This window comes from Cyprinodon tularosa, unplaced genomic scaffold (assembly GCF_016077235.1).
Source record: "Cyprinodon tularosa strain WSP-4 unplaced genomic scaffold, ASM1607723v1 ctg1105, whole genome shotgun sequence".
Classification (NCBI taxonomy): Eukaryota; Metazoa; Chordata; class Actinopteri; order Cyprinodontiformes; family Cyprinodontidae; genus Cyprinodon; species Cyprinodon tularosa.
This window is the reverse complement of record NW_024037900.1, coordinates 71,079-197,095: the sequence shown is the minus strand read 5'-3', so window position 1 is coordinate 197,095 and position 126,017 is coordinate 71,079. Positions and strand designations below refer to the sequence as shown.

Here is a 126,017-nt window from a genome sequence, read left to right as displayed (position 1 = left end):
TGTGCCTCGGGTCCATTGAAACGTTCGTTTGACTGAGGTTAATGAGGTAAGAGGAAGAGCTGTCTGGCTATAGTTCCTGATGAATCGGCGATAAAAATTGGCGAAACCCAAGAATCTCGGTTTTCAGGGACTGGCCATTCCAAAACAGCCTTTATTTTGTCCTCTGAAGGCTTAACCTGCCCGCCCTCTAGCACAAACCCCAAAAAGGTGACTGAAGGCTGATGAAACTCACATTTTTCAGCTTTGACGAACAGCTTGTTCTCCAGCAGTCTTTGCAACACTAGGCGGACATGCTTCTTATGTTCAGAAGGGTTCTTTGAATAAAGAGTATGTCATCAATGTAGACGAACACGAACACATTTAAAAAGTCTCTGAGAACATCATTCACAAGGGCTTGAAAATAGGCAGGGGCATTTGTTAAACCAAAGAGCATGACTAAGTATTCGAACTGACCCAAGGGGGTTTTGAAAGCTCCAATGATATTTGACCTAGAGGTGGGACTCGACAGCAGCGGGAGAGCAAGGATAAAACTGAAACGCTCTGAACACAGTTAGCTGCACTCAGCCCCAGTTACTGTTGGCTGAAGTAAATCAGCAGAAAGGAGGAAAAAAGCAGAAATTATTGGTGGGGACTGTCCCCTCCATGCCCAAAGTTGGTGGGAACATGTCCACACCAAACCAGTCCTTCAGAAAGTTACGGCAGTTATTGAAAAAGAAAATGTTTGGAGTATGTTTTCTTCTGAAATGTATAACTTAAACCTCACACTTAAAAAAAATACTTTCATTGATGTTGATAATGTGAGCCAGCTGGCATAAAATATGACAGATGAGGAGTCTTAATAAACTGTAATAATTTAGGAATAGAAAAGGAACACCTCCATACAACAAACATAAACTCAAATGTACGAAATGAATATTTATTATTGCATATTAGAGTGGCCATGCAATGGAAAATTTACTTGGCAGGAGTAAACTGAAGCATTGTCGATATGTGGCCATGGTAGATAGGATCCATTTATACCTGAAAAAGTTAAACACAAACTAACTAAATCTGCAAATGTGGAAAAATACCAATAATGCCAAAAAAATTCTAATGATCATAGTTCTGTATTCCATTTACTGAATCTGGGAGCAAAGTTTAATGCTATACTTGTGTTGAGTGAGTCCCAGCTTGACTTAGAAAAAACGGTGGTAGATATGAAAATGCAAACTGTTATCAGCTGCATGTTTAGTTCTACACCATCAAGCAAGAGGACATGATAACATTTACATATGTAAATTTACAAAGCCACATTGTTTTGGGGAAGATTTGAATATCTTCTAAAAATTGTAGATGAACACACGATTCCCAGCCTCACATAAAAAAATGGTGGTAGATATGAAAAGGCAGATTATTATGAGTCCCACGTTCAGTTCTACATCATCAAACATGAGGTTGTTTTGGGTAAGATTTCAATATCTTCCCAAATTGATAGATAAACACATATTGTTATACTTAGAGTAACAACATACTCAGGCAGAACGGTGTGGACATCTGTACGTTGCATTCAATGGTGACCCTTAATGTAGTGGGTCTGGTGTTCCCAAATCATGATTTATCAGAGCCGAGGCGATTTAATGTGAGTCGCTTGCTGATTCGTTTGATCCGTGTAAACACTGGTCAGTGAGCTGTTCCCAGCTCAATGACTGAATTGAAACAATTGTACCTGCTAAATCCAGGTGTTTCTGTATGTCTCCACAAGTGGTCTTTGGGTCTTGAACATCACTTCTGATAACTCTTTTCGCTCTTCTGTCAGAAATCTTGCGTGGAGCACCTGGTCGGTTTAGGGTAAAATTAGTTTCTTTCCACTTCCAGATTATGGCCCCAACAGTGCTCACTAGTATATACTGAAGTTTCGCTCCAAACACCAGACATCATTTAGACGTATGTTTATAGGCTAAATCTTAAAGGAATAGTACACCCAAAACATGATTAGCCTTCATTTTCTATTCTTCATATTGGCAGAGCAGACGTTGAATGCGCACTTTCATCTGGCTTAGTCTGCCGGCTTCCGTAGCGCCATGAACGCACCGGCGTGCGCTTTCAGGAAATCCTATACACTACTGTTTATGCTCTAAAAACATTCTAAATGACTTCGTTTCGAGTAAATTCTGGATGCTACCCACTCAGGACACTTGGAATACATTGGAAGAGCAGTATGGAGGAATATTGACACGTTTTTTGTGGACTTTTATGGACCTTTCTGTCTCGGTCACCATAGACCTCCATTATTTGAATGTCAGCAGACAGCAAGAATCCTCCCAGATCTCCAGATGCATTTGAGATATCAAAAAAGTACTCCAGAGTATTGTTCAGCATGGGGGTGAGTAGAAAATTAAGGCTAATCATGTTTTGGGTGTACTATTCCTTTAATGGTCCATCTTAGTCTTGATTTAGTCCAGAAATAGTTGTTGAAAACTGGGCTGTGTTTGGCCTATCTGATTTTTTCCCCATTTTAGTACAATAATATATGTTGAAAAGATGTTGCAAATCCTGTTTTCAATGTCCTTTCAACAACCTAAAAAATTATGGCTATTCACCTATTACTTTTCAACCAAATGTAGACTTTGTTTGGAAGTAAATCTTTAAATGTCTTCTCAAAGAATATTTTCTTGGTGGGTTAGAATTCCTTCTGTAACCAATGTCTAAATTCAGGTGGCAAAGGTCTTGAGAAACTAGAAGTCTAGAGAAACCTTTTAATAGACGACAATTTGTGACTCAACCAGCTGATATTAATTTGCACTGAAAAGAGGCAGGATTGCTTTCTAATTACAGAGAGATTTCAGCTGTTGTCTTTGCTTTCCATCCTGTTCCTCACACGTTCAATTCAATTCAATTCAGTTTATTTACAACACCTGTCATTTCAAGGCACTTATAGTTCAACCAGATCATACAGTCAAACTTTCAAAGTTTTCTATAAGTTGAAAGATCAGAAAACCGACTCGAAGGCAATCCCTCACACCAAGCATGCTTGTAGCGACAGTGGAGAGGAAAAACTCCCTTTTAACATGAAGAAACCTCACGCAGAACCAGGCTGTGATTGATAGATGGACGGACGGACGGACCGACGGACGGACGGACGGACGGACGGACGGACGGACGGACAGACGGACAGACAGACAGACAGACAGACAGACAGACAGACAGGTCAAAACTGCAACTTTTTCATCGAAACATATAACAAAATTACTTTTATAGAATGGAGCAGATGTGCAGAATAAAAATAGTATAATTATACTAAACATAAAAAATAGCGACAGAGTGGTGACCAGTCCAGGGTGTAGCCCGCCTCTCGCCCATAGACTGTCTGAGATTACGCACCGGCCCCAACGCGACCCTGGCAAGGTCTACAGTAAGCAGGATAAAATGGATGGATGGATAAACGATCCTATATTCCTTATATGAATATTAACTTACTTCATATTTACTTTTACTTGTTATGATTCCAATGTTAAAGACAAAAGATTATAAACCAAAAGAAATGCTAATGCCAAATTATTATTTGGCCAAATAATGTTTTATTAGATGTTTAGCTTAATCAGGAACCTATAACCTTTAGTTTATTGATTCTTAGTGTTCTTTGAGTGAGCCAGCAGCAAGCAGACAACAGAATTCCATTAAATGACTTTTGGTCATAATTTGGTTATCAAAGTGTAATGAGCATAGAGAAAACACATAAACATTATATAAGGGTTTACATAAGTGAGTTTTGAATTGGGGCTATATATATAACTGAATTGAATTAAACACTTATTGAAATAAATCTTGTACTAGCTTTCTAACAATAGCTCAGACAGTTACCATGCAATTCATATTGTAAACTTAGTCTTTATAGTGACACATGAAATGATCAAGAATCATAGAAAAAAGAAAACATTTAGCTAGAAACTTTTGGAAAACATTAGTTTTTCTCCAGTATTCAGCAGCTTAGCATGGCAGACTAACAGCAGGGGTTTTTCCTTTGTTCCAGCCACACATCAGGGGAAGGCATTCCTTTGGAGGTGCCCACCTGTTTTCAAGCCTGGTTGGTCTGGAGATCTGGACTTCCAGATCCAGATCTGTAGGCTGGCTTTGCAGTTTTCTTTCATCATGACATCCAAATTACTCAACCAAAACTCTAAATGGGCTAATTTTGCTAAAAAAAAATTATGACGATAAAAAAAAAATACTAACTTGAAATCATTTAATATAATAAAATCATTTCATTTAAAGGTATGGAGGAGGATCTTTTATTTCCAGGTGGATCATCTAAATAAATGTTCCTCTTAATTGTCAATCATTCTCGTGATATGGTTATGTAAGGCCGTCCTGCATGCTCATCCCCATTTAGCTATCTTTTTCTGCGCATGCGCACTTTCAGGTATATATCTGTGGTGAGCTATGGTTTCAGACAGTCATTGAAGCTCACCTTTCTCACCGCGGTTCTTTGATAATGGCCGAGGGTTTGTCAGAGAAAAGTGTCTACTAAGTGTAAGAAAACAAAAGAAAGGCCTCAGAAAAGGCAGATATATCCCAGAATGCTTTGTGTGGAGTTTTCCTGGAGGTTATGTACAAGGTTGTGTATGTGTGTTTGTTTTTAAAGTGGAGAGGGAGGGTCGTTTCAAAAATTCACCAAAATCCTCCATTATACTCTTAAGAATCTTGAAGAAATCCTTACAAATGAATCAAATTCAATCTTTGTTGAACAAAAATCAAAGTATAAGAAATCAAAATTACACAAAACTTCACTTTGTATTTCTTACAGACAAGAAGGTCATTCAGTGGAATACTGGAGATGCCGAAAAGACGAGACATAATTGTCATTGTATTGATTGTGTTGCCTTGGGCGCTGCTCATCTTCTTTTGGCACCAAACCAAAATCACCCTTGGTTCAGCTGCTCAAAAAGGTAAAATATCAATATTTGGTTAGCGCTATTCATAAATTTGACTTTTTAAATCCTTTTGCAAACCTTTGTCAGCAAGTTCTGACATTTGTTCAGCTTGCTTTCTGCTTTAGTTTTGCTAAATTACCCAACAGAATCAGGTTTATTTTAACATTTGTGCTTATTCTAACTTAACTTCTCGATAATGAATATAATACTCTCTGATACTGAAAATAACTGACTCTTATATTTGAGAAGCAAGTTTTAAATCTGTTGTTTAATGATGTTAGCATTTAGGTATTTTGTATTTGTTGATCAAAATTACTTGGACTTTTAAGCATGTGACCTGCTGATAACTTGTAAGAGTCGATAAAGCTGGAAATAATCAAATTTCATTCATCACTGATTTCTTGTTGTGCTAGGACTTAATATTGCTGTTGGTCAAATCTAACCAAAGAAAAGACAATATTCTCACCTCAAAGATCTCATAGATGTGTAATTACAGAAGCTGTAGCTTGGTGTCTTTTTGCTCCTCACTCACTGACACTGAGTGGTGGATTGTACTCCTGAGCCTTAAAGAAATCCTTCTCACTTCATAACTGGTATTTCAGCAATGGTGCGCAAGGAGTACGTTTACATCCGGCCCCCGCCCTGGTCCAAAACCCTTCCTACTCTCCACATCATCACTCCTACTTACAGCCGCCCAGTGCAGAAGGCTGAGCTGACTCGTTTGGCCAACACTTTGCTTCATGTCTCCAACCTGCACTGGATCGTAGTGGAGGACTCCAAGAATAGGACTGCTCTAGTTAGCCGCTTCCTTCAGGAAACAGGGCTTAACTTCACTCATCTCAATGTGGAGACCCCTTCAAACTTTAAAGCCAAAGGTGACCCCAGAGTACCACGTGGTACGTTGCAGAGGAACCTGGCCCTGCGGTGGCTTAGAGAGACCTATCCTCTAAACTTCAGCAAGCCTGGAGTCGTTTACTTTGCAGATGATGACAACACATACAGTCTGCAGCTGTTTGAAGAGGTGAGCTAGTACATTTTGTATGTAGAGTTTATCTGTTTTTTGCTCTCTGGCTTTCCTGTTACGTGTTTTAATAATATGTCATAATGATTTCTGTAAATTCCTGTGAGTTTTTTTTTTTTTTTTATCTCTGCGCTTTCATCTTACAGATGAGGTCCACGAAAAAAGTGTCTGTGTGGCCTGTGGCATTAGTGGGTGGCCTACGATACGAATCACCCAAGATAAACACTCTAGGCAAGGTGTATGGCTGGAAAACTATATTCGACCCACACAGACTGTTTGCCATTGACATGGCTGGGTTTGCAGTGAGCCTCAGCCTGATTCTGTCCAAACCTCAGGCTTATTTCAAGTTACAAGTGGTGAAAGGAGGATATCAGGAGAGCAGCTTACTGAAGGAACTGGTGACTCTCAGGGAATTAGAGCCTAAAGCTTTAAACTGCACTAAGGTATGATGATGTATCTAAATGCTTACAGTGAATGTAGACGTCTTTCTACAGTTTAGACTCTGTTTTTGGGATTTTAGGTAAATGACAAAAGTATTACATAACCGACACAGAGAAGATCTGATAGACTGCATCCACAATCCCTTTTGCTGTCCTCATCACCCCGGCCATGTCCTTCTTCTCCCTCTTACATGCAGCTCCCATACCACACTTTCACACTGAGACACAGAATGCTTTATATCCTAGCCCTCTATTTGTGAGCAGATGAGAAAATAATCACACTTTCTGAGAAGGAAGAGCCAAAAACTCCCTTTTAACAGGAAGAAACCTCCAGCAGAACCAGACTCAGTGTGAGCGGCCATCTGCTGAGGCCGACTGGGGTTCAAGGAGACAGAAGCAGAGATACAAAAAGCAGCTGTAAAAGGCGGCCCCGTCCAGGAAACACACAGCCAGGCAGACGAGCTCCAAGGCAGCTCCCATGCCAGAGGACGAAGAGAGCATGGCTGCCGGTCTGCCGGCTTCCGTAGCGTCGTGATCGCGCATGTGCGCGCTTTCAGGAAATCCTATACACTACTGTTTATGCTCTAAAAACATTCTAAATGACTTCGTTTCGAGTAAATTCTGGATGCTACCCACTCAGGACACTTGGAATACATTGGACGAGCAGTATGGAGGAATATTGACACGTTTTTGTGGACTTTTATGGACCTTTCTGTCTCGGGCACAATAGACCTCCATTATTTGAATGTCAGCAGACAGCAAGAATCCTCCCAGATCTCCAGATACATTTGAGATATCAAAAAAGTACTCCAGAGTGTTGTTCAGCATGGGGGTGAGTAGAAAATGAAGGCTAATCATGTTTTGGGTGTACTATTCCTTTAAGCTTAATCAAAAAAGGAAAGTTTTAAGCCTACCCTTAAAAGTAGACAGTATCTGTGCTTCACGGACTAAAACTGGTAGTTGGTTCCACAGGAGAGGATCCTGATAACTAAAAGATCTGCCTCTCATTCCACTTTTAGAAATTCTAGGAACCATTAGTAAACCTGCATATTGAGAGCGAAGTGCTCTGTTAGGAACATAAGGAACAATCAGATCTCTGATATAAGATGGAGCTTAGCCATTTAAGGCTTTATATGTGAGAAGGAGGATTTTAAATCCAGCAACTTCATGCTGTCCACCCGCTCCATGCCCTCCCTGTTTCCCAGTAATCCACCATATAACCTCTTTGGTCTTTTAGAGTGTACAAAAACAGTTTTTTCCTGGAACCCCACTGCATCAGATTGTGAACGCCCTCTCTATAGTGGTTCAAATTTTTGCTAGATATGAGATATAAGGTGTTGTCTGCAAACTCAATATTCGGCATTAGTATTTCATTATTTTGACTAGCTTTCTGCTCGTTAATGCCTTTCTTCTTACCCACAGGTCTTAGTATGGCATACACGAACTGCTAAGCTTGAGCTGATAAATGAGGGCAAGAACGGATTTACAGACTCAACTGTGGAGATATAATCTTGATCTGACAAAGGTAAAAACATTTAGAAAAGCAAATTAATGCAGTTCAGATATTTTTAGGGGATTGGCCCAAAGTGAAAGGATACTGTTAACACTGAAGACTGCATTCCTTTATGGATGTAACAAGAAAATCACTTGTCCACAGTAAGGTGAAGGCTTAATTCAAAGCTTGTACCAGGATCTTCTTTTGTATTTCCCCATCCATATCAGCGTTTCTCAATTCTGTTTCACCAGGTCTGGTGTCTTCTACCTCTTAGAAGACCTCTTCTGTGTCTCTCTGTCAAATAGCAGTGTAATGATCAGTTTAACAAATCTGACCCACATGCAGAGAAACCGCTCAGAGAACACGAAGAAAAGTTCAACAGGTTTATTTGTGGTAATGACTACAGGGGTTGGGTCTGGAGCTCAGTGAACTGGTGAACCAGAACTGGAAAGAAAGAAGGGAAGATCACAGAGATCAGTTTAGGGATCCTGGGAATTGAGGCTGCGGTTAAAATTATGCAGGAGAGGGACTCATGTTTGAAGGGGCTCTTGTCAGTCCTTGAATCTGTCTGTGTAGGATTATCCAGAGAATAGGGAACTCGTTGGAGAGCGGACAGGTAGACATACGTTGGACCCAGAGGAGTAATGGACTGTCACTTGGATTTACGATGGGAACTTGAACGGATAATGTGGAGGTTTTCTTCTGCTCAGTGTGAACTAAGTCTTTCCTTCCAGGGGACGAAGGTCCAGGTTATCCAGTTACTCAGGAAAGGCTTCCTGCCAAAGAGCAAAGACAAAGACTCATTAGACTCAGAGAATCAAGGCTGGGTCAGACTCAGCTAATCTCAGCTTGGCTAGAGTATCCAAAAGTGGCAAACACTCTGGCGCCGAGGTAGTGACAGCCCACTGCTCAAATACTCCTCCAGAAAATGGTCCAATGAGCTGCAGGTGTGCAGGGAGGCCCAACGAGGACAAGGTACCTCCTGGTGGTGGAGAGAAGGAAACACACAAACAGACCATTCCTAACAAGCAGGACTCTGGAGAATCTGACTCCTTTCAATTTCTATCAAATTTTAGCTTCTAATTCCTGTATATTACTCCTATTCCTTCACACTCTGCATGGTCAACAAAAAGAACACTTTCCAGAGTAGAAAAGAACATTCAGACTGCGATGCAGAATCTAGTCAGCCTTTACCTCTACCAACAGCATTACACAATACATTCAAACTTTAGAAAGTCTTGTCATTTTTATTGTCTGTTGGTACTATAGCCTTCTGGAAAAGAACTACAAAAACAAAAGTTAAACTTATACAATTATAGGGAATGGTTAAATGGCTGTATAATTGAGCTATTGATAGGTAGCATAACTCCTAACATACTGCCAGCACTATCCTGGCTGTGTGAACCTGTTTGACATTACCTTTATATCTCTGCTTCTTTCTTCATGTCTGCTTCTGTCTCCTTGAACCCCAGTAGGCCTCAGCAGATGGACGCTCACACTGAGCCTGGTTCTACTGGAGGTTTCTTTCTCTTCAAAGGGAGTTTTCTTCTCTACTGTCGCTACAAGCATGCTTGGCGTGAGGGATTGCTTTCGAGTCAATGACTGGAACCAATCAACTGGGTTTCCTTAGATAGAAAACTTTCAACCAATCTGACTGTATGATCTGGTGGAATTGTCTCTGTAAAGTGCCTTGGGATGATATGTGTTGTTAATGGGCACTATTGAAATAAACTGAATGTGTGATGATGCAGCAACAGTGGAGAGGTAAAACTCCCTTTTAACAGAAAGAATGTCGGTTTAGTCTAAGTGTTCTTATTCTTAACTCTATTTAGGAGGAGTCATGATGTCACACTGAGCAGATAATTTAGCCATTTGATTCAGGCGCTTGGAAGCAGACACATCTAAAGAGTGCAGGACAAATTACGCCCGGACTTCAATAGAGGAACCCTGATCCATTTTTTTCAGCATATATGTGGGTCAGATTTTAGACAGATGAGTAAATTGAGGCTTATGTTTTTTTAAGCAACTATGAGACATGTTGAGAGCTGAAGGCCAGTTATTTTCTTATATTGCAACAGTTTGGAGCAGCACGAACATTACATTATCCATCCCATCCTCCATTCTAAGATAAATGGTGATCAAAAACCAAGACTTTTAATTTAAAGTAGTCAACGACTTTAAACTTGAAGTCTATGAGCTCAAAATGTTTTTTTTTTAATGCAAGGGGTTTCCATACTTCTAAGCTGATGGAAAATGACATTGTGGTGTGAATTTCTGCACCTAATGTTCGAACTTAATAACTTTATAATCTGGAAACCAAAGATGTCTAAATTGATTCTCAGCCTAGAACAAGTACACTTCTTTTTATTTAAAACTTTTGGCCTCAAACATTTTTTTTTTTATTCAAGGGTTTATTTGACAAAAAACTAATTGGCAGATTGGCTAGAATTTCTACAACTCAAAACCCTCAAAGTGACAAAGATTGTAGCTCCCTGTTGACAATAACTATTACGGTATATATATACTTGTGTTAAAATGTAATGAGTAGAAGTCAGAAGTAGGAAGAAAAATTGAGTAAAGTATAGATACCCAAAAAGTGTACTTAAGTACAGTAACAACGTTTTTGTACTTTGTTACTTGACACTTCTGCTTATTGGGGGCTTTGGTAGGTGTTTGGATCTGCTCTGGGAACAACTAAGATCTAAGCGCTGAACATTTGAACCTGTTTTAGTGTAAATTATGGGAATTTAGGAAACAGGAGGGGAAAAAACAATGCTTGAAGTGAATGAAGTAGATTTATTCACTTTCAAAGGGGGAAAATGACCATGAGGGTTTTTTTTTAAAGGCTGACCTTATAATGTTATATTAATAATATCAGAGGTTAAACAGACAATTCAGTAGTACTCAATATATACTGCCAAGTTTACTGACTCTTAAGGGCTGGTTATCCTCCCGCAGCAGTATGTCGCAGGACTGATGCAGATATTTCTGATTTATGCCCAATATTGAAGCGTGGTCTGTGCTATGTTTATCCACTCCACAAAGCAAGAGGGACAATCATGAACTAGATGTGGGTCTAGATACGGCCGAGGCGGTGAGGCAGTGGGGGCAAATTACTGCGTCAATGGAGGAACATGAGGGCGAAAAAGAGCGTGGATCAAGGTAGAAAAAGGGTCCCAGCGTTCTCTGCACCTCGCCCTTCCAGCTGGTCCATCTTCACGAGTCATTTTCTACAATGGAGGTCATACAAACAAAACAAGCGGGTAAGGTACCAACCAGGAAATAGGCATAGTGTAGAATGGATATAGATTTGACCAATCAGAGGCCTCCTGTCTGCGGCACTGTCTGCGGTCACTTATAGTTATGGAGAGGTGTACCAGAGTGTCTGCTGAAGGGACGGGGGCAAATTTGTGTTAACTAGCAACACACACACAGACCTGGTTACTGAATATAAATCAGCCTTTAGTCACACAATTTGCAAAGATTACAAAAGTGGAACCCAAACATTCTTCTAATACATCCCTTCTATTTAAGAAAAGGAACGATTTGCTGATATCTGTCTAGGCATTAAACAGAGATCTCTCCTTACGGCAAAAAAATATTTAAATGACAGAAGAAGAGCATGGAAAAAAAAATACTTAGGCATGACAAGATGTGCTTGGACTAAACTTAACATCTCAGGGTTCTGTGGGCGACACTGGGTTGACAGTAGAAGGAGCTGCTTAACGGAACCTGACCAGTAGGATCAACATGGTGAGCTGAAGCAAAGGATGTTACCTGAGTTTACCCACTCAGCACAGATGCCACTAACAAAGCATCCAATATGCACTAAACAGTGCACCTTTTTCTGGGGGTTTCCAGATTTATTTCCTACCTGCACTTCCTGATGTGCTGCAAACTACTGAGCTGTTCAACTATTATAGACAGCATTCAGTTTTGTTAACAATCTGTGGACTTGACAGGTTTTCTATTAGGTAAACTGAACCAATGATTTTAAAGAAATTGCACATAAAGCAATGACTCCTGATAGGTGATACTCCTGTAATGCATTCTGGGTATTTCCAGCATAGTTTACCAGTGAGGGTTTCATGTACCACATAGCACCTCTTGAACAAAGTCAGGTTCTGAATTTGAGAACTTTACTCGGTTCACTGTGTACCATGTAGTTGGTACCATTAAAGTCACAAAAAAGATAACTATGTGATGTTTTAGTGCTTCAGTTTCATAAATCATGTTTGGACTTTAATGTTTTTGTAATTATTTGATTCTTCAGCGTATTTAAACATGCAACACAACCTTATCTTCAGTGATGATTGATCCTGAATGCTGATCCTGAATGTATCGACACACAGTAACACAGCTTTAAACGTCTCAAGGGCCTGAATATTCTCATTTTCTGAATATTATCAACTCTATAAATGGACAATATGTCACAGTGCGTTGCAGTTAAATAAAAAAAAAAGTTTTGACCTAATATGGTATCAGCTACAGATTAGCTTCTGTAGCTGATACCACGTTTGGGTGCTTTCCAGCCAAATCTGTTATTATGTTTTTCTCTGTTTGACTAATACTTTTGGAGTCATGTAATTTTGCTTTGAGTGAAGATATTTTTTATATGCATCCTTTTTAGATGAACAGATTTTTCCCTTTTCCCTAAATGGTTGACAAAGTTCTATTTAAAGTTTATCTCTCCTTCTGTACATCTTCAGGAACTTGGTGCACTTCACCTTAACTGCTAAGCAAACTATGCATGAAGCTGAGACCTATGCACTTTTGAAATAAGGATTCCTACAACAGTAACATTGCTGCAACAGAACAAGCCTTCAAAGAATTACCGTATTTTCACGACCATAAGGCGCACCGGACTAAAAGGCGCACTCTCAGTTATGTGTCCCATTTCTGTATTTAACACACACATAAGGCGCACCGGACTATAGGGCGCGTTTTTTATATACAGGTGCATGTCCTCTACTACCTTTAAATACCTCTACTGCGTATTTAAAAATACAGCGGGGGCAAAACTGAGTATGACTGTGCTTTATTCATGTATTTATTACAAAGTATTAATCAAACCTGGCAGCTGGCCGTGAGACAGACACATCGCAGATGACACAGCGCTGTGATCACTCCTAAATTAACTTAAAATCCTGAAACCTGCCGACAGAATATGTTTGCTTTTATTACCGGTATCCTGGTGCCTGCAGCTAAAATTATTTAGATGAAAAACACCTGCCAGCAGCCGCGGTGAACGAAAGGATTTCTCCTGTCGGCGCACCGCTGGTATGTGGGGGTCTGAGCGCCTCCGACAGAAATAGATAATCTGGATGAACTGACTGCAATTATTAAGTTTTCAGGTGGCCTTTCTCACTTAAAAACATATTAAAACTACTTTATTCCCACTGATCACAGCAAATAGCTGCAAGATTTAGATTATTTAGATGAAAAAACACCTGCCAGCCACCGCGCTGAAGAGGAGGAGACGCGCCCACAGGCTGCTGTTGAATTAAGTTTTCAGGTAGAAAAAATAGAGCGGGAGCAAAACTGAGTATGATTGTGCTTTATTCATGTATTTATTACAAAGTATTAATCAAACCCATCAAAGTCATCATCCTCTGTTATCCTCAGCATTCCTCTGAATAAAACAGCTGCGCTAAATCAGACATGCCAGTTTCCCATCTTCGCTGTCAGAGTCACTTTCCGAGCAGCGCAGCTCCTCAGAAATAATGCCGGCTTTTGCAAAAGCTTGAACAACAGAGCCAGCAGACACAGTCCATCTACAATCCATCCGCAAACGGTGGCGTAACTTGCCCGGCGCTGCCTTCCATTTATCATGAAACTGTGGTCTCCGTCTGTCATCCATCGCTCCCACGCCGCTCGCAGCCTTACTGTGAACGGCCGCTTCACACCGATGTCAAGCGGTGGAAGTTCCTTTGTCAGACCCCCCGGGATAACGGCGAGCACAGCGTTCATTTGATTCATCTTTTTTTCACATCGGCTGTGAGATGGGCACGCAGCGATGGTGATGCGTGGAAAAAACCACCTAGTCTTCTCACATACACCTGTCTCAGCCACGCATCCACCGAGCCTTTTCATTTGCGTTAATATCATATGTCATCAGAGCACAGTACTGTCTCGCTGTCAGCTCCCAGATCAGCTTCTCTGATTGGTTGATGCGGCGCGTCCAGCAGCAAAACTTCAATTTTTCCAACTGAGCTGCAGCAGCGCGTTGGCGGTGCGTCAGATGCTTAAACGCTCCCGACGTGCTGCACCAAAACGCGCTGCAGGACCTTTTGCTGCACCTATACGCGCGTCAACCATTGACTTTGCATGTAAACTCGCTGCTTCTGCTGCACCTGCTGGGTCCGGTTCACACCGATGTCGAGCGGTTGAACAGCGAGCACAGCGTTAATTTGTTTCCCCATGTTTTTCACATCAGCTGTGAGATGGGCACGCATGGAGTTACATATTAACAGCGATGGTGAGGGGTGGAAAAAAAAACACCTGGTCTCCTTACATTCAGCCACTCTTTCATCATCTCCTCAATGAGGTGGTCTCAAAAGTCGCAGTTACAACACACATAGGGCGCACAGCACCATAGGGCGCACCGCACATTTTGAGGAAAAAAAAAGACGTTTAAGTGCGCCTTATAGTCGTGAAAATACGGTAGTGGAATTTTGAACCAAAGCATTTCAAAGGCGTCCTACGACAGACTGGCATCTGTCCAAGGGTGAATCCCACCTCTCGCCTAGATACTGCAGGAGACAGGCACCGGCCCCACCATGACCTGGATGGAATAAGTGGGCGAAGATGGATGGATGGACAGTTCCAAGGCTGAACAGAGCTAGATTGTTACTGGCTCTATAGCATAATAATTACCAAATTATCTCTTCCAGTATCAACCACCATCTTTCTGAATATCTTTATAATATCTTAAGCACTTTATCTACCCAGAGCCCAACTGTTTTTCTCGTTTTATTGCAGGGTGTTAAACTTATGTGCAATGCTTTAGTCAAAGAGTGTGTGGGTGCTCCTTGCAAACTAGCTGCCAGGAGTACATAAAAGGTATAATTTCTAAACAACAGCTGGTGATGGGTGAACACTAACAGCTTTTATAACCTCAGTCTGAAATTATGTTTTTAGATCACCTCTATATAATGTGCTGACCAGGATTAACTGACTGACTGCCAATTTTATTATAAGAAGCCCTGAGATACTGCTTAGCTCGTTTAGTCGAGCGCTCGCTCAACTTCTTATTAAGTTGACAAAGAAATGTGTTAATCTGATGGTTCCTCCATGATCCTACCCTGTTTCAAACTTTAAAAAAAGCAATTTAGGCAGTAGACACAAATAGTAGAGCCAGAACATTTACAATTGCTTTTGTTACATGCTCCAGATATACAAACAATTTTTATGTATATATATATATATATACAACAAACCACATTTTGGGGCCTGTTTACACAGTTGTAGTCTTTTCGCTTCACTCTGTGTACTCCGACGTCGAGAATCAAGAATCCACCTTTCGTATTCCATTTTCAGAGTTTTTTAAAGTGTTTAACAGAGACGTTAGCACCTCGACGTCGGAGTACACAGAGTGAAGCGAAAAGACTTCAACTGTGTAAACAGGCCCCATTTCCGTTTCCGGTGGCGGAGGAATATTGACTATTCCAACAGAACTCAATGGGATTTACAAAATGCTAAATAAAACACTACAGGAACGTTTTTTCTTCACGAAACTTTTTTTGGAACGTCATTGAACAGCGCTGACGACCCGGTGAGTAGCATATTTAAAAAAAAGAACGTTTAAGGTTGTTTTAAGGACATTATCGGACATGCTCTATGGAAGCCATTCTAAAGCAGCCAGGGGGTGATTCTAAATGAGCCAAAAAGCAGAGACAGGACCAATTGTCAAAACTTTGGTGTCGATCATTCGATTTCATCCTGGACACTACAGAAAATGGGCTTAAAGTGTTAAAAAGTGAACTTCTCCTTTAACTCAAACAATTTAATTGCATTTAAATTTTGCATCTTTCTCAGACATCTTTTGAAAAGGGAAAGTTCATTTTTGAGAGCAGAGATTGAGAGGGAGCATTTTGCATAGCGACATTTATGGATATAATACTTTGTTACAATTATTAGAATATTGATTAAAAATTCCAATTTTTTTTTCTTTAATGGATAAACCGAATTGAATGTTTTGCCAGGAAATAAAATCTAAATTTATTGTTTTAGAAGACAGAAAGGTTCGAAGTTGATCCCATAAGTTTAATACTTCTTTACATTCATAAAAAAGATGTTTAGTTGTTTCCAATTGAGTTGTACAAAAGCCACAATTCTCAACATTAAACTTAAATCTCTCTCTTAAAAACTCATTTGAAGGATATATGTTATTTATTATTTTAAATTGTAATTCTTTATATTTAGGAGGAATTGGGAATTTCAAATAATTTGTCCTAATTTTGACTATCATAGATTTCTTAAAATTTTGTAAGAGAGCTGTGCTTTTTGTTCTTCCTGGTTACATATTATTTATAGAATATTGATTCAAAAACTTGTTGTTGCATTTATTATCTCTAATGTCCACCTGCTCAAATTCAATCTTATGGAGTCTAGGAATAAAGGAATTAGGTAAACTGTTTTTAATAGAATGAATGAGGACATCAGGGATACTACGTAAAACTTTCTTATAAATTCTTAGTGAACAATCGTTTCTAAACTTCCTGTTAAAATCCTCCAAACTTAGAAAATCACCATTACCATTTGGCAAACAATTTATAGGTGCATTACCATAGATATCCATAATAATTTATTATGGATATCTATGTGCATTACCACCACCTTCCAGAATGGAGCGACGCAAGCTCTTCTCGCGAGTCCTTCCGTATAACAATGACGTAGTATGTGATTGGAGGAGCCTGATGAGCCTTCGCCCCCATCGTCCAATTACGTGTGAGCTTTTGTGCACTACGACTACTCGCGAGACCAGCATATAAGCAGACATGTTTGTGTTACTATACTCAGAAGAACTTCATTTCCAGTTACCGTGTTTGTATTTTGTTGTTACGTGAACAATGGCTGCACGACGTCTCGCGTTCAACTCGCCTCCAACTGCTCTTAGTCCACAACTTTCGGCCAGCCCGCAGACTGACGAGAAGAAACTGCTGATTGCTATCAGCGGACTGTCAGCTTACCCGGCATACTGCCGACATGAATGAGCGGCTCACTCAGCTGGAGAATTCAATGCACTCCAGGTTGCCGTCCATAGAGGACAAGATGGCGGCTCTGCAGTCGAGCAACTTTGCGGGATATACGAACTCGAGGAAGAGAAGACGGGTGCACAACGCCACGCTAGCGGTAAATATATGTTCGATTACTGGTAGCTATGCTAAAAGCAGCCTAGCTTAGCTAGGCAAGCTAAAGACAACCTAGCCTAGCTAGGTAAGCTAAAAGCAGCCTAGCCTAAAGCTTTATTAAAGTGTATTTTTTGTGATTCACAGGAAGCAGTACGCCGTCTTAACAACTCGGAGACTAATTGCACGCGCTATGAACCGGAGCAGGGGTAAGATTTAAAGAATATGCTTTCATTCTGCGGTAAAAGGACATGGATACGGATAAATACCGACCATAGCTGTACTTTTTTTTTTTTTTCACAGACTACCGTCGCCTCACAATTTTTAGAAACGCATGTGTTTGGATACGCGTTGTATATAGTTGTGTGTGTGTTTCAATAAAGCTCTTTGCATAAACAACTTCCTGGCAAATGTTCATTTCCTGTATAAATTCATTCATGTCCTTGATGGTAGCATAATAATTGTGTAGTAGTGTAGGATAACATAAATACACACCATATGAATGAATAAATATATGAATGAATAAATATATATATATGAATAAATATATGTACATTTATATGTAAATATATATATATATGCCAACCAATCACGAGCGACTTTACTTGCTTAAAAAGAAGTGGTTCCGTCCAATACTCAGTAAGAAAATTAAAGCCTGGCGTGGCCACGTGTGGTTTTGCTGCCAATCACGAGCGATTTCATTTGTTTGAGAATAGTGGTTTCAGCCAATACTGAGACGGTTATTCAAGCCAGACCTGGCCAGCCGCGCGGGTTTGCTGCATTCATATGCTAATTAGGGCCATTAGTACAGCTGATCGCTCTCCACATACGTCATGGTCCGTTTCCGACAATTTGTGGCACGACAAACGCGGACAAGCACGGGTTGCAAATTGTCGGAAACTGACGAAAATCAGGTAGATCTGCGGGGGTTTACGGGGACGAAAATCTCACTTTTCATGCAGTGCAATATGCAGTAGGCCTATAACATTGCAAAGTCAAAGTCAGCTTTAATGTCAATTCTTCACATTCACCAGACATACAATTTCAATTCAATTCAGTTTATTTATATAGCGCCAAATTCACAACACATGTCATCTCAAGGCACTTTACAGTTCAACCAGATCATACAGTCAAATCGATACAAAGTTTTCTATCTAAGGAAAACCAGTTGATTGATTGTTGATTTAGTCATTGACTCAAATACAATCCCTCACACTAAGCATGCTTGTAGCGACATTGGAGAGGAAAAACTCCCTTTTAACAGGAAGAAACCTCCAGCAGAACCAGGCTCAGTGTGAGCGGCCATCTGCCGAGGCCGACTGGGGTTCAAGGAGACAGAAGCAGAGATACAAAAAGCAGCTGTAAAAGGCGGCCCCGTCCAGGAAACACACAGCCAGGCAGACAAGCTCCAAGGCAGCTCCCATGTCAGAGGGTCAAGAGAGCACATCCACTCAGTCACGGTCAGAGAAACAGGACCACACTGGAAAACAGGCCGATCTCCAACATCTATAAAAAGGGTGTTGATGGAAGCAGCACAGCTGATGTTTCTTTCCAGGATGATGTCACAGCCAAACAGGAACAGACGAGGCAAAGCTACTCTGAGGAAAAGCAGAGAGAGCAGAAGGTTAGAGATTGAACTAACAGATTCTGCAGAATAGGAGAACAGAGAGAGAATGAAGCAGAATGATGAAATGGGGGTCCCTATGTCCTCCAGAAGTCTAAGCCTATAGCAGCATAACTATAGAGATAGCTCAGGATAACCTGAGCCACCCTAACTATAAGCTTTATCAAAAAGGAAAGTTTTAAGCCTAGCCTTAAAAGTAGACAGGGTGTCTGCCTCACGGACTAAAACTGGTAGTTGGTTCCACAGGAGAGGAGCCTGATAACTAAAAGATCTGCCTCCCATTCTACTTTTAGAAATTCTAGGAACCACTAGTAGACCTGCAGATTGAGAGCGTAGTGCTCTGTTAGGAACATAAGGAACAATCAGATCTCTGATATCAGATGGAGCTTGGCCATTTAAGGCTTTATATGTGAGGAGGAGGATTTTAAATTCTATTCTTGATTTAACAGGAAGCCAATGAAGAGAAGCCAGGATAGGAGAGATGTGATCTCCATTTTTAATTTTCATCAGAACTCTGGCTGCAGCATTTTGGATCAGCTGAAGGCTTTTAACTACAGCTTGTGGACTTCCTGATAGTAAAGAATTACAATAGTCCAGCCTTGAAGTAACAAATGCATGGACTAGTTTCTCAGCATCACCCCTGGACAGGAGATTTCTAATTTTTGCAATGTTCCTCAGATGAAAGAAGGAAATTCTAGAAACCTCTTTGGTATGGGATTTAAATGACAGGTCCTGATCAAAAATAACACCAAGATTTTTTACTTTATTATCTGAAATCAGTTTAATCCCATCCAAATGAAGTGACTGGCTAATCGGTTTCTGTTTCAGAGACTCTGGTCCAAAGACTATAACTTCTGTTTTGTCTGCATTCAGAAGCAGAAAGTTAAGAGTCATCCAGGTTTTTATGTCTTCAAGGCATGCCTGTAATCTATGTAATGGGTTAGCTTCATCTGGATTTATAGACAGATATAGCTGGGTATCATCAGCATAACAGTGGAAATTAATCCCATGCTGTCTAATAATTCTACCAATTGGGAGCATGTATAAAGTAAAGAGAATTGGTCCTAGCACTGATCCCTGTGGTACTCCATAGGTAACCTTTGAGCGTGTTGAAGATCTATCATTAACATGAACAAACTGAATTCGATCAGATAGATAAGATTTAAACCAGTCTAGTGCTGTTCCTTTAATTCCAACAACATATTCAAGTCTTTCTAAAAGAATATTATGGTCAACTGTATCAAATGCAGCACTAAGATCCAACAGGACGAGCACAGATACAAGTCCATTATCTGAGGTCATGAGAATATCATTAGTGACTTTCACCAGAGCTGTTTCAGTGCTATGATGAGCTCTAAAGCCAGACTGAAACTCTTCAAAAAGTTCATTATGGTGTAAGTGATCGCAAATGTAGCGTGGTACAGAATGAAGCTGTCTCCACTACACATTTAATTTGAAATTCCGCTTTATTTTTCTTCTGCAAAGAGCCAAAAATGTTGATATTAGAATCAGAGTTCGCCACACATCAGCTTCACAGTTTATACGTGTCCTCATTCTCTGAATGACCGAGAACACACAGTGTCATTTTGAACTTCTCCACCAACATATTCACAATAAACCATAGCTTCTGCATATATTCTAAACACAGAAAAATCATGAACTTCTGCAACAAAATATAAACAATGAATCATATCCTTACCATCTATTATAATCAGAAAAATCATAAACTTCTGCACCAAAATATAAACAATAAATCATGTTCTCAGCTAATATTAAACAAAAGTTTATCCTTCTATAGCATATTTTCTCAAATACAGTCAACCAATCATATTTAACAAACATTGTAAACTGATTCAGATATCTGTTAATTAGATCAATCATGCCTTACTTTAGATTATTTACTCAGCTTGACCAACTACTCCCGAGCAGAGAGTTATTGTTTCCTCTCCAGCCTCGCGCTCACTCACGGTAGCTAGCAACCCATGCTAACTATAAGCTAACTTCTTTCAGATGGCTGAACAATATCAACAACAACGCCACAAATCAGCTGAGATCACTAACTTACATCGGACATATTCGCAAATCAACTCACAGTTTCCACCCTCCCTTCTTACCTGCAAAGAGCCAAAAATGTTGATATTAGAATCAGAGTTCGCCACACATCAGCTTCACAGTTTATACGTGTCCTCATTCTCTGAATGACCGAGAACACACAGTGTGGCGAACGCGCCCTCTGCTGGTCAGGGGTCGACAGTGACTTCTGTTCAATAACTAATTTCGAAATCACAAAATCACCTGTACTTATTAGAAAATAAATTCACCACAATTTGAACATAAACAGTGGTACATTTATATCAGATTTAACATGTTTTTGATTATGGGGTGGATATTTTAACCTACTGATGGCTCTGTATGCCACACTCTCCTCCCCAATAACAAATGTCCACAGACATTTCTGATACCCAAAATGTACCATGCCACATATTGAAGTTTCTTACTGATAACATGGTATTACTTTTTTTTTTTGTGTCGCCATTGACATGACATACAATTAGTACTCATTCATCAAAGTATCTGGACAATTTAGCCCTAATACCAGTAAACATCAGCTACTGTACTTTAGATCCTATTTGGATCAACACTCTCATGTAACAGAACTCATATCGGCCTCAGTTCTTTTAGTCTGTTACCCGTCTCTATCTGCACAGTACTACTTCAATTCAATTCAATTCAATTCAGTTTATTTATATAGCGCCAAATTCACAACACATGTCATCTCAAGGCACTTTACAGTTCAACCAGATCATACAGTCAAATTGATACAAAGTTTTCTATCTAAGGAAAACCAGTTGATTGCATTGACTCATTGACTCAAATACAATCCCCCACACTAAGCATGCTTGTAGCGACAGTGGAGAGGAAAAACTCCCTTTTAACAGGAAGAAACCTCCAGCAGAACCAGGCTCAGTGTGAGCGGCCATCTGCCGAGGCCCACTGGGGTTCAAGGAGACAGAAGCAGAGATACAAAAAGCAGCTGTAAAAGGCGGCCCCGTCCAGGAAACACACAGCCAGGCAGACGAGCTCCAAGGCAGCTCCCATGCCAGAGGACGAAGAGAGCACATCCACTCAGTCACGGTCAGAGAAACAGGACCACACTGGAAAACAGGCCGATCTCCAACATCTATTAACAAGGGTGTTGATAGAAGCAGCACAGCTGATGTTTTTTCCAGGATGACGTCACAGCCAAACAGGAACAGACGAGGCAAAGCTACTCTGAGGAAAAGCAGAGAGAGCAGAAGGTTAGAGATTGAACTAACAGATTCTGCAGAATAGGAGAACAGAGAGAGAATGAAGCAGAATGATGAAATGGGGGTCCCTATGTCCTCCAAAAGTCTAAGCCTATAGCAGCATAACTATAGAGATAGCTCAGGATAACCTGAGCCACCCTAACTATAAGCTTTATCAAAAATGAAAGTTTTAAGCCTAGCCTTAAAAGTAGACAGGGTGTCTGCCTCACGGACTAAAACTGGTAGTTGGTTCCACAGGAGAGGAGCCTGATAACTAAAAGATCTGCCTCCCATTCTACTTTTAGAAATTCTAGGAACCACTAGTAAACCTGCAGATTGAGAGCGAAGTGCTCTGTTAGGAACATAAGGAACAATCAGATCTCTGATATAAGATGGAGCTTGGCCATTTAAGGCTTTATATGTGAGAAGGAGGATTTTAAATTCTATTCTTGATTTAACAGGAAGCCAATGAAGAGAAGCCAGGATAGGAGAGATATGATCTCTCTTTTTCATTTTCATTAGAACTCTGGCTGCAGCATTTTGGATCAGCTGAAGGCTTTTAACTACAGTTTGTGGACTTCCTGATAGTAAAGAATTACAATAGTCCAGCCTTGAAGTAACAAATGCATGGACTAGTTTCTCAGCATCACCCCTGGACAGGATATTTCTAATTTTTGCAATGTTCCTCAGATGAAAGAAGGAAATTCTAGAAACCTCTTTGATATGGGATTTAAATGACAGGTCCTGATCAAAAATAACACCAAGATTTTTTACTTTATTATCTGAAATCAGTTTAATCCCATCCAAATGAAGTGACTGGCTAATCAGTTTCTTTTTCAGAGACTCTGGTCCAAAGACTATAACTTCTGTTTTGTCTGCATTCAGAAGCAGAAAATTAAGAGTCATCCAGGTTTTTATGTCTTCAAGACATGCCTGTAATCTATGTAATGGGTTAGCTTCATCTGGATTTATAGACAGATATAGCTGGGTATCATCAGCATAACAGTGGAAATTAATCCCATGCTGTCTAATAATTCTACCAATTGGGAGCATGTATAAAGTAAAGAGAATTGGTCCTAGCACTGATCCCTGTGGTACTCCACAGGTAACCTTTGAGCGTGTTGAAGATCTATCATTAACATGAACAAACTGAATTCGATCAGATAGATAAGATTTAAACCAGTCTAGTGCTGTTCCTTTAATTCCAACAAAATATTCAAGTCTTTCTAAAAGAATATTATGGTCAACTGTATCAAATGCAGCACTAAGATCCAACAGGACGAGCACAGATACAAGTCCATTATCTGAGGCCATGAGAATATCATTAGTGACTTTCACCAGAGCTGTTTCAGTGCTATGATGAGCTCTAAAGCCAGACTGAAACTCTTCAAAAAGTTCATTATGGTGGAAGTGATCGCAAACTTGTTTGGCAACTACTTTCTCAAGAATTTTGGATAAGAAAGGAAGATTGGATATAGGTCTATAATTGACCAAGTCATCTGGGTCAAGAGACGGTTTCTTAAGCAGAGGTTTAATTACAGCAATCTTAAAAGCTTTAGGTACATATCCCTGTAACAGAGATAGATTAATCACATCTAAAATGGAGGAGGAGATCAAAGGGAATACCTCCTTAAATAACCTGGTTGGAACTGGATCTAACATACAAGTTGAAGGCTTAGATGAAGACAATAATTTTGCTAATTCAGAGAGTTCAACTGGATCAAAGCAGTCTAAACCCGGTTCAGATTCCATGACTACCTCAGGTACAATCGCGGATAGAGGAGTGCTTATGATCTTATTTTTAATAAGATCAATCTTATTTATAAAGAATCCCATAAAATCATTGCTGCTAAGAGCAGGTGGAATGGACGGTTCAACAGAGCTATGGCTCTGGGTGAGTTTGGCAACTGTATTAAAACGAAATCTAGGATTATTCTTATTCTCCTCTATTAATGAGGAGAAGTATGCTGCTCTTGCTTTACAAAGGGTCCTCTTATACAGCAGTAAACCATTTTTCCAGACTAGGAAGGACTCTCGCAGGCCTGTGGAGCGATATTTTCTCTCCAGTTTCCTAGCATTTTGCTTCAAAGTACGCAGCTCTGCATTAAACCAAGGAGCAAGCTTTCTATTTTTAACGGTTTTCATTTTCAAAGGAGCTGCGTTGTCTAAGGCAGTACACAGAGAACTAGCAACCCCCTCAACAAAATCATCAACCTGTGAAGGGGAATAAGCTAAGCTTTTGCACTCTGCAGCACTGCTCAGTGACACAGAGCAGAGAGAAAGTGAAGCAGATTCTTTAAAATTTATAACTGCACTATCTGATAAAGATCTACTAAAATTGAACCTTCTTTTGGGGGAGGAGAACTCTGTTAAAGTAATCCTGAAGGTTATTAGAAAGTGGTCAGAGAGGACAGGGTTGTGAGGAAATACTGTTATTTCTTCACATTCTATGCCGTATGTCAGCACAAGATCCAAAGTATGAAGATGAGAATGCGTGGGACTATTCACATTTTGAACAAAGCCAATAGTGTCTAAGATAGCATTAAAGGCTGCTCTTAAGCTATCGCCTTCAATGTCAGCATGGATGTTAAAATCTCCCACTATGATGACCCTGTCAGTATTTAATACCAAATCAGAAAGGAACTCTGAAAACTCATCTAAAAATTCAGAGTAAGGACCTGGTGGACGATACAAAGTTACAAAAAGAAGAGGTTTTCTTGCCTTGAAATTTGGATCAGGGAAATTAAGGGTTAAATGTTCAAAAGAGTTGTAGGTATTAATTGTTTTGGGAGTAATCAGTAAGTCAGACTCGAAGATTGTTGCTACTCCTCCTCCTCGCCCAGAACTTCTGGGGATGTGAAAATTTAAATAGCTTGAAGGAGTTGCCTCATTTATGCTCACATAATCCTCTTGCTGCAGCCAGGTTTCTGTAAGGCAAAACAAGTCAATGTGATTATCACAAATCAAGTCATTAACTAGTAGACTTTTAGAGGAAAGCGATCTTATGTTAAACAGACCGCATTTAATTGTTTTAACTTTTTCCCCAATTGGAGTTATTTTGATTTTAATTAGATTATCATGATTTACTCCTTTGGGAATCTTTGCTAATTTATTAGATTTTGGTCGTGGGCAAGACACTGTCTGGATGGAGTAAAGAGTGGGTAACAGTAGAGAAGCTGCAGAGATGTGTGTTAAACTACAACTCTGCTTCCTGGTCTGCACCCTGGGTGGTCAGGGTTTTGGAGGACTAATAAATGTGGCCAGATTCCTAGAAAGAAGAGCTGCACCATCCAAAGTGGGATGGATGCCGTCTCTCCGAATCAGACCAGGCTTTCCCCAAAAGGATTGCCAATTATTAATGTAGCCCACGTTGTTTTCAGGGCACCACCTCCTACTTCAATACATTCTCCTGGAAGCGTCTCTTCACTCCATCCAATTTCACCATTGTCCTTTTACCTTTTGAGTCAATTTTCTTGCAGCTAGTTTGTGTGAGTTCAACCCATTACCTCAGTATCCAGAGATGTCCATGGACGCCACATGGTTGGTGGTTTGCAGGCTGGAGTCATACTCACGACTGGCAGGCTCTCCGCACCGGCTTTCACCCACGTTGGCTCACCCAAGGCATTGTAGGTCAGAATCTGGGGACGGTGCCGATGTCGCTGGGGGTAGCTTTTCACTGGTGGAGGGTCAGGATCATTCTCCTCTGACGACTCTTGCAGACTTTCCCTGGCCTCTGTAGTGTCGTTCACCTTGCCTCCGTCAGCTGCGATGCCTCTGTTGTCAGTCTCTGCGTCCTCCTGAGCCATCGTTCCATCTTCCAGATCTGGCACTCGATTTTGCAGGGTGTGTGATGGTGTAAATGGCTCCGCCTCTGGATCCAAGTCCACAGTTCTCTGCCTTCTTACTTCCTGGTCGTCTGGGAAACGGCACACCAGCTCAATTTCATCACTGTCCGAATCCTCCTCTGGTTCGGGGATTTGCTGTTTCCTTCTTTCTGTCCATGTTGGTATCCTCTCTTGTCGTTTAGCAGGGCCTGGTTCTGGTTTTTCCAGGGGCAGACTGTCACATGGGAGTAGGAGGTTTCGATGCAACACACGTCTCTTACCTCCTCCCTCTGGCTCCACTTCATACACTGGGCTGTCACTGCTCCTCCTTCTCACCACCACATGCACTTTCGGTTCCCAGTAGGCCCGCAGTTTCCCAGGGCCACCCCTCTCTGACAGGTTACGTACAAGGACTCGTCCACCCTGTTGCAAGTCGGCTCCATATGCTCTTTTGTCATAACCTTTCTTGCCTCGTAGAGCTTCCCGAGCTGCTGTTTTAGATGCGATCTCGTAGGCTTGTTGCATCCGTTTTTGCCAGTTCTGTACATACTCAGCATATGTCTCTTTTGCTTCTCTTGGGTGTAGATTGAAAAGCAGGTCTACTGGCAAACGGGGTGACCTTCCATACAGTAGGTAGTAGGGGGAAAACCCAGTGACCCCACTGCGGGTGCAGTTGTAGGCATGCACCAGTTTTGGCAATGAGCTTTTCCAGTCTGCCTTTTGTTCACTTGTGAGGGTGCGAAGCATAGATAAGATAGTCCTGTTAAATCTCTCACATTTCCCATTACCTTGAGGATGGTAACATGTTGTATGGGACCCACGCACATCACAGCTCCTCTGTAGTTGATCCATTAATTGGTTGTTAAACTCTCTTCCCATGTCGTGATGAATCCTCTCTGGAAATCCAACACGCAAGGCAAAATCATTGAAAAGTTTGTCGACCACAGTTCTGGCAGACTTATTTTTCGTGGCATAGGCTTGGGCAAAACCAGTGAAATGATCTATCACAATAAGAATGTACTCGAACCCCTGTTTGCATGTCTCCAAGTGCAGAAAGTCAATGCATATCATCTCCCCTGGCCGTGTTGTGACAATGGTTGTCATGGGGGCCCTGGTTGTTTTGTGAGGTTGCTTTGCCTTGAGACACTCACACTCTTGGGTGACAAAGTGTTCTATGTCGGAGTACATCCGAGCCCAGTAGAACCGATCTTGGATCAGGTTTACAGTTCTCTCAACCCCAAGATGTCCCATTTCTCTGTGAAGCTCATTAAATACCACTTGATGATGTTCTTTTGGTAGAAGAAGCTGATGTTTATCTCCCACTCTCCTAAAGAGAATTCCATCCTCATTTACATACAACTTTGCCCACTGTCTCATTAATACTCTGACATCCGCTGGTTCTGCTTTAAGAACTCTCCTGGGCGGGTGCTGATTGTTTCTCTTGTAACGCAGGACTGGGCCTATGACAGGGTCTTTTTCCTGACTGTCTCGAATCTGTTCTGGTGTCAGAGACCTAGTCTGGGGCTGTGCACTCGGATCTCCTACTAAAGCTAGTGCTTCTATTGGGACGGTAGCTACCCAGACTGGGGGAGTGTCTCCCTGCACACAGAGTCCCTGCACTGCTGCACTGAACACTTCCTGACCCACCTCCTCTGTACACTGTCTCATGAACGTATCTATGTCTAATGGCATGCGGGATAGGCCATCCGCATCTGCGTTACTCTTTCCTGGCCTATACTTTATCGAAAAGTCAAACTCAGACAGCTCACCCACCCACCTATGACCTGTCGCATTAAGCTTAGCTGTTGAGAGAATGTAAGTTAATGGATTGTTGTCTGTATAAACTACGAAGTGTGGGGCATGATAAAGGTAATCACGAAATCGTTCACATATGGCCCATTTTAGAGCCAAAAACTCCAATTTCCCTGAGTGCATGTGGTAGTTCTTTTCAGGCGGGGTTAGAGTCCTGGAACCATAGCCTATTACTACCATCTTGCCATTCTGTTTCTGGTATAACACAGCCCCTAATCCTTCCTGGGAGGCGTCTGTGTGGAGGATGAATGGTTGGGTCAACTTGGGTTAACCCAGCAGAGGAGGCTCTATCAGCTTTATCTATGAGAGAGATCATCATGTTTTGGCTGGTTAACTGGTCCACTTTTGGTATCGGGAGTAGTGTTAGGTGGGGAGGTTACCTTTCTTCTGGTGTTTTGGCGCCTGGACCTAGCACTTCTTGATCTGATGTTGATAGCAGATGGTAGAGCGGCTGGGCTATTCTGGAGACAGTTTGGGATGTATGTTCGGTTAAGTATGAAAGGATCCCATCATTTTCGCAGTTCTCCCACTGTTTTGGGTGCTTCTCCTTTAGGGCTTGGATGGGGCAAACCTCAGAGGGGTACCATAGGTGTTTACCCTGTCAGAATCTAGTCGCCCCAAAAATCTCACCTTCCGCTTTAAAACTTCACACTTACGGGACTGAGTGCTTCACCCCAATGCTCCTGGGGTATCTACGTTATTACAGTTCTCAGGTGCTCAATGTGTCTCAAAACTTGGAAGCTATGAACAGATTGTACATCAAGTAGGGTTTGACACATTACATCTCTCAAGCCACGCAAACAGTCTTCATGTTTCTCTGGAATTCTGCAGGGTGTGCACTCAACCCGAAAGGGATTTCGGAAATCCACTGAGTTACTGGCCCCAGGGAGTTAGGAAAGCTGTCAGGGGTGGGCTTTCCTCATCCACGAACCCCTGATTGGTTAGGCCTTCCCTGGTCTAGTACAGAGAACAGGAGCTGCCAGTGAGGGAATCAAGCCATGTCTTGTTATTCGGGGTATAGGGTGGCGATTGGGAAGACTTTTTGTTCAGCTCCCTGTAATCACAACAAAGTCTTAATGTTCCATCACTTTTTCCGCACAACACGATGGTGAGGCATACGGAGAGCGTGAAGGAGTAATCCAACCTCGAATTCCATAAGTCTTGGATTTATTCTTTTACCTCATGGTGTAGTGCTTCGGAACCGACATGTATGTTTTTCTTACTGGGGAGGTGTCATGCAGTGTGATGTGGAGTTTCAGTGAGGGATTGAGCGAATGTCGAACATCGTCATATGCAAATTGCAGACACTCCTCTCTCGCAGCTGTTTTTGGCGATCTACTTTGCTCCTCATTTAGGTGACTGAGGTCGACGGGAGGGTCCTCCCAAGGACCGGTTTGATTTCTGGGAATTGTCACTGCCTGGTGCTGATGCTGTTGGTGATATTTGGCTTTACTTTCTTCCCTTTATTGATTTGCCTCAATACTGGCAGCATAGGCAGGTATTCACTGACGTGTCTGTAGGTGACCCAAAAATGGTGCGCCTGGGTCTGGGTTACACTGTGTGTTTTGTTGTGTACTTAGCAATGGGAAATGGTACATATCTGACCTTTTCAGCGGGGCTCTGACTAGACCCTCCTTCTATCATTACACCCTTGTAATGTCTGATTTCGTTTGGAACTAGCTGCAGGTCTTGGCCATGATATTGAGCCCAGTATTGATGTTAACATACACTGTGGTGACCTGTTCAGCGCATAAAGTGAGTGTTCTATTTCTGTGTGCACAAATCCTATATCTTCTTCATATGACGGGGCATGGATAAGCTGTGGCATGTATTGTGCCGTCTTGATGTTATTTGGAAAAGCTGACTCAACAGTATGAGTGGTCTTGTCTTATGTTGTCTGATTCTTCTGCCCGTTATTTCCTCTATCACATTATAGCCAATTATAGGCTCTACTGCTACGTGGGGGTCACTCTTGACAATAGAATTGGACTGAAGTGGTTTGGTCAGGGTGGAGTCTTTACCTAGCCTAAATTCTGCTTCCACCCCAGCCCATGAAGGGGATCTCAGTTGGTTGGCGGCATCACCAATACAATATCTGAGCCCAACAGCTCATGAGAGGTCGCACTGTGTGTGTGGTAAATTGTTGCTTTCTCCATTCGTCATAATGATTGGTTGCCTGCTGAGCACCTGAGTTCCCATAATGCTACCAATGGAACTGTATCTTAATGTGCAATGGACCGTGTGCCTCTTTTGCAATTAACTTGATGAGTCTTTTCCTTGCGTCGTGGTGGAAGATAGTTAACTGACGAGATTTGAGGTGGTGATAGGGGAGGGGCACGGTTGCGGTTATGGTGAGAACGTGATGATTCATGGGTACCGGGGGTCTCGGCTCGGCAGCCCCTTCTGTTTCCCTTGCTGTCCTTATGCGGCGACATCTCTAGACAGAGGCCCTCTTGCCCACACCTAAAGGCAATGTCTGCAGGCGTTCCCCCATCTGAAGCATCTGACATGCCCTACAACCTCTGAGCAGTGTACGGGACGGGTGTGAATGGTTCTCTCCAGTTAGTCTAACTTGTGGAGCCTCCACTGTCTGTAACACCAACTTCTTAATTTCTAGCACCTCAGCCTTAAGCGACTTTAAATGAGTTACCTCTGTTTGGGTCCTTGGACTTTTCTTACTCTCTTCCCCCTTGTTCACGTGTAACACTATCTACTGCATGTCTCTGAGGTTTTCTGATGGATGCACTTCTGCGCTGCACTTCAATGATTTTTGGGGGACTTGCTCACAAACTGTCTTCCTCAATTTTTAGTTGTCTCTCTTGTTCTAAGTTTGTTGCCTCATTGATCCGTTCAATTAACACCTCATCGGTACAGTACGGTTGCTGGATTGTTTGAGTTGGAACTTAACTGCCATCACTGTAAAGACCAGTCTCTTATAGAGCGGAGAATTTTCTTCTTTGAATTAGTTGAGGACTGAATGCTCACATTCTTCGCTTGCATCATCATCGCAGAATTTTCTCATTAGCTTCTCTTTCAGTTCTATTGCTCTGAATAAGAAATTCTGTGCTGACTCCTTGGGTCTTGTGTCATGTCATCATACGATGCAGCAGGTCAGAGGAAGAATCCATTTGTAATGCCCTTAAGTATGGTTTTGAGGGTGGGTAATGTCAGTCCTCGCTTTATTTCCAACATTTCCGCAGGATGAGGACCTGGGCTCACAGCAAGTTGTGACTGCTTCAATAATCTCTGCTTCTCCATGTCCTTTCTGTGTGCCGACTCGATCTGGTTTATGAGGCTGGTGTAGGACACTTTTTCTTTTTGGCCCCGCTTCACCGATCTGTCCATTATCCGGAAACTCCCCGCCTCAGCGTGACTCAGGCAGCCTGGTTTGGTGTGGTGATGGCAGGACTTTGTGTCTACATCTTTGTAGTAGATGGGGACCGATGCAGTGTGTCCTCCTGCTGCTTGCATCCTCGCTTTCATTTTTTCCTCAACGCCCTCAATTTCATCTTCCATCTGTTGCTGATAATTTCTGGTACTGCATTTTCAACTCCTCTAGCTCCCCTTTCTCCTGAACTACGGTCTCCCCAAAAAGCCTCAGTATCTCAGTGTTGGATTCAGAGAGGAAAGATCGGACAGTAATTTGCTGGATATACTTCTGATATGAATCTGTGTACTCTTCACCTCCCTCAATTTCATCTAATGTCTTCTCCACCAAACCTGATAGGTGCGTCTTGTTTTGCTGGCAAAAACCCCTACAGGTCTGTGCGTTACACTTTTAGATGTTCAATAGGTGGATGAGTCCTTCTCCCCAGCGTCAGCAAATCTCCTGCTCACCTCGTCCTTGACTTCCTCCTGTCTGCTTTGATTGGTCCGCTTTCTTTCTATGCGATAAGGCCCGGGCTGAACCAACTCCTCTGCTACCAAAATTATGTAGGTGGTACAGAATGAAGGCTGTCTCCATACACATTTAATTTGAATTCGCTTTATTTTTTTTCTGCAAGAGGCAAAAATGTGATATTAGAATCAGGTTCGCCACACAACAGCTTCAAGTTTATACGTGTCTCATTTATGAAAGACGGAGAACAAATAGTATTTGAATCTCACAACATATTCACAAAACACACTAAATAAAAAATCAAAAACATCCACAAAAATCACAATCCCCAACCAACCCACATCCACAAAAATAACAAACTCCACATAAAACACAAAATCCCCAACTGTGTCTGTGTGTGTGTGAATTAAACTCGTCTCTCGATCTTATAATGATGAGCCTGTAATAGCAATTCTCCTCCTCAATACTTAGATATACTCATCATAGTGCCCAATCGCGATCTCACACAACCATGTAAATGATTCAGATATCAGGTTATCTAATGTGTGCTCTCTCACTCTGCAAAATCGGATAGAGGAAGGAGATAACGCTCGTCTCTATCGAATCAGATCGCACAACCACTCTCCCCCAGCGCAGCTAAGATATAGTAGTAGAGAGAGGTTGTCAGTGTGTCCTTGTGTAGACGCTTCTTTAATGCCGTGCTCTTGTGTGGTCGTCAGGTGCGCGCGCGTCATTTGCTACGCGCTTCAGAGAGAGAGAGTATATGAGAATTAACTATAAGCTAACTTCTTTCAGATGGCTGAACAATATCCAAACAACAAGCCACAAATCAGCTGAGATCACTAACTCACATCGGACATATTCGCAATCAACTCACAGTTTCCACCCTCCTTCTTAACCTGCAAAGAGCCAATATGTTGTTATTGAGAATCAGAGTTCGCCCACACATCAAAGATTCACAGTTTATACGTGTCCTCATTCTCTGGATGACCGAGAAACACACAGTGTGGCGAACGCGCCTCTGCTGGTCAGGGGTCGACAGTGACTTCTGTTCAATAAAACTAAATTTCGAAATTCACAAAATCACCTGTTACTTATTAGAAAATAAATTCACTCCACAATTTGACACATAAACAGTGGTACATTTTTATCAGATTTACATGTTTTTGATGTTTTGGGTGGAGAGATTTTACCTACTGATGGCCTCTGTATGCCACACAAATTGTTGGGCAACTACTTTCTCAGAATTTTGGATAAGAAAGGAAGATTGGATATAGGTCTATAATTAACCAAGTCATCTGGGTCAAGAGACGGTTTCTTAAGCAGAGGTTTAATTACAGCAACCTTAAAAGCTTTAGGTACATATCTCTGTAACAGAGATAGATTAATCACATCTAAAATGGAGGAGGAGATCAAAGGGAATACCTCCTTAAATAACCTGGTTGGAACTGGATCTAACATACAAGTTGAAGGCTTAGATGAAGACAATAATTTTGCTAATTCAGAAAGTTCAACTGGATCAAAGCAGTCTAAACCCGGTTCAGATTCCATGACTACCTCAGGTACAATCGCGGATAGAGGAGTGCTTATGATCTTATTTTTAATAAGATCAATCTTATTTATAAAGAATCCCATAAAATCATTGCTGCTAAGAGCAGGTGGAATGGACGGTTCAACAGAGCTATGGCTCTGGGTGAGTTTGGCAACTGTATTAAAAAGAAAGCTAGGATTATTCTTATTCTCCTCTATTAATGAGGAGAAGTATGCTGCTCTTGCTTTACAAAGGGTCCTCTTATACAGCAGTAAACCATTTTTCCAGACTAGGAAGGACTCCCGCAGGCCTGTGGAGCGATATTTTCTCTCCAGTTTCCTAGCATTTTGCTTCAAAGTACGCAGCTCTGCATTAAACCAAGGAACAAGCTTTCTATTTTTAACGGTTTTCATTTTCAAAGGAGCTGCGTTGTCTAAGGCAATACGCAGAGAACTAGCAACCCCATCAACAAAATCATCAACCTGTGAAGGGGAATAAGCTATGCTTTGGCACTCTGCAGCACTGCTCAGCGACACAGAGGAGAGAGAAAGTGAAGCAGATTCTTTAAAATTTATAACTGCACTATCTGATAAAGATCTACTAAAGTTGAACCTTCTTTTGGGGGAGGAGAACTCTGTTAAAGTAATCCTGAAGGTTATTAGAAAGTGGTCAGAGAGGACAGGGTTGTGAGGAAATACTGTTATTTCTTCACATTCTATGCCGTATGTCAGCACAAGATCCAAAGTATGAAGATGAGAATGCGTGGGACTATTCACATTTTGAACAAAGCCAATAGTGTCTAAGATAGCATTAAAGGCTGCTCTTAAGCTATCGCCTTCAATGTCAGCATGGATGTTAAAATCTCCCACTATGATGACCCTGTCAGTATTTAATACCAAATCAGAAAGGAACTCTGAAAACTCATCTAAAAATTCAGAGTAAGGACCTGGTGGACGATACAAAGTTACAAAAAGAAGAGGTTTTCTTGCCTTGAAATTTGGATCAGGGAAATTAAGGGTTAAATGTTCAAAAGAGTTGTAGGTATTAATTGTTTTGGGAGTAATCAGTAAGTCAGACTGGAAGATTGTTGCTACTCCTCCTCCTCGCCCAGAACTTCTGGGTATGTGAAAATTTAAATAGCTTGAAGGAGTTGCCTCATTTATGCTCACATAATCCTCTTGCTGCAGCCAGGTTTCTGTAAGGCAAAACAAGTCAATGTGATTATCACAAATCAAGTCATTAACTAGTAGACTTTTAGAGGAAAGCGATCTTATGTTAAACAGACCGCATTAAATTGTTTTAACTTTTTCCCCAATTGGAGTCATTTTGATTTTAATTAGATTATCATGATTTACTCCTTTGGTAATCTTTGCTAATTTATTAGATTTTGGTCGTGGGCAAGACACTGTCTGGATGGAGTAAAGAGTGATATAACATACAAGGACTGGAGAGGACGTTTCTCATCCACCAACAGTGAAACAGATAAAGTGCATAGGCACAACAGATAAGATCAGTTCCTAATATTAAAATTTAAACATTCAATTTCATAATAAAATGTAAAATGCACAATAATATAAAATATACAATACTTCTGCTAGTGCAAAAAGGCAGATGGTAATGGCAGCAGAAAAATAACAATATAATTATTATTACCACTTGTGTAAAATATATTTGTAACAGTGCAAAAGAACAGTAAATAAATATAGTAATAATAGTAGTGTAGGAGACAGTTTGTCCTGGGTGATTATTTTTTTTGAGGGGGGCTCAGCTTCCTGACAGCCTGTTGGATGAAGTTTTCTGTGAATCTGGTGGAGCGGGCAAGAGCCTGAACAGACAGTCAGTCTATGAAAACACACGCACAAAGACTGTCTGTCTATCTCTCTCTGTCTCTCTGTCTGTCTCTCTCTTTCGCACACACACGCATATGTCCTGCTTTAATCCAGTTTCTGATGAATTAAACTGGGTTGAATTTGTCCAGAGGAGGTCCACAAATAGGAGTGAAGACCTGCTGTCTTCGTGCAATCTGTTCCACGCTTGGCCGTGTTATTAACTGCGGAAAAGCACATGGCTAATTTGCATACAAACAGTATTGGCTGGCTCAACTTGGCAAAAAACAGAACATATTTTTGAATAAAGGGTTTGAATTTTAAATACTGGGCATGTTGAGCTTAAAAACATTTTAGTTACCATTAGTGACAAAAAATATTTTATTTTAAAATTTTTTGACACAATTTAAGACCCCTTTAAATTTTGCTTTTGAGGCTTTCAGGGGGTCTCATGGGTTAATCGGACCCCCCTCCGTATTTCGCACTCTGTCTTTAATTATATAGAAGAGTTCAAAATGATCTACAGACACACATAATCTTAACCTTTCCACTCATAAAACACAGACACTGGTCCTGAATAGAGCGTGAATTCCTCAATTATAATCTGTAATGTCAGTATATTGATGTGAATAATCCATCACTATATTTATGTCGTTAGTAATCAAAACATTAACAATTAAAATGGGTTAGGACGTTACAGTTGAGAGTATAGCTGCTGCCACTTCTGTTTTATTGGGTTTGTTCTAGAGGAGGAACAACAAATTAGCTGTTTTATTGCCCCTCACGTGCCCCTGGTAAAAACAGAACTGGTTCCAACTTGGCTCCAGTTGAAGATTTAAACTGGTTTGGTGGAAAGTTGTCTTAGCTGTAGATTTACAAACACGTTGGAGGAGTTTAAAAACCCTTTTTTGTCATTTAAATCATACATCTGCTGGGAATCAAATCTAAAGGTAATTCATCCTTTTCATTATCCTGCTGCTGGTCATCTGAATGAAGCTCTACCTGCAGCACTTCTCTTAATGTTGGAGTTTTGGGTTGAATGGTTCAATCAAAGCAATCAGCTGGGTTTCCTTTGTTATAAATCTGTTGATGAATTTGTCTGTATGATTTGACTGAATTAACTCTGTAAATTGCCTCAAGTCACATCTAAAGGGAGCAGGACAGCTGCCCTTAAGGACTGGACTTTGACACATCTGGCCTTCATTGGGCTAAATTGGCCCAATATTCTCCCATCAGCAGCAGTGATGTGAGGAAGGCTTTGGTTAATTCTCCTCAAATTTAAAATTAGTGGCTCTTGTAGCAGCTAATCTAATCAGATACAGAAACTGGTGGATTTTTTCTTTGGCTTATATGTAAAAATTTGTTTTCTGCTGAGTTCTCAGAGTTTGTTAGGTTTTCCTAAAGAAGAGCCTAATCACCAGAGATGGTGAATGATGTCAGATGTGAGGAAATTATGCTCTGTAGAGTTAAAGATGATATTTCATCATATATATATGTCCGGTAGTTGACTTTGGAAGGTTTCAAAAAGGAGATCTAGAACCTTTGAGAGGTTTTCCACGTACGGGTTCTGGTTCTGAACCAGGTCTGTTGCGATACTAAGCCAGCTAAGTATTGTAATTCTTACCATACTCATTTTTATCCAGTCTGACATTACATAGAGATTGAGATCCAGCTGAATTTCCAGTAAAAAAACCTAATGAAAACCTTGGGAATATACTCAGAGCTCTACACCACGGCTTTCTGTACTACAGGCTGCATGCAGGTCAGTTTCAGCCATAGTCACCAAGTCCAAGTTATTGCAGTACTTGGACACCATGTGGAGGACTCGGTTGGATCTCTACTAGATCAGTGGTCAGGAAAAAAGAAGCAGCAGCCTGGTCTACATGTGGCACATGCTGCCACATCCAGAGCTGCAAAACGTTGCCTGGAATTCAACATCAAACTGGATGCATCTGTTACAGCCTGGCATGACTGGGGTTGAAATTCAACCACTGAGCTTTGCATGGGATGATACATTCTGATCGCAAATTTTTGGTCAGAACACTCTCTGTGAGAGCCACTAACATCTGGAACAGTCTTCCTCTGAACATACGGGAGAGCCCTACACTGATCAGCTTTAGAGCTCAACTCAAACTACAGATGAAAACAAACAAGTCATGTAACCACTAAACTCTTAACATTTCCTTGTGATGCTTGTATTGTAAGTTATATGTTCTTTCTTATGTATTTGCCTGCCTAGGGACTACGGATAGAAACTAGCTTTGTAGCTATAATCCGGCATATTTACATTTGTTTTTATACTGATGTGCTGATGAAGGTTCTCAGTCATCCAGGTCATAGTCATTCCGTAAAAATTCAAAAAATCCACTGGACTTGGTTTTCAAGATTTGAAGACGTTTCGCCACCTCTCCAGGAAGCTTTCTCAATTCAAATGTCTGGATCCGCAGTGAATTTGAGTCTTATATAGACAACGCCTTGTATCGCTTGGAAACATGCAATGGTAACCACCAGTCCAGTGGATTTCTTGAATTTTTACGGAATTTTTATACTGATGTTCATTAATGTGCATTGTCCCTATTCAAATAAATAAATAAAAAAATATATATATAGTTTTGGATTAAAAAATGTTTTTTGTTGTTGAAGATAGTTTCAATTAAATAAAAAAAAAAGGATTCAAATTCACCTCATGTTTACTTCTTAGGATCCAGGTGCACATGGGCGGAACTTTTTGTTGCCAGGCAACAGGACACTATTTATAGCTCTGATGACATCATATCTGGTGTTCTTTAATCTTTGTGACATCATAGGTAGGCGGGTCTATACATTGAGGTCATTTGATTCTGGAGTCCTTTCTTACAAAGGCCTTGTCGTGAACACATCTTGTGAATCGCCTGTGCACGTGAAGAAAACCTTTCTGAAGAGAAAAGATGAATCCAATCAGTCATTTCTCTGACAAACTTTATGTTCAACAACAACTGAAAACAACGTCTCACCCAAAGGCTGAAGACGAAGGAAAACATCCAATTTTACAGCTTCTTCAAAGTAAGACAGCTGCTGAAGGACACACTGCTGATAAAACCAGCAGCACTATAATGGTGTCAGAGTTGGAGTTTAATGCCATCTTAGGCTCCAAAGACGAGAAGATCTCAGCACTTCAGCAGGAAAACGCCTCATTAAGAGAAGAAGTGATGAAGCTGTCTCAGAAAATAGAAATGCAGCAAACAGATCATGAAGATGAGGTTGCTGTTCTGTATGATGAGCGCATTAAGACAAACAAAGACCGCCGAGATGCCATCAGAAAGGCCGACCAGCTCAAAGTATTTCTGATCACTGAGAAGAACAAAACAAAGGAAGCTGAGATCTGTTTGGCCAAGCAGATGGAAGAAACATCTAGATTACAAGCTGCTCTGGCCAAGATGGAGACAGATTTGGAGGAACAAAGACAGCAGTGGGAGCAGGAAAAATGCTGCCTCCTGACCAGTAAGCCTGATCCCTCTGAGGTGGAAAAGCTGAAATATCAACTGGAGTCGCAGAAGGTCACCCATGAAGAACAGGTCGCTGCTCTGAATCATGAGCTGAGCAAGAGAAACAAGGACCTGCAAGATGCCATCAAAAGGGCTGAACAGCTGGAAGAAACCCTGATTAAAGAGAAAAGCCAAGCAAAAGAGGCTCAGGATCGCTTTGCCCAGAAAAATGAGGCAACGTCCAGACTACAAGCTGTTCTGGTCCAAATGGAGAGAGCTTTGGCGGAGCAGCGCCTGCAGTGGGAGAAGGAAAAATCTCAGGCTGCTTTGGTCAAAGTTCAGCAAGACCTGGAGAACCAAAGACAGCTCTGGATCCAGGAAAAATCCAGGCTCCTGACAGAGCAGCAGAAAATTTTCAGAGATGCAGAAGCCGCTATGAAAGATGTTCAGGAGGTACTGCACAATGAGAGGCAGCAGTGGCAAACGGCGACGGACAATTTTCAAGAAAAACCCAAAAAGAAATCTTTCAGAAAAAGAATCCTTAAGGTCTTCAGAGGCTCTAAAAAGGCTGCACCTCACTCAGAAAACTGACCACAGCTAAACCCGAAGAAACCCTCCTTCAACCAAACCATCACACTGAAAAAATACTTCCTGAAGCTCCAACTCCCCAACTGTAACCTTTAACCCCCCCATTAGCATTATCAGCTTTTAACCCTTCTCAGAAACCTTCATCTCTCCACCTTCAACCCTGAACTTGCCCAACCCAAATATGGACACGCTTCATCTATGAGAGCCAGAAGGTGTTTTTCTTGCAATGCTTTCTCCAAGAACCTTTCAATGGACCCTGGCCGTTCCTTGTCACATCTTGTGAATCGCTTGTGCACGTGAAGAAAACCTTTCTGAAGAGAAAAGATGAATCCAATCAGTCATTTCTCTGATGAACTTTATGTTCAACAACAACTGAAAACAACGTCTCGCCCAAAGACTGAAGACGAAGGAAAACATCCAATTTTACAGCTTCTTCAAAATAAGACAGCTGCTGAAGGACACACTGCTGATAAAACCAGCAGCACTATAATGGTGTCAGAGTTGGAGTTTAATGCCATCTTAGGCTCCAAAGACGAGAAGATCTCAGCACTTCAGCAGGAAAACGCCTCATTAAGAGAAGAAGTGATGAAGCTGACTCAGAAAATAGAAATGCAGCAAACAGATCATGAAGATGAGGTCGCTGTTCTGTATGATGAGCGCATTAAGACAAACAAAGACCGCCGAGATGCCATCAGAAAGGCCGACCAGCTCAAAGTATTTCTGATCACTGAGAAGAACAAAACAAAGGAGGCTGAGATCTGTTTGGCCAAGCAGATGGAAGAAACATCTAGATTACAAGCTGCTCTGGCCAAGATGGAGACAGATTTGGAGGAACGAAGACAGCAGTGGGAGCAGGAAAAATGCTGCCTCCTGACCAGTAAGCCTGATCCTTCTGAGGTGGAACAGCTGAAATATCAGCTGGAGTCGCAGAAGGTCACCCATGAAGAACAGGTCGCTGCTCTGCATCATGAGCTGAGCAAGAGAAACAAGGACCTGCAAGATGCCATCAAAAGGGCTGAACAGCTGAAAGAAACCCTGATTAAAGAGAAAAGCCAAGCAAAAGAGGCTCAGGATCGCTTTGCCCAGAAAAATGAGGCAACGTCCAGACTACAAGTTACTCTGGCCAAGATGGAGACAGATTTCGGGGAACAAAGACAGTAGTGGGAGCAGGAAAAATGTTGCCTCCTGACTAGGGCTGGGTATTGTTCAAAAATTTTTGATTCCGGTACCAATACCGATACCTTCACTTCGATACCGGTTCCTGATCGATACTTTTTTCGATACCAGTTTTATAATATCAATTCGAAGAAAAAGAAAATTACACAACATAAAAAAGTACAAATCTTGAGTTTTATTTTAAGCTCTGATTTTTCCATTTACATTTTTTCTCTTACATAAAAAAAAAATCAGTGTCTACTATTCACTGTTACATTGTGAGGACCTTTTTACTTAGCAGTTTTCCTTTAGAAAAATTACCATGTCTGACAAACAAGCCCGTTGAATGGGATCCTACTGACAGCGCACCGCTGGTATGTGGGGGTCTGAGCGGCTCCGACAGAAATAATATTGGAAGGCTGATATGGATGAACTGACTGCACTGATTAAGTTTTCAGGTGGATTTTCCGACTTAAAAACATAATAAAACTACTTTATTCCCACTGATCACAGCAAATATAGCTGCAAGGCAAAGAAAGGATAGAGTAGCTCCGCCTAACGCGCGTCAGAGCCACTTTTCGACCGCGCAGCCAGAGCAGCAAAGCTGCTTCAGCCGCGCGTCAGAAGCTGTTACAAGCAGCAAAAAGGAAGCAGCAGACGTGATTTTGCTGCTCCTGCTGCATCCAGTTTGAAAGCAGCATTATTCACTCCGCTCTGGCTTTGCTCTGCCCACGGGCTGCTGAGAGGAGGATGGTTGCGCCGGCTGCGGTCCGCTCTTCTTGCAGTCAAACACCGAGCAACTTTCTGCTCTTAAATTATTTCCGTGCACGATGTATTGCATTGCGCACTATTGGCATCAGTCTTAATAAAGTGAAGCCACACTTTTGACCTGGGGGGCATTTTAAAGGGGTTCCACGACGCTCGCAACCAGTTCACAACAGATACACATGAACCCTGGCTGTAGGCGGGACCACCTGTGTATTTTTCCTGGATGACGCAATCACGTTAAATGTTACAGCCAATCACCGAAACTTGGTACCGAAAGACGAGGCATGTTTCGATACCCTGTAGAACCGAAGCATTTCGGTCGGTACCATAAAAGAACCGAAGTTCGGTACCCAGCCCTACTCCTGACCAGTAAGCCTGATCCCTCTGAGGTGGAAAAGCTGAAATATCAACTGGAGTCGCAGAAGGTCACCCATGAAGAACAGGTCGCTGCTCTGCATCATGAGCTGAGCAAGAGAAACAAGGACCTGCAAGATGCCATCAAAAGGGCTGAACAGCTGGAAGAAACCCTGATTAAAGAGAAAAGCCAAGCAAAAGAGGCTCAGGATCGCTTTGCCCAGAAAAATGAGGCAATGTCCAGACTACAAGCTGTTCTGGTCCAAATGGAGAGAGCTTTGGCGGAGCAGCGCCTGCAGTGGGAGAAGGAAAAATCTCAGGCTGCTTTGGTCAAAGTTCAGCAAGACCTGGAGAACCATAGCCTGACGTAGTCCGACTCAATTCTAGTCAGAATATGAGTCTGATGCTGCTCCATAGAGCTGTGATTATGGGGCGTGTTTTGAACGGACCGGAAAAAAAAATGCCTCTGCACTCAATTGGATAGACCTACAACCAATAAGCGCAACGGAGTGCGAGACGTATGTTAAGCCAGGCATAGTTGTTGTCCACAAAAATCAAAGCGTGCAGTTGCACGCCTATAATAAGAAGATGAGACTTGATCGCGTTTCTCTGTTCCTCTTTTAAAATTAATTTGCTGTCCATATCTTCTAGAACACACCTAATAGCAGAATCTACTCACCTAAACTCTCCAGCGGCAGCCATTATTGTTGTCACCCAAGCGCGCTTTGGTCACGTGGTTGATTACGTTACTGTTGGTCATCTGTCCATCATCGTATAAAGCCCGCCCTGACAATTTGATTGGATCGCCTGACAGTGGGCGATAATACTCGCGCTACTGTGGAGCAGAGCCAGACCGAACTTCCCGGCCTCAAACTTTGTGGGCGGGACTAAGTTCGGAATGGCACCCAGGCTAGGAGAACCAAAGACAGCTCTGGATCCAGGAAAAATCCAGGCTCCTGACAGAGCAGCAGAAAACTGTCAGAGATGCAGAAGCCGCTATGAAAGATGTTCAGGAGGTACTGCACAATGAGAGGCAGCAGTGGCAAACGGCGACGGACAATTTTCAAGAAAAACCCAAAAAGAAATCTTTCAGAAAAAGAATCCTAAAGGTCTTCAGAGGCTCTAAAAAGGCTGCACCTCACTCAGAAAACTGACCACAGCTAAACCTGAAGAAACCCTCCTTCAACCAAACCATCACACTGACAAAATACTTCCTGAAGCTCCAACTCCCCACTGTAACCTTTAACCCCCCCATTGGCATTATCAGCTTATAACCCTACTCAGAAACCATCATCTCTCCACCTTCAATCCTGAACTTGCCCAACCCAAATATGGACACGCTTCATCTATGATAGCCAGAAGGTGTTTTTCTTGCAATGCTTTCTTCAAGAACCTTTCAATGGACCCTGGCCGTTCCTTGTCACATCTTGTGAACCGCCTGTGCACGTGAAGAAAACCTTTCTGAAGAGAAAAGATGAATCCAATCAGTAATTTCTCTGATGAACTTTATGTTCAACAACAACTGAAAACAACGTCTCACCCAAAGGCTGAAGACGAAGGAAAACATCCAATTTTACAGCTTCTTCAAAGTAAGACAGCTGCTGAAGGACACACTGCTGATAAAACCAGCAGCACTATAATGGTGTCAGAGTTGGAGTTTAATGCCATCTTAAGCTCCAAAGACGAGAAGATCTCAGCACTTCAGCAGGAAAACGCCTCATTAAGAGAAGAAGTGATGAAGCTGACTCAGAAAATAGAAATGCAGCAAACAGATCATGAAGATGAGGTCACTGTTCTGTATGATGAGCGCATTAAGACAAACAAAGACCGCCGAGATGCCATCAGAAAGGCCGACCAGCTCAAAGTATTTCTGATTACTGAGAAGAACAAAACGAAGGAGGCTGAGATCTGTTTGGCCAAGCAGATGGAAGAAACATCTAGATTACAAGCTGCTCTGGCCTAGATGGAGACAGATTTGGAGGAACGAAGACAGCAGTGGGAGCAGGAAAAATGCTGCCTCCTGACCAGTAAACATGATCCTTCTGAGGTGGAACAGCTGAAATATCAAGTGGAGTCGCAGAAGGTCACCCATGAAGAACAGGTCACTGCTCTGCATCATCAACTGAGCAAGAGAAACAAGGACCTGCAAGATGCCATTAAAAGGGCTGAACAGCTGGAAGAAACCCTGATTAAAGAGAAAAGCCAAGCAAATTAGCATTATCAGCTTTTAACCCTTCTCAGAAACCTTCATCTCTCCACCTTCAACCCTGAACTTGCCCAACCCAAATATGGACACGCTTCATCTATGAGAGCCAGAAGGTGTTTTTCTTGCAATGCTTTCTCCAAGAACCTTTCAATGGACCCTGGCCGTTCCTTGTGTTCGTTCCCAAGAGGTGAGACGGGACCTGACTGTTTTTTCACATGATTAAACTTACTTTAACTTCAGAGAAAGTTTATGATATTCACAAGTGTTTGACTAAAAGAGAGAAGTCTCCAGAAGCAGATGGATCCACCCTTCAAACATTAACATCTATTGATCTATGGGACGGAAGCGGTTTTTATCTCTGCTTCAGAACACAAAGATCCCTTTGAATGAAGAATGTTCCCCAAGTTTCCCACTGAAGACTGGAAGCAGATGTCAACCATTCATCCAAAATGTATATTGTTCCTGATGTTCCTAACAGAGCACTTCGCTCTCAATCTGCAGGTTTACTAGTGGTTCCTAGAATTTCTAAAAGTAGAATGGGAGGCAGATCTTTTAGTTATCAGGCTCCTCTCCTGTGGAACCAACTACCAGTTTTAGTCCGTGAGGCAGACACCCTGTCTAGTTTTAAGGCTAGACTTAAAACTTTCCTTTTTGATAAAGCTTATAGTTAGAGTGGCTCAGGTTATCCTGAGCTATCTCTATAGTTATGCTGCTATAGGCTTAGACCTTTGGAGGACATAGGGACCCCCATTTCATCATTCTGCTTCATTCTCTCTCTGTTCTCCTATTCTGCAGAATCTGTTAGTTCAATCTCTAACCTTCTGCTCTCTCTGCTTTTCCTCAGAGTAGCTTTGCCTCGTCTGTTCCTGTTTGGCTGTGACGTCATCCTGGAAAGAAACATCAGCTGTGCTGCTTCCATCAACACCCTTGTTTATAGATGTTGGAGATCGGCCTGTTTTCCAGTGTGGTCCTGTTTCTCTGACCGTGACTGAGTGGATGTGCTCTCTTCGTCCTCTGGCATGGGAGCTGCCTTGGAGCTCATCTGCCTGGCTGTGTGTTTCCTGGACGGGGCCACCTTTTACAGCTGCTTTTTGTATCTCTGCTTCTGTCTCCTTGAACCACAGTCGGCCTCGGCAGATGGCCGCTCACACTGAGCCTGGTTCTGCTGGAGGTTTCTTCCTGTTAAAAGGGAGTTTTTCCTCTCCACTGTCGCTACAAGCATGCTTAGTGTGAGGGATTGTACTTGAGTCAATGAGTCAATGCAATCAACTGGTTTTCCTTAGATAGAAAACTTTGTATCAATTTGACTGGATGATCTGGTTGAACTGTAAAGTGCCTTGAGATGACATGTGTTGTGAATTTGGCGCTATATAAATAAACTGAATTGAATTGAATTGAATCCAATCAGTCATTTCTCTGACAAACTTTATGTTCAACAACAACTGAAAACACTGAAGACGAAGGAAAACATCCAATTTTGCAGCTTCTTCAAAGTAAGACAGCTGCTGAAGGACACTGCTGATAAAACCAGCAGCACTATAATGGTGTTAGAGTTGGAGTTTCAATGGAACTTGGCCGTTCCTTGTGTTCGTTCCCAAGAGGTGAGACGGGACCTGACTGTTTGTTCACATGATTAAACTTACTTTAACTTCAGAGAAAGTTTATGATATTCACAAGTGTTTGACTGAAAGAGAGAAGTCTCCAGAAGCAGATGGATCCACCTCCAAACATTAACATCTATTGATCCATGGGACAGAAGCGGTTTTTATCTCTGCCTGAGAACACAAAGATCACTTTAAATGAAGAATGTTCCCCAAGTTTCCCACTGAAGGCTGGAAGCAGATGTCAACTATTCAATCCAAATTGTATAGAGATGTGTAAATGTATTTTATTCCTTGTACCCTTCAATAATAATAAAATAAAAAATACAAATAAAAAAAAAAACATAATAATCCTGCCTCCAGGGTCCACAGCTTTGTTGTGTGCTCCTGGAGCTGGTCCCAAGCCCAGATCAAAGGAGAGGGTTATGTCTTGAACAGAATGAGTACTCCTGGGTCAAATCTGTTGATTATTTTCCACAAATAGAAATAAAACTAATAAATAAATAAATAAAATAATAAATAAAACTGGTTTAAAAACCTAAAATATCAGTTTAATTTTCCTATCTTGAACATTTAATGCTCAGACATTTAATTCTTATCAATTAGAATAAAAAAATAACATAAATATGTTGCCTGGAAATTGACCAAGTACTGAAACCCCTACAGAGCAAAACCCAGCCCTATTTTATTGTATTTCTTTATCTGGGAAGTAAAATATCAGAAGTGTTTCACATAGCCCCTGCAATGCATTGGTGGACCACTAGAGGTACTAGTGCACCTAGTTGGGAATCAGTGAGCTACACTGTAGCCACTGCTGCTCTGGGGCAGACTGACAGAAACCAGCTGCTGGCCAAGGTCAGTGAACCCAATGATAGAGCATATAATGTGGTAAGATGAAACCAAAAGTACAACTTACTGTCATAAACTCAACTCTTGTTGTTGGGAGGAAGAGGGACGCTGAGCTACATCACTGTGTTGTACATATTTACCAAAAGATTATGAATAAATAACTAGAACTGAAAGTTATAGTTAATTAATAAGTCATTCAAGTCAAAGGTAAACCAATTAATAATTATTATTTGAATGATTATATAGTTCTTAGTGCTTTCCATAAAAGGTCGGACTCCTGAACCTGCGTGTTTAAAATCCAGTTGTCTTTCACAAATGTAATAAATTAGACTATGGCTATCAGCAGAGTTATTAATCACCAGCAAAATAATTTTTTTCTGTTCATTCGGATGCAACTGACAGAAGAGTGAATCCAACCTGAGTGATTAATAGTTCACTGTATAAAATAAACACAAATGACCACGGGTTAAAAATACAATTATACCTTTATTACTACCAATCACACATTATTATTATATCTGATAACTATTAAACACTGAACACTACTGAAAATAAGCTCAAGTAAATAAATAAAAGGGGAAAAGGATGTTAAAGAGTCCATTCAAATACTCTCAGGAATGTTCAAGTTTTAAGGCTTAACCTAAAGCTGGATGGACTCGTCTACTTCAGTGGCTGGGCAGAACAAATACATGACATAGAGATGACTTGTTGACTCCAGAGCCCCCGTCTCTGGAGGGGGACACAGAATTGGCAACTAGAGCCGCCATCACCTCCTAGAGTGCATTAACTCCATAGAATTCAATAGAATAAACCAGTGGCATTAGTGGCATCTCTCCTTCAACACACCTGCCTCCATTTGCTGAATTATAGACATGTAGCTACTGGATATTGGGGTCATATAAATAAACTGAACTGACTCATGAATGATCTGTCATGTGTTTCTAATTTCACCACTCTGTGAACTGTGTCTTTTCTGCCTTCTGAAAAAGTAACATAAAATACCATATATTGAATTTATTTCCTAAAGAAACATAACAACATAGAACATAAATACAGTGCACTCAGAAATGATTAAAAACTCAGAATTTTTCAGATGTTACTAATAATTTATCATTATATTAATAGATTCATATTGTATATCATATTGTATATTATTCTTTAACCCATTAAATAATATATATATCATCAAAACTCTACTCACAACATACCATTATTATTGATGCAGATTTATAATAAAAAGAAAAATAATCAATCCCATTTATGTAAATATTCACAGACTTTGCCATTAAACTAAACATTGATTTAATGCTGTCTGTGGTAAATTTAGTGGATTAGAGATGATTGGAAAAGGCTCACACCTGTCTATATGATTTCCCGCAGTTGTCAGTGTTTTACAGAACACAAACACCAAGCATGAAGTTAAAGGACTTGTTTGATGTCAGAGACAGGATTGTATTGAGGCACAATTCTGGGATATGATTAAGAAAGTGCTGCTTTGGAGATCCCAATGAGTGCAGTATGTCATGTCTTGGCACTGATGACTGGATTATTGGTTCATTTCTTCTACCTGCCTAGCTCTGCTTGTTGCCAGCCATCAGTGCCAGATTATTAGCTATTATTAGGTGAAAGTTCTCTTGCCTACCCATTGTGTTTCTGATTACCTGATCCTGACTAGTTTTTGCTCCTGGGCTTCTGAGTTTGCCTGCCCCTGATCTTATCTATTTTGCCCGACCTGTCTTTGGACTTCTATTTGATTCTGCCTGCTAACGACCTTGGATTTGTCTCCTGACCCTGGCTTGGATTTCCCTTCGGTACTTCTTCAGATCTCTGATCTTCTGGCCTGGACATCTGCTTCTGCACTGAGACTGACTTTGGATTTTCCCTTCCGAATACTTTGGCTCTTTCTCCTCTCCTGGCTTCTGCTTATCGATCTGCTCACATGCTGGCTATCATTTCCCGTCAGAGGTTTATGATCACTAACCTGGGTTTCTACCTCTACAGAGATTCCAGTCATCTCGTCCAAGCTGACGAGCCGCAGATCCCTGAGCAGTTAATTAAGGCTTTGCTGAAAAATCCCTTTAGTTCTGTCTGCCTGAATTATGATCCTACATTCTGAGTTCTGACAGAATAATCTGGGCAGAAACATGGACCCATCAGCAGGCAGACAGTGGCGTTTTGGCATTGAGCACAGTATAGCTCTACTTGAATCAGGCATGCGAAAAATCGTAATCAATTTGCGCAATGAGGCCTCTCCTGCTTCCGTGTCTGTCACAAGCTGTTGTGTGAGATGCACTTGAACTTCAGCCCTTCGCGTTTCCCTCTGATAGAGTTAAAATGGCTTATGTAATCTCTCTGTTAGCAGGCAAGGCTAAGTTGTGTGGAACGTGAGATTGGCAAAATAATCCTAGCCAGTGTAATTCATACAGGGACTTTTTAGAGAAATGAATACAAATTTTCTGCCCAGTTCTAACCAGCACCGAAGCTCCAAGAGGACTCCTGTCTCTAAGCCGGAGTAATCGACCTCCACCTGCTGGCATCCGAGATATGGAGAGATATTTGTGCCTTTGGTTTGCCACCACTGGTTAAAAGACAACTGGAGTGTTAGTGACTCCAAAAGGCATAACCAGGTACTCATAATGCCCTGTAGGGCTGTTGAATGCTGTCTTCCATTCACCTGCTTCACAAGTGCGTAACCAAATGGTATGCATTGCAGAGATCCAGCTTAGTCAAAATTATGGCTTCCTGAATCTGGTAAAAAGCAGAGTTTATCAGAGGAATCAGGTAATGATTCTTAATTGATATTTAAGTCCTTTATAATCTCTACAGGGTCTAAGTGAGCCATCCTTCTTTTCCACAAAAAAGAACCCCAGCAGAGGAAGAAGGATCCATGCCTTCAGAAAGTGAGAAATATACTTCCTCATAGCCTCGGATTCAATGGCCAATAAGGAATATAACCTCCCTCTAAGGGGCATAGTCCCAGGCAACAACTCAATCCCACAATTGTAGGGCTGATGCACGGGCAAGGCAGTGGCCCTGCACTTGTTGAAGACTTCCTTGAGCTCATGGTAATCCTCTGGAACTTTTGAAAGATCTAGATAATATTCCTCTCCCTCCTTCTCCATCAACTCTTCTGGCTAAGAAGAATTTGAACAGAATCCAGAGCCCGACAAGGAAACGCCACAGTTGCAATGGAAGCGGAGTGAGGAGCTAATCGAAGGCTCGCTGACATTAGAGCTCTCCGTTCTATGCAACTTTCAATGAGACATAGATGAATCTGGTTGGCCAGTTGCCCATAGAAACACGTTACTTGGATATAACAAAACCGAATATCCTCGGAACAGCTCCAAATGACACAAAACTAATATGAGTGAGTAGAACATGATGTAATAACGTAAACTCAAGGGGCCAATGTAAAAAAAAAAAAAAACGGTGTACCCCTTTAAGGGCAAGTGTTACCTTTGGCTACTGCTAGACCTGTACCTTTCATGTCTAGTGCACCTAGCGACCACAAGCACCGAAGCACTGTGGCATAAGTCAACAAACAGTCAGCTGGCCAGCCTCTCGTGTCTTTTGATTGGGGACCTCGCTAGGTGTCTACGTTCAGTTCGGAGGGTTTAAGAAATGCTGCTGCTCTCTGGATAACGCCGCTGTGGCAGACCAGACGGCACGACGCGGAGGACCAGCTGTAGAGAAAACATAATCCTTTTCACATCCGACTTTTTCTTTCACCAATGAATAAACTCCTTTCCAAGATCGACTTGTTTTTCCTCACGCATGATCCCTTTCTCTTTTTTTTAGCCCCCTCTGAAATTTTTATCTTTTTCCTTGCCTCAGCCATGACCAGTAGACAGTCGGAAAATTAGTAGAGCAAAAGCCTTCCCTCATTGACTATATTAGAACCTGTGGTCTTAAAGCCATGTGTTCTTTCAGGTCACATGATTGTTGTGTGGTTAAAATAAACGTTGAAAGAAAACACGGGACAACTGGCGTACGTTTCTGTTCAACTGTATTGAATAACCCCCGTTCTCATACAATGCTCTGCCTTATATACCAAGGGAGTAAGGTTCCCCCTAGTGGTCACATTTGGTATAACACGTGGCAGGTTTTATCACAAACACTGGTTAACACCACATCCCCTTTACTGGAATTTATAAAGAAGATGATTACTCTTATTTTAAGTTTGCTGTTAACCTGAGAACATTGTAACCAACATATTCGTTCAACTTACAGGATTTTCTTTCCTTTAACCTTTCAAGATAAAAGATTCATTTAATTTCAAACGTCTCATAACACCAGACATTTAGCATTCAGCCACATAACTGACATAACATAAACAGTGTTTTAAACCAAACACAATCTCTTTTTTTTTTTTTTTTTTTTTTTGATTGTTATATACAGGTAAGCATTTCACATTCTCTTTTCCATTTCACAGGTAAGTATATGTTTCTTTCTTTCTTTTTTTTTTTTGATCGTCATATACAGGTAAGCATTTTACCTTTAAATTACGCTTATTATTTTCACAGGTCAAGTCTGTCCGGTCTCTTTATTTTTCTGCCAGACCTGGTTCTTGTGATATGAGGTGAGCTCACAGTTGGTCTGACTGCTGAAGGAGTCTCTTCACCTCTGTCCACCTTGAGTGGCTGCTGCTCGCACTCTGACCTCTGCTCTGGCATAGGAATCAGGTGAGAGCGGTTCCGCTGCAGTGTCCCCTGTGATCCAGCGACCAGGTAAGATCGTGGGGTGCCGTGTGCGGATGTTACCGTACCTGGCTCAGCTGTGTCTGTGATCCAGACGCCGTCACCTGGTGACAGCTTACCCAGGTCTCGTGCTCTGTGTCTGCTGTTGTAGTGTTGTGCGTCTGCTCGCCTCTTCTCCCTCTCTTTCCGCTGAAGGTCGCGAAGGTCTGGAAGTGCTGGCTGTAACCTCTCTGGCAGGACCGGCAGAGTGGTGCGCAGGCGCCGTCCCATGAGCAGCTCGGCAGGGCTGTAGCCGTTGCTCAGGGGTGTCGCTCTGTAGGCCAACAGAGCGCGGTAGGGATCACCGGCTTTCTTAAGCAGGCTCTTCACGGTTTGGACGGCACGCTCGGCCTCACCGTTGCTCTGGGGGTACTTTGGGCTGCTGGTTACATACTCAAAACAATAGTCACTGGCAAAGGCTTCCATTTCATGCCCAGAAAATTGTGGCCCATTGTCACTAATTAGAGTCTCTGGAATGCCGTGACGTGCAAACATTGATTTGAGGTGTGTGATCACATTAACAGATCGTGTGGGGCTGAGTTGGGCAATCTCAATATAGCGAGAGAAATAATCAACTACTAATAGGTAAGTTTTGTCCTTCAGCACGAAAAGGTCTGCACCTACTTTCTGCCATGGCCTATCAGGTAGTTGGGTTGGCATCAGGGACTCTTTTGGGTTGGCCCTCTCCTTGATGCATTCTCTGCATTTGAGTACCAGCTCTTTAATCTGGTTGCTCAGCCCTGGCCACCATACTGTTTGGGTAGCCCTCTCCCTACACTTCACTATGCCCTGGTGCCCCTCGTGTATTTAATCTAACACAGTGTCTCTCATTGTTGCAGGAATGACTAACCTTGTGCCCTTCAGGAGTAGTCCGTTTTGCACAGTCAGGAACGCCCTCTCGTGCCAGTAGTGCTTGGTGGGCCCCTGTAGCTGGTTCCTGTCCGGCCAGCCCTCCACGCAGTATTTCATCACCTGCGCGCAGACGCTGTCGCCCTGCAACTGTTTGCGGAGCTCTGTGAGGTACCTGTCGCTGGTCGGGAGGTGCTCCAGCACCGCTTCGACGTATATGTTGGTGTCCTCCATCAGGTCGTTGTCGCTGCTTGTCACTGCATTTGTCAGTGGGGCGCGTGAGAGTATGTCAGCTGAGGTAAGGCTTTTCCCAGGTGTGTGGAAGATCGTGTAGGAGTACCTCATCAGACGCATTCTGAATCTCTGGATTCGTGGTGGCAGTGCGTCCAGAGCCTGGCCTCCCAGCAGGCTCACTAGAGGTTTGTGGTCTGTTTTGAGTTCAAAGTGCACTCCAAGGATAAAGTCACTGAACCTCTCACAGGCCCATGTCAGTGCCAGTGCCTCTTTCTCCAGCTGGGCGTATCGCTGTTCTGTGTCGGTCAGCGACCTGGAAGCATACGCGACCGGTAGCCACGCTTCTGCCTTCTTCTGTAGCAGCACGGCTCCCAGCCCATAAGATGAGGCGTCTGCCGAGATCTTGAGTGGGCTGTTTGGGTCGTACAGCTGGAGTACTGGCGCTGTGGAGAGTTCATGTTTGAGGCTGCGGAAAGCACGCTGCTGGTCGTGCCCCCAGCACCACATGTTCTTCTTTGAGAGCAGGGCTCTCAATGGCTTGTCCTTCTCAGAGAGGTTGGGGATGAACTTCCCGAGCTGGTTTACCATCCCCAGGAAGCTGCGAAGCTCGCTGATGTTCGTCGGCTCCCTCATGTCTTGGACTGCCTTTGTCTTCTCTGGGTCTGGTTTCACCCCCTCAGCTGAGATGATGTGCCCCAGGAACTTTACCTCTTTTCTCCCGAACTCACACTTTGCCATGTTCAGCATCACACCGGCCTTTTCTGCCCGCTCCAGGACTGCATGCACGCTGCTGTCGTGCTGCTCCTTCGTGTCCCCCCAGATGAGGATGTCGTCGACGTGGCAGACGACGCCTTGCAGGCCTGCCGTGACCTCAGATGTCATCCTGTTCTGGAAGTGCTCCGATGCTGAGCTGATCCCGAAGGGTAGCCTGTTGAAGTGGTACCGCCCGAATGGCGTGATGAAGGTGGTGTACAGTGCTGAGTCTTTTGAGAGCGGTATCTGCCAAAAGCCCATGTTTGCGTCGGGTTTGGAGAAGTACTTGGCCCCTGTCAGCATGCCCAGGGTGTGTTCCACCGATGGCAAGATTAACTTTTCCCTGCACACTGACTCGTTCACTGGTGACATGTCCACACATATCCTCACCTCGTTGTTTTTCTTGGGAGCCACCACCATGCCGCAGCACCACTCGGTTGGCGCCTCAATGCGGCTGATGACGCCCAGGCTCTCCATCCTCTCCATCTCCCGCTTCACCTTGCCCATGAGAGGTAGTGGTACTCGCCGTGGAACTTTGAGAGAGAAGGGTTTGGCGTCCGGCTTGAGTTTGATGGTGTAGGGCTTCTGCACCAGCCCCAGTCCATCGCAGAGTTTTGGGTACGTCGTCCTCACCGTCTCCTGGTCGATCATGTCCATCCGCGCAACCAGGTTGAGCCTCACTGAAGCTTGCCTGCTCAGTAGCCCGACGTGTAGATCTCTGACGATGTATATCCTCTCTGTAATGCTCCTGTCCTTGTAGGTGAGTGTTTTGGTGACTGATCCTAGCACATTCAACTTTGCACCACCAGGGCCATACAGCTGTTTCATGGCGGCTTTAATGTCTTTGGCACCGGGCATGGTACTTTTGTATACTGTCTCTGGTATGGCTGTTACATCAGCGCCCGTGTGTATTTTAAAACTCACTTTGCTGCCCCGTAAGCCTATGTCAGCCATCCATGGTTCTTCACCTGAGGACACCTCACCTAGAAACAGTCCATCTGTGTCCTCGGCTAACTCATTCACAGAGCTGATGAGTCTGCATACCTTGCCGTAGTGCCCTCTTTTGCCGCAGCTGTGGCATTCAGCGTTCCGTGCCGGACACTGAACCGCAGGATGAGATGGTGATTTTCCACATTTGTGGCATGCCTTGTTTCCCGTCGCCGTGTGAGTCGTTGCTTTTGCATGTCCCGTTTTTAGTCCTTTAGCTTTGAATTGCGTTGCGTTCCGCTGCTTTCCTTTAGCTTTGTGCAGTGCATCCATAGCTACTTTGCTAGCAGTGCTCATCTCCCCCCTCAGGTCCGTCTGTTGGCGCCGAACTTCCTCCGACTGCCTGGCATCTTTATAGAAGTTTAAAAGCTTACATAATTTTTTCCTGTGTGGGGCACAATATCAAAGGCTATTTTTGGGCCCCAAAGTCCTGGCGGTGTCCCTGGCCGAGACGGTGAGCAAGTGGGAAAAAAACGCAAGGGGCAAGTTTGTGCGACAACGGAGGGACATGAGGGCGAAAAAGAGCGGAGATTCAGGTGGAAAAAGTGTCCCAACATTCCCTTGCACCTCGCTTTTCTAGCTGGTCCATCTTCATGAGTCGTTTTCCACAATGGCGGTCATATAAACAAAACAAGCTGGTAAGGTACCAAACAGGAAATATAGTTTAACATATAGTGTAACATAGTATAGAGCAGATGTAGATTTATCCAATCAGAGGCCTCCTGTCACCTACAATTTCAGAGAGTTGCACCAGAGTGTCTGCTTTAACTGCGACACACACGCAGACAACCTGGTTTTGGGGTATAAATCAGTCTTAATCATTTAAGCTGCTCCGAGTTTCTTTCCGACCATAAGCTGGGCCCTACTGATTGGCATACACACTGTGACAGGGGGTTGGCGGCATCATTCTGTTGTGATGACAGGGAGCGAAAATGTGCTTAGCAGGCAGAGGAGAAACCGGTAAAGTTTGTTGACAGATTCTAAGTCATCAACCATGCCTCTATCTCTAAAACAAACGTCTGTTACTAGAGCTTAGATCTCTGACTTTCCTATTTGGAGCCTCCTACTAAACACACCTTTTTACAGCTTGTGGTGGGAAAAAATCTCCTATTAATATTTAGTTTAAAAATATTTGAGCCATACCAACTGAAGATTTCCCATGGTCTCAAAAACATCAGTTTGTAATCTCTCGCTGACCCCTGGAAACAATAAGTCAGAAGTCTTCCATCCTTCATCTACTTGGATTGAGGCCATGAATTAATTCCAGCTTGATCAGAAAATAAAATGCTAAATAATTATTTAACTATATGGTCCAGTTAGATAAATGGATGCCTCCAAAAAATAGTCTATTTTTCACCCTTATTCCCGTTTCCAGGAAAGACAGTTGGGTTATCCTCAATTCCGTGCAAAACCTCACTAACCTGCTAGCTTTATTCTTGAAAAGCATTTACACTCCAATGCCTCCACTTGGACTTCCAACAGGGACAGCATAACTATCTCCAAAATGTCCATCTCTTTGTACAGCAATGTACTAAACATATGAACATTGGTGATACCTGGCCCTTAGAGAGACTTAGAGAGACATATCCTGTAAATTTCAGCCAGCCTGGAGTCGTTTACTTTGCTGATGATGACAACACATACAGTCTGCAGCTGTTTGAAGAGGTGAGGTGATACATCTTTAAAAGTAAAACTCTGTTATATGTTTTAATGAAATGCCTGCTTTTACGATTAAAGCGATAGTTCCTGTAATTTTCTGGGAGTAATACGTATTTCTCTGCTTTCATCTAACAGAGGAGGTACACGAAAAAGGTGTCTGTGTGGCCGGTGGCATTTTGTGTGAGGGATACGAATCACCAAAAATAAATGCCCTAGGCAAAGTGTATGGTTTTAAAACAAAATTTCACCCAACCCGACCTTTTGCCATAGACATGGCTGGGTTTGCAGTGAACCTTAGCCTGATTCTGTCCAAACCTCAGGCTAACTTCCAGTTGCAAGGGGTGAAAGGAGAATATCAGGAGAGCAGCTTACTGAAGGAACTGATGACTCTCAGTGAATTGGAGCCTAAAGCTTCTGTTAGGTTTAAACACCAAACACCTTATTCAACCTGCACAAAAGAAAGACACAGAGAATTGAGTATAATTTACTTGCAAGGAGAGGGGATCAGAAACTGCATTCAGTTACAATCTCCAACCCACTCTGAATAAGTCTCTGCTCTCCAAGCTTTTTATTAAGGAACACCCTGGCTACACATGTGGTTCCGACTGCTAAAAGGGAGGGGGGGGGTGAAACCAGTCGGAACCAGAAGTTCTGTATAACATCATACAACATCATAAGATAAGGAGAGCTTCCACTCCTTGTCTGGTGCTAGTGTGTACAGTTCTCCGTGTTCTCTCCTTGACCCCGACTGACCTTCAGCATTCCCTGGACACACTAATAGCAAGCATTAGTAAAACAGCAAGTAAAACATTTCAACACTCTGTGTAATATAAGCAAACAGGAATATACAAATGTGTAAGTATGAATGTATAAGTATAATATGATTAAAGTAATATGATTAAAGTAGAATAACTTGTACAATTAATCCAACAGCTTCAAACTGCACTAAGGTAAGAAAAGTGATCTAAATGCTAACAATGACTTTTACAGATCCTTCTACAGCTTATAACAATGTCCGTTGGTTGGCCACAACCATTTTGTAGGGTGACCAAACGTCCGTATTTCCCGGGACATATCCGTATTTCACGTCCTGTCCCGGGCGTCCCGAGTTCTTTTTTAGAAAGTGAGGAAATGTCCTGATTTTTTAAATCACCTTAATTGGACCATTAAATTTACAGGCACTAGGGCACTGCGCACGACGCTGTGTGTGACATAATCCCTGAGCCGCGTCAGTGCGGGCAGCCCTGTTCTGTGAAAGTTGACACACAAAGCAGGAAAAGAATGAATACTGAGGTTTTCGAAACTGTTTGTTTATTTATTTATTTTTTTTAAAGTTAAAGTGAACAAAGACTACACTCACAAGAATCCAGAGTCGAATAAATGTTCCAACAGCCGGGAGCAGGAACAAATAAAATCAAATGTAATGATAGAAACCTTAGTCAGTTAAATAACCTGCTGCTGTCATTCTGCACATCTCTGATGTTGCTCCTATTTTCAAATATCCATCACTGTAAAAATGTCCATAGCTGCATATTGGTTTTTAATTCTCCAGTTTTATATTGTTAAAACACTTTACAGAATTGTATTTTTTTTATATTTTAACTCTTCCCTATGATGTTATTCTTATACATTTTTCTAAGGTCCACATTTGTGTGACCATTTTCAGTAATCTTTCTGCTGCTGTAAATTTGCCCATTGTGGGACAATAAAGGGATTTTCTATTCTATAAAAGGGTTAGAAATATATAAATAAATCTAAACAATGTATGTACAAAAATACATAACAAAAAATACTTAGTTAAGCATATTGTGCAAAACAGCAATAAAAAAATTAAACTTCTATCAGATTTATAGTCCCCACACTGCAGATCTATTAGAATCTGTCCTTAAATTACAGCCAAACTCATTTACACAGTAACAGATTAAAACCTTTAGATAAACCAAACATTACCGCCACATATCTGACTCTATAACCATTAAAACAACTATTTTCATTCATTTCAGATGGAACTATTCACAGACTGGATTATATTAAACTGAACTTCCAATATTCACCACTGTTCGGCGCCCAGTAACATTTCCTCTGATTACGGAGCAAATCCCGATGATGAGACATTAATTCTTTCATTGTGCTATTTATTCATTACAGGAATTGTTAAGCTTTTTAATGAATACATTTTGAATAAAATTATCGTTTGTTATTGGAGTTATTGCTGTTGACTTTTACTGAAAAGCATTTTTAATAAATCAACTGTAAATATAATGTTATTGTATGATTGCGTAGGCCTATGTTAAGTGAGTGTATGCCACAGACATCTCTATGCATGGGAACAGAGATCCCCCCGCTCCAAGGTGTCCTGGTTTTCCCAAATGAAAATATGGTCACCCTACATTTTGTCTGTTTGTATCTGAAAGTCCCACAGGATCTTAGCTCTATCATTCTCCACTACCTTGGGAGGTGGTTCCCATTCTGATCTGGGGGTCTCCAGTTTTGTTATGCACCAATGTTTCTGTTTCCTATACCAGCCACTTGGTTATGATATTCCATGTGTTCCTTAAGTGCCAGTATCTTACACCCTCCTGTGAGATGCTGGATTGTTTCCGGGGCCGCTTTGCATAACCTGCACCTGGGATCTTGCCTGGTATGGTAGATCTGAGTCTCTATTGCTCTCGTGCTCAAGGCCTACTCCTCTATGCCATGATCAGAACTACACTGCAAAAAAAATAAAATCTAAATAAGTCACTTTTTCTTAAAATAAATGCATTTTTACTTGAATTGAGGAGGACAATTGCTTTGTCTTATTACAAGTGCTTATTATCTAATTTTCTTATTTTAAGAGTAAACATTTTAATTCCATTGGCAAATCATCTTATTTACCTACTCAAATTAAGGCTAAATATACTTAATTTAGGAATTATTTTACTTATTTCTAGATAGTTTTTGCAGTGTACTGTGCTGCTTTTAAGCCTAGCCCTCTCAAGTCATTGGTAGGATTTGGTCATATAAGCCACGTCAGCTATATATTGATGGTATATTGTAGGTATTTGGATGTTGCGGCTTTCCTTGTGACCTCTTTATGGTTGCCATTTGCCTGTGCATGCCTGAGGCAGTATGGAGGAATATTGACACGTTTTTTGTGGACTTTTATGGACCTTTCTGTCTCGGTCACCATAGACCTCCATTATTTGAATGTCAGCAGACAGCAAGAAGCCTCCCAGATCTCCAGATGCATTTGAGATATCAAAAAAGTACTCCAGAGTGTTGTTCAGCATGGGGGTGAGTAGAAAATGAAGGCTAATCACGTTTTGGGTGCACTATTCCTTTAAAGCAGCTGCTATTGGTACTTACCTTGAACTTTTCTCTCTTTTCCAGTGAAGTCCTGGACCAGTGCTTCTGTATCCATTTTTATGTAAGTGCCTTGTCTGTTTCAACACCGAGTCAGCCGTGGCAGAATCTTATTAACCCTGAGCATCCCTCTGGCTCAGATGATGCAAAAACATTACCAGCAAATGATTTTGGCTTTGCAGTTTCTTTAAAGATGAATACCGTATGAAATTCTTTGAAAATTGATACGGCTGGTAGCAATACATTTTTTGTCTCATATTGCTGAGCTAACATTTCATAAGTAAAGAACTAAAGACATCTAACTTTGTGACGCTTTCGCTCGGCATAGACCTGAGCTGTGGCTGGATCGTTACAGTACACTTCTTTAAAAGAATGAAAAGGCAAAATGGTCACTATATTAGACAGTTATGTCAGGATGTATAAGCATCTGACTGTTAAGTGGAATAGGTTATATTTAAAAATTCATCCGTGCCTCGTAGCAGAAAATATGAATTTGACCTCTAGCGTTGTTACTATTTCATGCTTTAGAGTACAAGACATTTCCATATGTCTTGTGTGAATTTGTTGAAGAGTCAGCATTTCATTACAAAGTTTAGGTGCTGTGGCTTAGTTGGTCAAAGTGCCTGTCTAGTAAACAGGAGATCCTGGGTTCAAATCCCAGCAGTGCCCTTTAACTAAGCATCCACAATTTGCTGGTCATGATGTTCAGTCTTCTTGTAAAACATCTTTAAGAACCTCATGGAGAAATAACATCTAGCCTTCATATTTCTGAGTTGGTCCTTCTCAGCCATCTGCAGCTCAATGATAGGAACCAGTTTGTTCATATGGCGGCACACTCAAACTTATAAACACTAATTTCCTTGTCCTGGTTCTTATTTACCCAGCAAACATGTCCAAATTTCCAATGCAGCACACACACACACACACACACACACACCCACACACACGTCATGATTTTATTAATGTACCAGTAGTCTTATTTGCGAGTAAACTTTTAATATATAAATATGGGTGAGATTAGATCCATCTGAGTGACCGTCTCATTGCGTCCCTGCGCATCCTAGAGGAGAAATGGGCTGGTGCATGCTCTCGTACGCATTTAATGTGCTTTTTTTAAGGGGGGGAGAGGGCGAGTCTTTTAAAAAAATTACTGAAAATCCTCCACTATACCTTTCAGTTAAAATTCTGCTCTGTTTCATTATAATGATTTAGCTCGTCTGAGAGCTAAGAGCTGTTCCGTTTACAACCATCTAGTTTTGCCGTTACAATTCAGCTTTTACGTGCAGAACAAAAACCAGTGCTCCCTCTGCTTTTCATTGGTTTCAGATTAAAATGTTTTTTGAAAGGAGCTAATAAATCAATTATGACAGAGAGTTTCAATCTAAAACTGAACTAAATACTCAGCAGCATTTTTTTCTCCTGCTCAGCTCTCATGGTTCCTGCAGATTTTCTTATAACTCCTTATAGGATTCTTTAAAATCAGCAAAACTGACCATTTTATGATCTGCTAAATTATCAGTCATGATTCAGAAATTCATCTACATTTCAAATATTTAATAAAGTAAAGATGGAATATCAGAGACTTATTTTCTCAGTCTTAATAATTTCCATTCTGTGATTTTATACAATCTCAAAGTAGTTAGGGATAAAGTGAGATCAATCTTGTTTCAGGTCGCTTTTCTTTGTTTAATTAAACATGAACTATAGTGTAATAAGGTCTGTGATCAGTAAAAATAAATTGCTTTCAGTTTCAGGAAGCCTGGAATTAAAACTGTGCTGTTCTCATATTATAAAAGCAGAATTTAAAAGCCTGACAACAACAGGAAGACTATACATCATAAAAAAGTGTTGTTTGTTTCCATATTTATCAGAACTGCCTGGTAAGAACACATGTCAATGCAAAACTGAATATTGTGCTGATGATAAACTTACAATCGAGACACATTTTCTTCCCCCTTTCCTTACTTTCACCCTGATTTGTGAGCTTTAGCATCAGAGCCATTAAATAACAACCTATGCGTTCATCAGGCCAGAGGAAGCATATTCAACAGGCCATAATATTTTAAATAACGTGAATGCATTAAACATAAAATTCTAACAAATTTTGTAATCAAATAGTCTTTTCCATTTGACATCCAGCACAGAAAGCTGCGGTTCGATAAATACCGTGAAGCTCTGATACTTTCCAAAACATTAAAAACACTTCAATCATAATTCAGTATTGTTCCAAACTGCTATAACCCTTCTACCAGCATGGTTGCAACAATGCATTCATCTAAATTAATCTGCACAACGTGGAAACACAGTTCAAGATAAAAGGAACTGTTGAGTAAAAAGTGTTGAGAGGCTCCAAACGAAGGTCATGAGAGATAAGAATGAGTCACACAACCTCCTTCATGGCATGAAGGGGAGGACATTGTTTAGAGGAGATGCAGCTGGCCAGTGGAAGAAATATTAATCTAACAGCGAACGGCCTTGATGAACTTAAGTTGTTTTTCCTCTAAATGTTCAAGTGTGAGAAAGTTCTTTATGTAGGGGGTGGGTTGGTTCCCCTGGGGGAAGTGTGTTTTGGGATTTTGTAAGATATAAATGTATGCACTGAGCTTTGCCTCAGCCAGAGCTCTATCTCTCCGTCTGAGGACGTTAAATAAATTTGAACCTTTTTTCTTGCAAGAAATGCCTCTGTCTCAGCTCCCCAACTCAACAGAACGTTTTAGTCTATAAATATCAGGAAGAAAAATATAAAGACGTATTATCAGCTGACCGCTCAGAGAGCAGGCAGGGCGTGAACTTCACTGTTGACATAACAGTAAATAAAAACACAACATAGACATTTTTTAAGCGCACACTGTGCTAAATGAGTCAATCTTATCAACAGCCAAACTTTCAGAGGCTGCTGGATGAAATGAGTTCAAGAGACAAGCAGGAAAGTTGACACTTAAAGATGAAAGGAACTCTATGTGACAAAGGTGGCTAACCTCACAACCACAGTTTCATCCAGACCAATAAAAAAGGTTAAAAGTTTTGCCTTTATAGTCGATACCTGGATGCTAAACTTGTTTTAAACATCAGAACCAACACTGTTTAAAACATATAATCCAAAACAGTAAAAAAACCATGAAAGAGGAGAGTTTGCATCTGGTGACAGGCTGATATAAACGCATGTAACCTGAATATCAACAGTGGTGTTATTATTCTAATAACAGAAGCAGATGTGAAAAAGCAGGCAAACCCAACAGCAGTCCATACTTGTCCGGTTTGCACCCGTCTCTGTGCGAAGGCTCCAGCCGCCCTCCTTCTCCGATGCTCTTCCCTCTTCTGCTGGATGCGGGCATCCAGCTTGGAGATGGTTCCAATCCCCAATATGGAGTCCTTAATCCCCTACCACACCCCAAAAAACACAAAAATCAATCATAGATTTAAATTCCCCCAAAGTTTTCTCAGAGTTGGTGGAAGATAATTCAACTTGTTCACCCAGCTGCTGAACAAACAAAAGTGATAAAGTGAGTCAGGCTTGACGTTCTTGGAACCGGGTCGGTAGGAAATTATAAGGTTAAACCTCGAGAAAAACAAGGACCAACGAGAATGGCGAGGATTGGATCTCTTGGCAGACTGGATGTACGACAGGTTTTTATGGTCTGTCCAACCCAGGACAGGGTGTTCAGCACCCTCGAGCCAATGTCTCCACTCCTCCAGCGCTAGCTTAATGGCTAGTAACTCTCTGTCACCAACATCGTAATTCCGCTCTGCTGGAGAAAGTCTGCGTGAGAAAAAGGCACAAGGATGAGTTTTTTTATCTGAGTCAGATTGTTGAGACAAGACAGCTCCTGCGCCAGAGTCAGAAGCATCCACCTCTAATATAAATTGCTTAAAGGGGTCAGGTTGAATCAAAATGGGAGCACTGGAAAAAAGGGCCTTGAGTCTGTTGAAAGCCACATCGGCTTCTGCCACTGCATGAAAAGTGGGATTTTCGTCCCCGTAAACCCCCGTAAACTCCCGCAGATCTGCCTGATTTTCGTCAGTTTCCGACAATTTGCAACCCGTGCTTGTCCGCGTTTGTCATGCCACAAATTGTCGGGAACGGACCATGACGTATGTGGAGAGCGATCAGCTGTACTAATGGCCCTAATTAGCATATGAATGCAGCAAACCCGCGCGGCTGGCCAGGTCTGGCTTGAATAACCTACTCAGTATTGTCTGAAACCACTATTCTCAAACAAATGAAATCGCTCGTGATTGGCAGCAAAACCACACGTGGCCACGCCAGGCTTTAATTTTCTTACTGAGTATTGGACGGAACCACTTCTTTTTAAACAAGTTAAGTCGCTCGTGATTGGTTGGCATATATATATATTTACATATAAATTTACATATATATATTTATTCATATATATATATATTTATTTATATATTCATATATTTATTCATTCATATATTTATTCATTCATATGGTGTGTATTTATGTTATCCTACACTACTACACAATTATTATGCTACCATCAAGGACATGAATGAATTTATACAGGAAATGAACATTTGCCAGGAAGCTGTTTATGCAAAGAAAGAGCTTTATTAAAACACACACACAACTATATACAACGCGTATCCAAACACATGCGTTTCTAAAAAATTAAAAGTCCGTGAACGGTCCGTTTGCTTCCTCAGGGTTGGAGGTAACTGGCAGCATTCCCTCCGAGGCAGGTCCGATGTGCAGACGCCTACTGTGCGTGGCCCTGTACTTCGGCATCGCTTCTAACCGGGACTGCAGCTTAACTGGCCAGACTCCGAGCAGATTGCCTCCGCACGCAGCGTGTTGGCTGGCTGCGTATATCTGAAGCTCCTGCGTACCGTCTCAAAATACGTCTTACAGGCAGCTGGAAAACAATTAAATGAGAGTGGTATGAATAAAAAATCAAACGCAAGTCACAGTAACAAGGAAGGAGAAAACATTAAAACAAGTCACTTACACACAATGTTGTCTTTATCAACATCGTGCAAATCTGGACTTGCTGATATGACTCCGAGCAAATAGGAGGTCTGTGAAAACAAAATGTACAGCTATGATCGGTATCCATGTCCTTTTACCGCAGAATGAAAGCATATTCTTTAAATCTTACCCTTGCTCCGGTTCATAGCGCCTGCAATTAGTCTCCGAGTTGTGAAGATGGCGTACTGCTTCCTGTGAATCACAAAAAATACACTTTAATACAGTGGGCACTGGTTGGAAATGGACGGTTTCCCGCATGATTCCTGTGTGATTCCCACGTGAATCACGATGTATTTCCTGAGGCCAGTTTTTTTATTTCAAAAAGAACTGCAATGTACCCGGACAACCACCAGGCGGCACTTGGGAACTTTTTTTTCCTCTTAAATCCAGGCTGTTATTTAGATGCTGTCTTTAAAGCAGGTTTATTGGGGATCTTGGTGTGATATTGTGCTATTTTATGATGTTTTTGATTAAAATAAAGTTAATGAATTAATTTAACATAGTGACTGCATTATCTTATTTCATGAAAATTGTTGCATACTGTATGGGAGCAGTTATAGATACACCCTGCGACCTTATCTGAGAACTGTTTATTTCTATTTATCTCTATTATTTAATGAAAAATTATTATAATTAATCTTTTGGCAAAACAAATAACTGAATCAATAAAGGTCTGTGGATCATCCGTCCATTCGGGAGGGAGGGGGGTTCATGCAACGTCATTCCATCACCGGTATCTCGGTATCCAATCAGCTCACTGACTTGAGCGTTGATCAAAGCCATCTCTGACAAAAGCATTGAAACACCACTATTTATCAAGACGGTCTGGCTGCAGCACCGCAGCTGTCAGACCAGTTCCGCTGCAGGCGCCTGTCACAGGCCACCTCCACCGTAGAGCCGGAAATAAACAAATTTAGCCACGCCCACCTCCCCCCAACCGACATCACCTTCTAGACGGAGAAGAAGGTTGTTGAACACGCGAGACTCCGCAACAATGGTAAGTTAATTTCTTACTTTTACCGCGAAGCAAAAGATGTCTGGCTTTCATATGCTTGTCAGCAATGTATCGCTGTAGCGTTATATGTAAAGCACGTGCAGTTACTGAATGTTACAGTCAGTGATGGGCAGTAGCGCCGCTACATGTAGCGAAGCTATTAGTTTAACTAATAGTTTAACGGAGTTATTTGCTGGACATTCACGCATGAGCCTCTATTCTGCCTCTCCTGTCTGTGTCTATGAAACATGCGCATGCTTACTGCAGTGGAACTCAATGAACGACACCCGCAGCCACACACACAGGGTGGAGACAGGAGCAGAGCGCCTTATCTTCAGAGATTTTGAAACTTGTTGAAGCCTCTGATAAAAAGTACGTGTTCAGATGTTTTACGGCTTATTTGCACAGATAAGATTTTTTAGGTATGGAGGAACAGCTCTATCATGTATAAAAATAAATACATAAATAAATAAATGTTCAATAAATAAATGAACATTCTATTAATTGCCCCCCAAAATACAATGAATAAAAATGTAGGTAGAAATTAAATTATACAGTGAGACATAAGTGTATATATCTCTTAATTAGCTTCTTTATTTTTTCACCTTTTTTGTAAACAGTTTCATTTCTTACTTGAATCGACTGTTTAATTGAGGTCTGAAGATGTTTTCTTTAAGGGAGACCCTAAAGAAATAAGATGCCTTTTGTAGGGTTTTGTTTTCCCTAGAGATGTCCATTGAATGCAAACTCATAGCCATGTCTCCATGTGTAGAACACTACACAGCACCTTTAATTTGGCTCTAATAACATCAGATTGTTTATCTACTAGTAAATACTTTAGTTTTTTTTATTATGCTGATCATAAAACAATTTTTACACTGTGTTATGTCATCCCCATTTCAACAAATGAGGTTTTTTTAGACTAGAAGAGTTCTGCCTTTTAAGACAGGAAAGTATAGCAGTTAAAGTTGCTACTTGAGAAAATACTGAACCATAGAGATAAAAATAGCCCTGTGATTCAAATTATAAATTGTATTTCGAATAAAAATGAGAGAACTAGGGGTGCTAAAAAAACACATCCTCCAAAGACAGATATTTACATGGGAATGTGGCAGATAATTAATTGACATATTACTGATCTTGCTGGATTTTATTCTGCTTTACTTCCATAAATTGCAGGATCTTCTTTACTTTATCTTTGCCAGAAGATTTAAACTTTAAAAGCCTTGCCCTCATAATTTGCAAGTTAATTTATTTTTAAAGAAAATATAAACGCTGCTTAAGCTAATTCAAATGAAATTAAAAGTAAAATAAGTAGCCAACCTTATCACTGTCTGTAACCTACTAACACGGTAAGGAAAGCATCAGATGAGCTACCTGAGAAACTAACGTTACGTTTCCCCATTTTAAAACCAAACAAACATGGCCGCTCATCCTGCTGATCAGCTCTCTTCACTGCCATTGAAGGCTCCAACGTGTTTTCTTTTCAGGTGCTGCGTCATAACAGTGGTGCTTCTGTGCCATGTTCATTTGTTTTTAAAAAAGTTGCATGTTACGATTTTTTTCACTTTAAAAAGCGCAGGCTATTTTAATTATTGTGATCAATTTGCTCCGTCAATCCAGGCACATGTGCGCTTCATTTGCAGTCTGGACGCTGAGGGTAAACTCCTCACTAAAATCCTGCGGCTCTGACTGCAGCGCTGAGAGGGATTCCTGTGGGAGAGGGAGAAAGGGGTTGGGATTGGGGAGGCGCCCCACGGCAGGCAAAAGCCGCCAGTGACACCGTAAAAAGTCGCCAGATTTGTCGCTAGTCGCTTTTTTGAAAAATAGTCGCTGGAGGGGTCTGAAAAGTCGCTGAGTTGGCAACACTGCAACTGCGGCGCTGACTCGCTCCGCCATATTTTTTTTCTTCCCCCGGATGACGGCGGCGGCGGATGACGCATTAATCGTGCGACACAACTAATCGATGATTAAATTCGTTGCCAACGCTTTTAAAAGTCGATTTTTATCGATTTTATCGATTCGTTGTTGCAGCCCTAATACATTTATGTCTCACTGTATAATTTAATTTCTACCTACATATTTATTCATTGTATTTTGGGGGTTAATTAATTCAATGCTTATTTATTTATTGAGCATGTATTTATTTTGTATTTATTTTTATATTATGGGAGAGCTGTTCCTCCATACCTAAAAAAATCTTATCTCTGCAAATAAGCCTTAAAACAGATATATGTAAACATCCTGTCTGGTAAATTAGGCCATGAAAATACAATATCTAAGTTTGGCTACTGCTCTCTAATGAGAATATCTTAGTGGCCCTCATCAGATTGAACTATCTGGAAATTAAAGGCGCCAATAAAGTTAAAGCTGATATATTTTTCTCATTTTTATTTTAAAAAATTGACTGCAGTTGCTTGTTTTTATGAGTGTTTGGCTATGTAAAACAAATGGCTAGTCTTGGCCACATGAGCTCTCTATGGCCAAGAACCGAAATTTGATCACGTACTTTTTATCAGAGGGTTCAACAAGTTTCAAAATCTCTGAAGATAAGGCGCTCTGCTCCTGTCTCCTCCTCCATCCTGTGTCTGCGGGTGTCGTTCATTGAGTTCCACTGCCGTGCGCATGCGCATGTTTTGTAGATACAGGCAGGAGAGGCAGAATAGAGGCTCATGCGTGAATGTCCAACGAATAACTCCGATTGTTGTTTCAAAAATAGAAAACCTGGTTTCATTTCTTAGTTTTGCCCTGGATTTTGTAGTGTTTGTGGACGCTACGTCGCTACTTGATAAAAACAATAATGTCACTACTGGAAAGTTACTTGATAAATAAAGCAGTGACGCTACGGTCAAGCTACTGGAAAATGTAGTTAAACTAATAGCTTCGCTACATGTAGCGGCGCTACTGCCCATCACTGTATACCAGTTATTAAATAAACGCTTGTCAGCAGATTGATGAATATGTTTAAATATCAAATTTTATATTTATTTGTAGGTTTGTAATTTATTTGTTTGTAACTTTAGTCATTTGAATTGAATAGTTAAATCTGTACAAACCCTGTAAATAACTGACTTAAATCACTACTTTCACTATCACTAATGTTGTGTTGAGAAGCCAAACTGTTGAGAAATAAATACTTTTTTGTCTAAATTGTTATCCCCTTACTGCCTGATTTTATTTGCAATTATATATATAACAAAACATAATACAGGTAAAAAATCTAAATATAAAAAGGAAAAAATAAGTTAAATAGTGGATCTAGATCAAGTACAATTTATATTCTAATAAATCATGTAATAAAGATAATGAAAAAAAGATAGATGACTGAATAAAAGTAAATGTTTTTGTCTATTTTTTTCTACAGGTCATAACGGCATTTGCTGTCCTGCACAACATCTTCCTGGGAGCCGGTAACATCACGGCGCCAGAGGATGAGGAGGGGGAGAACGTGTTGAAAGCAGTCAGTGGTGCTCCATGGAGGGACCAGCTGTCTGCCGAGGTGTCTGCTCTGGAGGAGGGTCTACCCGACCACTTTTACATTTAGATGGCAAGTAGAATCACATTTCAGCTGTTCTTATTTCAGGGTTATGAAAACAGTTTTAGTAAAGTCATTATTTTCTCCGTCTTTTTTAGTAACATGGCAGCCGTCGATTGGGTCAGCCCTGCAAACCCTGATGGACGTTGTGGTGAACAGTGGAGAGAGGCACCCCGACCCCCCAGATGATGTCCCACTCGCAGTCAGAAGACTCCAAGCTCATCTGTGTGCTGCTCAGCCTCTGCAGCATCTAGCTCTGGTGTGTCCTCAGGGATGGAGGCAATTAGGACAGGTGGGGCAAAAGACGGCCTCTGTCCTAATACCTCATCCATGAGGACAAACCAGGGCCAGGTGACTGCAGTGGGCTTCCCTGTCCCTGGATCTTTGCATTTCTAAAGTAGAGGAAAACAATTTAAATGATATTTTCTGTAGTGTTTCTTTAAAGCTAGAAAAAAGGAATGTTTGATGATTTGGATGGATTGATGAAATTCTACAGAAAAAGACTTTGGAATGGTAACCTGGAGATTACTTTTTCAAGCTTACCCAAAGTGTAAATTAACATGAAAATAATAAATGAAAGATGTTATTTCCCTAAACACACATACATATACATACATACATACACTCCGAAGTAGGCAGCCTGCGAATTGAGACGCAGCCATTGTAACCATCATTGACATTCATAATGATGCCTTATTAGACATTGTAGAATTTGTAAATATTTTCTTAATATTAATATTTAGTGCAGTAAGCATGGTGAGACTTGTGAAAACCACTTTTCTCACTATACAATGTCGGAGAAAGAGCAAGGCAGTTATTGTTGGATCTTCTGTATTGATAAACCTGCTTGTAATTTTGTTTTATAATGCTGTACATAATTAGGATAATATAGAGTATATGCAACATATTTGTTTTTAATTTTGTTCATAATCTAAAACTGACATGTTATCGAAATGACAAATTAGATCCCGCTGTGTACTTGTTTAAATAGCACTGTGTTGGAAACAAAGCTGCTTTAGATTTTTAAATAAAGATTTCTTCACAACAATTGCTCATATCCTCATAATCTTTCAGATTGGACATATGTGGGAATGTTTGTATCGATTGTGAAAATTGAAGTGTTTAGCTTTATTGAGATAATTGAAGTTAAAGATGCTAGTATTGGAGGCCAAAAATTTCAGGAATTTTCCAAATAAGTTTGAACCACTGCTCCAATCTGGCCGATATTTTAGGGATTGAATATTTTTAGGACCCTCCATAGATCTACCAAGTTTAAAGTGTTTGGCTTTATTACTTTTAGAGATAATTGGAATCAAAGATACTATTAGAGGCCAGAAATGCAAACATTTCAGAAATTTTCCAAATAAGTTTCCTCTAGCATTGGTGTTACTGTGAGGGGGGAGGAAGGCACGACTAGAGGTGTGGATGGGTCGGGGGTTGGTGGGAGTGGCGGCGGTGGGGGGGAAAGGTCTCTGGGGGGCTGGTGGTTGAAAGTGTGTGGAGAGTTGAGGGCAGGGAGGGGACCAGTGTGAGGGGAGTCAAACCGGGTGAAGAAGCTGTTTAACTCATCTGCAAACTTGGTTTAGGCACAATGCTCTCCACACAGAAGGTCATGTAGTCAGTGATGCATTCAGTCAGGCTTTTGAACATGCTCCAGTCTGTGGTGCTGAAACAATCCCTCAGCTCCTCAGTGGCGTCATCCGACCAAACTTTCACTGACTGTGCAATTGTCCTTCTCACCAGTGGAATGTAATGGGGGGCAGGTAGACAAGGTTGTGATCTGAACGACCCAGCGGGGGGAGGGGGGCAGAGGTGTATGCATCCTTAACATTTGCATAAAAAAGGTCCAGCCTTTTATTGTTCCTGGTTGCGTGACGTATTGTTTGAGTGTGGGGAGAGTGGAGCAGAGTGAAGAAGTCTGTTCTAACAAATCTAACAATAAAGACATATTGTTTAAACATAAATCCTTATTTATTGGTTTAATAATAACATTATTTTGGTTGACCAATTATTTAACAAAGAGGGTCTTCTTTACTCTTATAAAGAGTTTCTAGAAGAATACAAAATTCCTATGTCTCCTATAGATTATGCCTAAGTCTTTGGAGCAATTTCTTCTGGTATTTGCACGTTATTTATCCTCTAAAACAAAACAAACACACATACAATATATATAAATATATATATATATATTTTTTTTTAACTCTAGTCCAGGGGCCCCCATCCTGACTCCAGCCCAGGGGCCCCCATCCTCCTAAATCCGGCCCTGCATACTGGAATACATTTGTGCAAAACATTGACTGGAAGAAGGTCTGGCTCTTACCCAACCGATGTTTGCTGACCACCAAAATTAAAGCAATATCATTTAAAAATAATTCATAAGTTTTACCCGTCTAATGATCATATTGTCAAAAAATTTAAAAAAGACATTGAAGTATTGTGGGATGGGAGTCAGTATTAGTAACGATCACGTGATTGGGACGGTACAGTATTAAACACTAACGGGAGCAGACGGGAGCAGGAGCAAACCAATAATAACAAAAAAAAACTAGGATCGATGCCAAAAAATAAAATTAAATAGAAAGAAAAAAAATTCAGTACTGGCGCGGCGCCGCCATTTTGTAGTTTTTTTTCCTTGAAGCCTACACCATAATGTGAGTCAAAAAAACTACACGACCCAAAAACCATCACTGCTTCCGGAGCGGGATGGGACAGGAGTGAAAATCCACTCCCGTCTCAGACTCTAGTCTGAAACTTGTTTACCACGCTTTGGAAACGCACAGCACGATCACGTGACCAAACTCCCGCGGCAGATAATAAAGTCTTAAACTCACTGCGAGTAATTCCTCATCTGGGCTGCATATCTGCTGCTTCACGTGAACATGAGCCGAGCCGCACCATCTCTCATTCACAAACACCGCCAGACCATGACACATATAATATGGAATAGGGTAAATACAATTATAAAAATATCTAAACACTGTGGCTATAAGGCATGCAATATAATATACCTATATATACAGTAAGATAAAAATGAAGAATGATAATCCCTATGGTCTAATGTGATAAAAAAAGTGATTTAAAAAAAGATTTGAAAAATATTTGTCCATAGGTGGGATCGAACCCTCAACCTTCAAAGCTGCACACTACTCCATCTAACCTCTACACCAACAGCCCGGAACATGTAAAGCCCATCCCAGTTTGCTAATTGACCTATCTACTTCTGACTCATGGGACGCCGAAATGGACTCAGACTTCCACCTAGTGGCTATAGTAGTCACATGTTTTTCACACAATATGTGAAATACGCGGAGCGTGAGTGAAGTGTCCATTTCCAACCAGCGCCCACTGTAAAGCTTGTTCTTGCAAGGCTACTATTAGCCGCTATTAGCCGTAGCTTAGGCTAGGCTGCTATTAGCCGTAGCTTAGGCTAGGCTGCTTTTAGCTTAGCAGGCAGTAATCGAACATATATTTACCGCTAGCATCTCTTCTTTGAGTTCGTCTTGTTCGATGCAGAGTCGCCATCGCGTCCAAGAGGAGTTTTACCCCGAAATCCGACATACTCCGCTCCAGACCGCCTGCACAAAGCAAAGCATCCATCCTCCACTGTGGATCCAGCCGCGCCGCTCTGAGTTTCTTGGAGATCGTACAGAGCATGCGCGAGATGAACCAGGGTGTCCGCGGATCAATAAAAATAATTAAAAAATCATTCTTTTTTTTTTTTTTAAATCAAGGCCTTAATTGGCACTAAAATTATTTAAATATGTTTATCGAAGTATTTATAATTCTTTAAAGGGATAGTTCGGGATTTTTGACATGAATCTGTATGGTATCCCGATCACCAGTGTCATGCAATCACACTGACTTACCCCTGGCAGCGTCCTGTGAGCAGAGTTCTCGTCCAGTTTTGGTCAAGCCGAAAGTAGTCCGGCAGGTTTGCTAGAACCAGCGAAATAAAACGTTTCTCTTCCCAAAACATTATGTGTTCAAAAGAGTGATATTTTTGCATCCCAAAAACATTGTAGTGGAAAAAGTCGTTATCAATTGGTCCTATTTTCTCTCTGTTCGTATCAGTGCGCGCCGTCATTCAGACAGCGAGCTCAACAACAGCCAGATGCATGTCCCCCTCCGCCTAGCTCCTAGCTGGGCGGAGGGAGACATGCATCTGGCTGTTGTCAGGTTAGTAGGCCCTAGCTGTCTGAATGACGGCGCGCACTGATACGAACAGAGAGAAAATAGGACCAATTGATAACGACGTGTGACTTTTTCCACTACAATGTTTTTGGGATGCAAAAATATCACTCTTTTGAACACATAATGTTTTGGGAAGAGAAACGTTTTATTTCGCTGGGTCTAGCAAACCTGCCGGACTACTTTCGGCTTGACCAAAACTGGACGAGAACTCTGCTCACAGGACGCTGCCAGGGGTAAGTCAGTGTGATTGCATGACACTGGTGATGGGGATGCCATACAGATTCATGTCAAAAATCCCGAACTATCCCTTTAATAAAAAATGCTTATAAAAACAAATTCGTCAGATATATTATATCGCTCCAGGCGGAGAAAAAGCTAGAGGATATATATATACGTATATATGTGTGTGTGTGTGTGTGTTTACATACATACAGGAGTCATGGAACTCTGCTTGCAGCTTCTTTATACACTATATTGCCAAAAGTATTTGCTCACCCATCCAAATTATTGGAATCAGGTGTTCCAATCACTTCCATGGCCACAGGTGTATAAATTCAAGCACCTAGGCATGCAGACTGTTTTTACAAACATTTGTGAAAGAATGGGTCGCTCTCAGGAGCTCAGTGAATTCCAGCGTGGAACTGTGATAGGATGCCACCTGTGCAACAAATCCAGTCGTGAAATTTCCTCGCTCCTAAATATTCCACAGTCAACTGTCAGCTGTATTATAAGAAAATGGAAGTGTTTGGGAACGACAGCAACTCAGCCACGAAGTGGTAGGCCACGTAAACTGACGGAGCGGGGTCAGCGGATGCTGACGCGCATAGTGCGAAGAGGTCGCCAACTTTCTGCAGAGTCAATCACTACAGACCTCCAAACTTCATGTGGCCTTCAGATTAGCTCAAGAACAGTGCGCAGAGAGCTTCATGGAATGGGTTTCCATGGTCGAGCAGCTGCATCCAAGCCATACATCACCAAGTGCAATGCAAAGCGTCGGATGCGGTGGTGTAAAGCACGCCGCCACTGGACTCTAGAGCAGTGGAGACGCGTTCTCTGGAGTGACGAATCGCGCTTCTCCATCTGGCAATCTGATGGACGGGTCTGGGTTTGGCGGTTGCCAGGAGAACGGTACTTGTCTGACTGCATTGTGCCAAGTGTAAAGTTTGGTGGAGGGGGGATTATGGTGTGAGGTTGTTTTTCAGGAGCTGGGCTTGGCCCCTTAGTTCCAGTGAAAGGAACTCTGAATGCTTCAGCATACCAAGACATTTTGGACAATTCCATGCTCCCAACTTTGTGGGAACAGTTTGGAGCTGGCCCCTTCCTCTTCCAACATGACTGTGCACCAGTGCACAAAGCAAGGTCCATAAAGACATGGATGACAGAGTCTGGTGTGGATGAACTTGACTGGCCTGCACAGAGTCCTGACCTCAACCCGATAGAACACCTTTGGGATGAATTAGAGCGGAGACTGAGAGCCAGGCCTTCTCGTCCAACATCAGTGTGCGACCTCACAAATGCGCTTCTGGAAGAATGGTCAAAAATTCCCATAAACACACTCCTAAACCTTGTGGACAGCCTTCCCAGAAGAGTTGAAGCTGTTCTAGCTGCAAAGGGTGGACCGACGTCATATTGAACCCTATGGATTAGGAACGGGATGTCACTTAAGCTCATATGTGAGTCAAGGCAGGTGAGCAAATACTTTTGGCAATATAGTGTATTTCATGTACACTAATAACTTGTGTACATGGTTCTTGTTGATGGCATTAAAATCATTTCAAATAGCATTAAAATAGCATTAAATTAGAGTCACTCATTCCTGTATGAACCCTGTGAGCGCTTAATTTAATTATGACATATTAAAAAAATCTCACCATCATCCAGCATATGTTCAGTTTCTGCCCAAATATATATATATATTTTTGTAGATTTTTGTAACGGGGATAAGGATAATTCAAAACTGCTTTTTTTGAATGAACTTGTTCTCTTCTCCCAAACATCTCTTTTCATTCCTGTAATAAGAAGTTTCTTTTGAATGGATTTGATTAAAGTTTAAGTCCCTCGGTATAAAATAAATATTTTGATGGAGATGAGAAATCTGCTTCCTCGTTGGTGAATAACCAATAGTTTGGATCCAATCATTTAAATAAACGGTGTTAGTTTTTTTTTTGTATATATAAGAATTGTGCTATAATTTCTAGTCACCGATCTGTTGCTGCTATATTTTAATTTGACGAACCGGAATTTGTCGATGTTCTTTGTCCTGTTTGGTGCGATTGCAATTGCGGATCTTGACCTGGCCGGACCTTATGACCACAGTGTACCAATCTTCTGATGGCTACTTCCAACAGGATAATGCGCCATGTTATAAAGTGAATCATCTCAGACTCATTTCTTGAAACTTTTCCACTTAAGTAATTGTGAATTGAGCATATTGACAGACAACATTTTATTTTTTATCTTAAATGCAATTTTTTTTTTTTTTATAATTACTGCTCTAAAGGTATTGCTCTGTCAGCTAAAGATCTGTTTTGGTCTCTATACTTTAATTAAATAAATCAATTCAAGCTAAAATGTAAGAGGCTATACTGAGCCTGATCTCTTTCTATTCTTACCTTTTAGAAAAATGTCACTTGGAGTAAAACCCCCCCTGCAACCCTGATTTGCATTTGTATAGCTCACAGCATGTTCATTTACATGTTAAAGCCTCCCCTAGAATTCCATGGGGGGGAGGCATGGGGGGAACACTGCCTAAGAGAGTCCACGTCAATTTCTGACAATTTACGGGAGTTTTCGGTGAAGCCTGCAAATTGTCGTAAACTGCCGCTAACCTGAAGTTCCACGACAATCTACAGTGCCGCATATTGACGAAAATCCCACTTTTCATGCAGTGTGCGGACCAGTGGAATGTTTTCTTGACTGAAGTCAGAGCTGTGAGAGGCTGAGCTGTTTGACTGTAGTTTCTGATGAATCGTCGATAGAAATTTGCAAACCCCAGGAATCATTGAAGCTGTTTGCGGTTCTCGGGGGTGGGCCACTCCAAAACTGCTCTTATTTTGTCTTCAGATGGTTTCACCTGCCCGCCCTCGAGCACAAACCCTAGAAAAGTGACAGAAGGTTGGTGAAACTCACATTTCTCAGCTTTTACAAAAAGTTTATTTTGAAGCAGTCTCTGGAGAACTAGACGGACATGTTTCTTATGCTCAGACTGGTTCTTGGAATAGATCAGGATGTCATCAATGTATACAAAAACAAAAACGTTGAGGAAATCTCTGAGAACGTCGTTTACAAGGGCTTGAAAATAGGCTGGAGCATTTGTCAACCCAAAAGGCATGACCAAGTATTCAAATTGGCCAATGGGTGTCTTAAATGCCGTCTTCCATTGATCTCCCTCTCTTATTCTAAGAAGATGATATGCATTTCTTAGGTCAAGTTTAGTGAACACAGTAGCCCCTTGGACTGGTTCAAAGGCTGATGCTAGCAAAGGCAAGGGATACTTATTTTTGATGGTTATTTGATTCAGTCGAAGAGAACCATCCTTTTTCCCCACGAAAAAAAAATCAGCACCGAGAGGGGAAGAAGATGGTCGGATGATACCGGCAGCCAGTGACTCGTTTATGTATTTCTCCATCGTCTCTCTCTGAGGTTTGGAGATATTAAACAGTCTACTGCTGGGAAGGGGAGCTCCAGGTAACAGATCAATGGCGCAGTCATATGGTCTGTGAGGTGGAAGAGACATCGCACTGACCTTGCTGAAGACTGGAGCCAAATCGTGATATTCCGATGGAATGGACGAAAGGTCAGGAGGGTCCATCTCCCCCCCGCCTCTAGGAGACTGAATAGCAGGAGCTGCAGAACGGAGGCAGGAGACATTACAAGAAGCAGACCAAGACTCAATCAATGTGGCGTTCAGCCCAATTGATGTGGGGGTTGTGAAGCTCCAGCCACTCGTATCCCAGTACTAAGGATGAACATGCTGAAGGAAAGCCAAAAAAGGTTAGAGTCTCTCTGTGGTTACCAGAAATCAGGAGCTCTAACAGCCGGGTTTGATGTGTGACTTGGTGCAGCTTTTTTCCATCAATGGCAGAGACTCTGAGGGGCTTCTTCAGAGGAACAGTCTCCACCTTGAGCTGTTGAACCAGGTTAGCATCAATTAGATTTCTCTCACATCCAGAATCTATAAAGGCTGAAAGAGTTAGAGTTTGATAAGAGGAGAACAGAGTTGCAGGTAACAGGAGGTGAGGAGATTTTCCAGATTGTAGATGGTCCGTCAGACTCCTCACATCCCCTGACGGACCCCGGCTTTTGACTTAGCTGGGCACGAGGAAATGAAATGGCCGGGCTCACCACAGTAAAGACACAATTTCCCTTGGAACCTTCGCTGTCTCTCTTCATTGGAAAGCCTAGTATGGCCAATTTGTATGGGTTCAACCTCGGGTCTTTCTGTGGACGAGGAGACAAAGTGAGTGCATGAACAGGGGCGAATACAGACTGATTCTTAGTTCTAGGTCTGGTACTGGACTCTGGGGATTCAGAAAAAACAGATGTGTAGTTAGATGCGGAGGCAGTAGCAGAAAAAACATGGCTTCCTTGCCTTGATCTGGTTCTAGTTCGAAGTCTGTTATCCAGCCGAATGGTTAACTTGATTAAATCCTTCAAACTAGCTGGTTCGTCAACTGTAGCAAGTTCGTCGTTGATGTCTTCATTTAAGGCCTTAAAATAAGCACTCTTAAGCGGACACTCATTCCAACCAGAAGCGGCGGCTTTGACTCGGAAGTCAATAGAAAAATCTGCCACCGTCTGACTTCCTTGTTTTAATCTGAGCAGAGCTCGGGAATCAATAGATTTGTCTGAATCTTGGTTAAAGACCTGAGAGAATTCAGTTATGAATTCGGAAAATGTGCAGAGAAAACTGGATTCAGAAGAAAATTTTGCCTCCGCCCATTCTAGGGCTCGACCTGAAAGTTGAGACAAAATGAAGGCTATTTTTCTCTTGTCATTAGAGAAACTGGTAGGCGAATGTTCAAAAAGTAATCTGCATTGGAACAAAAATCCTTTGCATTTATTTGGGGTACCTGAGAATCTCTCTGGAAGAGACGGACGGAATTCCGGAAGTGACGTCACAGAATCTGACCTTTGAGGCGGACGTGGCTCTGGAAACGGATGTTGAGCAGGTGCTGCATTAGCATTTCTCTCGTAGCCTGCAAAATCCTAAAAAACTTGAGTTTGATGTTCCAGGCGTGTGTTTAACTCACGGAGGGCTAGAGCGTGTCCTTGAATCTGCGCAGCTTGCTCCTCGATTAACCTCCGGAGGTGGTCTGCTGGGTTTTTATTTGTGGCCAGAGTGTTCTGTCATGTTGGGTATGGGGATCAAACTTAAATGCAGAACACACCACGGAGACAGGGGTAAAAGTTTATTTTGTTTGTTTATTTATTTGGATCCCCATTAGCTGTCGGTAATTTGACAGCTACTCTTCCTGGGGTCCCTTTAAAATTATACAGATACACAAAACAAATCAAATGATCACATCATAAGAACCACGATACATTTCAAATTATATCACATTACAGTACAATATGTTACACAAATATTCATATATTATGGCTATCAACAAAGTGTTTTTTTTTTAAGTGTTTTAAATGCACCTTTCGTAGTAGCAGTCGAGATGTTATGAGGCAGTTTGTTCCACAGAGTGACAGCTCTGAACAACACAGACCTGCACACTGCTCCTGTTCTCGGAATGGGTCGAGTCAAATGACCAGAAGCTGCCTGCCTGGTTGAATAATTGTGCTCATTTCTCACATAATGTAACAAACTGAACAAAAGAGAAGGTTTTCCACAAACAATAATATTCCTCAGGAAACACAAAACATTACATTTTAGTCTCTCCTCTACTCTGAGCCACAGCACTAACGATTTAACCACCAAAATTCTTGAGGCTGAGGTCATGAAAGATCTAAATCTTTTAATACAAGACATATTTCTTCCCATATTTTTCACCATCATATCTACATGTTTTTCCCAGGATAGCTGCTCATCAAATGTTACTCCAAGTAGTTTCACCTCTTGAACCTGTTCTATGTCCATATCCTTTAGTACAATATCAAGTTTATCATCACATTTTTTATACCTAGCTTTAAATAACATACACTTTGTCTTTGAAACATTCAAGGTTAGTCTGTTCTCATTAATCCAGGCAAGAAGCACCTGCAAATTCAACTGCAGTGTTTCTTTTAACTCTGATATCTTTGTTGCTGCAAAGTAAAGTGTAGAATCATCTGCATAAAGAGTTATGTTGCACCTTTTTAGGAAAAATGGCATGTCATTAATAAAAATTGAGAAAAGCAATGGTCCTAGGCAACTGCCTTGTGGTACACCACACTGCATTTGTTGAGGTGATGAGAAGCTTCCATTAAAAAACACACATTGTGATCTAGATGTTAAATAGTTTTGTATCCATTTCAGAGGAGTGGCACCAAATCTGTATGCCGATAAATTTTCAAGTAACATTTGATGATGCACTAAATCAAATGCAGCACTAAAATCCAAAAACACTGCACCAACTATCAGTTTTTTGTCTATGCTAGACAACCAATTCTCCGTCATTTCTGTAAGGGCTGTACATGTCGAGTGATTTTCCCTATATGCATGCTGTGATTCAAAAATCAATTTGTTACAGTTTAAATATGTTGAAATCTGTCCAAAAACAACCTTTTCCAGCAATTTACTAAGTATAGGCAGAATACTAATGGGCCTACTATTGACTGCAGAGAGGCTAACATTGGTAGTTTTTGAAAGAGGAAGTATTTTAGCAGATTTCCACATTTGAGGGAAGACCCCTTCTGTCAAGCTTAGATTAAACAAATGGCAGACTGGTGAAGCTATCACACTTGCAGCCATTTTCAGTAATCTGCCATCAATCTCATCCATTCCTGATGGTTTGTTTTCATGTAAACTTAGAAGCAAACTTTTAACTTTATCTGTGCTTAACAATTTAAATGTGAAATGACAGTTTTTATTCTTAACAATCAAATCATTGATTATTTGAGATGAAGTGCCCAGATTGCTGTAACACTTTGTGTCATTCATTAACTTATATATTTTATCATAATAATATTTACCAAAATGGTCTGCAATATCTTTACCTTTTAAAAAAAAAGTCCATTCACTTCTAAAAATGCTGGTGTCTTAATTTTGCTTCTGCCCATTAATTCATTCAAGGTATTCCACAGTTGTTTACCATCATTTTTCTTTTGATCTATCGACTTTCTATAATAATCCCTTTTTTTCTTTCTATTGAGCATAGTCACTTTATTTCTCTCTTTACAATAAGCTTCCCATTTCACAGGAAATGCCACTTTGCCTAAAACACAGGCTTCTTTTTTCAGGGAGTCTCTATGTGCCATGCTCTGTCTAAGCTCATCATCAATCCATGGGGCTTTGTTTGCTCTTACTGTAAGCCTTTTAAGTGGTGCATGCTTACTTACTACTGAGAGAAACAAATCACTGCAAAATCCACATCTTTTGTACATAGCACAAGGCTCCAATCTATCTCCTCCAAATCACTGATTAATTCCTCCACCTTAAAATTTTTATAACTTCTTCTAAGTATTATTTTTGGCCCACTTTTTGGCGCTTTACATTTTCTGGCTAAAGCCACTATATTGTGATCTGAAAAACCAACTGGAAAAGAAACTACCTGAGAGCAACTAGAGCTATGGTTTGTGAATATGTGATCAATGCATGTTGAGGACATATGCCCAGATTCATTACAGAATATTCTAGTTGGTTGTTTGACAATCTGTTTAAGATTACAGATTCTTAATGTGCTTTTTAGCTTTTTCTTAAGATGACAAGTTTTAGAGAGCCAGTCAATATTACAATCTGCCAACACATACATCTCATAACCCAAATTAGACATGTTTTACAGAATAGAGCACATTTCATCAACATACAGTGCACTCGAATTTGGCGGCCTATAGATGCATCCAACAATAATTGGTCGACAAAAAGGAATATTTACTTCTAAGCATAAACATTCAACCGTAGGAACCATTAGGTCCGTCCTAATCTTAGCAGGGATTTGGCTTTGTATGTAAAAAGCAACTCCACCTCCGAAGAGATTTCGATCACATCTATAAATATTGTAGTCAGATATAGCCACACAATTATCAACAATTGTCTGATCCAAATGGGTCTCCGATACAGCCATAATATTTATTCTTTCCTTTTGAACATAACTGTATAATTCATGTACTTTGTTTCTTAAGCTCCTTACATTAATATGAGCAATTCTCACACCTTTTTTAGGTAGATTTAGATCCATGAGTTTGTTTGAGGTACATTATAGCATATTTAACAATGTGATGCCATCATATTGCATGTTTCCACCTTCAATCCCTGCTTTTGGGTTTAACAATCAAGCGATCATAACTGATGACTGCATAGTCACCTCTCGCTCTTGCCTCTCTTAGAGCAGGTAACAACTCTGCTGTCTTCTTCCTCACTCTCTCTGAAAAGTCCTCATTAATGTATATGGAGGAGTTTTTCAGCTGGGCTCTTGCTCGCGCCATGATCAGCTGTTTGTCTTTAAAGCGCAGCAGATTTACCGCTATGGATCTGGGTCTATCATTTTCACCCCTGAACCTTCCATTTCTGTGAGCACGCTCAATCTCTACTGGGGCCTCCATTTTCAGTTGTTCAGTGAATAACTTTTTGACTTTGATTTCAGTGTCCTCCCAGGTCTCTTCAGGCTTATCTGGACCCAGTCCTGTGATCACAATGTTGTTTCTCCTAGACTGATTCTCCAAGTAGTCTATTTTTTCATCATAGGCCTTGACAGACATTTCAGACTTAAAACTCTTCAGCTCCTTGTTCACTACTTCCAAATCAGTCTTTTGAATTTGTGTTTGCTTTTTTACGTCATCAATGTCTTTCTGTGAGTAGTTTAAACTCACTTTATTTCCTGCACCTCTCCCACAAGTGAATCCACCCTTTTGTTCACAGAGTCCAGGATCATTTGACAAAAGCCACTGAAGGCCTTCTCCTGCCTCTTCAACAGCTCCTCATAATGATCCTTTTGTTGCTCCAGCATAAGCTTAACTGCCTCCATTGTCACATATTCAGCTTCCTCTGTGTTGTTCAACAGTTTATTTGAAAAGCACAAAACAATATCAAATACTGATTCTGGTCTGGAATGACTTCAAAAGGGTTTCTCTGTAGAGAAGGGATAATTAGGTTAGCCAGAGGTCTGGGGAATCTTGACACAGTCAGATACTGATCTGTACCTGGAGAGATTCAGACTGACGCAGTGAGAGAGGGAACCAGTTGGGTCCAGAGCTTGAGGGTTCTGCAGAGAGCTAGCAGCGGCAGAGCTTGACTACAGACCTGAGTTCAGACTTTCAGTTATCAGCCAAGGTTCTCTCCTGAGAACAGGAACAAACTCAGCTTGAGGTTCTTCAGGTTTGGCTGTCAGGGCAGGCAGGAAGGCCTAGGAAGCAGAGAAGACAAAAACAGGTTAGGGATCAGAATACTCCTCTGAGTCTCAGATCAGCAGGCTTGGCTCAGGTTCTGCTAACCATAACTGGCAACACTCTGGCACTGAAGACAGGTCTGGCCGCTGCTTAAGTAGTTGGTCTCCTGATGAGAGGATGAGCCTCAGGTGTGCAGGTGACTCAGCTCAGGAGACCCAGGACGCCCTCTGCTGGAGAAAGGTGGCAGAACTCCAGATCCCAACAATCACTTCCTGCCCATTCTGTCTTGTTTAACAGAGAAATAAAACATTTATTCTCTTGAAGCTTTTAAAAACCAAAATTACCCTTTAATTTTTCTTAAACAAGCAACATATCAAGTAACAACAGCTTTCATATCCAGATAGGGTTATTGTTTGTGAGTTAGCCAGCTGACCACAGGTAGTTAGCTTGATTTAATGGGGACTATCAGTCAGCGGTGGATCCTGCTCACCTTCCAAAACATCTTTAATCTGTCCAGAAATAAATTTCCTGGAGGAAACTGTTAAACTGAAACCCTCTAGCTCTTTATATTAGACTTTCGCTGGGTAGTTTGAGTGCAGCTGCTAGCTTGTCTCTTTGGTTAGCTCGCTGTGAAGACTTTTATTAAAGACAACATCTGAGGAGGAGAGCGGAGACAAACACAGAGCGCACAAACTGCGCTGTTAAAAACCTTACCTCATGCGATATGTTCACAGTTAACGCCTAGGTAGAGTTTTCTCTTTTCCACTCCTGATTTGACAACAACAAACACCAAACATACACTGTCAGGACCCAGGGCCGTGCAAAACATATTGCGCAAACTCAGATCGCTAGGAATCCTGGGAAATGTAGTACTCAATCCATAAAGTTGGAGGAGCGTTGGCTCGTGCTCTTTCCCACTTTCCTTTAAGGCTAACATACTATAGAGTTGTAGATAAAGTCCAATCCAATCCAACTTTATTTATAAAGCACTTTGAAATTTCTTAATTGACCTAAGCGCTGTACAGTGAAACAACATAACACCATTACACAGTCTCAAAAAACATACAAGCACAAAAGACTAAATTAATCAGAACTATAAAATCTATAACATAAAATAGTAATTGGCCAAGGCCAAGAGAGTTAAAGTGGCAGAGATGCAGTTTGTTTGGGTTTCAGCCATAAGCGTCGTTAGACCTATTTAAGGGTGGCTTCAGTCACCCTTTCTTTGGCATTAGCCACCCTATAATTATTTTGCGATTTTAAAAAAAATATTTTTTTTTTCTTTATTTATTTTTTCCTCATATTTTCCCAAAACAAATGCAGTAAAGCACCGAATAAAAGCCATAAAGAAGACAAGTTAATCTGAACAATCATAGGCGTAACTTCCTTAAGGACTGGTGTGGACATGTCCCCACCAATATTTTGTACACGTATTTTGCTTTCGGTGCTGTGTATATCTGATTAAAACCCCATTCATGCCGCTCCTCAGAAAGAAAATAAAAAAAGTTCTCCCCGCTGCTCACCGTCCACAAACCCCGACAAAAACTCAGAAAAAAGAATCTGTTGCCTCTCGCTTTCTCCCCATCACCCCCCTCCAACCTCTCCCCATAACATTTGAATTGAAGATATCCGCGGGTCGGGTTCGGTAGTCATCCTAACGGGTTCGGGCGGGTGCGGGTTGGTAAAACTCGACCCATGCAGGTCTCTAAGCTACACTACATTCAGTATCGTTGCCATAGAAACAGACAACAGCGCCAATATATCAGAATTATACTAAAACACACGCAAATAATTTCCCACATAAAAAACAGGACTTTCAGTCCATTACAGTTTTCCGTTTTTAGAGGGTTGTTTATTTTGCGTTTATTAAGTGATGGCTGTGGTATATTAGCTTTCACTGCTATAAGCTTTCGCAGCAGTGATTGATTAATTTAAACACCTGCTCTACTGATGGTCTGTCGGAGTTGGTGTTTAGGTTGAACATAAAGAACACCTTTTATTTGAAGCTTCTTGTAGCTACTGTTTTAATCCCGGCTTTACTTAAAACTTTCTCCTGACTTTGATAGTGTTGTGTTGCCACGTACATTTAAGATTTAGCGTGTTAAGTTGACAACTCATGAGCAAGCTGCTTTTTGCAATCTAGCAGGAAGGTAAGGATAGGATCTTGCAGGTGTGACGTCACTCTGCAGGGGGTCCAAAGATAAAAGATTTAAACAATTTTGGCATTGGAATTTCAGATTTAAGGGAGTTAGAAAGTTCACTTAGTAAAAGTGCAAATAATAAATCTGATTAGCGATTACTTTTAAGCTGGTTGAACATACTGCGACAGACTGGTGACCTGTCCAGGGTGATCCCACCTCTCACCCAGAACGTGGCTGGAGATATGCACCAGCACCTCCTGATCCCACTGAGGGATAAGGTTAAAGAAAATGGATGGTTGAACATAGTCCGCTCTCCCAGATTCTATCAAATCAGTATTGATACCCTCAGGGGCGGATTTAGGAAATTTGGGGCCCTAGGCAAAGACAGGCAGGGGGCCCCCTGAGAAGAAAACCCATAAAACAGACCCATTCTACAGATAGAGAAATGTTAATAGAATAGACATCCATTATTTGTTCTAGGTTTTGTCCCTCTCTTCTTGTCCCTTTTTCCTCTCTATTTATCAGCGTTCTGATGGCATTTTAGCCAAAGGATTTTTATCAAAAACATAATTAATGTGCACAAATAAGGATTAGTTGTATTAACCATACATGGAAACAGAGTTTTATGGGGCCCCCAGAACTTGGGGCCCTGGGCAACTGCCTAGTATTGCCTAATGGTAAATCCCCCCCTGGATACCCTGCTGGTGGATGTTCTTGACAGAAAGACGGAGTTGCTTAATCATATTCTGCTTAAGGTCCCATAAGATCTTGTCCGAGTCTTCGTTTAAAAGTAAATTAATTTTAAAAAGTGACCCAAAATTGACCGCCAATAAATGTTCTACAAAATTGATATATTTATTTGATTTCTTTGATTTGTACTGTCTGTTTAGATTTATGTAATATTTTTTGCACAAAATATATAAGTGAATATTGTAACAGTTATGTTTTCAACTGTAAGCATTAAATTGATAAATGTTATTCGCATTTTTTTGGCTTTATCCTTTCCAACAAAAAAAAAAAAGGCGTCGCGCAGGTAGCTCCCTTTCCTTATGAGCCGTCCCCACCAACTTTCAACACAAAGTTACACCCTTGTCTTAGACAACGCCTTAGCAGGTGCACTGAAAAAATTCGGCGCGCACTGTGCGCGCGCATTATCTTCTAGGGGCTGAGCCACCCTTGTCTCTTAAACCTAGAGACGCCCCTGGTTTCAGCACATGTTGATGTGGAAGGAAATTAAATAGCGTACATTTTGGTAAAGCAGGTTGACAACAGGAAAGGTTCCCATTGAAATTCCCAGAATTGAAACAATTGTATCTGCTAATTCCAGGTCTTTCTGAAGCTCTCCGCAAGTGGTCTTTGGCACTTGAACATCTCTTCTGATAATTCTTTAAACTCTTCTGTCAGAAATCTTGCGTGGAGCACTTGGTTGGTTTAGGGTAAAATGAGATTCTTTCCACTTCCAGATTATGGCCCCAACAGTGCTCACTAGTACATACTGAAGCTTCGCCCCAAACACCAGACGTCTTTTAGACGTCTTTTAGCTTTATGCTAACATGTTTGTTAGCTGTCAGGATTCAGACAGAATTCTGAGATTAAAGTCAGAACTCTGGAAACAAAGAATTCTGAAATTGAAGTTAAAATTCTGAGCAAAAAGTCATAATTCTGAGATTAAATTCCTAATTCTGGCCCTAATCCCCTCTCGTAGAGCTGTATCTGGAATTTATGTGATTTTTCTTTAAGGGGTTTTATTTTTTCATTTGGTTGTAATGATGACATAAAATTTAAGTCATTTTGTTTATATATGTTAGGATTATCTTTGTAATTCATGTATGAGTTTGGTAAACCCTAATATTACCGGCCTGCTAAGTGTCAAGAATAATGTTTTCCCCGAGGACTTTATCTAATTAAGACAGCTCTTCTGTCAGAATAAAAAGTAAAAATCTTCATTATGTATGTAACAAAGATTTGGGAATAAAATAGAAGCATTCAGACAGAGTGGATTTCTCTTAAAGGAAAATTCCAGTCAGCGAGGAATAATCAATGGATCATTGTCTATACCTAAAACTAATATTTTCGTGGTAATTTAATGAATTTACCATTAACCTTTAAGAAAATAAAAACCCGGCCATTTTTGCCCAAATATAGTAACACCTCACTCCTGACATCTTCCGGCAGTGACGTCACGGTGCAGTAAGCCTAGCGCCATTCTCTCCGCTTTACAAGCAAAATCAATGGGAACTACTAGACACATCTGCAATCAACAACAATTATTGAAGATTTCCAGAGGACTTCACCATTGAAATTCACCAGAGCTATAGTGAAACTGACAATGCCCACGTGTATGGCAGCTGGATGTTGGAATACACCGGGTAAAAGTGAAAAAAAAAAGAGTTATTCCACCTTTCTGATTCCTGATCCTCCACGGACGGGTTCGTTGTTGGATTGCCAACTTGAAGAGGGAGGATTTGCCATCAGACTTATGGCCTGAGAAAAAACACGTAACATGTAGCCAACATTTGGAAGAAGAATGTTCTCAAGATGTATTGGATAATAACGCGTTGTGACAAACACCAGATACAGCACTGGAATTTGATAAACAGCCGATACCGCACCGTGACGTCTCAAATCAGTAGGTGGCAGTAGTGTTATTTGATAAACATGGATGCCTCCACTCCAGTAAAGCACATTAAATTGAAAATGACTCTTAATTAAAAACACTTATCATTTATTGAACATCATGTAATAATTTTAGATTTAAAGTACTTTCAGAAGTTTGTATTCTGAATATGACCGGACTTCTCCTTTAACAGATAGCTCTGTAACTGTGTATTCAGGTTGTCCTTGATCTAAGAACACTATACTATTCTGATATGGCTGTAGCCAATGAAGTCTCCTCATGTACAAATGGTTATGATGTAATGATTTAAGATGTGATGATGTGGCAATCAAGCCTGATGGTAAGCGCTGCCATCTCTAACCCTAAGCATTTTCTCTGCTCTGAGTAAGATTACAATTTCTGCAAAATCGGTTGTCATGTCTCATAGTAATTTAATACATAAACCTTATAAAGTGTTATTTAAAGTGTTTGATCCAAGGGATCTCTTCTCAGGAAAGAATCGGTGAGAGAAAGCTCAAAGATGTAAACATAGAGCTTTCCTTTACATATATCAGGCAGAAGCCTCGAGGCTTTACATAATACCCACCTAAATGCATCTTAAAGGTGTGTTTCTGCCGGGTACAAAGTTAGTGCCTGTGAAACTTAAAGCAAAACTATGCAAATTATCATTTTAATCCCGAGGTTTCACAACTACTGAGGAGAGACAGCATCTAGTGATTCATTGAGACTGATCTAAAATAGATAATAAGAAGGATTTCATCACAACTACTTTAAAGGAAAATATTGATCAACTGAATATCAATAGAAAAGGGGCTATTTTCATAAAAAACTGAGTTTTCTCTTGTATCTAGAGGATCTTTCCATAACACAAAGGGTTAAATACTTGCTGAATCAAAGAAATAGTACATTATTTTATTAAAACAATAAATTTTGCAAGGTGCATAAGTTACTGACTGAGTAAAGAAATAGTTTTCTTTATTTGTATGCATGCCATACATGCATTCTTTCACATATATTGCATGACAGCATTGGCAAGCTCTTCGGTTCTTTGTACAATGGAGCAGTAAAAATGATGAATAAAGCACAAATCCACCACAATCTTTACTTTATTCTAAGGAGATACAAACTAATGAGATTTGAAAGCTTTCAGAATAGCTTTTCTGTTTAGTTATTTAATAAACGTGTTAATAATTGAGCACCTGAGCCACCGCATAGATTTGTTGAGAGACTAAAAACCACTAGAAACACCACAAATCTAAGAGGGGCTGGACATTCTTCCACTCTGGAGTTGCCCCTGGTGAGAGGCGCCAAGCAGGAGTGGGCATTCTTGTTGCCCCTCATCTTGGTGCCTGTACGTTGGGGTTCAACCCAGTGAACGAGAGGGTTGCCTCCCTCTGCATACGTATGGGGGGGACAGGTTCTGACTGTTGTTTGTGCTTATGTGCCAAACAGCAGTTCAGATTACCCACCCTTTTTGGAGTCTTTAAAGGGGGTACTGGAGAGTGCCCCTCCTGGGGACTCCCTTAATCTTCTGGGGGACTTCAACGGTCACATGGGCAATGACAGTGAGACCTGGCGTGGTTGGAAGGAATGGCTCACCTGACCTGAACTCGAGTGATGTTCTGTTGTTGGACTTTTGTGCTCGTCATGGATTGTTCATAACAAACACCATGTTCAAGTATAAGGGTGTCCATATGTGCTCTTGGCACCAGGACACCCTAGGCCATAGTTCAGTGATCAACTTTGTTGTTGTTTCATCTGACCTGCGGCCGCATGTCTTGGACACTCGGGTGAAGAGAGGGGCAGAGCTCTCCACCGACCACTACCTGGTGGTGACTTGGCTCCGATAGTCAGGGAGGATGCTGGTCAGACCTGGTAGGCCCAAATGTATTGTGAGGGTTTGCTGGGAATGTCTGTCAGAGTCCCCCGTGAGAAGGAGCTTTAACTCCCATCTCTGGCAGAGCTTTGAAAAAGTTCCGAGGGAGGTGGGGGACATTGAGTCTGAGTGGACCATGTATTATTGAGGCGGCTAGTCGGAGCTGTGGCTGCAAGGTTGTCAGTGCATGTAGCTGCGGCAACCCTCGAACATGCTGGTGGACACCAGCGGTGAGGGAAGCTGTCAAGGTGAAGAAGGGGACTCCAGATGCAGCTGATATGTACAGGCAGTCAAAGCGGCAGGTGGCTCGGCTGGTCGCTGAGGCAAAAACCAGCGCGTGGGCTTCGAAGTGATTCTGGTCCGGCATCTCAAGAGGGGGAAGCAGTGCAGTACCAACACTATTTATCGTGGGGGTGGTGTGCTGCTGACCTCGACTCGGGACGTCATATGTCGGTGGGCGGAGTACTTCGAAGACCTCTTTAATCCCACCAACATGTCTTCCATTGAGGAAGCAGAGCAAGGGGGCTCCGGCTTGGGTCCATCCATCTCTGTTGCTGAAGTCACAGAGGTCAGCGGTCCCCAACCTTTTTTGCACCACGGACCGCTATATGTCAGACAATATTTTCACGGACTGGCCAGGGGGGGTAAATACGATCAAGTAAAATGATACAACTGGCATAAAATCAAATACAAACAGCATAAAAATAAAACAATAAGCCGGTCCCATCTAGGCGTCGGAGACGATGACAGACGAAGTGTGCTCCTGATGTCCAGTCTGCTCCGTAGCTTTGTTTTGGTCGCTGTAACCACAGAAAATCCCGCTTCACAAAGATAGGATGTTATAGATAGGATGATTCTTGAACTGAATTAACCTGTGTCAAGAGGCACAGATACACCGACTGATGTAATTGGGAGAGAATACCGCAAGTTTTTATATTTTTCAAAATAAAACATCACTCAGACTCTGATCGTCGATAAATTATATACGACTGTTTTCTCACCCCTCGTGGGGTGGTATGTGTCATCCTCAAGCTCAGGTCCTCTACCAGAGGCCTGGGAGTTTGAGGGTTCTGTGCAGTATCTTAGCTGTTCCTAGGACTGCGCTCTTCTGGACAGAGACCTCTGATGTTTTACCTGGAATCTGCTGTAGTCACTCTCCCAGTTTGGGGGTCACAGCCCCCAGTGCTCCAATTACCACTGGCACCACTGCTGCTCTCACTTTCCACATCTTTTCTAGCTCCTCCTTCAGTCCTTGGTATTTCTCAAGCTTCTCGTGTTCTTTCTTCTTGATGTTGCTGTCGCTTGGGATTGCCACATCTATCACTACTGCCTTCTTCTGCTGTTTGTCCATCAACACGATGTCTGGTTGGTTAGCCATCACCTGTTTGTCAGTCTGGATCTTGAAGTCCCATAGGATCTTAGCTCGGTCATTCTCAACTACCTTAGGAGGTGTCTTCCATTTTGACCTTGGGACTTCCAGCCCATACTCATGGCAGATGTTCCTGTACACTATGACAGCTACCTGGTTGTGGCGTTCCATGTATGCACTTCCTGCCTGCATTTTACACCCTGCTGTTATGTGCTGTATTGTTTCAGAGGCATCTTTGCACAGTCTGCATCGGGGGTCCTGCCTGGTGTGGTAGACCCTGGCCTCTATTGATCTTGTACTATATATATATATATATATATATATATATATACTTTTTTCTGTGCAGCCCGGTACCAAATGACTGACGGACCAGTACCGGTCTGCGGCCCTGAGGTGGTTAAAAAGCTCCTCGGTGGCAGGGCTCCAGGGGTGGATGAGATTCGCCTTGAGTACCTTAAGGCTCTGGATGTTGTTGGGCTGTGTTGGTTAACACGGCTCTGCAACATTGAGTGGACATCAGGGGCAGTTCCCCTGGACTGGCAGACTGGGGTGGTGGTCCCTCTATTTAAAAAAAGGGACTGGAGGGTGTGTTCCTACTACAGAGGAATCACACTCTTAAGCCTCCCTGGTAAGGTCTATTCCGGGGTTCTGGAAAGGAGGGTCTGTCAGATAGTTGAATCTCGGATTCAGGAGGAGCAGGGTGGTTTTCGTCCTGGCCGTGGAACACTGGATCAGCTCTATACCCTCAGCAAGATTCTGGAGGGTGCATGGGAGTTTGCCAAACCAGTCTACATGTGTTTTGTGGATCTGGAGAAGGCATTCGACCGTGTCCCTCGGGGGGTCCTGTGGGGGGTAGTCCGGGAGTATGGAGTATGGTCTCTGTATGACTGGTGTCAGAGCCTGGTCCGCATTGCCAGCAATAAGTCGGACTCGTTTCCGGTGAGGGGTGAAGGTTGCCCTTTGTCACCGATTCCGTTCATAACTTTTATGGACAGAATTTCTAGGCGCAGCCAAGGAGTTGAGGGGATCTACTTTGGTGGCCTTAGGATTCCATCTGTGTTATTTGCAGATGATGTGGTTCTGTTGGCTTCATCAGGGCATGATCTACAGCTCTCACTAGAGATGTTTGCAGCCAAGTGTGAAGCGGCTGGGATGGGGATCAGTGCCTCCAAATCTGAGACCATGTTCTTGAGCCGGAAAAGAGTAGAGTGCCTTCTCCGGGTTGGGAGGATGTACTGCCCCTAGTGGAGGAGTTTAAGTATCTTTGGGTCTTGTTAACGAATGAGGGGAAGATGGAGTGGGAGATCGACAGGCGGATTGGTGCGGCGTCTGCTGTGAAGCGGGCCCTGTACCACTCTGAGGTGGTGAAGAGAGAGCTGAGCCAAAAAGCAAAGCTCTCCATTTACCGGTCGATCTACATTCCTACCCTCATCTATGGTCATGAGCTTTGGGTCATGACCGAAAGAATGAGATCCCGGATACAAGCGGCTGAAATGAGTTTTCTCCGTAATGTGTCTGGGCTCTCCTTTAGAGATAGGGTGAGGAGCTCAATCATTCGGGAAGGACTCAGAGTAGAGCCACTGCTCCTCCACATCGAGAGGAGCCAGTTGAGGTGGCTCAGATATCTGATTAGGATGCCTCCTGGACGTCTCCCTGGTGAGGTGTTACAGGCATGTCCCACTGGGAGGAGGCCCATGGGGAGACCCAAGACACGCTGGAGGGACTATGTTTCTCGGCTGGCCTTGGAGCGCCTTGGGATTCCCCGGGAAGAGCTGCCCCAAGAGGCTGGGGAGATTGACGTCTGGGCCTCCCTACTAAAGCTGCTGCCCCCGCGACCCGACCCCGTATAAGCGGAAGAAGATGGATGGATGGATGGATGGATGTGAGAAAGAGGATTTTAAATCCAGCAATTTCATGCTGTCCACCCACTCCATGCCTTCCCTGTTTCCCAGTAATCCACCATATAACCTCTTTGGTCCTGCTGGTGTACAAAAACTGTTTTTCCTGGAACCCCACTGAATCAGATCTATAGTGGTTCTCATTTTTGCTAGATATGAGATATAAAGTGTTGTCTGCAAACTCAATTTTCTGCATTATTTTGACTAGCTTTCTGCTCGTTAATGTCTTTCTTCTTACCGACAGGTCTTAGTATGGCATACACAAACTGCTAAGCCTGTGCTGATAAATGAGGACAAGAATGGATTTACAGACTCTACTGTGGAGATATAATCTTGATCTGACAAAGGTAAAAACATACATTTAAAAAAGCAAATTAATGCAGTTCAGTATGGTGATATTTTTAGGGGACTGGCCCTAAGTGAAAGGATACTGTTAACGCTGAAGACTTTATTCCTTTATGGATGTAATAAGAAAATCACTTGTCCACAGTAAGGAGAAGGCTTAATTCAAAGCTTGTACCAGGATCTTCTTTTGTATTTCCCCATCCATATCAGCATTTCTTAGTTCTGTTTCACCAGGTCTGGTGTCTTCTACCTCTTAGAAGACCTCTTCTGTGTCTCTCTGTCAAATAGCAGGACTCTGGAGAATCTGACTCCTTTAAATTTAGCTTCTACCTCCTGTATATTACTCCTATTACTGCACACTTTGCAGGGTCAACAGTAAGAACACTTTCCAGAGTAGGAAAGAACATCCAGACTGCTATGCAGAATCTAGTCAGCCTTTACCTCTACCAACAGCATTACACAATGCATTCAAACTTCAGAAAGTCTTGTCATTTTTATTGTCTGCTGGTACTAAAGCATTCTGGAAAAGAACTACAAAAACAAAAGTTAAACTTCTTCTTTATGTCTGCTTCTGTCTCCTTGAACCCGAGTCGGCCTCAGCAGATGGCCGTTCACACTGAGCCTGGTTCTACTGGAGGTTTCTTTCTGTTCAAATGGAGTTTTCCTCTCTACTGTCGCTACAAGCATGCTTGGCGTGAGGGATTGCTTTCGAGTCAATGACTGGATGCAATCAACTGGGTTTCCTTAGATAGAAAACTTTGAACCAATCTGACTGTATGATCTGGTGGAATTGTCTCTGTAAAGTGCCTTGGGATGATATGTGTCGTTAATGGGCACTATAGAAATAAACTGAATGTATGATGATGCAGCAACAGTGGAGAGGTAAAACTCCCTTTTAACAAAAAGAATTGCGGTTTAGTCTAAGTGTTCTTATTCTTAACTCTATTCAGGAGGAGTCGTGACGACACACTGAGGAGACAATTCAGCCATTTGATTCAGGCGCTTGGAAGCAGACACATCTAAAGAGTGGAGGACAAATTACGCCCGGACTTCAATAGAGGAACCCTGATCCATTTTTTTCAGCATATATGTGGGTCAGATTTTAGACAGATGAGTAAATTGAGGCTTATGTTTTCTTAAGCAACTATGAGACATGTTGAGAGCTGAAGGCCAGTTATTTTGTATATTGCAACGGACTGGAGCATCACGAACATTACATTATCCATCCCATCCTCCATTCTAAGATTACTTGTGATCAGAAACCAAGACTTTTAATTGAGAAGTAGTCAACTACTTTAAAATTGAAATCTATGTATGAGCTCAGAATGTTTTTTTTAATGCAAGGGTTTTCCATACTTCTAAGCTGATGAAAAATGACATTGTGGTGTGAATTTCTGCACCTAATGTTAGAACTAAATAACTTTATAATCTGGAAACCGAAAACATCTCAATTGATTCTTAGCCTAGAAGTACTGCACTTCTTTTTATTTAAAACTTTTGACCTCAGACATTTTTTTTATACAAGGGTTTATTTGACAAAAAACTAATTGGCAGATTGGTTAGAATTTCTGCACTTAATGTTACAGCTGAATAACTTTATAATCTGGTAAGGATAAAATAATTTGAATCTCAAAACCCTCAAAGTGACAGAGATTGTAGCTTCCTGTTTACAGTAACTATTTTATGTAGTTTAAGGGGATTTTTCTCCCAAAAATTTATTCATGGGTTCACTTTGGGGTTCACTTCAGATGTACAAATACAGGAGCTCTAATGAGAAGCTTAAAAAAATAATGTGGTTGCTGTAGCTGTTACTACAAATAATAAATGAATGCAGAAAAGTCTCCTGGTCTGCTTTATGTGCTAATGAAGATAAATCAAGGATTTTTTTCTATTTGTCATCTTAAATTCATAGGCAGAATGTCAGCATTGTCGTTTAGATATTGTTTGTCTTATTGGCAGTGGTGTCAAAAGTACACCCATTTGTTATTTAGACCAAACCAGATGAAAGTGCACATTCAGCGTCTGCTCTGCCAATAATGCAAGCGTAGAAGAAGAAATGTGCTGTTTACCTGTGCAAAGAAAGAAACAACGAAAGAAAAATGTCTGAGGACTTCAGTGTTGAGGAAGAGGATGAGTTCTTTGCCGAGCTGAATGCGCTGGTTTGGTCTGCCGGCTTCCGTAGCGTCGTGATCGCGCATGTGCGCGCTTTCAGGAAATCCTATACACTACTGTTTATGCTCTAAAAACATTCTAAATGACTTCGTTTCGAGTAAATTCTGGATGCTACCCACTCAGGACACTTGGAATACATTGGACGAGCAGTATGGAGGAATATTGACACGTTTTTTGTGTACCTCCATTATTTGAATGTCAGCAGACAGCAAGAAGCCTCCCAGATCTCCAGATGCATTTGAGATATCAAAAAAGTACTCCAGAGTGTTGTTCAGCATGGGGGTGAGTAGAAAATGAAGGCTAATCATGTTTTGGGTGTACTATTCCTTTAAAAAACCCAGCCAGATGCCACTATATGAACTGAAAGCTCAATTTTTTGACTATTCCAAAAAACTCTAGGAGATACTGTAGGGCCAAGGATGAGGGAGGTCTTGTTGGTCTCCGTCTCCATCTCCTGATTCGCTCTCGCCTGTGTCCGACCTTTCAGACATTTCAACATCTTTTTCTGAATCCGACATTGCAGCATGGCATAGACAATTCACGTTTGCAGTCTGAAGAACACCTGCTTGCTTCTGATGATTTCCTTTGGCTAACCAATGAGTGTTTGCGTTATATGACTCATCCAATTACACTAGTTTTCACTAGATGTGGATGCGCCAATGATCTGCATTGGATGGCGCACATGACGTGAAATATTTATAAACATTAAACCGAAGCTAAGAGTAACAAGTTACCTTTGTTTAAACAATGTAAGGAATAGAAACTAAAGATACTTGTGTTAAAATGTAATGAGTAGAAGTCAGAAGTAGAAAGAAAAATAAGTAATGGAGTAAAGTATAGATAGCTAAAAAGTGTACTTAAGTACAGTAACGAAGTATTTGTACTTTGTTACTTGACACCTCTGCTTATTGGGAGCTTTGGCAAGTGCTTGGATCTGCTCTGGGAACAGCTAAGATCTGAGCACTGAACATTTTAACCTGTTTTTGTGTAAATTATTGGAATTTAGTAAACAGGAGGGGAAAAAAACTATGCTTGATGTGAATGAAGTAGATTCATATCTGATACATACAAGATGGCGGCGCGCAGAGTCGCAGCGGCCCGGGATGCTAAACTTTTTAGTAGCTTTTATGTATTTTTGGTGGTAGTCTTTATTATAACGCACAGTTATAGCACTCTTGCACTACATTACAGCCGGACCGAACTATTACAACTTAATCGCGGTGCACAGTACCTGCCGATCGGACACTATACCATCCCTCCGGAGATCATCAAACCACCAACCGGGACACCCGCAGTAGCGAGCCGGAGGAGGAAGCGCTGTGAGTGGGGGCAGAAGAGAGGCAAGCGGGCGGGCGTCTGGGCGAGGCTAAAAGCTAAGCCCTTCAGACTACCGCTTCCTACCATCTTCCTTTCTAATGCGCGGTCAATCAGGAATAAGATGGACGAGATCAGACTGCAACTGTCCACACTGAAAGCCTTGAACAACTGCTGCTGCATGATCTTCTCCGAGACCTGGCTAGACAGCTCCACTCCCGATGCTGCTATCGAGTTGGCGGACGGCAGCGTCTACCGAGCCGACAGGACAGTGGACTTGGGTAAGAAAACCGGTGGCGGCCTCTCCATCTACATCTCGAACTCCTGGTGCACCAATAATACGGTGGTGGATAAGCTGTGTAGTCCAGACGCAGAACTTTTATTGCTTATGTGCCGACCGTTCTACCTTCCTCGTGAGTTCAGTGCTGTTTACATATGTGCTGTTTACATTCCACCAGACGCTAACTCTAAGGTAGCACTAGCACAAGTATACAGTAGCATCAACAACTGCCTGGTAGCACACCCAGACAGTGTTTTTATCGCAGCTGGGGACTTCAATCATGCACTCTTAAAATCTGTTCTGCATAAATTCCACCGAAATGTCAAATGTGCTACCAGAGGAGATAGAACTCTGGATCAGTTGTATACTAATGTAGCAGATGCTTACAGAGCCCAGGCATTAGCTCACCTGGGTCTGTCAGACCACCTCTCCCTCCTGCTGCACCCACAGTACACACCCAAAATCAAGAGTGCTGAGACCACCGTCCGAACTGTAAGAATATGGCCAGAGAGCGCTGTTCCTATGCTACAGGACTGTTTCCACCACACAGACTGGGATGTTTTCAGAGAGCAGGGCACAGTAACGCGGGACAATGGTGTAATTATACTGGACAATTACACCACCTCTGTTCTAGACTACATCTGCTTCTGTTTGGACAATGTTACAACTTGGAAACAAAGCCGTGTGTATCCTAACACTCCACCTTGGATGACACACGGAGTACAGCAGCTCCTCAGAGCTAGGAATTGTGCTTTTAGGTTTGGTGACCATGAGGCATACAGCAGGGCCAGGACTGCACTGAGGAGGGGCATCAAGTCTGCCAAACAACATCACAGGAGGCGCATCGAAGCCAGATTTGAAGACACGGCTAATCCCAGGCAGGTGTGGGAGGGCATCAGGGCCATAACTGACTACAAAAAGAAAACACCATCTACCCCAGCCAACAGTCCCACCCTGGCGGAGGATTTAAATGTCTTTTATGCCCGCTTCGACAAGGAGAACACCGACCTTGCCCTCCCCCCTCTCCCACGAGGTGAGGTGCGCTCTCCGCCGCATCAACATCAGGAAAGCGCCCGGGCCGGATGGTGTACCGGGCCGGGTGCTCAAAGACTGTGCTGCGGAACTCACAGACGTCCTCACCTCCATCTACAACATCTCGCTGTCCACCTCATGGGTACCAGCCTGCTTCAAAGCCGCCACAATAGTCCCCCTTCCCAAACAGTCCCATGTCACAGGCCTTAACGACTACAGGCCTGTGGCACTCACTCCCATCCCCACCAAGTGCATGGAGAGACTGGTCATAAAGCACATCAAAGCCGCAACTCCACCATCACACGACTCACACCAGTTTGCCTACAGGGAAAACCGCTCCACAGAGGACACCATCGCCATCGTGCTCCACACACTGCTGGAGCATCTGGAGCACCAAAACACCTATGCTCGCCTCCTCTTTGTGGACTACAGTTCAGCATTCAACACCATTCGGCCCTACAAACTCCGCCACAAACTTCACCAACTGGGACTTAACACCACCCTGTGCAACTGGACTGTGGACTTCCTCACCAATCGTACACAGAGGGACAGAGTGGGTAACAACATCTCCTCCACTCTTTCCATAAACACCGGTGTGCCCCAGGGGTGTGTTTTAAGCCCTCTGCTCTACACCCTGTTCACACATGACTGCTCTGCCTCTTCTCCCTCCAACCTGATCGTCAAATTCGCTGACGATACCACCGTCCTGGGCCTCATCACCAACAATGATGAGAGGGACTACAGGGCAGAGGTGCAACATCTGGCATCATGGTGTGACAGCAACAACCTTGCTCTTAACACCAAAAAGACCAAGGAAATGATTGTGGACTTTAGGAAAAAACAGCCTAAAAAGCACGAACCCCTCTCCATCAGTTCAGAGGTGGTGGAGAGGGTCAGTACTTTTAAATTCCTAGGGGTGACCTTGGTGGAGGACCTGTCTTGGGGCACTCACATCGCCTCTGCTGTTGGGAGGGCCCAGCAGCGCCTTTTCTACCTGAGCAAGCTGAGGAGCTACCACATCCCCAGGCCACTGCTGGTGAACTTTTACAACTGTGCCATCAGCAGTGTTCTGACTTATGGGTTCCTAGTGTGGTTCTCTAGCTCCTCCAAAGCAGACCAGCAGGCACTTCAGCGTGTGGTGAAAACAGCAGGGAAAATCACTGGAATGCCTCTCCCAGAGATTAGTTCCATCTACACTACACGCTGTCTACGCAGAATGCAGAACATCATGCGTGACAACCACCATCCTGCCCATCACTTGTTCCAACTTCTACCCTCAGGTAAAAGGTACAGGTCCCTTTAGAGCTGGACCAAATGACTGGCCAACAGCCTATACCACCAGGCCATAAGACTTTTGAACTCACAGGACTTTTGAGGAACGGACTGCCTAAATTCTGAATGTTTTGCCTTATTCATTAGGGCTCCCTTATTATAGTCTGGTTGGGGAGCGGTGTATTTATCCTGTGTGTGTGTGTGTGTGTGTGTGTGTGTGTGTGTGTGTGTGTGTGTGTGTGTGTGTGTGTGTGTGTGTGTGTGTGTGTGTGTGTTGGGGGGGCAAGCATTATGGCACTTAATAATCTTTGCTGCACTTTAAGTGGGATGGAGGGGGGGCTGGGGGGGTCAAGCACTGGTGTCACTTTTACCTCTTGTGCACTTTACTTGGAACGTGCTGCTACTAAGTATTGTACCCCAAACACAATTTCGTTGCCTTTTTTTGACAATGACAATAAATTCTTGAATTGAATTGTCAATGAATCAGAGCAATGAATGAGCAATGAATGAATCACCTGGAAGGTGCTTGTTGCTCTGATTAGCTTCTGTAGCTGATAGCTGTTCCAGTGGTACCACGTTTGGGTGCTTTGCAGCCAAGTCTGTTATTCTGTTTTTCTCTGTTTGACTAATACTTTTGGAGTCATTCAATTTTGCTTTGAGTGAAGATATTTTTTATGTGCATCCTTTGTAGATCTAACAGATTTTTCCCTTTTCCCTAAATGGTTGACAGAATTCTATTTAAAGTTTATCTCTCCTTCTGTACATCTTCAGGAATGATGTATTATTCTATTACTATTATATAGCTCTATAGCTTAATAATTACCAAATTATCTCTTCTAATATAAACCACCATCTTTCTGAATATCTTTATAATATCTTAAGCACTTTATCTACCCAGATCCCACCTGTTTTTCTCGTTTTATTGCAGGGTGTTTAAATTGTGTGCAATGCTTTAGTCAAAGAGTGTGTGGGTGCTCCTTGCAAACTAGCTGACAGGATGTTAGGTTTATTCAATGATGATTATAAAATGAATGTGTGCTTATGAAACATTTGTGCAAGGGGATGCTCCACTGTGTCTTGTGATTCAGTCAAGAGACCATCCTGCCTTGTCATTCTAGTGCAGCATCCTGTCTTCATGAACTGATCAATTGTTCTGTCAGAACAATACTCTGTTTGTAACCATGTGTCATGTTCTGTTAATAAAACGCTCTGCGGAGGAGGTCCAGTGGGAGACAGTGTGTTTGAGTCTGGGTTTCAACTGTCTCTCCTTCTGCAGAAATTGTATCCATTACTGTATATTTCAGTTCTTCTTTTGCAAACCTATATTTATGAACCCAACACAGGATTACATAAAAGATATAATTTCTAAACAACAGCTGGTGATGGGTGAACACTAAACAGCTTTTATAACCTCAGTCTGAAATGATGTTTTTAGAACACCTTTATATAATGTGCTGACCAGGATTAACTGACTGACTGGCAATTTTATTATAAGAGGCCTGAGATACTGCTTAGCTCGTTTAGTCGAGTGCTCGCTCAAGTTCTTATTAAGTTCACAAAGAAATATGGTAATCTGATGGTTCCTCCATGATCCTACCCTGTTTCAAACTTTAAAAAAAAGCAATTTAGGCAGTAGAAACAAATAGTAGAGCCAGAACATTTACAATTACTTTTGTTACATGCTCCAGATATACAAACATTTTTATGTATATATATATATATATATATATATATATATATATATATATACAACAAACCACACAAAATAATATAAATATAAATACATACATATATAACTATATATATGTATATATATGCATATGTATAACTATAGATCCAAATAAAGTGATAGTGACGTGCAAAAACAGTGCAAAGAATGAATAAATGTCAATTTCAGAGGGGGTGTGTCTGAATCACTTGAGGGAGGCGTTGTAGAGATTGATGACCACAGGCAGGAATTATTTCCTGTGCTGAGTATAAATACATGTATGCTGTCTAAATGAATCATTTATGGTTTTACATAATATACACAAATAAGGCTGAACAGTTTTACTTTGTCTTTAATCAGTGTGAGAAATACCTGTCAATATTTGGGGGGTCTCCGTCTCCCAATTGTTGCGCAATACCGATGTAAATTTTCTCAATATGAAGTAGGCCTATAACATTGCAAAGTCAAAGTCAGCTTTAATGTCAATTCTTCACATTCACCAGACATACAAGGACTGGGGAGGACGTTTCTCATTCACCAACAGTGAAACAGATAAAGTGCACAGGCACAACAGATAAGATCAGTTCCTAATATTAAAATTTAAATATTCAATTTCATAATAAAATATAAAATGTACAATAATATAAAATATACAATACTTCTGCTAGTGCAAAAAGGCAGATGGTAATGGCAGCAGAAAAATTATTATTATTATTATTACCAATTATGTAAGATATAGCATTTGTAACAGTAACAGTGCAAAAGAACAGTGAATAAATATAGTAATAATAGTAGTGTAGGAGACAGTTTGTCCCGGGTGATTTTTTTTTTTTGAGGCCTGAGCCTGAACAGACAGTCAGTCTATGAAAACACACGCACAAAGACTGTCTGTCTATCTCTCTCTGTCTCTCTGTCTGTCTCTCTCTTTCGCACACACACGCATATGTCCTGCTTTAATCCAGTTTCTGATGAATTAAACTGGGTTGAATTTGTCCAGAGGAGGTCCACAAATAGGAGTGAAGACCTGCTGTCTTCGTGCAATCTGTTCCGTGCTTGGCCGTGTTATTAACTGTGGAAAAGCACATGGCTAATTTGCAGACAAACAGTATTGGCTGGCTCAACTTGGCAAAAAACAGAACATATTTTTGAATAAAGGGTTTGAATTATAAATACTGGGCATGTTGAGCTTAAAAACATTTTAGTTACCATTAGTGACAAAAAATATTTTAAATTTTTTTGACACAATTTAAGACCCCTTTAAATTTTGCTTTTGAGGCTTTTAGGGGGTCTCATGGGTTAATCAGGGGGTCGAGCCCCCACGGATCCATTACTATATTTATGTCGTTAGTAATCAAAACATTAACAATTAAAATGGGTTAGGACGTTACAGTTGAGAGTATAGCTGCTGCCACTTCTGTTTTATTGGGTTTGTTCTAGAGGAGGAACAACAAATTAGCTGTTTTATTGCCCCTCACGTGCCCCTGGTAAAAACAGAACTGGTTCCAACTTGGCTCCAGTTGAAGATTTAAACTGGTTTGGTGGAAAGTTGTCTTAGCTGTAGATTTACAAACACGTTGGAGGAGTTTAAAAACCCTTTTTTGTCATTTAAATCATACATCTGCTGGGAATCAAATCTAAAGGTAATTCATCCTTTTCATTATCCTGCACTTCTCTTAATGTTGGAGGTTTGGGTCATTATAGGACGGTGATAGCTTCACAGTCCACCCCCTCCAGTAGGCACCTACCTTTACCATGCTGTGCCTGCCCGGTTAAAACACAGGCCCAATATTCTCCCATCAGCAGCAGTGATGTGAGGAAGGCTTTGGTTAATTCTCCTCAAATTTAAAATAAGTGGCTCTTGTAGCAGCTAATCTAACCAGATACAGAAACTGTTGGATTTTTTCTTTGGCTTATATGTACAAATTTGTTTTCTGCTGAGTTCTCAGAGTTTGTTAGGCTTTCCTAAAGAAGAGCCTAATCACCAGAGATGGTGAATGATGTCAGATGTGAGGAAAAGATGCTCTGTAGAAGTAAAGATGATATTTCATCATATATATATGTCCGGTAGTTGACTTTGGAAGGTTTCAAAAAGGAGATCTAGAACCTTTGAGAGGTTTTCCACGTACGGGTTCTGGTTCTGAACCAGGTCTGTTGCGATACTAAGCCAGCTAAGTATTGTAATTCTTACCATACTCATTTTTATCCAGTCTGACATTACATAGAGATTGAGATCCAGCTGAATTTCCAGTAAAAAAACCTAATGAAAATCTTGGGAATATACTCAGAGCTCTACACCACGGCTTTCTGTACTACAGGCTGCATGTGTAATGGTTATAATAGAGAAAGAAAATGTGAGCAAAATCATATTTTTGTATAATCATTTAGCAAAATTCCTTTATATTTGATGCTTTTAGCATAAGTGATCTGGAGATCTGTGATCGATTATTTTGGTCTTGTAACTCAAAAGACACTGAATGATGCAGTAAAAAAAGCAAGCACCCGTTAAAAACATTTAAAAAGCATTTTGTTTAATGTCACGTTTCTAGCATGGTTGTATCCAGCACTTGGAGTGTGATGCCTTTTCAGATTTTATGTTTCAGGCGTTTATTTGTTGATCTTGTCTCGATTGGTCGAGCCTGGGCTGAAACAGGGGAAGCGCGGTACTTCTGCTCGTCCATTACGGCATTGGAAACGACAGAAGTAACTCCGTGTCCATGTCGGTTTTTTCATTATTCCCTTTTACAGGGGTGTAACACATGCAGGTCAGTTTCAGCCATAGTCACCAAGTCCAAGTTATTGCAGTACTTGGACACCATGTGGAGGACTGGTTGGATCTCTACTAGATCAGTGGTCAGGAAAAAAGAAGCAGCAGCCTGGTCTACATGTGGCACATGCTGCCACATCCAGAGCTGCAAAACGTTGCCTGGAATTCAACATCAAACTGGATGCATCTGTTACAGCCTGGCATGACTGGGGTTGAAATTCAACCACTGAGCTTTGCATGGGATGATACATTCTGATCGCAAATTTTTGGTCAGAACACTCTCTGTGAGAGCTACTAACATCTGGAACAGTCTTGCTCTGAACATACGGGAGAGCCCTACACTGATCAGCCTTAGAGCTCAACTCAAACTACAGATGAAAACAAACAAGTCATGTAACCACTAAACTCTTAACATTTCCTTGTGATGCTTGTATTGTAAGTTATATGTTCTTTCTTATGTATTTGCCTGCCTAGGGACTACGGATAGAAACTAGCTTTGTAGCTATAATCCGGCATATTTACATATGTTTTTATACTGATGTTCATTAATGTGCATTGTCCCTATTCAAATAAATAAATAAAAAAAAATAAAATATAGTTTTGGATTAAAAAATGTTTTTTGTTGTTGAAGATAGTTTTCAATTAAATAAAAAAAGGGATTCAAATTCACCTCATGTTTACTTCTTAGGATCCAGGTGCACATGGGCGGAACTTTTTGTTGCCAGGCAACATGACGCTATTTATAGCTCTGATGACATCATATCTGGTGTTCTTTAATCTTTGTGACATCATAGGTAGGCGGGTCTATACATTGAGGTCATTTGATTCTGGAGTCCTTTCTTACAAAGGCCTTGTCGTGAACACATCTTGTGAATCGCCTGTGCACGTAAAGAAAACCTTTCTGAAGAGAAAAGATGAATCCAATCAGTCATTTCTCTGACGAACTTTATGTTCAACAACAACTGAAAACAACGTCTCACCCAAAGGCTGAAGACGAAGGAAAACATCCAATTTTACAGCTTCTTCAAAGTAAGACAGCTGCTGAAGGACACACTGCTGATAAAACCAGCAGCACTATAATGGTGTCAGAGTTGGAGTTTAATGCCATCTTAGGCTCCAAAGACGAGAAGATCTCAGCACTTCAGCAGGAAAACGCCTCATTAAGAGAAGAAGTGATGAAGCTGACTCAGAAAATAGAAATGCAGCAAACAGATCATGAAGATGAGGTTAATGTTCTGTATGATGAGCGCATTAAGACAAACAAAGACCGCCGAGATGCCATCAGAAAGGCCGACCAGCTCAAAGTATTTCTGATCACTGAGAGGAACAAAACAAAGGAGGCTGAGATCTGTTTGGCCAAGCAGATGGAAGAAACATCTAGATTACAAGCTGCTCTGGCCAAGATGGAGACATATTTGGAGGAACAAAGACAGCAGTGGGAGCAGGAAAAATGCTGCCTCCTGACCAGTAAACATGATCCTTCTGAGGTGGAACAGCTGAAATATCAACTGAAGTCGCAGAAGGTCACCCATGAAGAACAGGTCGCTGCTCTGAATCATGAGCTGAGCAAGAGAAACAAGGACCTGCAAGATGCCATCAAAAGGGCTGAACAGCTGGAAGAAACCCTGATTAAAGAGAAAAGCCAAGCAAAAGAGGCTCAGGATCGCTTTGCCCAGAAAAATGAGGCAACGTCCAGACTACAAGCTGTTTTGGTCCAAATGGAGAGAGCTTTGGCGGAGCAGCGCCTGCAGTGGGAGAAGGAAAAATCTCAGGCTGCTTTGGTCAAAGTTCAGCAAGACCTGGAGAACCAAAGACAGCTCTGGATCCAGGAAAAATCCAGGCTCCTGCACAATGAGAGGCAGCAGTGGCAAATGGCGACAATTTTCAAGAAAAACCCAAAAAGAAATCTTTCAGAAAAAGAATCCTAAAGGTCTTCAGAGGCTCTAAAAAGGCTGCACCTCACTCAGAAAACTGACCACAGCTAAACCCGAAGAAACCTTCCTTCAACCAAACCATCACACTGAAAAAATACTTCCTGAAGCTCCAACTCCCCAACTGTAACCTTTAACCCCCCAATTGGCATTATCAGCTTATAACCCTTCTCAGAAACCTTCATCTCTCCACCTTCAACCCTGAACTTGCCCAACCCAAATATGGACGCGCTTCATCTATGAGAGCCAGAAGGTGTTTTTCTTGCAATTCTCCAAGAACCTTTTAATGGACCCTGGCCGTTCCTTGTCACATCTTGTGAATTGCTTGTGCACGTGAAGAAAACCTTTCTGAAGAGAAAAGTCACTAATGATATTCTCATGGCCTCAGATAATGGACTTGTATCTGTGCTCGTCCTGTTGGATCTCAGTGCTGCATTTGATACAGTTGATCATAATATTCTTTTAGAAAGACTTGAATATTTTGTTGGAATTAAAGGAACAGCACTAGACTGGTTTAAATCTTATCTATCTGATAGATTCAGTTTGTTCATGTTAATGATAGATCTTCAACACGCTCAAAGGTTACTTGTGGAGTACCACAGGGATCAGTGCTAGGACCAATTCTCTTTACTTTATATATGCTCCCAATTGGTAGAATTATTAGACAGCATGGGATTCATTTTCACTGTTATGCTGATGATACCCAGCTATATCTGTCTATAAATCCAGATGAAGCTAACCCATTACATAGATAACAGGCATGTCTTGAAGACATAAAAACCTGGATGACTCTTAACTTTCTGCTTCTGAATGCAGACAAAACAGAAGTTATAGTCTTTGGACCAGAGTCTCTGACAAAGAAGCTGATTAGCCAGTCACTTCATTTGAATGGGATTTACCTGATAATAATAAAGTAAAAAATCTTGGTGTCATTTTTGATCAGGACCTGTCATTTAAATCCCATATCAAAGAGGTTTCTAGAATTTCCTTCTTTCATCTGAGGAACATTGCAAAAATTAGAAATCTCCTGTCCAGGGGTGATGCTGAGAAACTAGTCCATGCATTTGTTACTTCAAGGCTGGACTATTGTAATTCTTTACTATCAGGAAGTCCACAAACTGTAGTTAAAAGCCTTCAGCTGATCCAAAATGCTGCAGCCAGAGTTCTAATGAAAATTAAAAAGAGAGATCATATCTCGCCTATCCTGGCTTCTCTTCATTGGCTTCCTGTTAAATCAAGAATAGAATTTAAAATCCTCCTTCTCACATATAAAGCCTTAAATGGCCAAGCTCCATCTTATATCAGAGATCTGATTGTTCCTTATGTTCCTAACAGAGCACTTCACTCTCAATCTGCAGGTTTACTAGTGGTTCCGAGAATTTCTAAAAGTAGAATGGGAGGCAGATCTTTTAGTTCTCAGGCTCCTCTCCTGTGGAACCAACTACCAGTTTTAGTCCGTGCGGCAGACACCCTGTCTACTTTTAAGGCTAGGCTTAAAACTTTCCTTTTTGATAAAGCTTATAGTTAGGGTGGCTCAGGTTATCCTGAGCTATCTCTATAGTTATGCTGCTATAGGCTTAGACTGCTGGAGGACATAGGGACCCCCATTTCATCATTCTGCTTCATTCTCTCTCTGTTCTCCTATTCTGCAGAATCTGTTAGTTCAATCTCTAACCTTCTGCTCTCTCTGCTTTTCCTCAGAGTAGCTTTGCCTCGTCTGTTCCTGTTTGGCTGTGACGTCATCCTGGAAAGAAACATCAGCTGTGCTGCTTCTATCAACACCCTTGTTAATAGATGTTGGAGATCGGCCTGTTTTCCAGTGTGGTCCTGTTTCTCTGACCGTGACTGAGTGGATGTGCTCTCTTCGTCCTCTGGCATGGGAGCTGCCTTGGAGCTCATCTGCCTGGCTGTGTGTTTCCTGGACGGGGCCGCCTTTTACAGTTGCTTTTTGTATCTCTGCTTCTGTCTCCTTGAACCCCAGTCGGCCTCGGCAGATGGCCGCTCACACTGAGCCTGGTTCTGCTGGAGGTTTCTTCCTGTTAAAAGGGAGTTTTTCCTCTCCACTGTCGCTACAAGCATGCTTAGTGTGAGGGATTGTATTTGAGTCAATGAGTCAATGCAATCAACTGGTTTTCCTTAGATAGAAAACTTTGTATCAATTTGACTGGATGATCTGGTTGAACTGTAAAGTGCCTTGAGATGACATGTGTTGTGAATTTGGCGCTATATAAATAAACTGAATTGAATTGAATACAATCAGTCATTTCTCTGACGAACTTTATGTTCAACAACAACTGAAAACACTGAAGACGAAGGAAAACATCCAATTTTGCAGCTTCTTCAAAGTAAGAAAGCTGCTGAAGGACACACTGCTGATAAAACCAGCAGCACTATAATGGTGTTAGAGTTGGAGTTTCAATGGAACTTGGCCGTTCCTTGTGTTCGTTCCCAAGAGGTGAGACGGGACCTGACTATTTGTTCACATGATTAAACTTACTTTAACTTCAGAGAAAGTTTATGATATTCACAAGTGTTTGACTGAAAGAGAGAAGTCTCCAGAAGCAGATGGATCCACCTCCAAACATTAACATCTTCATTAACATTAACATTTTCCCCTTTTATTTATTTACTTGAGCTTATTTTCAGTAGTGTTCAATGTTTAATAGTTATCAGATATAATAATAATGTGTGATTGGTAGTAATACAGGTAAATTTGTATTTTTAACCCGTGGTCATTTGTGTTTATTTTATACAGTGAACTATTAATCACTCAGGTTGGATTCACTCTTCTGTCAGTTGCATCCGAATGAACAGAAAAAAAAAATTATTTTGCTGGTGATTAATAACTCTGCTGATAGCCATAGTCTAATTTATTACATTTGTGAAAGACAACTGGATTTTAAACAGGTGGGTTCAGGAGTCCAACCTTTTATGGAAAGCACTAAGAACTATATAATCATTCAAATAATAATTATTAATTGGTTTACCTTTGACTTGAATGACTTATTAATTAACTATAACTTTCAGTTCTAGTTATTTATTCATAATCTTCTGGTAATTATGCACAACACAGTGATGCAGCTCAGCGTCCCTCTTCCTCCCAACAACAAGAGTTGAGTTTATGACAGTAAGTTGTACTTTTGGTTTCATCTTACCACATTATATGCTCTATCATTGGGTTCACTGACCTTGGCCAGCAGCTGGTTTCTGTCAGTCTGCCCCAGAGCAGCAGTGGCTACAGTGTAGCTTAGTGATTCCCAACTAGGGGCACTAGTACCTCTAGTGGTCCACCCATGCATTGCAGGGGCTATGTGAAACACTTCTGATATTTTACTTCCCAGATAAAGAGATACAATAAAATAGGGCTGGGTTTTGCTCTGTAGGGGTTTCAGTACTTGGTCAATTTCCAGGCAACATATTTATGTTATTTTTTTATTCTAATTGATAAGAATTAAATGTCTGAGCATTAAATGTTCAAGATAGGAAAATTAAACTGATATTTTAGATTTTTAATCCAGTTTTATTTTCTATTTGTGGAAAATAATCAACAGATTTGACCCAGGAGTACTCATTCTGTTCAAGACATAACCCTCTCCTTTGATCTGGGCTTGGGACCAGCTCCAGGAGCACACAACAAAGCTGTGGACCCTGGAGGCAGGATTATTATGTTTTTTTTTATTTGTATTTTTTATTTTATTATTATTGAAGGGTACAAGGAATAAAATACATTTACACATTTCTATACATTTTGGATGAATGGTTGACATCTGCTTCCAGTCTTCAGTGGGAAACTTGGGGAACATTCTTCATTTAAAGTGATCTTTGTGTTCTCAGGCAGAGATAAAAACCGCTTCTGTCCCATGGATCAATAGATGTTAATGTTTGGAGGTGGATCCATCTGCTTCTGGAGACTTCTCTCTTTCAGTCAAACACTTGTGAATATCATAAACTTTCTCTTAAGTTAAAGTAAGTTTAATCATGTGAACAAACAGTCAGGTCCCGTCTCACCTCTTGGGAACGAACACAAGGAACGGCCAAGTTCCATTGAAACTCCAACTCTAACACCATTATAGTGCTGCTGGTTTTATCAGCAGTGTCCTTCAGCAGCTGTCTTACTTTGAAGAAGCTGTAAAATTGGATGTTTTCCTTCGTCTTCAGTGTTTTCAGTTGTTGTTGAACATAAAGTTTGTCAGAGAAATGACTGATTGGATTCAATTCAATTCAGTTTATTTATATAGCGCCAAATTCACAACACATGTCATCTCAAGGCACTTTACAGTTCATCCAGATCATACAGTCAAATTGATACAAAGTTTTCTATCTAAGGAAAACCAGTTGATTGCATTGACTCATTGACTCAAATACAATCCCCCACACTAAGCATGCTTGTAGCGACAGTGGAGAGGAAAAACTCCCTTTTAACAGGAAGAAACCTCCAGCAGAACCAGGCTCAGTGTGAGCGGCCATCTGCTGAGGCCGACTGTGGTTCAAGGAGACAGAAGCAGAGATACAAAAAGCAGCTGTAAAAGGCGGCCCCGTCCAGGAAACACACAGCCAGGCAGACGAGCTCCAAGGCAGCTCCCATGCCAGAGGACGAAGAGAGCACATCCACTCAGTCACGGTCAGAGAAACAGGACCACACTGGAAAACAGGCCGATTCGTCTTCGTCCGGTGGGGGGGGCGGCGCGGTTCACTCCGCTCTGGCTTTGTGCTGCCCCTCGGGCTGCTGGGGGGGGTGGTTGCGCCGGCTGCGGTCTGCTCTTCTTGCGGTTTTGCGCCGGGCGGCTTTCCTGCTCTCGGGCTGATTCTGTGCGCGGTGTGTTTCGTTGCGCGCTGTTGGCATGGGTCTCGGTGGGGTGGGGCTGCGCTTTTGGCCGGGGGGGGCGTTTTGGGGGGGGTCCCGCGGCGCTTGCGCCCGGTTCGCAGCGGATGCGCATGGGCCCCGGCCGGGGGCGGGGCCGCCTGAGTGTTTTCCTGGGTGGTGCGGTCGCGGTGGGTGTTGCGGCCGGTTGCCGGGGCTTGGTGCTGGGGGGCGGGGCTGTTTCGGTGCTCTGTGGGGATGGGGCGTTTCGGTCGGCGCCGTGGGGGGGCTGGTGTTCGGTGCCCGGCACTACTTCGGGGTGGCCGGCTGCCGGCGGGGCCCGCGGACTCGTCCCCGCGGCTCCCCGGGGCGCCGGCATGGCGGTGGCTGGGGGGCTTCTTCGTGGCTGTCTCTCCTCCTGCCTTGGTGGGGTCTGGTTTCCGGGGCTGGCCCCGCCTTGGTGCCTTCGCTTCTGGGGTCCCCTTGGGCGCCTGGGGCTTTGGGTCTCCCGGCGCTGGACTCAGTGCTCTGGGGGGTGTGCCTCTCCGGCTCTCCACAACCACTATTGAGCATTTTTTCTATGGTTAAAACTTTACATGCACAAGTTCACCCTCACAAACAACTACAGGTGCTAGGCTTCAGGTACTTAGAGATTCACTTCCAAACAGAAACCCCACATTCATATCTTCAGGTAGCGATAGTTTCAAGGTGTTTGCTTTATTGTATATCTCGTACCATGTCTTTTGGTTGTGCTGTTCTTTTTTCTTTTTTCCATCTCATTACAGGTGTTGAAGCAGACTGAAAATGTTTTGTCATTGTCTCCTTCCTATCTCCTCTTTCTTTCATCTTTTGTCCTGTTTTTTTCTTTTTCTTTCTTCTTCTTCTGTTTTTCTGCTCTACTTACATTGCAGTGTCCATATGAACTGTAAAACTCCCTGCATAATTATAATAAAGCAATTTATATACATGAAACAAGTGGAGCAGTATGGCAATTGCGATACCGCTACACTTGTAAAAGTAAAATCTGTTGGGCTCCTTTTGGCATCAAGACAATTATTCTTATTTCCACTTTGCCAGACAGGACACTGTAAAAAAAAAAAAAAAAAAAAAAAAAAAAAAAAAAAGGAAAACAGGCCGATCTCCAACATCTATAAACAAGGGTGTTGATGGAAGCAGCACAGCTGATGTTTCTTTCCAGGATGACGTCACAGCCAAACAGGAACAGACGAGGCAAAGCTACTCTGAGGAAAAGCAGAGAGAGCAGAAGGTTAGAGATTGAACTAACAGATTCTGCAGAATAGGAGAACAGCGAGAGAATGAAGCAGAATGATGAAATGGGGGTCCCTATGTCCTCCAGAAGTCTAAGCCTATAGCAGCATAACTATAGAGATAGCTCAGGATAACCTGAGCCACCCTAACTATAAGCTTTATCAAAAAGGAAAGTTTTAGGCCTAGCCTTAAAAGTAGACAGGGTGTCTGCCTCACGGACTAAAACTGGTAGTTGGTTCCACAGGAGAGGAGCCTGATAACTAAAAGATCTGCCTCCCATTCTACTTTTAGAAATTCTAGGAACCACTAGTAAACTTGCAGATTGAGAGCGAAGTGCTCTGTTAGGAACATAAGGAACAATCAGATCTCTGATATCAGATGGAGCTTGGCCATTTAAGGCTTTATATGTGAGAAGGAGGATTTTAAATTCTATTCTTGATTTAACAGGAAGCCAATGAAGAGAAGCTAGGATAGGCGAGATATGATCTCTCTTTTTAATTTTCATCAGAACTCTGGCTGCAGCATTTTGGATCAGCTGAAGGCTTTTAACTACAGTTTTTGGACTTCCTGATAGTAAAGAATTACAATAGTCCAGCCTTGAAGTAACAAATGCATGGACTAGTTTCTCAGCATCACCCCTGGACAGGAGATTTCTAATTTTTGCACTGTTCCTCAGATGAAAGAAGGAAATTCTAGAAACCTCTTTGATATGGGATTTAAATGACAGGTCCTGATCAAAAATAACACCAAGATTTTTATTATCTGAAATCAGTTTAATCCCATCCAAATGAAGTGACTGGCTAATCAGCTTCTTTGTCAGAGACTCTGGTCCAAAGACTATAACTTCTGTTTTGTCTGCATTGAGAAGCAGAAAGTTAAGAGTCATCCAGGTTTTTATGTCTTCAAGACATGCCTGTAATCTATGTAATGGGTTAGCTTCATCTGGATTTATAGACAGATATAGCTGGGTATCATCAGCCTAACAGTGAAAATGAATCCCATGCTGTCTAATAATTCTACCGATTGGTAGCATGTATAAAGTAAAGAGAATTGGTCCTAGCAGTGATCCCTGTGGTACTCCACAGGTAACCTTTGAGCGTGTTGAAGATCTATCATTAACATGAACAAACTGAATTCGATCAGATAGATAAGATTTAAACCAGTCTAGAGCTGTTCCTTTAATTCCAACAAAATATTCAAGTCTTTTTAAAAGAATATTATGATCAACTGTATCAAATGCAGCACTGAGATCCAACAGGACGAGCGCAGATACAAGTCCATTATCTGAGGCCATGAGAATATCATTAGTGACTTTCACCAGAGCTGTTTTAGTGCTATGATGAGATCTAAAGCCAGACTGAAACTCTTCAAAAGGTTCATTATGGTGTAAGTGATTGCAAACTTGTTTGGCAACTACTTTCTCAAGAATTTTGGATAAGAAAGGAAGATTGGATATAGGTCTATAATTAACCAGGTCATCTGGGTCAAGAGAGGTTTCTTAAGCAGAGGTTTAATTACAGCAACCTTAAAAGCTTTAGGTACATATCCCTGTAACAGAGATAGATTAATCACATCTAAAATGGAGGAGGAGATCAAAGGCAATACCTCCTTAAATAACCTGGTTGGAACTGGATCTAACATACAAGTTGAAGGCTTAGATGAAAACAATAATTTTGCTAATTCAGAAAGTTCAACTGGATCAAAGCAGTCTAAACCCGGTTCAGATTCCATGACTACCTCAGGTACAATCGCGGATAGAGGAGTGCTTATGATCTTATTTTTAATAAGATCAATCTTATTTATAAAGAATCCCATAAAATCATTGCTGCTAAGAGCAGGTGGAATGGACGGTTCAACAGAGCTATGGCTCTGGGTGAGTTTGGCAACTGTATTAAAAAGAAATCTAGGATTATTCTTATTCTCCTCTATTAATGAGGAGAAGTATGCTGCTCTTGCTTTACAAAGGGTCCTCTTATACAGCAGTAAACCATTTTTCCAGACTAGGAAGGACTCCCGCAGGCCTGTGGAGCGATATGGCCAGGGTCCATTGAAAGGTTCTTGGAGAAAGCATTTCAAGAAAAACACCTTCTGGCTCTCATAGATGAAACGCATCCATATTTGGGTTGGGCAAGTTCAGTGTTGAAGGTGGAGAGATGAAGGTTTCTGAGAAGGGTTATTAGCTGATAATGCTAATTTGCTTGGCTTTTCTCTTTAATCAGGTTTTTTTTCCAGCTGTTCAGCCCTTTTGATGGCATCTTGCAGGTCCTTGTTTCTCTTGCTCAGTTGATGATGCAGAGCAGCGACCTGTTCTTCATGGGTGACCTTCTGCGACTCCAGTTGATATTTCAGCTTTTCCACCTCAGAGGGTATCATGTTTACTGGTCAGGAGGCAGCATTTTTCCTGCTCCCACTGCTGTCTTCGTTCCTCCAAATCTGTCTCCATCTTGGCCAGAGCAGCTTGTAATCTAGATGTTTCTTCCATCTGCTTGGCCAAACAGATCTCAGCCTCCTTTGTTTTGTTCTTCTCAGTGATCAGAAATACTTTGAGCTGGTCGGCCTTTCTGATGGCATCTCGGCGGTCTTTGTTTGTCTTAATGCGCTCATCATACAGAACAGCGACCTCATCTTCATGATCTGTTTGCTGCATTTCTATTTTCTGAGTCAGCTTCATCACTTCTTCTCTTAATGAGGCGTTTTCCTGCTGAAGTGCTGAGATCTTCTCGTCTTTGGAGCCTAAGATGGCATTAAACTCCAACTCTGACACCATTATAGTGCTGCTGGTTTTATCAGCAGTGTGTCCTTCAGCAGCTGTCTTACTTTGAAGAAGCTGTAAAATTGGATGTTTTCCTTCGTCTTCAGCCTTTGGGCGAGACGTTGTTTTCAGTTGTTGTTGAACATAAAGTTCGTCAGAGAAATGACTGATTGGATTCATCTTTTCTCTTCAGAAAGGTTTTCTTCACGTGCACAAGCGATTCACAAGATGTGTTCACGACAAGGCCTTTGTAAGAAAGGACTCCAGAATCAAATGAGCTCAATGTATAGACACGCCTACCTATGATGTCACAAAGATTAAAGAACACCAGATATGATGTCATCAGAGCTATAAATAGCGTCCTGTTGCCTGGCAACAAAAAGTTCCGCCCATGTGTACCTGGATCCTAAGAAGTAAACATGAGGTGAATTTGAATCCTTTTTTTTTTATTTAATTGAAAACTATCTTCAACAACAAAAAACATTTTTTAATCCAAAACTACATATATATATTTTTTTATTTATTTATTTGAATAGGGACAATGCACATTAATGAACATCAGTATAAAAACAAATGTAAATATGCCGGATTATAGCTACAAAGCTAGTTTCTATCCGTAGTCCCTAGGCAGGCAAATACATAAGAAAGAACATATAACTCACAATACAAGCATCACAAGGAAATGTTAAGAGTTTAGTGGTTACATGACTTGTTTGTTTTCATCTGTAGTTTGAGTTGAGCTCTAAGGCTGATCAGTGTAGGGCTCTCCCGTATGTTCAGAGGAAGACTGTTCCAGATGTTAGTGGCTCTCACAGAGAGTGTTCTGACCAAAAATTTGCGATCAGAATGTATCATCCCATGCAAAGCTCAGTGGTTGAATTTCAACCCCAGTCATGCCAGGCTGTAACAGATGCATCCAGTTTGATGTTGAATTCCAGGCAACGTTTTGCAGCTCTGGATGTGGCAGCATGTGCCACATGTAGACCAGGCTGCTGCTTCTTTTTTCCTGACCACTGATCTAGTAGAGATCCAACCGAGTCCTCCACATGGTGTCCAAGTACTGCAATAACTTGGACTTGGTGACTATGGCTGAAACTGACCTGCATGCAGCCTGTAGTACAGACAGCCGTGGTGTAGAGCTCTGAGTATATTCCCAAGATTTTCATTAGGTTTTTTTACTGGAAATTCAGCTGGATCTCAATCTCTATGTAATGTCAGACTGGATAAAAATGAGTAAGGTAAGAATTACAATACTTAGCTGGCTTAGTATCGCAACAGACCTGGTTCAGAACCAGAACCCGTACGTGGAAAACTTCTCAAAGGTTCTAGATCTCCTTTTTGAAACCTTCCAAAGTCAACTACTGGACATATATATATATATATATATATATATATATATATATATATATATATATATATATATATATATATATATATATATATATATATATATATATATATATATATATGATGAAATATCATCTTTAACTCTACAGAGCATCCTTTCGTCACATCTGACATCATTCACCATCTCTGGTGATTAGGCTCTTCTTTAGGAAAACCTAACAAACTCTGAGAACTCAGCAGAAAACAAATTTTTACATATAAGCCAAAGAAAAAATCCACCAGTTTCTGTATCTGGTTAGATTAGCTGCTACAAGAGCCACTTATTTTAAATTTGAGGAGAATTAACCAAAGCCTTCCTCACATCACTGCTGCTGATGGGAGAATATTGGGCCAATTTAGCTCAAAGAGAGAGAGATAGACAGACAGTCTTTGTGCGTGTGTTTTCATAGACTGACTGTCTGTTCAGGCTCTTGCCCGCTCCACCAGATTCACAGAAAACTTCATCCAACAGGCTGTCAGGAAGCTGAGCCCCCCTCAAAAAAAATAATCACCCGGGACAAACTGTCTCCTACACTACTATTTTTACTATATTTATTTACTGTTCTTTTGCACTGTTACAAATATATTTTACACAAGTGGTAATAATAATTATATTATTATTTTTCTGCTGCCATTACCATCTGCCTTTTTGCACTAGCAGAAGTATTGTATATTTTATATTGTTGTGCATTTTACATTTTATTATGAAATTGAATGTTTAAATTTTAATATTAGGAACTGATCTTATCTGTTGTGCCTGTGCACTTTATCTGTTTCACTGTTGGTGGATGAGAAACGTCCTCTCCAGTCCTTGTATGTCTGGTGAATGTGAAGAATTGACATTAAAGCTGACCTTGACTTTGCAATGTTATAGGCCTACTGCATATTGAGAAAATTTAGATCGGTATTGCGCAACAATTGAGAGACGGAGACCCCCCAAATATTGACAGGTATTTTGCACACTGATTAAAGACAAAGTAAAACTGTTCAGCCTTATTTGTGTATATTATGTAAAACCGTAAATGATTCATTTAGACAGCATACATGTATTTATATTAAGCACAGGAAATAATTCCTGCCTGTGGTCATCAATCTCTACAACGCCTCCCTCAAGTGATTCAGACACACCCTGTCATGATGGGTAAACAGAGAGGCCCAAAATGCAGAACACTGACGACTCAGAGGGAAAGTTTAAACAGTTTATTGAGGAACAAACATGAATGAATGAATGAACAGTTGAACTGGTTCTGGTCTGGGACTGGTTCACTGGAGTCTTGAGGTGCGTAGAAGTGGCTTTGGGAGCGGAACTGTTGGGTCCGGAGATGACTTGGTTTTGCAGAGTCCGTAAGCTGTTTCAGCGTCTTACTTCTAGAGATGAATTTGACCTTGGCTTGAGTTTTCAGCTCGGTATCCAGAGCTGCTTGGAAATCCAGAGTGTGAGTCTTCAGGTTTGGCTCGGAGGGCAGGCTTGGCAGGTTAAGCTCTTCCAGAGCTTCACAGGAGAAAAACAGGTAACCAACTGATTAAGACACTGCGGCGTCGAGGCAAGGTCTGAAGACAGCTTATGTAGTCTGGTCCTCCAGATGAGATGATCAGCAGCAGGTGCGCAGACAGCTCAGCTGAGAGGATCCAGGGCGGACTCTGCTGGAGAAAGTTGGTATTTCTCCAGCTCCCAACACCCCCCCTCTGAAATTGACATTTATTCATTCTTTGCAAGGGCGTAGGTTTGATTTGAACTTTGGTGGGGACACTATTGGTCGGGTGTCATTGGTGCTGCAATATGCGTGCCCTTTTTTATGCTCGATGTGGGCATCCGTACTGATAAGACGAATTGATTGTTAAAAGAGAAAAGCATCATTTTGCTACATTAATAAAAATTTTATAAGCACTACACTCATTAGATGCCGTTTATCAATGTTTGAAGTAGGCCTATCACTGGCTCTGATGAATGTGGAATTAGGACTGTTTTCCACTTTGTAAAAGGTTTCACTATAAAAGTTGAACATCTGGGCTGTAGTTACTCTGTATAGCCCATTTCATGTATTTTATCTAGGGCTTAAAAAATGAATCGTATTAATTGATTATTTCAATAATCATCAACTAATTTAGTATGTGATTAATCATTAACTGGAGAATGGAGACTAGCTCCTTACTGTATGTCTATTTTCTTTTTTAGTGGAATCATCTACAAACACAGCACTAAGAATGAGCCTAATTGTACTGTATTCAAATATAAAATAATTTTTAACAATTATAAAAGACAATATAACACTATCTTATCTGTAATTTAACATTATCCAAAATAAACAGCCAGATTCAAGCATTTTTACCAGACATTAATGTTTGTACTAATTTACTTATAGACTGTGTGGAAATCTATGTAAGATAAAATCAATGTTTATATTCTTCCTTTGTTTGTTATTGTCTTTATCCTATTTCTAGAAGTATAAATAGTCAATAAAATAGAACTATTATTATGTGGAACCCTAATTATGCTTTTTAAATGAAAAACAGCAGATGTTTAGGTCCCATTTCTTGTTGTTGTACTCTATAAGAGAAATAACACCTGCTAATATTTATACCTGAACTTTCTCAAAGAGTCATAAAAAAATGAAAACAGTAATAGCAACTAAATATTGGTAAAAAGGAAACCCTCACATTTACTTTTTTAGTTGGCTGTGGATAAGAATCAGAAATGTTGATGGCTTACAGCCTTTATTTGCCCATTTTGTGTCTTCAGAACTCCTGGCTGACTCAGAATATTTCGTTTTATAAAAGAAAGAAAAAGGTTTTTGTTTTTTAGTGTACATGATATTCATTTTTTTAAATTGGGACTAGTTTTGTAGCCTAATATTTATTGTAGTAAGCGCAGCATTCTAGTGTGAATAAATTTTCAATTTTGTGCTCCAAGCACGCCAGGACTAGAAAACAGCCAATCAGAGAGAGAGAAGGCGGAACCTAAGGCAGAACAACCAATGAGAGTGGAGTTAAACAGCGCAGCACAGTTGCATGCGCTGCTACATGAAAGGGACAGGAGAGAGCAGGCAGAGGAGCTGCGAGAGGAAAAGAAGCCACTGCTGCAACAACTACTGCTGTAAATTATAAACATGTTGCTCACATCCAATTATTGGTAGGGACAATTAGGTCGGTTCAAAATTTTGGTAGGGACATGTCCCTATGGTCCCTATGCAAACCTACGCCCATGATTCTTTGCACTGTTTTTGCACGTCACTATCACTTTATTTGGATCTATAGTTATACATATGCATATATATACATATACAGTTATAAATGTATATTTATATTTATATTATTTTGTGTGGTTTGTTGTATATATATATATATATATACATAAAAATGTTTGTATATCTGGAGCATGTAACAAAAATAATTGTAAATGTTCTGGCTCTACTATTTGTGTCTACTGCCTAAATTGCTTTTTTTAAAGTTTGAAACAGGGTAGGATCATGGAGGAACCATCAGATTAACACATTTCTTTGTCAACTTAATAAGAAGTTGAGCGAGCGCTCGACTAAACGAGCTAAGCAGTATCTCAGGGCTTCTTATAATAAAATTGGCAGTCAGTCAGTTAATCCTGGTCAGCACATTATATAGAGGTGATCTAAAAACATCATTTCAGACTGAGGTTATAAAAGCTGTTAGTGTTCACCCATCACCAGCTGTTGTTTAGAAATTATACCTTTTATGTACTCCTGGCAGCTAGTTTGCAAGGAGCACCCACACACTCTTTGACTAAAGCATTGCACACAAGTTTAACACCCTGCAATAAAACGAGAAAAACAGGTGGGCTCTGGGTAGATAAAGTGCTTAAGATATTAAAAAGATATTCAGAAAGATGGTGGTTGATACTGGAAGAGATAATTTGGTAATTATTATGCTATAGAGCCAGTAACAATCTAGCTCTGTTCAGCCTTGGAACTGTCCATCCATCCATCTTCGCCCACTTATTCCATCCAGGTCATGGTGGGGCCGGTGCCTGTCTCCTGCAGTATCTAGGCGAGAGGTGGGATTCACCCTTGGACAGATGCCAGTCTGTCGTAGGACGCCTTTGAAATGCTTTGGTTCAAAATTCCACTAATTCTTTGAAGGCTTGTTCTGTTGCAGCAATGTTACTGTTGTAGGAATCCTTATTTCAAAAGTGCATAGGTCTCAGCTTCATGCATAGTTTGCTTAGCAGTTAAGGTGAAGTGCACCAAGTTCCTGAAGATGTACAGAAGGAGAGATAAACTTTAAATAGAACTTTGTCAACCATTTAGGGAAAAGGGAAAAATCTGTTCATCTAAAAAGGATGCATATAAAAAATATCTTCACTCAAAGCAAAATTACATGACTCCAAAAGTATTAGTCAAACAGAGAAAAACATAATAACAGATTTGGCTGGAAAGCACCCAAACGTGGTATCAGCTACAGAAGCTAATCTGTAGCTGATACCATATTAGGTCAAAACTTTTTTTTTTATTTAACTGCAACGCACTGTGACATATTGTCCATTTATAGAGTTGATAATATTCAGAAAATGAGAATATTCAGGCCCTTGAGACGTTTAAAGCTGTGTTACTGTGTGTCGATACATTCAGGATCAGCATTCAGGATCAATCATCACTGAAGATAAGGTTGTGTTGCATGTTTAAATACGCTGAAGAATCAAATAATTACAAAAACATTAAAGTCCAAACATGATTTATGAAACTGAAGCACTAAAACATCACATAGTTATCTTTTTTGTGACTTTAATGGTACCAACTACATGGTACACAGTGAACCGAGTAAAGTTCTCAAAGTCAGAACCTGACTTTGTTCAAGAGGTGCTATGTGGTACATGAAACCCTCACTGGTAAACTATGCTGGAAATACCCAGAATGCATTACAGGAGTATCACCTATCAGGAGTCATTGCTTTATGTGCAATTTCTTTAAAATCATTGGTTCAGTTTACCTAATAGAAAACCTGTCAAGTCCACAGATTGTTAACAAAACTGAATGCTGTCTATAATAGTTGAACAGCTCAGTAGTTTGCAGCACATCAGGAAGTGCAGGTAGGAAATAAATCTGGAAACCCCCAGAAAAAGGTGCACTGTTTAGTGCATATTGGATGCTTTGTTAGTGGCATCTGTGCTGAGTGGGTAAACTCAGGTAACATCCTTTGCTTCAGCTCACCATGTTGATCCTACTGGTCAGGTTCCGTTAAGCAGCTCCTTCTACTGTCAACCCAGTGTCGCCCACAGAACCCTGAGATGTTAAGTTTAGTCCAAGCACATCTTGTCATGCCTAAGTATTTTTTTTTCCATGCTCTTCTTCTGTCATTTAAATATTTTTTTGCCGGAGGAGAGATCTCTGTTTAATGCCTAGACAGATATCAGCAAATCGTTCCTTTTCTTAAATAGAAGGGATGTATTAGAAGAATGTTTGGGTTCCACTTTTGTAATCTTTGCAAATTGTTTGACGAAAGGCTGATTTATATTCAGTAACCAGGTCTGTGTGTGTGTTGCTAGTTAAAGGAGAAGTTCGGTTTTTTACACTTTAAGCCCATTTTCTGTAGTGTCCAGGATGAAATCGAATGATCGACACCAAAAGTTTGACAATTGCTCCTGTCTCTGCTTTTTGGCTCATTTAGAATCACCCCCTGGCTGCTTTAGAATGGCTAGCATAGAGCATGTCCGATAATGTCCTTAAAACAACCTTAAACGTTCTTTTTTTAAAATATGCTACTCACCGTGTCGTCAGCGCTGTTCAATGACGTTCCAAAAAAAGTTTTGTAAAGAAAAAACGTTCCTGTAGTGTTTTATTTAGCATTTTGTAAATCCCATTGAGTTCTGTAGGAATAGTCAATATTCCGCTGCCACCGGAAACGGAAATGGGGCCTGTTTACACAGTTGTAGTCTTTTCGCTTCACTCTGTGTACTCCGACATCGAGGTGCTAACGTCTCTGTTAAACACTTTAAAAAACTCTGAAAATGGAATACGAAAGGTGGATTCTTGATTCTCGACGTCGGAGTACACAGAGTGAAGCGAAAAGACTACAACTGTGTAAACAGGCCCCATTTCCGTTTCCGGTGGCAGGGGGATATTGACTATTCCTACAGAACTCAATGGGATTTACAAAATGCTAAATAAAACACTACAGGAACGTTTTTTCTTCACAAAACTTTTTTTGGAACGTCATTGAACAGCGCTGACGACACGGTGAGTAGCATATTTTAAAAAAAGAATGTTTAAGGTTGTTTTAAGGACATTATCGGACATGCTCTATGCTAGCCATTCTAAAGCAGCCAGGGGTTGATTCTAAATGAGCCAAAAAGCAGAGACAGGAGCAATTGTCAAAATTTTGGTGTCGATCATTCGATTTCATCCTGGACACTACAGAAAATGGGCTAAAAGTGTAAAAAACCGAACTTCTCCTTTAACACAAATTTGCCCCCGTCCCTTCAGCAGACACTCTGGTACACCTCTCCATAACTATAAGTGACCGCAGACAGTGCCGCAGACAGGAGGCCTCTGATTGGTCAAATCTATATCCATTCTACACTATGCCTATTTCCTGGTTGGTACCTTACCCGCTTGTTTTGTTTGTATGACCTCCATTGTAGAAAATGACTCGTGAAGATGGACCAGCTGGAAGGGCGAGGTGCAGAGAACGCTGGGACCCTTTTTCTACCTTGATCCACGCTCTTTTTCGCCCTCATGTTCCTCCATTGACGCAGTAATTTGCCCCCACTGCCTCACCGCCTCGGCCGTATCTAGACCCACATCTAGTTCATGATTGTCCCTCTTGCTTTGTGGAGTGGATAAACATAGCACAGACCACGCTTCAATCTTGGGCATAAATCAGAAATATCTGCATCAGTCCTGCGACATACTGCTGCGGGAGGATAACCAGCCCTTAAGAGTCAGTAAACTTGGCAGTATATATTGAGTACTACTGAATTGTCTGTTTAACCTCTGATATTATTAATATAACATTATAAGGTCTGCCTTTAAAAAAGAACCCTCATGGTCATTTTCCCCCTTTGAAAGTGAATAAATCTACTTCATTCACTTCAAGCATTGTTTTTTCCCCTCCTGTTTCCTAAATTCCCATAATTTACACTAAAACAGGTTCAAATGTTCAGCGCTTAGATCTTAGTTGTTCCCAGAGCAGATCCAAACACCTACCAAAGCCCCCAATAAGCAGAAGTGTCAAGTAACAAAGTACAAAAACGTTGTTACTGTACTTAAGTACACTTTTTGGGTATCTATACTTTACTCAATTTTTCTTCCTACTTCTGACTTTTACTCATTACATTTTAACACAAGTATATATATACCGTAATAGTTATTGTCAACAGGGAGCTACAATCTTTGTCACTTTGAGGGTTTTGAGTTGTAGAAATTCTAGCCAATCTGCCAATTAGTTTTTTGTCAAATAAACCCTTGAATAAAAAAAAAAATGTTTGAGGCCAAAAGTTTTAAATAAAAAGAAGTGTACTTGTTCTAGGCTGAGAATCAATTTAGACATCTTTGGTTTCCAGATTATAAAGTTATTAAGTTCGAACATTAGGTGCAGAAATTCACACCACAATGTCATTTTCCATCAGCTTAGAAGTATGGAAACCCCTTGCATTAAAAAAAAAACATTTTGAGCTCATAGACTTCAAGTTTAAAGTCGTTGACTACTTTAAATTAAAAGTCTTGGTTTTTGATCACCATTTATCTTAGAATGGAGGATGGGATGGATAATGTAATGTTCGTGCTGCTCCAAACTGTTGCAATATAAGAAAATAACTGGCCTTCAGCTCTCAACATGTCTCATAGTTGCTTAAAAAAACATAAGCCTCAATTTACTCATCTGTCTAAAATCTGACCCACATATATGCTGAAAAAAATGGATCAGGGTTCCTCTATTGAAGTCCGGGCGTAAAGTGTCCTCCACTCTTTAGATGTGTCTGCTTCCAAGTGCCTGAATCAAATGGCTGAATTGTCTCCTCAGTGTGTCCTCACAACTCCTCCTGAATAGAGTTAAGAATAAGAACACTTAGACTAAACCGACATTCTTTCTGTTAAAAGGGAGTTTTACCTCTCCACTGTTGCTGCATCATCACACATTCAGTTTATTTCAATAGTGCCCATTAACAACACATATCATCCCAAGGCACTTTACAGAGACAATTCCACCAGATCATACAGTCAGATTGGTTCAAAGTTTTCTATCTAAGGAAACCCAGTTGATTGGTTCCAGTCATTGACTCGAAAGCAATCCCTCACGCCAAGCATGCTTGTAGCGACAGTAGAGAAGAAAACTCCCTTTGAAGAGAAAGAAACCTCCAGTAGAACCAGGCTCAGTGTGAGCGTCCATCTGCTGAGGCCTACTGGGGTTCAAGGAGACAGAAGCAGACATGAAGAAAGAAGCAGAGATATAAAGGTAATGTCAAACAGGTTCACACAGCCAGGATAGTGCTGGCAGTATGTTAGGAGTTATGCTACCTATCAATAGCTCAATTATACAGCCATTTAACCATTCCCTATAATTGTATAAGTTTAACTTTTGTTTTTGTAGTTCTTTTCCAGAAGGCTATAGTACCAACAGACAATAAAAATGACAAGACTTTCTAAAGTTTGAATGTATTGTGTAATGCTGTTGGTAGAGGTAAAGGCTGACTAGATTCTGCATCGCAGTCTGAATGTTCTTTTCTACTCTGGAAAGTGTTCTTTTTGTTGACCATGCAGAGTGTGAAGGAATAGGAGTAATATACAGGAAGTAGAAGCTAAAATTTGATAGAAATTGAAAGGAGTCAGATTCTCCAGAGTCCTGCTTGTTAGGAATGGTCTGTTTGTGTGTTTCCTTCTCTCCACCACCAGGAGGTACCTTGTCCTCGTTGGGCCTCCCTGCACACCTGCAGCTCATAGGACCATTTTCTGGAGGAGTATTTGAGCAGTGGGCTGTCACTACCTCGTCGCCAGAGTGTTTGCCACTTTTGGATACTCTAGCCAAGCTGAGATTAGCTGAGTCTAACCCAGCCTTGATTCTCTGAGTCTAATGAGTCTTTGTCTTTGCTCTTCGGCAGGAAGCCTTTCCTGAGTAACTGGATAACCTGGACCTTCGTCCCCTGGAAGGAAAGACTTAGTTCACACTGAGCAGAAGAAAACCTCCACATTATCCGTTCAAGTTCCCATCGTAAATCCAAGTGACAGTCCATTACTCCTCTGGGTCCAACGTATGTCTACCTGTCCGCTCTCCAACGAGTTCCCTATTCTCTGGATAATCCTACACAGACTGGATTCAAGGACTGACAAGAGCCCCTTCAAACATGAGTCCCTCTCCTGCATAATTTTAACCGCAGCCTCAATTCCCAGGATCCCTAAACTGATCTCTGTGATCTTCCCTTCTTTCTTTCCAGTTCTGGTTCACCAGTTCACTGAGCTCCAGACCCAACCCCTGTAGTCATTACCACAAATAAACCTGTTGAACTTTTCTTCGTGTTCTCTGAGCGGTTTCTCTGCATGTGGGTCAGATTTGTTAAACTGATCATTACACTGCTATTTGACAGAGAGACACAGAAGAGGTCTTCTAAGAGGTAGAAGACACCAGACCTGGTGAAACAGAATTGAGAAACGCTGATATGGATGGGGAAATACAAAACAAGATCCTGGTACAAGCTTTGAATTAAGCCTTCTCCTTACTGTGGACAAGTGATTTTCTTATAAAATCCATAAAGGAATGCAGTCTTCAGTGTTAACAGTATCCTTTCACTTTGGGCCAATCCCCTAAAAATATCTGAACTGCATTAATTTGCTTTTTTAAATGTTTTTACCTTTGTCAGATCAAGATTATATCTCCACAGTTGAGTCTGTATATCCGTTCTTGCCCTCATTTATCAGCTCAGGCTTAGCAGTTTGTGTATGCCATACTAAGACCCAGTGTTGGGCAAGCTACTTGTCCAGTGTAGTGAGCTAAGCTATCAGTTACTCAACAATAAATTAAGCTTCACTACACAAAAGCTACCACCTAAAGAATTATAGCAAGCTAAGTTACACTAATGTGTTAAAAGTAGCTTAACTACATCAGAAGCTACTTAACGTTGTACCAACCTAATATCAATTCAAAATGAGTCTGATACACTGGTTAAAATATTTATTAAAGATCAGCCAATGACATATCACAGTGTAAAAATTGCTTTATGATCAGCATATTAAAATAAAAAGTGAAGTAATTACTAGTAGACAAACTAGTAAGCAATCTACTGCTATTAGAACCAAATTGTAGGTACTGTGTAGTGTTCTACATATCGAGACATGGCTATGAGTTTGCATTCAATGGACATCTCTAGGGGAAAAAAAACCCTACAAAAGGCATCTTATTTCTTTAGGGTCTCCCTTAGAGAAAACTTCTTCAGACCTCAATTAAACAGTCGATTCAAGTAACAAATGAAACTGTTTACAAAAAAGGTGAAAAAATAAAGAAGGTAATTAAGTGATACATATATTTATGTCTCACCATATACTTTAATTTCTACCTACATATTTATTCATTGTATTTTTGGGGGCAATTAATTGAATGCTTATTTATTTATTTATTTATTTATTTATTGAGCATTTATTTTTTTATGTATTTATTTTATATATACGGTAGAGCTGTTCCTCCATAAATAAAATATCTTATCTGTGCAAAGCCTAAAAACAGATTTATGTAAACATCCTGTCAGGTAAACTAGGCCATGGAAATACAATATGGAAGTTTCACTACTGCTCTCTAATTAGAGTATCTTAGTGGCACATATGGGAGAATTATCCTGCCATAATGCAAGAGCACATCATTTCAATTTGAGAAAAGAATTTCATCTTCTTGCAATCAAAACTTATAATGCTCACACTCAAAACATGCGCTCTCTCTCAAATCTTTTCTCTTCTCTCTCAAATCTTTTTTTCTTCTTTTTTGCTTCTTGCACAGATATTCTCCTCTCGCTTGCCTCCTTCTCGTCGCGCACAAACCGCGCTCTGTTCGAGTCTCAGTTACGCTCGCAAACCCGTAGGCTCTGCTTGCGGATTTTTGTTGCTCTCTCAGACTGCAGTTGGATTGTCGCCTAGCAACTATTCCAGCCAATAGAACGACAGCCTGGGAAAGGGTGCGCTTGTTTAACCCTACTGAGTGTGCCTGTGCTACTACGCCACTTATAAGAGCGTCAGCTGAAACTGCTATTTACAGTAGTTTTGTGGCTGATTGTTGTTTCAAAATAGAAAACCTGGTTTCATTTCTTAGTTATGCCCTGGATTTTGTAGCGTTTGTGGATGCTACATCGCTACTTGATCAAAACAATAACGTCGCTACAGGAAAGTTACTTGATAAATAAAGCAGCGACGCTACGGTCAAGCTACTGGAAAATGTAGTTAAACTAATAGCTTCGCTACATGT

At 41.4% G+C, this 126,017-nt stretch overlaps 1 long non-coding RNA gene, 1 other non-coding gene and 1 pseudogene across 2 annotated transcripts; 2 read left to right on the top strand and 1 right to left on the bottom strand.

Moving 5' to 3' along the window:
• The first annotated feature begins 4,813 nt into the window (after positions 1–4,813).
• Positions 4,814–93,232, top strand: LOC119791753 (annotated as a pseudogene).
• Positions 59,102–59,175, top strand: trnat-agu. The gene has a single exon. It is a non-coding gene; the product is annotated as a tRNA-Thr (tRNA).
• LOC119791762 lies at positions 78,733–82,495 on the bottom strand. Its single transcript, XR_005281899.1, has 4 exons — positions 82,399–82,495; positions 81,790–81,969; positions 81,499–81,701; positions 78,733–81,427 (listed from the first exon to the last, which is right to left on the bottom strand). It is a non-coding gene; the product is annotated as an uncharacterized LOC119791762 (long non-coding RNA).
• Positions 93,233–126,017: the final 32,785 nt, after the last annotated feature.